This window comes from Athene noctua, chromosome 5 (assembly GCF_965140245.1).
Source record: "Athene noctua chromosome 5, bAthNoc1.hap1.1, whole genome shotgun sequence".
Lineage (NCBI taxonomy): Eukaryota > Metazoa > Chordata > Aves > Strigiformes > Strigidae > Athene > Athene noctua.
Window position 1 is genome coordinate 9,297,104 of NC_134041.1, and position 144,179 is coordinate 9,441,282.

At 42.3% G+C, this 144,179-nt stretch overlaps 2 protein-coding genes across 3 annotated transcripts; one reads left to right on the forward strand and one right to left on the reverse strand.

Moving 5' to 3' along the window:
- The first annotated feature begins 6,949 nt into the window (after positions 1 to 6,949).
- SPATA6 (spermatogenesis associated 6) lies at positions 6,950 to 53,605 on the forward strand. Its single transcript, XM_074906251.1, has 14 exons — positions 6,950 to 7,170; positions 12,824 to 12,961; positions 14,448 to 14,496; positions 15,383 to 15,424; positions 16,784 to 16,908; positions 21,443 to 21,523; positions 24,143 to 24,421; positions 26,047 to 26,134; positions 27,709 to 27,749; positions 29,472 to 29,647; positions 38,799 to 38,898; positions 43,558 to 43,646; positions 47,467 to 47,671; positions 49,705 to 53,605. The coding sequence occupies exons 1-13, from the start codon at positions 7,123 to 7,125 to the stop codon at positions 47,645 to 47,647; spliced, it is 1,437 nt and encodes a 478-aa protein (XP_074762352.1). The 5' UTR covers positions 6,950 to 7,122; the 3' UTR covers positions 47,648 to 47,671; positions 49,705 to 53,605.
- An 8,133-nt stretch (positions 53,606 to 61,738) lies between these two features.
- On the reverse strand, positions 61,739 to 86,216 carry SLC5A9 (solute carrier family 5 member 9). Of its 2 annotated transcripts, none has more exons than XM_074908105.1 (14): positions 86,088 to 86,216; positions 84,006 to 84,077; positions 81,787 to 81,891; positions 79,762 to 79,926; positions 77,113 to 77,218; positions 76,470 to 76,550; positions 75,487 to 75,692; positions 74,547 to 74,682; positions 73,539 to 73,646; positions 73,204 to 73,354; positions 71,830 to 71,998; positions 71,068 to 71,283; positions 64,621 to 64,768; positions 61,739 to 62,534 (listed from the first exon to the last, which is right to left on the reverse strand). In XM_074908105.1, the coding sequence occupies exons 1-14, from the start codon at positions 86,214 to 86,216 to the stop codon at positions 62,326 to 62,328; spliced, it is 2,001 nt and encodes a 666-aa protein (XP_074764206.1). In that variant the 3' UTR covers positions 61,739 to 62,325. The 2 variants fall into 2 exon arrangements, with proteins under 2 accessions (XP_074764206.1, XP_074764209.1); XM_074908108.1 differs by having other exon boundaries at positions 64,651 to 64,768; positions 86,088 to 86,187.
- Between the last annotated feature and the right edge of the window lie 57,963 nt (positions 86,217 to 144,179).

Here is a 144,179-nt window from a genome sequence, read left to right on the forward strand (position 1 = left end):
GAAAACCAAGTTCTTGTTAAAATAAAAAAAATCCCTCTCTGTTCCTGATGGATTGGAGAAATTTTAAAGGAGCAATATTATAATTTATGGGGAATGTGAGCACAGATCTCAGAGCTCCCTATTAGACAGGGTGAGTTCAGCTATTATTTAAAGAAAGCATTTCACTTTTCTTCTCTAATATAACAAGAAGCTACAGTTTATAGCAGGAAAACAAGCCAGCCAGAAAGTCCTTGAGGTTCTCTAGTGACTTTGCTGTTGTCAATCAAATTAACATGGAAGATGCCCAAACACAGCAACTTTAATGGGCAGAGGGACAAAACTCCTGACACACTGCAGAGAGGCTTTTGAAAAACAAGTGACTAGATGCCATTTGAGCTGGATGAGGCTAACAGAAGCCAGAGCCTAGGACTATAATGGGATGTGATGGATTTCAATCTGTAACTGCCATTTCAGGTGGCCTATGCCAAAATTGTGATTTCTCTGCCCCCTCTTCAGCTGCTACCTCAGCCCGGCTGCCCAGAGGTGAAGCCTTTTCCCCTGAAGACTGGTGACTGACGCTCGCTTCCTGGCCATGATCAGAAGCAGCTCAGTTAAGACAACTCTGTCAAGCCTGGAGCCACTCAGAAGCCAGCACTCCCTGCTGCCCTCCTCACGTCTCCTCTGGCAACGCCAGGTGCTGAACTGCATGAGCTCCAAAGTGAATTGTTCAGAGCCCTTGCCTCATTTCTCTGCTCCGTAAGCAGTACTTTTTTTTTTTTTTTTTTTAACATGTTTTACAGTTACAATGTTTGCAGACTGAACATACTGTTAGACCATTAGGGTAGCCTCTTGTATATCATGGACCATTAAATACTGCTGTCACTCTTCTTTTTGTTTGACTGAAGTATGTTTTGTTTTGACAAAACCGTTTCTTTAGTCAGCTCCTCATTTTCCTTTGGTATTGTCAGAAAATGGAGAATTCACTTTCCCTTTGATAGCCTGTTCCACTGGTTACCCACTTTCTCTGTTACAAGATAATGCCCAATATCTAATTCAAAAATTTCTAGTTTCAGCTTCTAGCAACTACCTCTTGCTATGCCTTTCCCAGTTCTATTAAAGATCCATCTAGTATCCTGCATTTTTCAACACAAAGGTACTACTCACTGTAACCAAGCCACAGCTTTTGGCTTTCCGCTCAGGGCACTGTGCTACCGCTGCTGCAACTACAGCCCTCGCAGCTAACTTTCCGTAAGCAGCGGTTCTTCAATGCCGAATAAAGTGCCCTTTTGTACACTTCCAAGCCAGCTACTCTGAATCACTGCAGGACCAGAGTCGCTGTGTGTGGGATGGCAGAAGAATGGACAAGAATAGTTGGTAATTTCTGCTTCCTCCATGGCCATTGTCTTGAGCTGCTTTGCCAATGCAACAATGTTCTGTTCTTTGCTTTTTAAATACAAAGATGTACATACATAAGGAATAAAAAGCTCTAATTTATTCTGCAAAAAGTGTTCATCAAGTGAGAGACAGGACTCTGGGAAAAGATTAAGAGCTTACATTTTTCATTTGACTTATTTCACATAAAATTTCATAGAGGATAAAATGATGGGAGGCAAAGAAGCAATGATATTTCTGTTTTATCTCTGTCTAAGGACCATAAATCTTTCTGAAGTATCATTAATTATAGCAGCGCCATTCATGACGCTATTGTTAAGGGTCTATCAGCAGTCCCATTATAAACCCCTATTTTCAGGCATTTATAACTTGGTTAGAAGAATTTTGTTTCAGGCAAAAACTTCGCTGGGGCAATGTCTCCATCTAAGACAATTTTTTTAAAATGTAAAACACAAAGGAGTGTTACCTCTTTTGAACTGAGAGCCCAGGGAACTTTCTAGGGGTACAAAGCTAATGCTGTCTTGGCTGATTGTGTCTAAATCATTTGTGAATTCCTAAGACTGTATTGATAGAAGTTATCTCTTAGATGAATTTAGATCATTCCTTTACAAAGCAAGTTTCCAATTATTACAACTGAACTCAAGATCAGGACTATTCCTCTAGTGGCTGTAATCAAATCAGATTTGATTTCTTCTTTAGCTGCAGTCAGTCAAGAAAGAAATTAGCAGATCTGGAAAACATCTTACATGTTAAGAAAACTTCAGTGTCTTTAGGTAGCTTGCCTTTTTTTGTTGTTTTAGGCACGACGTACATCAAGGATCAGTTAACTTAATGGTCACATCCACCAAAGCAAGTACTGGCTTACCAGCAATACAGAAAAATTGCTTTGTCATGGCTGAGCGATAGTGAAACGTTACGAGACGCACTGAGTTTCTCCAGATGTGTCGTGAAAAATGCTCTTCAGTAGGTGCTCGTGAGACTGAGAGGGCACAGGGAAGAAAGGTCACTGCTTCGCCCACATAACAACACAACCAGCTGGCCTTTTTCCTGCACCAACTTGTAGGTTCATCAAGGAAGCCTAATGCTCTGCCCAGTTATGTCCTTGGCACATTAGGAAAGAGCAAGATGCTCAATAGGACAGGATCGACAAAATCATTGTGGCCTTTTTCTAAGGCAATAGTTATTAATGAATGCTAACTTCTGGGCAACTTTTTTTCCTGCTTTAAGGTAGAAAGAATAGATGAAAATGTATTTTGTGAAGAGTGTGCTGACACCCTCAGGTAATCTTCATCCTCCGTCCTCATCAATAATCTAACACTCTACCTTCCCCGTTACATTACTGTCTGCAGTAATGCAATTCACTTTGGTCCCCTTAGATCCTATTAGAATCTCTCACATTACAGAGTTCTTCCAGCTCTGCTCTATAGCATACTGGGATTGTTTAGTCTTAAATTCTGCTGGCTGATTTCCTCGACTACAATTCTTTGCACAGGAATTGACTTTTGTGAATTACACATTTAACCTAGCAGTGTGTGAGAAGATCAAAATAAGTAATGCATGTGGGTATTGTCCTATGGGGTCCCTAAACCGCTCTGATTCTGCTTTGAACACTGTTGAATGTATCTTGTGATAATGAGTTCCACTATCGAAAGTACTTTCTTCTATCAGTTTTGATTGTGTTGTCTTTTAATTTCATTGCATGTGTCCTTTGAAAGGATAAATAGGCATAGGTAAATAGAAGTACCCATTTCTACGTATTATTCAGTCCCTTATGTACCTCTTTCGTATTACATCTTATTTTTCTCCTCTCCAAAGTAAAACAGTCTTAATGTTTTGTTTGTTTGCCCTTTCTAATATGGAAATCTTTCGATATCTCATAATTTGTTGCTATTATTTGAGCAGATGTCTTCCTGGAATTCTCCACAGTTATTCATGACAAGACAGTCGTACTCGGTGATGATATCTAAATAAAGGGCTTGATGTGCAGTAAGACAGAGGTCTCTTCTGCCTGCTCTGTCAACATCAGGGGCCTGGAGTAGGCAGGAATGGCTCTCTGACAACATTCATAAGAACTGCGGTAGAGGGTGGAAAAATGTGGAAAGCTCCTTTATTTCCTTCATTGTTATTGCCAGAATGACTGTGCAATGCCACTTTGCACCCAGTGTAATGCTTCCTAAGTTTAAGGAGAAAACCATTCTTGGCTTCTTAGCCAAAAGTAAATCTCTGACAAACTCAGTCATGTTAGACTTGGTCTCTGATTTCCAGTTTTATCTGATCGAATTCTGTGTAATCCACAGTATTTTTTAGATTCTGAACTTTAGAATATCCACTGCTTGCAAACCTCACTCTTCCCATTTTTCCAACTTTACATATTTTGTAGCATATTTCAATACACTGAAACTCCTGAGGCCTGACTGTCATGAGCACTGCAACACTATGGTATAAATCTTGTGCTAATTATCTTAAACCAGCACAACCTCACTCTTGACAGTTACTCCTGGTTTGCAATGATAGAAATAAGAGAAGAATTGAGTCTTTTCATGACATCAGGGTTCTTCCATAGCAGGCATGTTGGAGGGCCTGGAGGACATAAAAAGATGAAGCTTTTAAATACGGGAGATTGCAGAAACCTTAACAAAATGCAAAGCTGTCATCCAGGCTCTTTTATTACATGGAACTAAGTATAAGCAGCGTTACAAGAAGATTTACTTTTGTAAAAGCAAAGGAATTCATGCGCTTTCACAGCAGGGAAACTTTATAGCAGTTAAAACCTCAGGCCTATTAAAGTAGCATTCACTTTTTGTGGTTTTGCTTATCAGTTTTGCTTATTAGCAAATGGATTTGTGCTCAAAGTCAGCGCTTCCCCTCGTTGTCCCCCAGATTCCTGAATCATTATTCCTGCTGTGCAAATGTAAGACAAAATCATGCAGTTCACTGTAACGAGAAGGTCCAGATGGATCTCACACTGCTGGAGGAAGGGCTGGACAGGAAAAGCACTGCAGCAGCAGCCTTTCTTTCCAAGGCCCAGCGGGGTGAAGTGGCAGAAACTGCAGACCAGAGGGATGGAGCAGCATCTTTGTGCAGTGCATATCCCTCGACTACCCCTGATTTTCCCTGGTTTGCCAAGGAAAAGCACTGAAATTCATCGCTGCCTTATCACTTCAGAGAAGCTTTCTGTCCTGCCTTGTGCTCCTTTTTCAAGGGCTATAAAGTACTTCTGTTCCAGGGCACTGCACATGGATATTAAATTTTCATCACAAACATGATGCCATTTTTGATTTCAGCATTTATCTATCTTCTGTTCTTATATGGCCACACTTACCATAATATGTCATACTTCACAATCTTTAACACATTATTTATCCCTCCAAAAAGCATGTATATGAAAGGTACCTGAAAACAAGCAATAAACTATTTTAATATTTGTTACCCTCTGAGGCTCTGGATCTTTGAGAATTTTCTCTTCATTAACTCTGGAATGCTATTCATAACCTTGAGACTGATAATGCATAGAAAATTATTTTATTCAAGTGTCAGCCCCTCCTTAATATAAGTATTAGAGGTCTGCAATTCAAAAATGAGTCTTTTCCAAGCCCTAAATACAGAATCCTGTCCTTTACTCAGACTAAAAAAAAGACTTACAGCTGTTACAGAAGCCACAATAACAAAAATAAGGCCTGCGTTTCCAGTCATTTATTTATTTTAAAAGATTATCAAGTATTAGTAGTGATATTTAATCCATCTATAGATTTCACTGCATCTATATGCACTGGCATATTATGGTCTTTGCCTCGTTTCTTTTACTTTAAAAAAAAAAAAGCAAACAATCAAAACATTTTGAGAATGCTATTTCTTTCCAGATCATTTAGCAGTAACTTTCTAGATCACTCAGCACAATTTTTCTTTGAAATTGTAAAATTAAAACAAAGAAAGCTGCGGGATGCATTTCAGCCACTTCTCTCTTTTGAAGGCAACTAAAATTGTCCACTGAGTTTCCTCCTTCTCTACAGCTGTACTTGTGAATTTGGAAGGAATATTTAAAGGCTTAAACCCCCTCACAGCCCAAGGCTGAAATCAATTGCAGTTGCCAAAACAGCAAGTCAGACTATTTTGGTGTTATACGTGACTGTAAATACCCTGAGAGCAATTTAGTAGCAAAGACCTTGGGAAATACCCTTGATACGATCATAACGGTGATCAAGATCAGTGGCATAAATCTGAATTGGTCTAGTAATGAAAGCAGAAAGGTAGGCCTGAAAAGGCAAGTTTCATATGAGTGTGGAGAAGTCTCTGAATATGGGACCAGTTAGAATATACCACGTCCACTCTGTGTCTCACCCAGAGGACAGCAACAAGACCCTCAAAGGGTCAAAGTCAAAAGTGCCTAGATATCGTGGTTTAAACCCAGCTGGCAACCAAACACCATGAGGCTGCTCATTCACCCTCCCCTCACCCAGGAGATGAAGAAGGAATTGTAGAGGTAAAGGGAGACTCATAGGTGGAGATAAAAATTTTAATAATTGTAGTAAAATAAAACAGTAATAGAAAGTACAAATGAGTAATGCACAATGTGAGTGCTCACCACTCACAGATAACCAGCCCGTTTCAGGCTTGTGATCCCAAAATACCAAGATCCTGCAACTGCAATCCCAGAGGTGGGAGAGGAACCCCTCCTTCCCAGCCACCCCTCCTTTATACACTGTTGGAGAGTCCTTGATCCAGTAGGATCTCTTAGGAATCACTGAAAACCTGAGTGTATTATCAGCATTCTTCTCATACCAAATCCCATACTGAATCCTGAACTATTCTAGCTACTAAGAGGAAAAACTAACTCTATTCCAGCCTAAAATAGGATGTAGGTGAAATCCAAGTATGCGTCGCAACAGAAGACAAATGAAAATAGAAATTCACCGATTTTAGCTCTTCAGCCCTGGAGCTGTGTGAAACTCGGCTGGTGTGTCCCCCTTTTCTGAAGGGAAGGCTCTCTTGGCAGCTTCCCACAAGAGGCCCAAGAAACTGGAGGGATACAGATATGCCCTGAGCTTCACGCTCCTTTTGGATGCCTCGCAGCACTCTGTTCATACGCGGCCTGTGTGGTCCCCTGCCCTGTGCTGGATGCTTTAGCTTTTGCAGCAGCAATTCACCTCTCAAACACAGCCGCCATCACCGGGACTGTCTGTCCTTCGGGAGGCCGAGGGGCTGGAAATTACTTTTTCTGCAGCGCCCCGTCAGCGCCGCGGGGCGCTGAGGGGCAGTGCCCGCAGAGGCCAGGCTGTGAGGCGCAGGAGGAGGGCGGCACGGCCCGAGCTGCCCGTGCGGACGGAGAGGGCCGAGGGCCGAGCGGCCCTGAGCCGCCGCGGGCAGCGCGCGGGGCGCGCGAGGGCAGCGCAGGGCATTGTGGGGAGGGGCGGTGGCCGCTGGCGCGGGGCATTGTGGGAAGGGGCCGGCGCGGCCGCGCAGGGCCCTGTGGACTGATGGTGGCCGCGCGCGCAGAGCATTGTGGGAAGGAGGGGGGGCCGCGCCGCGGCGGGGAGCTGCCGCCGCCGGGGCGCTGCGGGGCCGCAGCTCACCGGAGACCGGCCCGGCCCGGCCCCGCCGCGGCCCGCCCGCCAGGGATGGTGCGCATGCGCGAGGCGGCGGGGGCCGGAAACGCCCCGGTTGCCGTGACAACCGCGTCGGCCCCGGGGCGCGGCTGAGCCGCAGCGGGCAGGCAGCCGCCGGGTCCGGGTCCCCGCCCCGGCCCGCCCGCCCATGCCGCGGAAAGCGCTGCTCTGCGTCCTGCAGCTGGACGTCCGCTCGGTGAGTGCCCGGGCCGCGGACCTCGCCGTCCTCAGCCGGGGTGCGGCGGGCCGCAGGCTGGGGGAGAAGCCGCGGTTTTGCTCTTCCGGCGCCGCTTCCCGTCTTGCTTCCCCCTCTCGGCCGCCGCCTCGCTCTCCCGGCCCGGGGCTTCTTCTGGGAGGCTGGTCCAGGCCCTGTCGCCGGTGGGGGCCGCCTTCCGTCTGGAACTGCAGCTCAGGACTGGCTGCTGGGCGGCTTTTGCCCCTTCCGTGTGTGCATCCTCCAGCAGCCCGTCGCCCTGCCCCTCCGTTGGTGTTAGCAGCAGCTGCGGTCCTTCACAGTTCTCTCCCGTGAAAAAACTCTTTTTTTAAGAGACACTGATTCTTAGGAAGCTCTGTGTTGTGGGAAAAGCACTCTTGAAAAAAACAGAGACAAAGAAGTCCCAGGAAACAGCAGCTTGTACAATGGAGTGTGCACCCCTGTGGGCGATGAGGTCCCTGTGAGGGGCAGGATGTGGCACTGGGCACTCTGTAGTACCTGGGTGTTACGTGGTGGGGAGTGAGGTGAACAGCTGTGAAAGTGGAAAGTTTTTACATTAATCGTGTTAGGACCGTTCCTTCTACACTATGCAAAGTTTTCTGCCTGTATACAAGGTGGGAGTAAAGTAAGAATCTGTAGCATTCTCTGATAACTTTTAAGAAATAGTTGATGTATGTAGTGCTTTGTTACTCTGGGGTTGGCTTCACACACCCTAGTTGCTGTAATCGAGAGATTATGCCGTCTCATGGGGCAAGGGCTGCCAGAATGCTTCTGCTTGAAAGGAAAACCCGAGGTGCCATCCAGAAAAGTCAAGTGCAGATCCAGAAAGCATAGACTGGGAAATATACTGGTGTTCCTGGTTGCTTAGTCACCTCTGTTGCCAAACTTGTGTAGCTGCTCTAAAGTAGAGCTGTGAATTTCTACACGTAGATGGCGAGGGTATCGCCCTAATGGTTTTGCTCTGCTGTCTCAACAGCTAGTGTTCATCTTCACAATGCTAAGGCCCACTTGGTTCCTGGAAAGGAGCAGATATGCTTTCCTTTTCTGATCCTACTGCTGTGAGCTATTCATGTGCCGGGAGAGAGTACAGGGAAGGTGTTCCCCCAGGATCAGGCTTCTTCAGTTGTGGGGCAGTTGTTATTCACCCTGCTCTCAAAGCTAAAAATAATGGTAGAAAGGGACGGACAGAACAGAAAATGTACAACACAGATCTGAGTGCCCCTTTCAGCACATGTTGATTATTCAGTTATATCCCTGCTATGCTATATAATTTCTTTCACATAACCCTTCTAATAAGTGTATTTAGTCTGGTTTTGAACCACTTGTTTTGCCTTTTTTTCCTCACGGGAGCTTATCTCGGCATTTCACTCCTGTGATGATTTGAAAACTTTCCAGCCTAAATTTCCTCCTGACTACACTTACACAAACGTCAGCACTGGCCTTTCACTTAAATACCTTTTCTGTCCTTGGTGTTTGCTCTCTTGATGTATTTTTTGAGCAGCAGTTCTGTCATTTCACAAATTATCTTTGTCAGCTAAAGAGACCTGGTTCTTTTGGTAGTATTTTGTGTGATAGACTCACTAGTCTTCTGATCATCTTAGGGATGAGTGCTACTTGTCCACTTTAAATTTGCATTGATTGGGATCGGAACTGAATTCAGCATTCGAGATGGGGTCTCACTCTTGCCTTGGGTGACATCAGGGAGAAAACGTCCAACATTCATCCTAATATTAGGATGAATGTCTTAATATTAGTCTTTCACAGCTGCACCGCAGTTATGCTGTCATTTATTAACACACTCATCATCTTCCCCTCAGCCAGCTTTGAAGGTCAGCCCCCCCAGTGAAAGCAAAAACTGTTAATACTCAGTAGGTGCATCTCATCTCTATTACTGTGGTCCCACAAACAGGTTTTTCTGTATCTTTTTGTTGACCTCTGATGATTTCAGAATTTTAATTGGAAAAATTTCATGAGAACACTCTGACTTCTTGTGTCAGGGTCATTAAAAATATTAAAAGGCATGGATCCCAGGATATATAGAGGAATGTTTTTAATAGTAACCCTGACCTTGATGCCTCCCAGTTCTGCAAGTTATTGATGCTGTCCTTTGACCAGTTCTGTATCACCTTAGGACTTTCACACTAATTCCCATCTTCTGCATCATAAGTAATAATTCCTCATGCGGCACCATGTGATATCCTCCATCCAGAAAAATAAGCTTTCAAGAAAATGTCGGGTTTTGCTTGACTGATCTATTTTTATGAAACATGCACTGCTGGGCTTTTTTCTTAGTCATGGTTTCTTCCATATCTTTATTCTTTTGCGTATTTAAATATTCTGATTGATGGGGTTCTAATTTTTCACATATCTTTTTCTGCCTCACATGGGCCTTGCATTTGTTATTTTTCAGCAGTTGATACTATCCTTGTCTTCATAACACAGGTTTTAGTTATGTATAGATCCAGCAAGAGAGATTACATTCTTTCAAAACCTGGGCTGAATATGATTCAGCCTCCCTGTGGCTCCTTGGTCCAGTCCTAGTGTGTATTGGGTAACTTACGTTTCTGTTATTTCATTCTTTAAGTTGTTTTGGTGCTCCTGTATTAAGTATCGTTAAAACCAAGGCAAAATATTCAGTTGTGTTTGGGCCATAGATTTGTTAGTTTTCACATCTTGGTTGATTTCTACTACGTCCACTTGATTTCTCCTTTATTTGTGACTAAAGCCTTTTGCAAGTTTCTGATTCCTTTTCCCTTTTTTTTTTTTTTTTTTTTTTACAATGCTTTGTGTATTTCTCAACCCTCTTTGAAACCAGTACACTTGTGTCAGAAGTTCTGTCCTCTTTGGTTTTCCCTCACTTTAGGATACAGATGGGTTTTGTTCCTTTTGACGTAATGAAATTTCAAGATCTTTTCTGATCTTAGTCCACGAGCTCTTTGGTTTATCTCACTGCCAGTTTTCATTTCTGAAAGGCTGCTCTTCTAAAGTGGAAAACCTTAGTTAAAGACCTTATTTGGTTTATCCTGCCATTAATTGAAATTGAATAATTCATGATTGCTCAGACTGAGATTTCATTGTTACTTGGGGTTTTTTGAGACTAATTTTGGTGCCTACCTCTGCTGCTGGCATTTACATTGCTCATGTAGCAACAGAATGAAATTCACATTATTCTTCATGTCATTGCTACATGGAGAATTTACAAATGCGCCAGTGAAGGTAGGTAAAGCTTTAAGCACTAAGATGAATTAATAGCATTGTGGATTACTGCCAGGTAAGGAGACTAAAATGGCTTCTCTTTGCATTGAGAAGATTATTTTTGCAACTCTTAAGTCCGAAATGCTACTCTGTCTGGAAGCTTGCACTCAGCAGAAGTTAATACTGGCCGTTGCCCTTCATAAGGAACGGTTCTTGTTTTGATGGTAATGGGCAATTAAATGGATTTTTCGAGGCCTGCCTTTTTCATTCGTTATATATGCACCTACAGTTTCAGAATTGCACGTAACAAACAAATGCCATAGGGGGTTGTGGATCAGTAGAATTCTATTCTTTCCATGAGATGAATTCAGTGATTTCTTTATGGCTGTTTGTGATGTCCCAACAATAGGGCTGGTACATGTTTTCCATCCTCCTGGGAACTGCAGGAGGGAAATCCAGGCTAACACAGAGACATACATAGTCCTCCTGTTTGGTTGTAAGATCAGCTAATTGCAGCATTGATACCCCCTTCCTTAGCTGATCTGTAGATAATACAGTTTTAGAAATGGTCCCTCATCCAGCCTGAACAGTTTGCAGTCAGATACAAGCTTTAATTTGTCTTCTAAGTGTTATGCAGCTCCATGCATCACACATTACAAAATAGATTTAATGAACTGCAGATATACACGTGTCATTAATTTCTGGAGCTGGTTTAAAGTTACATGAACATGTAGATTTGGTGTTCTAGCCCCAGGCTGGAATTGTGCAGTTTATCTCAAGGGTAATAGAAGCACAAATTTCCACATGTACTATCTTGCCCTCCACAAGCCGATTTGGAAGACTGTTTTCTTTTGCAGGATAACCAGAATAAATGACACCTGTTGTTGCCTTTTTGCCCTCTCCAGTGTCTTCAAACTTCTCACTTTTCATCTCAATAAATAGGCAATTATTGGTTGTCTTCTCTAAGGTGAAAGGCATAAAACCCCAGCTAAAAATGATTGTAAATTCTACAAAAATGTCAAGAAGAAAAGCGAGAACTAAGCTAATGTGACTTGTAGTATGTAGTTTGGGGGATCTTGCCTTGTATGCATGAAATCTGTCTCTTTCACTCCTATTCACACTTGCAACTGCATGAGTGTCATACAAGCTGTTTAATGCTTGACAGTCTGTTTCAGTTGGGATATCTATTATTCTGGCACTTTTCTTGCAGATTTGAAGCCCTCATTTACATGGAGAGGAGATCCTTTTTTTTTCCTTCTCGGATATTTATGAATAGAAACACTATTTTTTTAGCTTATACTGTATTTATAATAATCTATTACACATTGGTTACTCTTATTTCTTTCACCTGAGGCTGTTTTTCTGCTGGTTTTATATATATATTTTTTAATCCAGTTAGGATTTCTCAAGTAAAACGTTCATTTGGGAGTAGGAGACTGTAACCAAAGCACTTATTTTAATTCCTGTCACTCTCCTCCTTTGTCTTTTTACCTGGCAATTGAAAGTCTGAACACTTTTTCCAGCAACCTTATGTTGGAAGAGACAACCTCATATTTATTATAGTGCGATAAAAAGTGAGCAGTAGAACTGAAGTGAAAGGTGGCAATTCTCTGGCTGGGTAATAGAATAAAACCACATGACTTGGAGAAAACAGCAAATACTTTTGCAATGAGTTGTGTACATCCTTGCAGTGAAAACACAAGTAAGAAAGTCTAATGTTCATCAGAGCTTTAAAAACATAACAATGTCTTCTTACTTTAAGAATTGTCCAGAGAAAGTAGAGAGATTAGTGGCAGTATCTGGCAGCCTAATGAAGAGACTTCCCTGCCTTGAATATACCCTCCAAGGTGGCCAGACTTCTCAGATAAAACTTTGCGTACCATGTGTCTGATAGTAACGGAACAGCAGTTGCTTTTTCTTATTTGCATATTAGAAGGCAAAGTTAATATAGTATTTGCAAATAAACTTGATTTTTTTGATGGCTGGACAGAGTATGGATATCTAAGCATTTACATTTACCAGCTTCATTCTCTCTGTAGCTAGGCTAAAATTTAGACATGTTTTTGTGTCTTGGCATCACACAGACTTCTACATGACTGTTCATATAGAACCTGCTTTGACCCTTGGTGATTAACCAAGTGCATGTCTTTAACTATATTAACTGGGGATTGGAATGCCAGGTTTCAGTTTTGGTTGAAGACAATGGAGTATGTTTACTTGCAGTAAGAAGAATTTGGTCCTCATTGTTTTAAAATGGTGACTGTTTTTCCTGGTCAGTCTCTGCAAACTGCTTTAGAAAAGAATTTTTTCACTCTCGTCTGTTATAATCTGACAACTCAGAAATCAACCAGTTCAGCCGTGACCATTTAATTTTTATCTTGAAAACAGCTGTTACTTCTGTAACAGTTCAGTTTGTTTAATGAATGTGTTACTCTTACAGATAACTTGCCCTGGAGTGCTGCTGAAAGACAAAGCGGAACTTTATCTTGGTGTCTCTGTACTTGGACAGTACAAAAAAACTCAATGCGTCCCTGCAACATTTCCACTCTTCTTTCAAGAAAAACTAGTATTTGAAAAGGTAAGATAATATCAAGAGCTAATACAAGCCAAATAAAACCCATCCCAAACTCGCACAAAAACTCATTGCAAAGCCCCTGAGCACAAGTAATCACATTGAGAATGGCACAGTATTGTAACTCTTGCTTCTCTTCAGCACAAAGGAGGTGTGTGCCTGTATTATCCACACCATCAGGCAGTAATTATGCGTACTGAAGATTATAATGTATGATGAGACTTTTTAGGTGTTTGCTCATTCTTCTGTGAACTGTCCTTTTTCAGTGTCTGTTTTCCTGGCTTGGAAGGAACTGAATGTTTTTCTAAAAATTATGGCAAGGTGAAGAACAAAGACTATACGATATAGAAGAGTCAACTTAATTTAGTAGAAAGATAGAACAGCAGCTCAAGCCTTTTTGGTGACATCTTTCTCCCTTTGAGATACTTTTTTCATGGTCTGTCACCAGAATTCCCGGGTTGGCACTCTGGCCTTATAATTTACAGTTGTTTATCACATATTCTGAGTCCCTGCTAGCGTCATTATTAGTACCACAGGGATAATGAAACACACTATCTTACAGATATGATCAGGCTTCCTGACTACCTATGAATAATAATACTTTGCCCTTTCTAGTTCTCTTCCTTTAAGCATTCCCCAGCACTTTGAAAACCAGACTGAGTAAACATCAGTGATGCTCTTGTGATGTGTGTAAGATACAAACAGTGATAATTTCACCAGCTACTGAAAAGTAAAAAAAGACCATAATTCTTTCAAGGCAAACATACCACAAACTACTTAAGGGAAATGTACTGAATGCTGTTTTCATTGTAATTTAGGGGAACTCCGAGATACAAGGGTCTATCTGCTTACAAAAGAGGTGAACAAGAAAGCTGAGAATAATAGTCTTCTTACAAATAGCTGTTGAATAGGTCTAGATACTCCTGAAGCATCAGTACGTGGTGATTTTTAGTGTTTGAACAGTACCTTGAACAGCAAAGTAATCTACACCACTCTGCTGAGACTTTTGTACAGAATTAGCAGGAAGTCTATTACCTGCTGAATATCCAGTGCAACACCCTCCCCTGTTCGTTGCTATCTATTCACATGGGATTCGGGTTAAAAAAACCCCTGAACAGTACTCTGTACATGCATAGTCTCGTTCTTCATCTATCAGAATTCTAGTACATTCAGCAATTTATCTTTCTTGAAATTTTCTCAGACAATACTTATCTCTATGCGTTCAACTCTTCACAGTACCTCCTAATTTAAATATGGAGAGGTAACCTGAATGGCTATAAAGCAGATGACAAGAACTTCCAGCTTTCAATGAATGTGATCATGTACTAAATGATAATTTCAGTTTCCTTTCTTCTTCCAGTGGGGACAGGACTCTTGGCAACCAGCTGAAGCAAGGGAGCATTTTTTTTTTTTGTTCCCCTTCTCTTTCTCCAGAGGTCCATCTGATGACTTCAACTATGCCATTATGATTATTTATTAATTTCTTTTCCAGGCATTTGCTGATATTGTTGATCCTGGAGACCTTGTGGAGTTACTGGAACGTAGGTTCTGTTTTTTATGTAAACTCTGCTGTATGCATTAATGTCACACATGTATGGGCTCTGAAGCCTTTTTGGAGGTTTAAAGCATGTGATAATTTTTCTGTCAGGAGCCTGTTCTCTGAAAAGCTAGTGGGTAACCAATGTAGTACATCATATACTAAATAAGTAGTACCCTAACACTAGTGGGCTTTAAGAACAGAAGATACATTGTCAGTGCAAGCAAAAGATTTTTTCTGTCTTTGGTTACAAGTAACTTACTTACCCAAAATATTGTTATCTAACAAAATGCCTGTAGAAATGTATGCTACATGCTTTAGAGCAGGAAAATGGTAAAAACTCGTAATTCGTGGAAAATCCGGCTCGTTGTTCAGATAGATTCCTTTATCAGACCATTTATTTGATTAATTTAGTTTTCAATAATATAAGCATAAACTTTTGATTTTTGTAAAATTATTCTTTTCATTTTTTAAGAAAATTGTGTATCTTGCCATATGTGGAGCATAATGAATTGTAGTGAGACAACACTGACTCTGACCTCAAACTCCAAGAATATGCTCCCTCATACTGGGATTTGTCTGAAAAAGTGGCGAAGCTTGCATCATCTTCTTTTAAAGAAGGACAAACTTGGCAGCAGATAGAACTCACCAAGCTCAAAGTCAAATTTAGAGTTGTCATTTGTACACTGCTAATGCCATTGTGTTCATCTGTGGTATTTATGCAAGCTGTTCTTAATTTTCTCTTATTGTTGGTGTAGTGGAAATAGTGCAGCTATGTACAGTGCTATGAAGCTTAAATCTGTGAGCTGTTTTTCTTGGGTTTTGACTTAAAAGAATTACTTTCCATTTTAGTTTTTTTAAACTCATGAAAAAACTTTTTTCCTTTCTAGTTGACACAGCAGTGCTTGAACTAATACAGCTTGTTCCTCCAGGTATTGTATCAGTCTCTTCATAAATTATGCAGTTTAATAGGTGAATTTCTATGAGGACATTGCCCATTACAGCACAATCACTTTTTCCAACACACAAACAACATAGAAAGCTCTTCAACAAATAGTCCTCTGAATATAAAATGTTAATAGATCAAGAGGATCTCATTCTTGAAAGAGAATAATAACCGAATATTGAAATGTACCATACTCAGGCTTAGGAAAGTGATAATATTTTAAAAATGGAAAATAAACTGAAATCATCCAGTGCACGCTTATTAACTGCATCACAATTCACTTGCAAAGTGGCTGTCTGTGAAATTTCAGAGTGCATAATCTTGTTCTCAGAATGACACTTTTTTTCCTTCCATTTTAATGGTGACCACTGGGAAAACTCTCATCCTCACTATAAGTATTACAGGTCTCTTGGGATATGTGAAGATAATAAATAGCGATTTGTCATACTTCTGTTATTGGTTTGTGTGATTATAAAAATCTATTTTAATGAAATTCAAGTGTTCCCATGAATAATGTAAATCTGCATTTTATTGGAAATAAAGTCAAGTTTTAAAGAGGACTCATTTGGAAACTGTGGTATTAAAAGCGCTCTCTGTCACTTGTCCTTAATACTTTCAAGGAAACTATTGCTTCTCTCAGGTGACTCACCAGACTGTTTACTTGCAGAAATATACTGAATGTGGATTTTTATTGTGGGAGAGTAAGAGATCTGGCATAAGGGATTTCATTTCAGGGGTCAGAGATAGGTGTCATACAGCCCAACATACGATGACAAGATGACTGCAATAGCACAATTTAATTTTTTTTTATAATATACATTCAAGGTTTTCCCCTAAAAAAAAAAAACCTTTTTTAAAAAAAGTAGCAAACCAAGATAGTGAGAAAATCTCAAGGTAATGATTTTGATGTTGCTTGCATTTCTTTCTTACTGCTATGCCTACTATTACTATTCTGTAATATGGAATGATACAGTTTTTCATAAGGGATTGTCTGGCATTTGAAAAAAATAGTGTTTTCTTCTGTGGCATGGGAGGGAAAGAATGAGGAAAACTACAGAAGAATTGTCTAGAGAAATCTTCTGATATGTCTCTTACAGAACAGTTAACACAGTCTCTATTTTTTTTTTTACACTAACAGTGAAACATACTTTCAGAGTAGATTCTGCACGTTTCTGCTGCTGATTTCACTTGATGAGGTTATTTCCTAGTGTGATAGGAATTTTAGAGCTGTGCTGTTAATTTGTAAAGAACAAAATTTATCTTAGTTTCAATATGGTTTTGTGTGTGGTATCTGTACTATATGGCTTTGTCTATTTTCCAATTAAAATATGTATTTTCTTTTTAGCAGGAAAAATTCTAGCTACATATAAAGAAAATACAAGAGATTTCCTGTTCCCTGACCCTAAGCTTACACGTGGGCACCAAGGTTTAGATCGTGAGATTTTAATGAAGAGGTCCTCTTCTTTTACAGTGAGTGAATATCTGTGGATTGTATTTATGATACAGTGTGTTTCACTGAAGAAACCCCTTGAACTACTTCAAATGAAAAGTGATTACTTCTGACAGATTTTGCCATTTCAGGTGTTGAATGTACAAATCCAGAGTTGAACTTTGCTGAAGGTATAATCTTTTTTTTCAAAATGCTTTGAGAAATTATTTACTGTGAAAAAGTTAGTTTCCACTTGGTTTGCAGTGTGTCACCACGACATGTCTTCCATTCAGTTTAATCTGTGGTGCAGGTGGTAGTTGAAGGGATGCAAGGGAAGAGGGAGATGTCATATCAACTTCATGGTTATCAACAGATAAACGGTGTAACCCTCCTCCTCAGTTTCTCTCTGTAGCGTTTTGTTTTAGACCATTTTAGGTGCTGTTCAGGATAATGCCAATCAGTACAAATTTCTAGTGCTATGCCATCTGACCTGTGGGCCTCCCTGAGGTGCAAGATCACCACTAAAATATTACATAACTGAACTTAAACTTAGTGCTGCATGATTGTTTTTCAGTTCCAAAGCCTGTTTCTTAAGGTCTGTTCAGGCCATTCACACTCATTTAGTAACTTGCCTTTTCTACACTTTCAAAAAAGCCATGATAAATGACAACTAATTGGCAGAATGAGTGAAATGTATTAATGTTAATTTTCTGGAGATAAGGGCTCAAGTACATAGTAAATGAAAATGAATTTATCTCACACTACCCTTTCATAGAGTTTGACTGTTGAATCTTAGGTGTTAGTGGAATAACTCATGAGGGCACTTTGATGATGGTGGTGATGATGTGGGTTTTGGGGTTTGTTTTGTTTGTCTTATTTTGGTTAAGTTTACTAGTGCATTGGCAGAATATTTGGATTGGGAAGATAGGCACTCAGTTGCCCTGTCCATTGTGATTGGATTAAAAACACATGGCAGGAAGGGAATGCTGATTAAAAGTCATTGGTGTCTTTTAGCTGGTATAATCTTTCCTCTGCGAGGGCAACCTGGAAATTGCCCAGTCCCTTTCAATTAAAAGTGTTAATTTGGTATCTAATGCTGTGTTACATTTGAATGAATTAAAGCTGTGATTTTGTGATACAAAATGTATGGTTCTGCAACAGCTTAAACTGTCCCTGCAAAAATAGCCATTATTTTTTGGCCGTAACATCTCTTTGATAAGGCTTCTCCTATGCATGTTAGTGATGGCTCAAGAGAGGGGGCGGGACTGTATTGCTTTCGTATTACTTACAGAATTGGTACTTTCCTGGTGTTGAGGAAGAATAGATAGGGAGGTAGTAATAAATGAGGCGGTATTAGCAAAATGGTTTCAAATTTTTTGTAAATGCACTATAATGAATCTTTGTAGAAGCAGAACCACTGTAGAAGTTTGAGGTTTTTTGCTGGTCTGAGTTCTTAAATACAAAAATTATGTATTTTCTAATAAACAGAAGGTGCCATAATTTGTGAGCTGTGAGAAGATATGATCAGAGTCATTTGGATGTGTAGCTGAATGATGACACTGTAGTAGCTTTAAAAAGTTGACTGATGTAAGACAGAAATGTACTTCCATGTCCTTGGGAGCAGTGTAAATGAAATCCATCTCTGCCCTGGAACGAGGACTGCAGAAGCATCTGTTGCTGTTCCATCTCCATCACAGAAAGAACAGTTTTAAGAAAGGATTTTGGTGTACTGATCCCGTTTTCAGGAATAATAAAGAAGCTGTATTTGATGGAATTGGAGGGAGGCTCCCCAAAAGAACTTGGGGTTCCTCTCCTTGCTTGCCAAACACGGTAGCCGTGAGAGGTTTTTTACCTCCAGTAGAAATGCAGTCTCAAATGCCTCCATCTTCTAGTCTTCCCTAAGCTTTACTGGCAAGTATCTCCTTCTAACTCTGTCAGCACCAAGTGCAGAATGTGAATGCTAAGCAAAAGTGAAAGTGTTAAACAAGGTCGTGAGAACGCTCACATTATTCCTATGCTAGTCAAGCCATGTTCTTCCCACATGAGAAGTTATTTATAGCTGGCTGAGATGTTGAGTATTTTTGACTGACAGCTGTGTTCAGTGACACTTTGATTCCAAATAAATTTGTCCTTTATTAAAAAAATAAAGGTAGCAACAGCAAGGTTGCAGTTGTGGAGTTCAGATAGGCAGTGACAAGCAGTGTCTGATTAACACTGCTAATCTGCCAGTTGGAAGGAATCCCAAGTTGAGAGGATCAGAACTCCTCCAGAAATCTGGCACTTGGCTGATAATGTCTCTGGCTAAATGTCTTATGAAGCTTACAGACACAATAAGCATACAAGACGTGCCTCAGGTTATCTCTCCTGGTCCAGTGTTGCCCAGCTGAGGCTTTTGCCGGCTCTTCTGTATTTCTCTGCAACCCTTGCTTTTCAGAATATGTTTAAGCCTTGACTGGTGGTGACTTCTTACAGACTTTCTTATCTCCATTCTCCACCCTCATGCAGTATTTGCCATGTAACTTAAAACAGTTTCTTATGCTTTCATTAGCATACCAATACCTGACCTTGTTATATTCATATATACTTTTTTTAAGCTACAGACTTGTACTCATGCTTCTTACAGTCAAAAGTACATTAGACTTTTTTCTAACTTTTATTCTTCTAAATATGAACCACCTTTACAGTTTTTCTGTGATCAAATTAGTGTTATGTCCCTGTCACTTCTCTTTAATGACTGGTACAGAAGGACTGCAAAGCCTGCTCAGGGCTGCAGACACCACTAGGCTGGAGGCAGAAAAATAGATTCCCAAAAACTTTCTGGCTGGATTTTCATTTACAGACATGTTTGGGCCTACGTACCAGTCTTTATGTAATACTGTATTGAATATCCTTCAGCAATCCCTAGTTTGAGAACTGCAGAAGACAGAAGAACTCTTCTGATTGCTTTTGGCCTGTAAGTTACTTTTGACATATCCATGCCTATGTATGCAGTTGTGATCCAGTGTTCCCTCTCCACAAACCATTTCTCTGAAGAAACCATGGTTTTCTGTGATTTTTTTAGCTATGAGCATTTGACAAGTCTGTAATTGTTCTCAGTCTCTGTAAGAGCAGTAGATGCTCTGTTGTTGCTTTTTATGGAAGACTAATTCTGATGTGTCCTTTTTTAAATTGTTGATAGCACTTGACAATTCATTAGTAATAAAAATGAGTTGATTAAAGATGGTCAGCTTTAAAATCTCTTTTATATGCCATAACTTGACTTGATTGAATCCTGGACTCTGTTAATTGCTATGACTGAGCTTTCTTGGCATTTTTGTAATTTCATTTCCATAATATAACCTGGTCCCAGATCATATTCCCTTATGGGAAATCACTTTGTGTTTAGGCAGGTGGTAGAGAATCGTTTGGTTCAGGAGTAGACTTCACTCATGAAGTTCCTTCTGATTCTTAAGAATGTGGGGCAGAGTTGCAAGCAGACCAGCTCCTTTTTGTTTCTCTGTGATTTTGTGTGTTCATGCGCACAAATGCCCAAGCACACAGATGCCTTGGGGCAGCAAACTCTGTCTGTGGTGAAAGAAGTGAGGGTAGAAAGTTCTAGGGACACTTGATTCTCTCTTTGTTTCTGCAGAGCTGTATAAGATGCACATAGATGATTCCCACTTGTTTATAGCATATATGGCCTTTAGTTCTTTTATGCCTTTTTTAATGTTGCTGTTTTGCGAAATAACACTTGTCTGTCATAATCTCTGCCATTTACACCCAGTAAATTTCATATACATTGGCCAATTCTAACTAAATTTAACAGGAAATAGAGCTTTCAGAGGAATTTGTTTCTAGACATGACTGCAGTAAAAGAAGGTGAGTTGAACAGAAAGTGTTTCCCATGTAAAGATGGAGGGACCTGCTGGCCGTTAGCACACGTGTACTGGTTGACTGGGAGGCCCAGCTGGACCCCACTGAGTCCAAATTGGTCTGTCAAGGGTTGCCTCTTGTCAGCCACATGTGTAAGAGAGGATTGAGAGAAAGTGGAACATGGTTATAGAACATGGGAGACAACTCACAGAAATCAGACTGTTCTAATGGTTACAGAATAAAGGGTATTCTTAATCATACTGTTACAAACGAATAGTTATTTGCAGTGTAATTGACTGATTTTCAAAATGTTTTTATAAAAAAGATAGCACAATTGAGACTATATATACATAAGTTTCCAAAGTTAGCATTAATGAAACTTCCAGAGCATGATTGGAAATATTATTGATGCTATATAGCATGGCATGAAAAATCTTTAAAAGAGCTTTTGACAAAGAAATGTATTGAAATAAAAGTCAGACCTTAATTGTTGTACGAAAGCAATATAATCATCTGTAATTGAATTGTCAGAAATGCAAATGTTAGCATCTTGACATTTACCATTGCTGTTCTGTCTTTTCTAATTATCTTTATTAAAGGCTGAAATTAACAAAGGAGATGGCTGAAAATTAGGAATGGTTTGTTACATTAGGTGACATTTACTTCTTTGATTCCCTTTATCTTGAGTTGGAGCTTGATGTTCAATTATTGTCTCTCTTCTAGGGAATTGCACCAAAATTGAGATTTTCTACAAGCTCCCTTATTACAGAAAGTCTGTTAAGCTCAGGAAGGAGTCACATACAGGTTAGCATAATTTAATTGTTTGCAATTTAATTTCTAGATTTAATATTGATAGCCTTGGTTCCAATTTTTGCATGTGCTGCTCACTTCAAACTTTTCTCATTCTTTTGTTGTGGTTAAAGCAGTTATCATGGGTGCTTGACAACTTGATTAAATTTTTAATCAAGTATGAGTAAAGAGTGGGTTTGGTGCATGACAGTAAAGGCTGAGAGTTCCTTGAATCTGAAACAATTATCAGCTGCTGTGTTCTATGATCAGCTGAAGTGTCAATCCCTGGTGTATTTGTAGGTGGGAAGATGCCTTCTCACCATTTCTTACTGACACTTAAAATTAAGGACAATGAAAGCTAGGTGAAGTCAGAGAAGGTACATTATCAAAACCAAACCAATTAATTTAATTGTTTTCCATAACAATATCAGGAACAGTAATGGAAATTAAGATTTTTGTTAAAAAGGCTGTCTGTATTAATCTGGAAATGCTGCTTCTGCAATGAGCAACGTTAAAGGACAAGTAGCTGAAGAGACTGGGGAAAAAAAAAATCCCTCTCTAATGTGTGTGTTCATTTGATAGCACTTGTCTCTGGTCTCACTGGAATTTTGATTGGGTTTCCTAGCACAAGCTGTCATATAAAGTTACTCTTACATCCTCCTTTTTGCTATATTATTGAAAAATGGTGCAATATCATTACAAAGAAATGGTTGTCAGGAAGGTTTGCCTGCAGAGAGGGTTAGGTGACTCTGACCTGTTTGTGGTGTTGCTAATTAGTTCACTGGGAAGTTTCTTCCAAATTTAGCAAATGAAATGTACAGAGACACTTAGATTTATTTTTTTTTTTTTAAATCAGTGAAAATTGTCATTGTCAGAACACTAACTTCACTTAAGGCGACTTCAATAAGGGCAGTTTGATTTAAAATTTTAAATGTCCTTAAAAGTATTTAATATGTGTTGAAAGGCATGTCAGATTGCATGTGTTGCAGTGAAAGTCTATTTTCATGACTGGTGGAGGTCAGAAGAAGCACAGCCTGCTTCTGGTGAAATTGAAATTAATCTTAGAGAATGGGTCTGGTTTTGTTTGGGCCAATTCCATAATCTGGTTTATTACCAGTTGCACAAGTGCTAGTACAGGTGTGGTAAAGTGTCATGAATAGTCTGTGTGATGCCAGATTGAAACTATGGTGACGCAAAACAAACACACAGCCTCAGCCTCTTTCATTGTTGGGTGTAGAGGAGAAGGCTTGAAGGCAAGCTGGTCATTTTGTTTCTGAGTTCTTCTGAACTGAAGTAGTGCATGTGACATTCAGATTTAAGACTAACGTCAACTTCCTCATGTTTGAAAAAGAATTTCTAACAGGAAGAAAAGTCTTCCTATACCATGATTTTTTATCTTTTATAGCCTGTGAATTTGGGCCATATTTGACCAGAAAACCAAATTATCCATATTGAGGTATTCAAAGTTCAAACATCCTGCTCACTAAGTAGCCTGATAAGCGTTGTATAAGCTAGAGTGCCTTGACCTATAAAGCTTGTAGAGTAATAGAATGCTCATTTAATGCCAGGAATTACAAAACAAAGATAATGTATTTCAAACAAAATTTCAGTGTTGGAAACGGTTTCCCAGGATTTGAAATTGGTGACTGAAGAAGTTAGTGGTTACTCGGAGTGGGTGTCAGTCCTGATTGTTAGGTAGGCTTTGTTGGTAACAACAACAAAAACTGTAACAGCACCACCCCCATCCTATGTTGTGGGAAGGGAGGTGCTGAGGTTGGTTGTTCCTCTACTTACCTTTATTCTGTTGTATGAAGGTACTTTGAAAGTAGTATCTACTCAGAGATAGGCTTTTAAGGCAATGTTTGATCATGGTGGGATTTTTATAAATTTTAGTTACAGAATGCATATATTGGATGTCAAGTGCCAGTTGCACAGATGAACAGCTGCTTGGCCTCTTTTGCAAAAGTATTCATGTGATTTGACAGGATCTTTGAAAGATGGTTTTTAAAGTTTTTTTGGTTTTCTTTTTGGGGGGAGAGGGTTTTTTTTCCTAAACGTAGCTTCTTGATTATAACTCTAAAGAACTAGTAAATTCACCATGATCCAAGAAAATATAAATTTCAGATAATATAATTACACTTCTTATGAAGCTTTAGGTAACTCTAAATGCATATAATTTAAACTATTTAGTAGGCTTCCGTTTTATGTATTTTATTTTAAAGGGTAAGCCTTTTAAAAGGTTAAAAAAATGTTTAAATAGATGAAAAAATGCTTCAAATCTGTATATGCCCAATCCAGGTAAAGTTTGTGTTAAATGAACTTGTGACAAAATCCAATTTAATTTTTTACAGTCTCTGTACACTTAACTGTGTGAGAAAGCTGATTGGGTAAGTATCAGACACTTAACATCTAACATGCAGTAATGTGTGTTTTAACCTCCTTTTGGGTTCAGAGAAAATGGTAAATACATTGTTGTTTTTTAAATTGCAGTTTGATTATAGTTTTGTTAGGGGAACTTCATTTGACATGGCATCTATTTCTGTTAAATCTTAAATTAGTTCCCTGTGTGCATTATTTTCAGTGATCTTTGTTCTGCATGCTGTCAAACCAGATAATTTCTCTTTTTCACTTTAGGGTGATGTGAATTGTGCACACCACTCAACCCCAAATGGAAAACTGCAAACAAAGTTACCAAAGAAAAATACTCCTTCACCTGAGAAGAGCAGGCACAACTTAGCAACAAAGAACTACGAGCAACCTACAATAGCTTCTAAATCCCGTTCTCCATCTCCATACACAAAAAGACGAATGTGTGAGCTATCAGAAGAAGCCAGGCAACGACTGGCCCATTTAAACCTTGGTCCTTATGAATTCAGAAGAGAAACTGATAAACCTCCATTTGTAGTTAGACGGGTTTGTATTCTCTCCAAAGTGCTTCCAGCTTAAGCTCAGATCAAATATTGTTCTTTCACTAAATACTGCTCCAAAAATTCATTCAGCTCTTAGTTTAGATGAATAATTTTTCTCTCCTCAACAGTCTGTCACATAGTGCTTTAAATGTAAAATTAACTAAAATAAAATTTCTTTTATCTGCGTTAGTAACAGACAAAGATCAAATTCTTTCATGAATATCTTGGTTAAACTCTCTGAGGCCCCATTTCTTTTCTTCCAGCGCACTAGACAGGATAATAGGTGTATAAATTCAGCTTGGAAGTAATTGATATTAGTATTAAAAATTCCTGAATAAGACTTCAAAGAAAGAGTGTCTAGTCACATTATGAACACTTATACTTCCTCTCTTTCAACTTTTTTTATGTTGGCATTCTATGATCTTTGAAACACTTCCTTTGCTCAGAGCTACATCTCTAACACTTTGACTTAGAGTTCATAACCAACCTGACTTTAGCACCCGCATAAGGACTTTTTCTAACCATACATGAAAAATTGTTCTGAAATTAGGTACTTATTTAAAGAAACTGTGTTTAAGTTAAGCTTTAATACAAGGGGGCCAGATTTCCCAGCCTCGTGGAGGATCATATTCTCATATTTTATTTTTCTAAATTTTTCTTCTGATTACAACAATCCTTTATTTTTAGAAAATTACTTGGAATATGTAGGGGCAGAAATGAGATTGTTCTGATTTTGTGCTATGACATTATGATATTTACAATTCTGGACACGTGTCACAGCCATTGAGAGAATTTAGTGTTTAATTAGTTTGCTTCTCACTTTATTTATTTTTTTTTCTAGTTATATACAAATGAATCAATAATATCAAATTTTAGAATTATTTTCCAAGTTTTATTTTACATATAGGTACCTTTGAGAAATTCCATTAGCCTTAATAAGCCATTAATCATTCATCAACCTACTGTTTATCTCTCTCAGATAATTTTCTTTTAACTCCTTTTAATCAATTCTTCTGGTTTTTGATCTATAGGTGAAGTTCACAGTTTAATTATAGCATCTTTAAACGCTGATTATTGATTTTGATTGCTTAGTTATGTTTGTACAAAAAAGGGCAAAGCTTGTCTACTGATGTACCATATCCTGTCTGTCATGGCCTTTCTAGATTGAGAATGCTCCTTTTAGGGCATCTTTACTGCTGAGGACTCTTTTGGCCTGGAGATTTTGTGTACATGAAGATTAAAATTAGATTATGTTAAATGTAACTTTTTAATTAGGAAGAGATTCAGATCTCTTTTGATAAGATCTGGACTGTTTGGAATAGTTATGAGATACTGAGAATTGTTTAAAAAGACTACGGACATTATAGATGAAGGAGAAACTCTGCATTTTTTTTCTTTGAACAAGATGATATTCAGTGTTTTCTAGACTTTTCTAGCACTTTTTGTTTATGCACAGTAATGCTAATAATACATGTAATATGAGCAAAGTGTTGTTTAAATAGTTCTAAATAGTATTTAAATAAGAATAAAATATTTCAGAAAGGACTAGATATGATCTTGTGAATGAAAACAGAAAAATAGGAATTGATACATCTGATACTGAGCTGCTTAACATTATTTTTGCTTCAGGTTGAACTACCAAGTCCTGTTGTTAAACTTCATACCTGGTGTCCCACACGAGAAAGCACCGCAGAAGCCTGGACCAAGGTAGATCATGGTCAGTATTTCCTCCTATAAATATCATCAGTGCTTTTGTTTTCTGCAGTAGTTTAGTCAGGTTATTTTCTTTTGTTTTTTTTATTTAAGTAATCTATAATCTATAATGGAGGAAAAGCTGGTCTTTCTTCATAGGAGTAGGAAGAATGCTGAATAAAAGGTGGGTTTGAGTAGTTCTTTACCTCAAGAAACTTGGAACATAGTTCTACATAATATGAAAGGAGGAATAGAAAATACCAAAGCCCAGGCAAGTACTGTTTCACTCCACTTGTTTTGATGAGTTGGATAGTGTAGCAAATCTGCACCAGTCTGTGGGTGTGTTGATCAGGCTTGGAGTATTGATCATTCTGAACTTCAAGGGCTCTCTTGCTTCAAAAATGAAAAATGTTTATTTCAGCAGTATTTGTGAGTAGTGGATCTGTGACTTACCATTATTAATGAGAATCCAGGATGTGCTCCATTATCTGCTTTGGCATTCATTGGTATCAGTAAGGGTTTACTGATCAGTGAGGGTTTACTCAAAGGTGTGGGACCAGAAATTTAAAGAGATACCCTAAAACTTGCTTTGATTGAATGTGGCTGGCAATATGAGGATTTTAATGAGTCTCATCAGTATTTGTTTGTTATGTGTGCTCTGCCTCATTTTTATTGCACCTCCTCACTAATTATAATTTGTTATATAGCAAATTATTTTGAACTTGTTATTTTACATTTATTCTTCGTAGTGGCACTGGTTGCAGGATTTTAAAGGTTTCACTAGGTTCCCTTTGGGGTCATACTTACCAATCTGTAGTAGCTGGATAATGTAACCAGACTTATTATTATCTGATACCACTGCATACTTATGAAATGAGTTGGTGGTTTCTGGACAGTGGTTAGGAGACTAAAGTCTACCTCACTGTTAATATCCAGATGATTCACTGGTCACCTGCCTGTGCCTTGAAGCTTAACTGCAACTTCTGAAAAAGACAGATTTCTAGGATTAGAAATCTTAATACTGACAGTACAGTTTAGTCCTTTTTTTGCTTTCATGAAGGTAGCAAATAGAGGGAGTGTCTTTACATTGCTGTGCAGCATAGAACCACCTCTTCGGGCTTGGCCAAGCCCAGTATGGACCTAATAGTTTCGCCATGTGTGTTTCCACTTCGTACTCATGTTTGCGGGTCAGTGGTGAGGGAGGGAATGAAGAGGTGATGGGAGGAGAGAGAGGTGGTCATAGGGAACCTTGTTTAGAGATTAGTAAGGTAGAGTCATGTACATGAGAATTTTGGGGAATGGTAGATTGATTTTATACTGATTTAGGCAATTAACAGCTTAACAAAATGTGCCACTTCTGTCTATGCAGAAGATGGTGCATATGCTGATTCATTATTATAAACATTGTAGTCCCTTAAATGTGAAGTGATTGTTTTCAGCTAAAGAAAGTGATTTCCTGAAATATTCTGAGGAGACTGTCCAGAATTTCACAATGTGTAATAATAATACTAATAGTAATAATAAAAGATTTCATAAAATTTAGGACATTCACATTTTCTTTTGAATTTCTTCTGGGATGCACCTCTTTTCTTTTTCCAGATCCTTCTCTTCTCGGCAGCTACAGACCCAAGAAAGCTGAAGTGAGTACTCTGAAACGCTATTGTTTACACATTGTTTTTTTGGGAAGCTCTGAGTGAGAAGGATGTCTTGTATAGGTATTTTTGAAATTTTATCTACTGTGGTATCAAAAGCAAGAAGAGGGACATTTTAAATCTGATCTAGCCCAGTTTAGGCCTGCTGACAGGTTATTTACAAATAGAAGAGTGGAACTTAACAGTCTATGAGATACTCATGCCTGCAGGTACAGAACTTGCATCTCCTTGGCGTTAAGGCTTGTGACAAGGCTGTAGAAGAGCCTTTAAAGGCAGTTTGCATTTGCCTTCCCATTCATTCTGGAAGCACACTTCATTCTGGAATTGTATGCAAAGGCGGCATTGGTACAGCTGGCAAGCCACTGCTCTGTTATTTCACATCCTTCCTTTTTCAGATTTTAGTTGTTTTGTGTATTAAATGGATCTGAAGATTGTCAGGGTTCTTTTGGATTTTGGTGTTTTATATTCTTTCCATCCTCATTTGGTTGATTTTGCCTGTGTTCCTGAAGTACTGTAGAAATTGTAGGTTTAGGCATTTAATTATGTAAGCCTCTCAGATTTCCTAATGGCTGGGAAAACTGATGATAAGAGGGAGGAGGAAAGAAGGGGAATTATAAGGATAAACCTTGATATATGTTAAGTGCACTTTTGTCAGATTCTAAACTTGTATTACCAAGGATTGCAGTTTTGCATACCATGTGAGTCTAACCCGTTGTGCCACTTCTGGATTGTTCCATGGCTGTAAAAGAGAAACTGTAAAGAAAATAGAGACTCTCTACTAAATATGCTAAATACATCCTTCTTTTTTTTTTTTTTTTAAATGATGGCTATTTTAAGATCATGTCATCTCCCTCATCCCTCTGCTCCCCCCATCTTTCCCCCTGCCATGGGAAAGTAGCTTTTAGGAGCAGTGGCTGGAGAATGCACATAGCTGAGCTACAGGTTAATTCATCGTGTTCTTGTTGCACTTGTGATTCTCACAAAATCAGGACTGAAGAGAATGTATCCTTTTTTTGCCAGAAATATAATATAGCTTTATTTAAGAGGAGCTGTTTCACAAAGCTGAGGAAAAAACCCCTACAGCCTGGAAAGACCTAATGAATAGCCTAATTATTGTTGATCTGGTTTTGTTGTGGGGTTTGGTTTTTTTCTCAGCATTGGGAAGGGGCTTGTGTAAAAGTCCTCATGCCATGTAAAAGGGTGACATTTTTGTGGTATGTTTCCAGTTATGAGGAACTATGAAAGGAGTAATAGTATAGTGGAGATTGAATAGAAGATGAGTAGATGGGCCTGAGTTTTTCCTTGAGGAACAGCAAATGATGAGGGAAAAAAAAAAAGTCTAAGGAGGAGTCCCAGACTGAGGAGAAGTCTAAGGTTTGTGTTGGTTTAGACTCTCAGGCATCATTTTGAATTGGTGAGATTCCTGGGAAGGGTAAGCCTTCAAACTATGCAGCCAAAAAAGGTGATAAAAAGGCTGTTAGAGTGGACTTTGACCTAAAATGGCATTAGATACCACAGTCATCTGATACTTGATTTAGTTAAGACCGGGGCTCTTTCTATGAAATGAGGGTCCTGTTCTTTCCTGAGCAGGCAGTTATTCCTGCACGTATGTGCAACATTTAACATTTTGTTTTGAAAAATAAACCCATGAAAACTGTATATCTTGATATTCATAATAAATTTTAGCGATGTTTGGTGGGGTTTTTACAGGCAAAATCTACTCGTGGAAAAGGTGTTGACAGTTCCCATGTTTGCAAGGAGGATGTGATCTCAGATCCACCCAACAGAACGTCCCATTCTGCTGGTTCATTAGAGCATTCGGCACCTCCAGCATTTCAGAAGCATTCTCTAAGTTCTGTGCTAAATCGGTCTTCTCTAAGGGAAAGGTAATGACTTAGTTTTGTTTGTGAAATTCTGGAATTATTAATATGAACAGATGATAACAGTACTTGCATGACTATAGTTTGCATGTTTGGAGGTGTGCAGGCTGAAGAGACTGAAAAATCTTTCCCCAACAACTATGTTGTCATTTGACATTTCCTCAGGTGCTATGTTTGTTATCACCTCTCTGCTTAATGATACAACCCTAATATGGAAATGGAAAGGATCAGTTGCTAACATCTGCAACAATGAAGCCCCAAATTTCAGGCTGCCAATGTCCAACTAAACCAGAGAATACTTAAATAAATAATCACTGTTTCAGAGGCAATTAGAATCTCAGGAATGTAAATATAGATACATGTCAAATCAGCTTTATGGGAAGTACTTGGAAACCTTTTTTCCTTCTGGCTAGTGTTTGTAAGCACATACCTGTGACTGTGCTGTAGTCAGATGTATGACTAGTGTGCCTAACATGCTTGAGCTAGCTTTAATCTAATCAGTGTATTATTTTCCAATCTTTGTGCTTTATTGACAGTCCTAAGGTTTTGTTTGGTTTGAGCTGAAGTGTGGGCCTCTGCAGCAATTGTGTGTACATTAATTTCTATATTTACATTCATTTTCTTAGTAGTCTCCACTGACTCCAATGGAAGTGGAGACAGCTTCTAATATCACTTAGTTCAGTGGATTTCAATCCCTGGATTAATATCTTGGGCAAACCTCATAGCTTCAGTGTTGCATGAGGGTAGAATGGAAGAAATGTCAAAAGCAGCAGATTTTTTCTTGCATAAGTCCTCCAGTCCTTCAAGGAGAGCATTCCCTACCTCCTGCTGAGTAGAACATGTACTTGGTGCACAATGCTTCTACTGTATGTTCAGTTTAGTAAATTACTAGACGGTTTTCTGGGAGCAGAAAGCCCATATACAAAGGTGGCCCTGAATAAGCAAATGCTTAAAATAACTGGGAGAAGCTGAGGATCAGAGATGTTCTGTCCCAAATGCCTAAGTGTTTCCTGAGGCCCTACTTGGACATGTACTTTGGTTGCTAGTTCACACATGTTTGAGGCTGTTTCATCCTTGTTACCATTGGTACCTCAATTAGTCAATGCTCACAGGGTGCATTTTTATAGCCTACACACAGCCTAAAGCTTTTTTTCAAAATAGAAAAATTGTCTCTGTTTTTTTCCTTAAAAAGAGAAATGACAGATGGCAGGTGGGGATTGAATTTTTAATACTTGTAAAGATCAAGTTGGTGTTTTAACATCTTCCTCTGCTTGAAAACTTACTTGTTTGTTGTTCTGTGTAATAGTATGTCATGAGAACTGTTACACAGAGATTAGGATGTATCTGTGGTTTGGAGGAGGTTTCTTTGTCACCTTGTCTTCTGACAATGTTTGTGCATTAGTTACCCATGTCTGGGGAAGAGATACTGTAACAGTGACTTTTTTATCCTTTTTTCAGCTGTACTCCTTTTGGGGAGGGGAGGATACATTTTAAAATGCATTATATTTAAAGCTGACTGGGTCCCTTATATTGATAGCGGGAAAGTCTTGTATGTTGTGAGCTGCTGTTACGTGCATAGTAATTTAGTCATCTGTGAGTTAATCTTGACTTGTCTGAATGTTCTTGCTTCTTCTCTTTATGAGCCCCTCTCTAGAAGAGATTTGTGATCTTGTGAAATTATGTTTTTTCTTCTTATTAGAACAAATGTTCTCAGCACTTTAGAGATGTAACATCTCTTCATATTAAAGATGTAAGCATTTACTTTTGTCATCATAAAAAATTCAAAATGAGAAGGTAAAGGGCATAGTCTAAAAAATTTGCTCTCTATTTCATGCTGCTGAGATAACAATGGTTTTAGCTGACTGTACACTGAGAGTTTATACTTGGAATGACAAACATGGATCAGAGGTCAGTGTTTGGAAATGCATGCAAACGCTGCTGTTCAGATCATAGAAATACAGAGAAAATCAGTACTACTGAAAGCATATCAGTGTTAGTGTATTTGCAAGAATATAGTCTTATCTGGCAGTGTTTGGTGTTCATTTCCTCAATTTTATTTTGAATTACAAAGACAAAGAACTTAGCCTATCCAGGCTATTTTTTTTTAATGCTAGTAAACCCACAGTCAATATGAAACTTGACTCCACACCTCAACCTTTAGTTCCCTTTTTTCCCTTTTTTTTAAAAGAAGTAGTGTGAAGTGAATGGCTGCCTTCTCGGGTGTACTTCGCAGAGCCCTGCTGAGTAGATGTTAAGCCACTGCAATACTTTGCAGTGATACAGAAATGGGGGTCTTGCATAAGGTCCTCTGAGCCCTTTTGTATGCTTTCTAGCAGTTTCCAGTCCCTTTCTGTGAACCTGCTAGAGACCACAAACCAACCCACTCCCCATTTCCACTGAGTTTGAGCCGGAAGCAGAACTGTAAACAGATTTACTGTTGAACAAGGCAGCAGAGTTTTGACTATTTATTTTTCATCATTTATTTTTACCTTTTTCATTATTTAGGTCACCTAAGGAAAGCATTAGCTGATGTTGTAAATGACAGCAGAGCGATGTTTCTGTACAACTTTGCTTCCTTCCCATTGTGATTCTAGCTCCTGGGCAGAGCAATGGTACATACACATTCTTTAGTTCCTGCCCATGATGTGTGGCCAGCAGTGTGTCAATGTGGTTTTCTTGCCCCACTGTCTTGTCGTTTGTGCATAGATAAGTGTCCTGTATGCTTTGTGAAAGAGCATTAGCACTATGTTCTCTCAATGCTGCTGCAGGAAAGGAAAATTCAAGTCTAGTCCTTGCTTTCCTGGTGTGTGTACATCCTCATACACTCCTAGAAGACGGTGTTTTTCTTGGGGGCTTAGAAGCTAAGCCTTCCTTGCAGCACTGAACCCTGCAGCAAAGTATCTTTTGTAAAGAAAAGGAAAAATAGTGAGATGGATTCTGTAAGGTAATGACAGAAGTCCTCTGAATGGAGCTATGTGCTGGCACCAGAGAAATCCTTTTCTCAAGAGACTACAGCAATCATAGGAGTATTTGACCATTTCTGTTATGTTGAGTAGCAAAGCTACTTCTCATGCATTTGGGATGAAATGATTCTTTTTCCTACTCTGGAAATGGCAGGCTTTTCTTCCAAAGTGAAGTGCGGCTCGATGTCTTTTTATGCCCTCCTGGTTATACGGCTGACGTGATCTTAACTACTATAAAATTTAACAAAAACCTGACTTCTGTTTGAAGAAAGACAGAGGTTAACTGTCTGGATCAGATGCCCTTCTATAATATTCCTCTATTGTTTTACTATCATCTTTTTATATTATCTTTTTCCAAGTACTAGGAAAATACCAGCATGAAGTTAGATATTACTAATGATAGCTATAATGATAGATACTAATAGTTAGATATTAATGAAATACTAGATCCTACACTAAGTCCTTGAAAATTCCAGTTAACAGAAGCTTTGACTTCAGTGATCTTAAAATGTGTCACCCCAGAATCCTGGATACTAGTTTTGTTGTGTAGCAAAATCCAGACACGAGTAGTTCACCTAATATTTTAGAGAGTGGCGTGCATCCTAAGACAGGGTTTACTTCTGTGAGAGTGTATGTTTAAGATCTGAGAACCTTCTTCTAAGAAGTGGAACACTGACCAATTTAGCAGACTTTTCAGGAAAAAAGTTTGCTCTAAGGGGAGGTTGCAACTAGGTTTCCTGTCCATTTCTAGCCATTTAGAAGTCATTATTTCTGATTTTTTGGAATTTAATTTGGTAGTAAGGTCGTTCTTGAATCTATTGTGTTTGGGTCTCACCCCTTAGGGTAGTGTACTTGTTTTGTATTCTTTAAGTTAACTTCTGGAATCAGCACTTGAAGATCAGTTATTTCATCTTGTATTCTGCAAAACTGATTAGTACCTAAGCCTTGATTCATATTTTTGACCAACATCTGTACAATTTTTCATCCTCACTGGTTGCCTTTGCTGCAGCAGTAAGTAAATTTGAAATTGATTGCTGTCAAAGCTGTTTTGTGTATAAATTAATAAATTCAGAGAAGATAGATGGTAACGGAAAAGCTTCCAAAAAATAATAAGGAGGTGCAGCCCATTTATGACATTCTGATGATTTAGTACCAGGATGGCTTCAACCTTTTTGGGGCAACTGCTCAGCTGGACTATTGGTCTTCCTTGAAATCTCGGAAGCTGTCTGCCACTTAAGTTTCACTTTTTAGATGAGGATAATGTATCCTGCCACAGTTTTAAGCGCTAGATATGAAACCTAGGAGGCAAAAGAAAGCCTTTCCATATTTAAAAACTCAGCACTGAATGTATCTCTCGTGGTTTAAGGCCTAACTGTAAACAGGGCTTTTGAAAGTAAGAGAAACTGTATAGAAAGGATGAGGAATTTTTACTTTTTTTTCATTTCTTACTGAAGAAGGAAAGCAAATGGGTACACAGCTAAGCTGTCAGCTACTGCTTCCAAATATTTAAGCTTCCGTGCTTTGATTTAAGGCATTGTCTGTGTGTAATTGTTTCTGCTTCAAAGTAGTATCCTGGCATTGTGAAAACAGCCTACTTCCTCCACTTCAAATATTGTGAGAACATAAGGATTTTTATGTTGGTGTATTTTCATTACAATTCAGGAACCAGTATGTACCAATATAGTCTCTAAAACACTTTTGTGCTGCATCTACACTAAGCGCCATAGCCATCAAGCATTTTAAGAAAAAGCAAAACAAAATTGTGTCCTTTACTAAGTCGACCAGTAAAACTCTTAAGTATATCCCAGCCTTTCTATTGTGCCTCCATACAGACCAATATACGCTGAGAACCCAAGTTCATTGTACTGAATTACCACTTCATGTCCTCTTAAATGAGGATAAAGCAACTTCTCCACTTACTGTGAAAGCTGCATAAATGCCTACTTGGATATAAAATCTGGGAGGGTGTTTTTTTATTTATTTCAGAATTAAATATATTTGGTTTCCTCAAGAATCTCTCTTGTTCAATGTATAAGTTTTTACAGATTGTGGTTTTTTCAGGTTATACTTACCTTTAAGAGCTCTTTCTCCCTCTTCCCCCCAATTACAGTAGCGTTTCTCCAGTCTGGTACTACAGTACTTCATTGATTTCTGTCCTCTGATAGTTTGTCCTTGTATGTGGTTTTGCTCAGCATGAAGTCTGTGTCTTTGAAGTTGATGAATTCTTCATGGAGGCCACATGCACCGAGTTGGTCACAAGGCTGGGAGGTGTGATGGTGGGGGAAGGGGTCATGATAGGCATTGCAAATGTTCTGCAGTAGGCTTTTGCATTAATCCTACTGATATGAAATGTATTAGTATCTCCTGCTGAAATGTGATATTAACATTTTTGCTGTGTGCTAGTGGATGATTGGATTGTCTGACATTTGAAAATTCCTATTTATTACAGCTCTCAAGTTCGCAAGCTGCTGTTTGACTAGAGTACATGGGTGGATGTATCCTGTTTGTATTTCTAATGGAGTATTTCATCCTAATGGATAAAATTATACATGAAAATAACTTTAATCTTTAGCACAAGATCTAGGCTGTCTGCTTGGCTTCTTTTTTTTTTTTTTTTCTTTTCCATCAAGGTAGATGTTGTCTGCATGACCTTAAAAAAATCCTTATCTCATAAAAGAAAATAAATGCCTTTAGTCACATTACAAGGGAAAATGGTTCTGTTTCCTTGATCAGACTCGACACAACATCTTTGAAATTAATCTTGAGAAGTTCTCTGATTGATCTGGCTTTTTCTAGGTCACTGAGCTATATTTCCAAAGTGTTTATACAATCTATTGGAATCAATAAACAATTTAAACTGATGTAACTGCAGAATGTTTGCAAGTCCCAGGGAAAATTGAAAGTATGACAAAGAATACAGCTGTAGAAGTTTATTTCGTTTATCAGGACAAACAGTCATTGAAATGAAATTACTTTCTTTTCAACATTGCAATGTGATAGTGACACCTTAATCACATAAATAAGTAGCTAGTCATTTTAAAAACTTGTTACTGGTGATTTTAGCCAAGTGGAATTCCTTTATTTATACTCTAAGAAGCTGTGCTATAAAGCCTGTTTTATAAAATATTTCCAATAGGAGAGTTAGAATATCATAAAAAGGTTTCACTTCAAATTATGGCTGTTACATTTCAGGCATGATTTTATTTTAGTTTGAGTTTTGGTTGGCATACATATTAACATTATGACTTTAAATGTGGATTGCATGCTGTAGTTATTACTAAAATTATACAATAACAATACTAGAAAAGCTAATTAAAAAGAAGCTGATACTGGTTTTAATCACACTTAAGGTTTTTTTTTGTTGGGTTTTTTTTTGTGAATTCAATTTGGGGTATGTGCAAGTGGCTAACGTTTCTTATACCACAGCGCACACTAGTGGATTGATCAATAAAATCATCTGAAGAAAAAAAATGTAATAGTTCTTGAATTAAGTACTTAAATCTTCTTCTTCTTCTTGCAGACATAGCCGTGTATTTTCTAAATGAATACAATAGCAACCTGGGTTTTCTTTTTTCCAAAAGTAAATACATTTATCTCCAAGGATATTTGTAAATTTAAGATTAATAACAATGATCTGAAATCTTACATACGAATTTCATAAAATTTATTTCCCAAAGGCAATCTATTCCAACTCTCTTCTCAGTGCCGGCAACCTGGATGTTGGAAGAACAGCAACTACCCTATAAATAAGAAAATGCCATGACTTCATGGGTCTATCTTTTATTTGTCAAATGGGAAATGACTCACTCTCACTGCATCTAGGATGCAGATTTTTAAACATGCATTCAGAGGTTCTGTAATATTAGTATAAGTGTTTGCAAATGCCAATGGGAAGTCATAAGATGATGGTAGCACTCCCACCCCTTTCCTTTACCTCTCCTTAAGAAAAAAAAAAAAAAAAAGTTTTTTTCAAAACACCACTAGTGATAGAACACATGCATGGTAATGCAGTACATCAAACTGGGTTTGACTGTGTTATGGAAATGAATGTTCCTGCCTGCTTAAGGGGCTTAAACTTCTGTTTCTTTAAATGCAATGCTTTCCTCCCCTAATCAAATTCACAAACCATTTTCCTTTCTTTTAGAAAAAGTTATATGAGATCTTTTAGTGCAACAGATCGTTAGATTCTAGTATGCAAAAGAATTGAACAGTATGGATTTGCCATACATGCTGTTGGGTTTGAAATTAATTGTAAATGTTCAGGATGCTAATATGAATGTTACAGCCAGCTTTGTGAAAATTCTTGCCTGTAATGATCCAAAGATAAACAATGTTAAATGTCACTAGAAATATGGAAAATACATCCCTCTATAGATTATATGATTCATCCTTCCAATATTGTGTCATTCCTTGGCACCCTTTCTTGAAGAAAAATAGAAGCATTCAGAAATAGATTATTTGATTTAAGGAAATTCATAAATAGGCTGAAAGTGTTGGGGCTGTTTAGAACAGAGAGATATTTCGGAAAGGTAAACAATGGTAAATGAGTCCAAATAAGTGGATTAGATACAAAAAAATAGAAGAATGTTACTCAGAAGCAGACAGCTGGTCACTTTCTACTTATATCTCTATCCCTGTGGTAATAGAAGGAATGAACCAAAAGATTGGTTCATTCAAAGAGCTCCTTGCCCTGCCTGTAACCTTCAAGGCAGCCTGGCCCTTCCCATTTTCAGGATTCTGCTTCCATTAATCTTAATGTTGCCAATTTACTTGTTTTAGACTGAAGCTTTCTGTGTGTATTTGGTTTGTTCTTTTTGGAAGGAGCTGTAGAGTTATTCAGCTGTACTGAAATTTCTGGAAGTTTGATGAAGGTAAACTAAGTCAGGCACAATCAGATTGGGGATTTCAGAGTGATAGACTGGGAATAATAACGCAGGGAATGTGATAAATTGGAGAGAAGAGGGCAGGCGGGTTTGCAGTCCCAGGCTCACAAACCCATCCAGAGCCCACTGTAGAATCTCACGGCTCAGAGTCATGATGTTTCTCCAGTGCATCAAATTTGTGAAGCAAACTATCAAAGCATGTCACTGTTTCTTATGCTTCTTAATCCACCCAGAGTACAGCAGCCAGTACTGCTGTTGGCTGTTGTTCCATTACCTCAAATTGCAGCGATATGGCTTGCCAGCTCGCAGCTTGCCTGGTGATCTGTATTCCTATTAGCATGATACCACATCATGAGTTTTTATTTTCTCGGTGCAAAGTCAGGTTCTCAGAGGTTGGGAAGCATTGAAATGAAGATGCACAATCTTGATCTAGTGCCCTGTTTCTGTCCACTGTGATGAGATTGTGTAAGTAAACATTTTATAGCTTCTCCCCAATATTTTTTTTTCATTATATTGATCTCCCTCCCCTCTTTTTCTTTAAATAATACATTTTTGAGTGTACTAACATGTGGTTGATGTGTAAACGATCCTATTCTTAAAATCATAGTTGCCTTCCATAAGTCTGAGAATAACTATTGATATGAAATTTCTGAAGGCTTCTGAACTTTCTGAGAAGGATGAGTTTGGTTTTTTTTCAGTAAAGTGGAAAAAGCGTGCTGCAAAAAATGAAATGGTAAAATCCAAAAGTAGCTGTTGGTTTTAAGTCACTCTTATCAAGCAAGCTACCTCATTTTTATTGAAGAAGAGCAACTTAAAATTCAGTACCATCTTGTGAAATAAAATTGTGTATTTGCAGGTTTTTTAACTCCATGGGCTTTCCAATTTGCACACGTTGGGGTTATCTTCCTGATAATTTATTCCAGTGAAAAGAGTTTTGTGTGTAATACTTGCCTTAAAAAGAGGACAATGAAGCTTGATCACTGGGAATAGAATAACTATATAGCTTTTCTATTCTTTAGGGACAATAAAAACATTACGGAAATATTACTCGTTACAAAATCATCAACGTTTTCTATTTTTTTTATTTTCTGTTGCTAATGTGGATGCATATGATTTGTGCACTGATTTGAAATGTTTCTTTACTTGTATCCCAGAGGAGAAAAAGAATCAAATCTAAACATTGTGTATGTTCCAAATAGAAGGAAGCAATGCATGCTTCATAATTAAAAAAACCTTAATCTGAGTCAAAAGCATGTTTGATCTTTTCAACCAGAAAATATTTCTTCTTTGTTTTCCCTCTTCCTCTTGCAGATTTAGCTCTAGTTGGCCTTCACCAGCAAATGGAGATGAGATCCATAAAAGAGTGAAAAATATTTTAAGGACGCACAGTGCTAGACAGCGCCTAATTTTTGTAAGTTTGACTACAAACTAAATCCTTGCTTTTCTCCAAGATGGCTGAGGAAGAGAACTGTGCCTACAGTCTTGGATTTATTATAATGTTGTCCTTTCAGGCAGCTTTCATTGTAGAAATATGGATTCAGTATGTAAGTTGAACTGTTTCATAATGATTTCAGTAGCCTTCTTTATGTTTAGCTTTTATGGACAGCTGGTATAGGTAACCCTCTCATGGGTTATTAAGGACAATTACATTTTTTTTTATATCTGTTTCTCCATTTCTGATTTAATCAAAGACTATGTTACAGATCTGTAGAGCATTGAGAATTAACACGTTTTGTAGCTGCGCATTGGCAGCTGCTTGTGTCCAGCTGTTTGTAGAGCTAATATTATTCTTTAGATATGTGCTTTTTTCCCTTAAGTACCTGGCTTTGTCCGTGAGTCTGATGGAATCTCGAAGTGTGGTTTTTAGACAAATAAAAATTTTTGATACTGCAGTCCAGAGAAACCCAGTTGTGGCATAGTATCTCCCTGACCAAAGCATTGTACAAAGTGGAGAGCAGTGACGAGTGGTGTTCCTCGGGGCTCAGTGTTGGGGCCAGCGCTGTTTAACATCTTTGTTGGTGACACGGACAGTGGGATCGAGGCACCCTCAGCAAGTTCACCGACCACACCGAGCTGTGTGGTGCGGTCGACAGGCTGGAGGGAAGGGATGGCATCCAGGGAGCCCTGGACAGGCTGGAGAGGTGGGCCCGGGCAAACCTCATGGAGTTTAACAAGGCCAAGTGTAAGGTCCTGTCCATGGGTCAGGGCAATCCTAAGGACAAATACAGGCTGGGCGAGGAGTGAGCCCTGAGGAGAAGGACTTGGGGGTATTAGTGGATGGAAAACTGACTATGAGCCAGCAATGTGCACTCACAGCCCAGAAAGCCAACCGTGTGCTGGGCTGCACCCAGAGCAGTGCGGGCAGCAGGGTGAGGGGGGGGATTCTCCCCCTCTGCTCTGCTCTCATGAGACCCCCCTGCAGTGCTGGGTCCAGCTCTGGGGGCACCAGCAGCAGAAGGACACGGATCTGCTCGAGTGGGTCCAGAGGAGGCCACAAAGATGCTCAGGGGGCTGGAGCACCCCCTGTGAGGACAGGCTGAGAGAGTTGGGGGGGTTCAGCTGGAGAAGAGAAGGCTCCGGGGAGACCTTAGAGCAGCCTTCAGTACTTAAGGGGTGCTACAGGAAAGATGGGGAGGGACTCTTTATCAGGGGAGGGTAGGGATAGGATGAGGGATTATGGCTTTAAACCAAAAGAGGGTAGATTTAGATTAGATAGAAGGAAGAAGTTCTTTCTTGTGAGGGTGGTGAGACACTGGCACAGGTTCCCTGGAAAGGTTGTGGCTGCCCCCTCCCTGGAAGGGTTCAAGGCCAGGTTGGACGGGGCTTTGGGCAACCTGGGCTAGTGGAAGATGTCCCTGCCCATGGCAGGGGGTTGGAACTGGGTGATCTCTATGGTCTCTTCTAACCCAAACCATTCTGTGATTCTGTAGTTCTGTGAAACTGAGTAACAAGTTTGTTGATGTGCAAAACCTTAGCATCTTTAAGTGTAAGATGAGAAAAGAGAAACTTAAGATAAAAGGATATAATGATGACAGGTAGGTAAGATTAAGATTAGGAGCTCTGATGAAATTGTTATTTTTGTCTGACAGTCTAATACAGAAATATTATTGGTCAGTGAGAAGAGACATGAGTCTCTCAAAGTGGAGAAAGACGTCTTTTTTGATTCATTTTCTCCTCTTATAAAAATGAGTGTTGACAGAAATCTGCTTTTTAACATTGCTGCAATTTTTAACTTACTGCTTTCCCCAATTGTCCACCTTTCCCCTCTGATTTATTTTACTGTATCAGTGGGAAGCATGATAAAGATTGAGAGCACCCTGCCCCCCCTCCCCACCTCACACTTCAGCATAGGAAGGGCAGGCGTGACACTAGTGCACTGGCATGTGAGCTGTGCTGGCTGTATTGACTACAGTAAACCCATGGCAGAGCGCAGGGGCAGAAGGGAAGGTGGTTTTTTTTCAATCTGCTGCTGCAAGATGTACTGAAGAACATCTGTCTTAGCTCTGAAATCTCCATTTATTTATTTATTTCCCTAAATTTATTTATCCTGGGGAGCTCCTGATGTTGCCTGTGTGCTCTCTTAATCTGATTATTTTCTCATTTCTGTTCAAGCTTCATTTTTAGCTTAGTTGTTGTGCTTTTTGTTTTAAACTGAACAACCTTTTCTCGGGCATGCTAAGACTGTTTGATCTAGTCCATGCTGTACCTCCCTGAGTTTGTATACAAATGTTATGATCTTGTGAGCTGCTGCCTCTCAAATAAAAGATGCCCATCACATTTTTCTGTGCTTCAGCCACTCCAAAATAGGTACAAATCATGTCAAAGGCTTCTCTGATGTTTCAATGAACTTAAGATAACAAATTGGATTTCATGACGGTCCATCACCTACATGTAATGAAAGTTTGCACAGCCTGAACTGTCTGCAGTGGTCCTTGACTACTTTCCTTGAACAGTAGACCATGACTTTACGATAAAAGATTTACTAGTTTGTTAGGAGAGCTGGATGGCTGGTTACACGGTCTTCATACAGTCATAAAGACTATTAAATATAATAATGGGTAAAGGAGAATTCGATGATTTTTGTCTTATTTACTTATTTTATTTATATAATTTAAAACATTCTACTCTAAAATGACTTACACATATGCTGGCATTGACTTGTTGCAGCTATATTACACAAATACACACAAATTTGCAAGCATGATGTTAGATTCTTAAAGCACTATACTTTCTGTTGGCTTTCCGTTAGCGTACCTTGTCACTTCCAGTATGGAACACTTGCTGAATACTCACAAGGATTAATGATCAGAGATAATGCTTTTCTATTTCCTCTCCTGTTGGAAAACCTCATGTTTCTGCCCTAAAAAAATGAGATATCGGGGTATTGGGTAAGATTTTTGAGCCTTTAATTACCAACATGGTCAGAACAATGCCGGAAAAGAACTGTTTTTCTCAGTCCATTTTTTTCCACAGAGCAAAAGGAATAGGAGGATGTTACAGAGAAGTCTCATGGTGTTTGTGTACAGCTACCTTGTGAAAGCTGTGCTAACAGCAACTGACCCGCTTAAAAAAAAAAATCAGGCCTGCTTGCAGTGAGTTGTGTAAAATACAACAGGATTGGTTGTGTTTCCCCAGATGGCCCAAAATCTAGGCTGTGTTGTTACGCAGTGGATGGATGAGCTAAATGGGTCATCTTGAAAGTAGAGAATGGTAAAGCAAGTGCACTGGCAATGTAGTGAGTAGATTTTGGCTCCAGTCTGGATTCTCTTCCAAACTTTGAAAGGTTAAAAAGTATCTCTTACTCTGTTTCATTCCAAGGAGCCTAATGCTAAATAACTATTCCCAGAAGCATCCAGCTGTGTTTTCCAAAATTTTGTTTCCATAGTGCTCTGTAAAAATAGTGTGACTGGAGCTCTGCTACAGATTCCTTAGGGTGTCCACTGTAGCTTTCTGCTGTGACGTTCTGACAATATTGTAATGTTTTCCTCTTTTTTGCTTTTCAGAACATAATTTGCCTCTGGCAAATGCTGTGGTTTTATTTACCACTGTACCCCATTTCCTCTTCAGTGCTTTGTTGTCTGTGACTGCTGAAGGAGTTTTCCTGTTTACAAACACACTTCTTACCTTGTATTTCACCACAATAAATTGTCTTGGGTTTTTCCTCATCCATATGCCTGCCATTTAGCTTGCTCTGCATCTTACTGCCATCTACCACTATATTTATTGTCTTTTCTTCCAGTTATTTCTTCTATAGCATGAAAGATGATTTTGTTTACTAATCCTTACAGCAATTGGTTTCTGCTGAAGCTGTGAAAAAGAGGTGATCACTTAGTATCACCTCTTAAGTAGTGTCTTTGCTCTTCAGAGTACAGTAAATGTGGTTGTGTGTGGTGGAATTTCTACCATCCTGTCTCAGGTGAGCATCTGGCTCCCTTCACATGAGGTGTTTCGTTTCTTACTTACCTAAGAGGGCAAATATGGGTTAATTACTGTCTAGATAGCATTTGGAAGGTAAGACTGCTTTCTAGCGACTCCTGAGAATACTACTGAAGAGTCATTAAGTGTATCATAGATTTTTTTTTTAAAGTTGGGTAATCATGTTCTCAGACCTCTATGTGGAATCAAAGTATTCAGATGTGTAGAATGCTTCTGTCTAGTAAAATGCATTCAATGGATAATGATAGCTCATGATAAAAGCTAATAAATAATAAGTTTTAGGTTCTTTTTCCCCTTTTCTGCAAGAAACAAAACGCATTGAGCAGTAGGTTTCATAGTGTTTTACCAACGTTGTTTGTTGAAGATAATTGAAGCTTGTGCTGTCTGCATAGTTCTCTAGATCTGCACTGTCAGAAATTCTTTCCAGTTTATTACCTGAAAATTATTAGCTGAATTGTACTGAACTTAATTAAAAGTGTTAATAAATGGCATTTGTCTCATACTTTGTCCCTTTCTCCCTCAAGAAATGTAAGCACTTTAATAGTCTTCTACTAAATGGAAAGAAAGTATTTTTGAAATGAGATTATTGTAATCAGAAACCAAGATAATGAGAATTTGATTTCTGTTTTTTTAGGATGAGAGTAACTCATCAAAAGGAGACTTGACTAAGACAAGAGAATCTTTGCATAAAGCACCCTTATCCCTGAGTGAACTGCAGAGCAGGTATGGAGTTTTTCTCTGACCAAGACAGAACAGCCATGCTCATGATATTGCCCTTTAAATTTAGCTAAAAATTTCTCTTCCTATTTTGAGCTATGTAATATATTGCACTGGGCAAAGACTTCTGTAGGAGTTAGTCCTACCAAGCTTTTTCACCTTAAAGCAAAATACGGTTAACTATAATTATGCCTTTCATGCTGTTTGGCAGTGTGTCAATGTAGTCTTCAGTAAAACACGGATTTTGGAACTGGACTTGGTCATAAAAATTATATTTGGGCAGTAGTTTTTGGATTTTATCAACCAGAGAGCAAATGTCACTTCAAAAATAATCAATTGGGTTTTTTTTTTCTTAAAACTACAGGAGTGCAAAAATAAACTGAAGTTTATTTAGTAATATGGTTTGGGGCTGTTTTGTTGGTTTGTTCTTTCTTTTCCAAAACACATTTGGAAAAGAGAAGTATCTTAAAAAACCACAGCAAATATATATACTATGGTTTAGTGATTCAGCATGCCATATTTCAGAAGACATCTTGAAAACCTGAGGTCTTCAAAACCTGGTTTAAGTGGGTTAAATATTCTGTGTACTCCTCACATATATGACTAGGGTTTCCTTTGAACATTTACTTAAAAGACACCAATTGAACTAATTTTGACAACTTCTTTAGTAGAAGTTATCAATATGGGTGTTCTCTATGTACACAAACAGTATTTTGTACAACATTTTAGGTACTTTCTGGAGGAAAGATACAAAGTAATGTGAAACATTTTTTGGGTTACATGGCTTTTCTGCTTTTCTTCATAGTAAGAGAGAAGTCCTAGAACTGTGGTGCTAAATTTGAGAGTGCTTGACATTAGGAAAAAAAGGGTTTCATTTGATAGTTAAATGTGATGCAGTATTTTGTAACAAAGGCTTCCTGAATCACCAGTGTATACCACTGAAAGGAGGGTAATTCGATTTGGATGTAATAGTCAACTTCTGCTTGCAATTAGTAAGCTCAGAAAATTTCATTTATGATTTATTGGCTTTTTAAAAAATTCCTGTAATTTGTAGTCTCCTCTGCAGGGGATCTAGTTAGTCAGATTTTCATATGTATGTGAAGTTGCTACTGGAGTTGTTAGTATTTCTATACCTGTGCTCACTCCTGTATTCTCTGTGTAGCCTTTTTGCTCCCTTATCCTTTGTCCTGACAGTTGCTGCAATTAAATTGTGTAGGATGTGTTTGTGAGAGAGAAAGTGCAAGTTTTTGTTCTGAGGCAGCTTTGGGACTTTGAGATTGATGCTGAAACTGCAGACTGTGAAAAAAAGAAAAAAAGAAACCCTAATACTACAGAATCATGAAGTGACGGGATATGAAATGTGGTACTCAAGTTGGGAGAGGACTGCTCCTTGGGTTTAGAGGCTGGTGGCACTAGTCCCATTCACCGAAGGGCAGGACATAAAAGGACTCGAGGACAGTCTGATTGCTGAGTGTTTGCCACAGTGCTCATAAACAGGATACAAGGACAGAGACAGAGTTCATAGAAGGACATGGTACTGTCGACCAAATGTTGGCAGTAAAGTAGATAGATGATTGAAAACCACTGGGAGTAAGGAAAAGGACCGTGTTTTCTGAAATATTTAGTATATGATTCACTCAGAAAAGAACTTCTGGGACTCTTAAAGGAGATGTATGAGGGAACAAAAGCATATGACAGGTATTTCAGAGCAGGGAGTTGCGTGCAGAAATCCTGCTGTTAATATGATTTGTGAGTGTAATTCCCAGATTGCTTAGCTCGAGTTGTCAGCTGGTTTCCAATTGAGACAGGAGGAGGACTCTTCCCTAGCTTGGCTGTATCTTTGTCCTCACTGGTGCTAAGTATCTCATGTGCAAGGACTGGCTAAAGGAAGTACATACACACACACACACACACACCCTCCAAAAAAAAGAAGAGAAAATTAAGCTTATGTCTTTTTTTTTTATGTCTTTGTCAGTACCAGAATAAGGAACTTGTGAAACTTACTGTTGTTTTTTGAGTCTTTCCTTTCCTGCAGTTGAAGTGGTTAGATCTTGAGTGTCTCTATGTAGATTAAAATTTTAGTAGAAGAAAAGACAAACATAAGGCTGACTGCAGGAAATGGATTACAAGGAAAAGAGAGTCCAAACTGTTTGTGTATAGTTACAAGTGCTCCTCCTAGTGCCATGCTTATTTGTTGGCCTGAGAATTCTCCATCGGAAGTGAGGTAACACAGACTGCAGAAAGGAGGACGTAAAACTTCAGGTGTTGGTGGGTCCCCAGGGTATTGACTTGTCTACATTTAACACAGGCCTGTGTAACTTGTCTGTTGATTTTGCTGTTTGGTAGGTTGGTTTCTTTGTGTCCAAACTGTGAAGGACAGTTCACCCTCTCCAGGATGATAAACCAGTTTAAATTTGCTTCATGCTGACTTTACATGTTGGAGCTTTTTCGAAAAAGTGTGAAAGTGGCTTTCTTCCCTTTTTAATATTGGAGCTACACAGAGATCTTGTTGCTTTATGTGGTATAGGTTGACATTGCCCTAATTATTTCAATGTTAAATATCTAAAAGCAAAAGCTTCTTCCTTCTTTTGTTTTGCATGGGACAGTGGAAGCTTAGAAATATTTATTTAGAAAACTGATCCTACATCTTCCTCTTCTCCTCTCACCATTTTCCTTTCTTAAACTGAAAATCTTGTGTTTTGATGCACCTAGCTAGAAGGATAATTGTGAGTCATTTGACATAAGGTTTCTTTAAGTTTTGTCACAGGTGTTTACTGATATTAACTGGAAGACAAAGTTTTAAGTACTGGTTTGTCCACAGTAGATTGATTAAATGATATTTATATAAGAAAATGTAAAGCTTCTCTGTGAAATGTAATCCATTTCCTAAGTGAAGATGGTTACTGTAAGCTTCACATCTCCAGTTTCATATCCCAGACTGAGAACATTCACAAAAGGCTGAAGATAACTCAATCCTAATTTTTAAGTGTCTTAAGTGCCTAAGTCTCTGAGCAGATGTGAAAAATGTCACCTCAGTAGTCATTTTTTGCTTATGAGTTTTGAGCTACTTCTTTCATTCTTTATTACAGGAGAATGGCTCATTTCATTAGATGACATAAGCCTTTGTTTTGAAAAGTTTTAAGAGAAGGCAAATAGTCCTGAAGTTTAGATATATACACTTCAGATTTGTCAGTCTTTTGTAATGATTTTCAGAGAATAAATTTCACTTCATAGATCCAGGAAATAATTTCTCAAAGCAACTGAAATATGAGACTGTATTTGTGTTTAGTATTACAACAGTGACACAGAAGATGGGGTGGGGAAGGAACACTCGATTGCCACTATATCATAATGTATTTGGTAGAATACCTAATCCAAGATGCTTCTGATAGAGCACTTTGCAGCTGCAACCACAGTAATTTAATATACCTCTGATAGATTGTCTTCATATTGAAATAGCTGCTTGTGGTTATATTTTGACCTTCAAAGGACACAAAAATCCTACTGTGTTGCTCTTGCATAGGCTTAGTGCCTAGTCACACTACCTATCAAAATACAGCAAAATTACTGCATGCTCTTTGAAAATTAATTCTTTATTTGGGAGGTATTACCGGGTGCACTCAGATAAGTGGGGGAGAATTTGTGTGAATGAATAACATGGGGCTCCCATTTCTTAGAAGTAGCTCCAGTGCAGGTTTTTTATCAATTTGTGAAAGGTAATCTGTGATTAGCAGCTCTGCATTTGGATTTCTGGTGTTTCTGTGCTTCTGATTCCTCTTCCTTATCTTGATTTGATCATTATTTCTTATCTGCTTTCTGTTGACAGTTCACCAGTGCATCAGAAAACTACTGTTCACTTGAATGATGGTGAATATTGGTCTAGTCGTGCAGCCGTATACAAGGGGAAGCCTCACAGAGTGATCTTTGAAGAGAGTCTCGAGAAAATATACAGAAACATGTACCGAAAAGCTTCTGGCACTGTTTCAGACCAAAAAACACACTCCTGATAGTAATTCACCTGGAAATGCACAGTACACAGTGTTCATATTTGTAATGAAGCCTATTTTTATGTAACAAATATTTGTGCTCTGTTTTTAAGGTGGAATTATGGTTGGGCCAGGTTTTGGAGTTACAGGGTTTTGGCCTGTGTTGCCAAAAGGGAACTATTAAAATCCTCCTGCTCCCCTGCCTCACACCTCCCCTCCTCCTCCCCCCAAAAAACTCAGCAACTGAGCCCCTTCATGGTTAAGCACAATGTTGTTGCTCCTTTGAGACTATGAAAAGGTAATCATTTGGAGACTAATAGGTCTGCTGGACACTCCTGTCTGACATAACTCAGGTTTCAGCTGCAGCCAATTCTTATTAAATAATTAAAGCTATTTAGTAATATAACCAGAATTGATTGAAGGAGCAATATGTCCTTGTGTTCAGAGAAAGGGTCTAAAGAGGAAGGTGAATGTGAGTGTTGATTTAAAAGCATCTTATCTGGGACAAAGGGAATTGTTTTCTAGAAAATTGCCTTTGGATTGTTTATTTTTGAGAAGGGCAGAAACTGATACGGACCTATAGACACGTTTTCAAAGTAGTTGCAACCACCTTTAGTCACAACTTTTCTAATACTGTCAAATTTTAAAAGAAACCACCCAGCCCAGCAGCCTTTGTATCAAAAGAAAGGTCATCTTCACACACCCTGTGCATTTGAAAGTTTCCAGGTTCTCTTGAATGCAGCCATGACATTTGCCAGTATACTTGTAATTTTTAAAAATATGAATAAGAAAGGAGTGCAGAGGGGAGAAGACTAGAGCTAGTCAGCAAGCTCCTCATACACCGTACAGGCCGTCTGAAGTTCCTGCATCACAATCCCACCTAATTTGGAGCTTGTCCTTCGCGGTCTGCTGGGATCCTGTTGGCAGAAATCTCATCGTTTTTGCTAAAGGCCACCAAATGTTCATCAGCAGTTTGATGCTTTCCCTGGGGATGGAACCTTTTCAGCCTTGCATTGAACAGATCCCACATTAGCAGACCGGGGCAAATTGCCCATCTACTGAAAAGCAGAATGTTTTAAAAGGGCAAGAGTGTCCATCTCCTGCTTCCTTTCAGAATGGGGGGGGGGGGAGGGGGGGGAACAAATGCCTGTTCTGGCTCCTTCCCTGACTGAGCGAACAGATTCAGTTACACCAGTGCCATTTTACCTGTTATGATTGGATAAAGGATGAAGCTAGCAGTACAGATGGCAGAACATATGACTGTAACCTGCCAGCATGCCTAGATAAACAAAAAGTTGGTCTACTCTGCCTTCCATCCTTTAATGCTGAGACAACATAATTGATTTGAGAAAGCAGTTGGTGAGCAATTATGCTAGTGGGGAGGCACGTTGAAAGGCTGTGTGCTTCTGTTTCAGGCAAGGGGACTCTCAGAGGAAGTGTCTTGCATATAGACATTTCTATTCCTTGTAACTGTTAAACCAGTTGAAGTGGGTTAACACTGGTAACTTCCTGTCCCTGATGCCATTTAGCACATTAGTGCTTTCAAAGGGCATTAGTAGCACAGTCTTATGCTATGGGTAAGTGTTGAGTCACTCTGTGAAGTAGCAGTACACTTTTTTTGCAGAAGTGAGAAGTCAAACTTACCCAAGCTGTGCCACTGAAGGCATGGTGGCCATGGAGTGTTGTGCTACTGGTACCTGGTATTCATTCGTTAGCCTGTTCCTGTGGCCCCATATTATTCCATAAAGAAATAGTTCTTCCTCCCTGCTGTTCAGGAAAGTAGGTATATTCAGATGGATCCTTAACAAGCGGGACATATTCTGAGAGATACTTTCCAAGCTTTTGCTTTAAAATGTTATCTACTGGAATCTGAAGGTTGTTTCAGTTTCCTGTATGTGTTTTGAGTCATAAGATTTAGTGTTCTCATGGTATCCCACAGTTTTCATTCAGTATTCTCTGTGTTTTCCCTCCCCAGTGTCATAGTTTGGTAAGAGTTACAGTCTTCTGAAGGTTGGCTGTTCCCCTTTGGCCTAATCTGGTTCTGTGACGGAAGTACTGTTCGATTTTTCTCTCCTCAGCAATGCAGCGTTGCAGATGTTGGTCCCTGTTTGTTCAGCGTGTGAGAAGGTCCGAATGCTGAGGCGTTGGGTTTTTGTATGGATGAGTAAGGACACAAGTTGCCATGAACTCAAGGCACAAGGAAGGGATGAGTAAGGTTGGTTGGAGGCCGCTGTGAAAAGACAGGGGAATGTTTTTGAGGGGTCCAGAGGAACGACAGCGGTGTATCTGTTTTATTCCCCCAGCTAAAGAAAGGAAGCACATGGTAATATAACAACCTTCAGATTTTCATCAAAGATGAAAAATTTTTCATCAAAGGTGAAAACTGGATGGGAGAAAAAAAAGAAGTGTCATATATTGAATTTTGACCGGTATGAATATTCGCACTGTAGCCTTCATATGCAGCATAACAACAAATGAAGCAGATAGACTACGAATGTCTCTGGCCCTGCTCCAGCTGCGAGGGGAGATGGTGTGTATAATGTCTTTCTGAATCAGCTGCTGCAGGATATGTGTTTCTCTCTTGGGTCAGAGTCATTCTGCAGCTTATATGCTGTGATACAGCAAAGAGCGTTCTCTTCCAAGCACTGTGCTGAAAATGCCGTTTGGTTAATGGAAAACTTTTCTCTGAAATGTGACTTAAGTCCCAAATTACTCCGATCTGTCCGTAAAATCTGCAAACTGCTTTTTTTTCAGAAGCATTTGGCCCCTTCCCTGTTTGCTCAGCTAACCCTCATATTAATATGCATAGAGCTCCAGTGCACCGAGCACTGCTGCTCCTTTGCTACTGCAGTATGTGATAAGTATAGGTTCAGGCAGTGAACCAACATAGTAATAAACTGTAATTGTTTAGTGCACCTTGCCTTCTAATACAATTTAAATCCCTTCTATCAAATGCAAATTTCTAGGTTCCTGAGTGGAGCTTTAAATAGCATTTTCTATGCTCATTCCTTATCTTTTGCCATCCACAAAGTGGTCTGTTAGTGACAGTGGGATGGCATAATTCCACCCCCATCATTTTACCTCCTAAAGGAAAGCTGCCTACTCAAATCTAGAAATAATGGGCTAGATTAAGAGTGAATTAGTGTTTTTTTTCTGTAGAGTGTGTCTCTTTCTCTTGCCTTCCCCAAGTTATTGTAACCCATGAGTATTCTCACCAAATGCTGTTCAGCATCCAGTGTTGCTTGCAGTATGCAGTCAGTGTAATATTGTAATCACTTCCATTTTAATAAGTCAGAGTCTGCTTCCTATTGCTCCCTTCCCTCTTTCCTACAAATAACTTGATCTAGTTTAGGATCTTGGGGTGGCTTTAGACAAACTGCCCGCCTGTATTCAGTAGAAATGCAAATCCTTTGCTGACTAGTAGTTGCTTTGGAAATCACTCACTCATTGACCTGTTGTGGATTAGAGGCAAAAATGTCAGAGTCTTTAATGATTTGCCTTATCTAAGTTTTAAACTAGAAGAAGGGAATCTTAAGTGGGTCCACTGGGGCCCAGAGGCACAGGGATGGCTAGAGTAATGGGAACAGCTAGGAGCAGCCTTGTAAGATAAATGGGCAACAGTGTTTATACTCCAAATCTGAGCAGCTTGGAAGATGATGAGGGCTGTTCTTTAGATTGTGCATCACATATTTGAGTTTTATTATTACTTTGGAGGCTGCCAAAATGGTGAGGGGAGAAAGAAATCTACCTATAGGTGTTGGGAATCTATTTTTTGGGCAAAATAACAGAACATTTAGCTCTGCTCAGTATTAAACAGCCTTTTCCAAACTCCCTCTCATTGTTACCTCAGCTGTAAAATGGGGAGTTTGTGCTCTGTTGAAGCTTAATTAAATGACTGTGAAGTGCTTTGGGATCCTGAGGTGAACATTACAGAAATTATTTTGTAGAAGCCTGGCTGAAAAGTCCCATCTCATCTCCAGGTTACTAAAAAGGCTTTATTTTAATTTTCCCAGGTTTATTATATTTTAATCAGACAATTATTAAGCAAGTCTTAATCTTATCAAGATAGAAATCTATTAAATCTAAGAGACGGCTGAAAAAGATAATGAACTGCTTTACTACATGTGCTTTTAGGAGCTAATCTTTACAGTTGGGATCCTACTCAGCTTCTGTCTCCTGCCTGATCTGGGTTCATCATACTTATACTGATTGCTCTTATGATATCTTTTTTTTTTTAATACTTTTTTTTTTTTGTCATCCTGATGTCTTAGTGCTGTCTGCTATGTGTACTAATCAGCACTATTACCATCTATCGCATCCTCTCCCCAGGAGCAAGGGATGCAGTGGTGTGTGCAACTTGACAGGGGAGAAGTTTGTGTGGTGTGCCATAGGTTTGTCAGAGAACATCAGTTGGAAGGAATCTCTGCCTTTTCAGTCTGTGTACAAGGAATATCTTAGTATATAATTCTTCTCTTCCTAATTTGCTTGAAAGTGTTTTCTGAAACACTGAACTATGCAACAAAATTCTCAGCCTTTTAGCAGTGGTCACTTAACTGTATAAATCTTGCAGTGTGGAGTCTCTGGGTCATAGGAAGTCCTACCATGATGTTAATTCAGTGGTTATGGAGGGATCATTACCGGGATGCTGAGAGTATCTCAAGAGATTTGTTTAGCAGTTGAGGAATTTGGGGAAACTTTCAGTGAATTGTAGCGTCTTGGTTCCGGTGAAAACAAATGAAGCTATGAGAGAACAGCACTTCTGTGGATGATCTTAATGATCTACCTGATCATTAGATCTTAATGTTAATCTTAATAATTAGATCATCTTAATGATCTACTGACAGAAACCATGTCTGGTTTAGGTGATGGTCTCTGGTAGCAGCAGAGAACCGGTCTTTGCCCAGTTTCTCTCAGTTTTAACAAATAAACCAGTGTTGTGGGAAGTGATCAAGAATACCTAATATTCCTGTTACACAGTGCAGGATTAAGCACCAGCCCCATTGATTGCATTGGATTCTACTGCTTTCTCCTTAGAATTCAAAACATCATCGACCAAAGCCCTTAAAAGATGAGGCTGTAGCTCCTTTTGTTATCGGTGTTGGCTTGCCAAAGACGTGCAGTTTGTTCCCTGTTTGTCTTCAGTGAGAAATTCTCTGAAGTGCAGTGATAATTTGTCTGGATGGCAACATAAAGGAACTGTAATCTTTCTCTTTGCTTGATCAATGTGGAGATTGTGCTTTTTCTTCATGTGTCTTTCCATTCACTTCTGGGTGATTGCTTCTGACCTAGCCAAGAACTCTCTGCAGTCTGAGAAGTGGTGATCTGAGCCGCCTTCTCACCTCTTCAGGGAAAGGAGGTGTCTGTTGCAAAACAACATCCCTCTTTGTTCGTAAGGATTTACTGATCCTGAGGATACAGCACAAAAATTTTGTTCTGCGTTCAGGTGTTTGCGTAGCCCTGTAGGGCTGATGCTATAAACCAAACAGAGCTTCACACAGAGGGGGGGTGGGAGGCTGAAAGCAGGGGTAGACTTTGAAAGTGGTTTGTTGTGTGGCATGCCATGAATTATCGGTGTGTAAAACAACCTGTGAACTTCATAAGTGTCAGAAGCACCACTTACATCACTGAACAGTGGTGAATTCTAACACTCCTATTGGTATTGTTACACTGACTTGAATTTTTGAATGTTTAGCTAATTGTGCTGTTACTAAGACTATAGTTGTAGGAACTGTTTCATTCAGTACTCCAGTAGTAAACATTTGCTGAGAGGTTGCTTTCCCTGCCTGCCTTGTTTTCACCACAGTCATCTAGTGTTTACATACATTTTAGCCTCTGTGCCATTTTTGAAGGCTTTATTTGTCTCATTTACGTTGTTGGTTTGGATAATACTTAAATATGAAATCCATCTGGGAAACATATTGTATATTCACGTTGAGGGGTAAAACCAGTTTTTAATTAAAATTTTATACAGCACTTGTATTTCACTTTGTCCTGTTTTATTATGAAACACTTCAATCTTCTTCCTAAAACACATATGTCTCGTGCGTTTCAAGATGTTCCTTGTTGCTCATGCAGAACCAGTTTCTGAGCTCTGTCAGCAGAGTGCCATATGTTCTGGGGTTCATTTAGCTTCTCTGGCGTTTGTGTAGGCAGCATATTGGATGTAATGCAGCTAAGCTCTGCTCCATTCTTTTCTTTGTAAACTTGTCAAGAGATGAAAAAAGAAGGGAGAAGAAAACACTGAATAATACTCGAGTGATTTGAATTATCGGTAAGTTATGGTAACTCAGCCAATCAAAACTGCGGTTTCTCATGTACTTGAGGATTTTCCTTAATTGTGGCTTTGCATAGCCTATAAAGTGATGCATGCCTCAGTGCTGCCCAGTATTACACCCAAAACAAGAATGCTGAAGATTAAGAGATAACCCAAGCCATTTGGAAATAACAAGCATTAAGTGATCTGAATTTTGCATTGATCTGCTATTTTAAATTTAAAAAAAAAAAAAAGAGAGAAGATGAGCACGTGAAGGGATTGTACTCCCCTTTGTCATCTCCTGGCTTTGTGGAAGATAACTCTCTGCTGTTTAAATGCCTGGTACTGCAACAAAACCTCAAGAGTGATGGTGCCCTCCTGTTTAAAAAAAATAAAAAAGTGATTTTTCTTACACATCCCTTCCTGTTTCTTCCCTGCCCCCTATAATCTTGACCGTGAACCAGTAGGTACCATCAGTCTTTAATATACCGCTGGTATGTAGGGACACAGCCCTGACTGTTTATTGATAGTGGCCATATATTGTCAGATACTGATCTTATCTGCTGAAAGCTTTTCAGAACCGTCTCAGTGACTGAGACAGAGGAGCAAAGTATTTCTGTGATTCTACAGCTAGAGCTTAAAAACAAGAAAGGACGGAATAAGAAACTAGCAAAGAAAAATACATATTAAACTGTTTCCCCCTTGCTGAGGTGTAAGGCCGGAGGGAGAGGGCTCGAGTAGCTGCCTGGGATGAGTTTGTGGAGGAGCTGGGAGGGAAACTTCTGCAGTTCTGACCTAAGGTCGGTCAGAAATAACCAGCTGGAGTGACATGAGTGTAAACCTGGTTGAAGTGACAGACAGCTCAGCTCCTGGGACTCTATTTACATATGTTTAAAACAAACAAAAAAAGCTGCCTTTGTTCCCCCGGAAAATCTATTTACTTGGCATTCAGCTCATGTATAAACTGGAACTTCTTTCATGGAAGATGTAGAAACAAAGCAACTGACATTTGTGCTTTGATGTGAGGCTGAAGCTAAGATTTGATTTTGAAATATGAAAGTAAACTGAAACTACCTCCAATTTAAAGGTGGGGGTTTTTAATGACCTTAAAAGTTTTGAGAAGTTTTTTTTCTCTCCCCTTAGGGACCAGAAGAAATTATAACAGTAATCTTACTTATAGCTGTAAGTCTACAGAGACAGTGACTGTAGGTTAATGAAAAATTGACACTGCTACTTGCCTGTGCTTCCAGCAGAATTTTTTTTCTTCAAACTGATGTGAACTGTTGCACTGCGTGAGTTGGTTATGAGTCTCACATATTAAATTGAATGCTGCTTTTGTGGAAGCTGCGGGAGCGAATCACAGCTGAATGTTTTGAACAACATTCCTGTTTTGAACAAATGCAGCAAAAATTATGAGTTTCTTAAAACGGTTACCCTGGTCCTCCCCCCTTCACACTCAGAAATAAAGCTTGATGTGTAAGTCTAAACCAGAAAGTAAGCAGAGGAATTGTCCCCAATGATCTCTACCCCCGTACTAGATCCAGAGTGCTTCAAACCAAGCTGACAGTCATCTAGTAGAGAAACCACACCACTGAGCAGTAACCGAGTGGTGCAAGTGCAGTTGCTCTTGCGTTTTGCATGCAGGTGTGTGCTGTCATGCCCTTGCACGCTCCCCGCGTGTGGCACCGGGCCTCCTCGGGCGTCTCGCTGTGGCTCACAGAGCGTCGTTCAAGTGCCCTCTCCGGGAGCGGTTCCTCAGTGTCCTTTGGGGCAGCTTGTTTCTCGTTCCTGGGAACCATGCGCAGAAATGGCATGAACTCGGCAGCTCAGGCTGACTTTGCTTTGTACTCTGACAACTTAATATCTGTTTGTTGTCCTTGGCACAGTGGTGCCATCTGCTCTTGCTTGGACAGCTTATCTGTAATATTGCACTGCATGATATTTCAGCTTTTGCTTATGAAATCTTGGGCTGTGCTTGAATGGCACACCGAAACCTTGGTGCCAGGCTTTGACCAGATGGCACATGCTTAAATAACGTTCCCCTGTGTACTGTGATGGAGATGGATACACAGAGGTGTTGGGAACAGTGTTTGAGACAAGGGGAGGGAAGGCATGAAGACGGCTTCAGGTATTATGTGGGGTCTCAGGTCAGGAATTAAAGCGCCATTGGATGTTCACAGATTTCCCTGCTCCACTTGAAGGACTTTAAGCCTATAACAGACACTGAAGAGTGCCCAGTACTTGGGTTGAAGGGCTGTTCTAGGGCACAAGCATTCTCCATCCCTCCTGTAGGAGTGTCAAGAATCATTGGGTCACAGAAAGGTGGAGAAAATGCGTGACTTGAGGGTCAGGGCACACTTGGGAAAAGGCAGCGTTGTGTGCAGTGGGACTTGGGACAATGATGGCCAACAGCAACAAAGCTTCTACCTTGAGCATTTCTCTGAGGAAGATATCTGTATTTTGGTGTTGCCAGTGGATTTTCCATCTGCAGTGGGGAGAGTTTATGTCTGGGTGATGAGGAACTTGTCATCTTTCACTGCTCTGAGGAACAGGCAGTGGCATCTCCTTGCAATCCTTCGCAGTCTCCCTCACCTTTGCAGCAACAGCAGCACGGTGTTGGGGCAGCAGCTCCACAGTTGTCTTCGTCACGCACGTTCATCTGCTTCAGAGGAGATTGTACAAAAAAGTCAAATTGTTCCTACACCAACATTTTACCTATGCTAAAAAAATCATTTTCATCTATTGATCTTTGTGTTGCTTTCACAGCACACTGTATATCGCTCTTGTTGCTCAGGGCAAACAAACTGAAAACTGTCCATACCTGCCTTTGGCATTAGTCTGAAATGGGGAAAAGAAACACGCCCCATTAAATGTATGTACAGGACTGTAAGATAAGAGGCTTGAATGTGGTTTTTGCATACAGTACATATTGTCCTTTGCCACTTCTTTTAGGCTTTATCCCTTTTTTTTTCCTGATTATAAAGCCCTGTTTCTCTGCATGCACCATCTATGGTTTTTATTTATGTGGTGTAAGTTCATAACAGACAACTGCTTAATGTAACTGAAGAGGCTTGATGAAATCCAGCAGTTGAAAGCTGGAGTGAGATGCAGTCACACTAAAAATAAGATGCAGGTTTGGTGTGTGGGTTTGGGTTTTTTTTAATGTAATTAATATTTAACTTTTAGAGCATCTTAGCCAGAAACTGTTTTCTTCTTAATTTGCAGTCTTTACACCAGGATTAACAATTATGCTCAAAGAAACATGGCTTAAGCTAACAGTTTGATAGAGAAATAGGCAGGGATGTTCTGCCATATGCACTGTGGCTATAGCTCAGTCAAAGATCACAAGTTCTACCCGTAGATGCTAGGTCAAACTAGAAGATTAGACCTTTTAAAAGCTTGGAGTCTGGTCCTACTTCAGTATGTATGGCCTGGACATGTGTAGGCTGAGCTCTCACCACTTACCAAGCTACAGTGTCTCCAAAGTGACTGGAGATAAAGCTCCAGCTTAAACAGAGGGCCAGCTTGCTTCTCTTATTAACTCATTACCTTTTAATCTGCAGACAAGCTAAACCCTGCTTTGGGGGATATTCAGGATTTTCTTATTTGTCATAAATTTTTCAAGACCTGTGCTACATTGATGACTTTTCATTTTAATTAAAGAAGCCTTTGTTATGTAGCAATAAAATGTATGGTTAAATACCAGCCAATTTAGCAACTGTGCTTTTGCTACTCCACAGCGATACACAAGTGCACACTCAGAAATCCTCTTGCTGATATGTCAGCATTTCGAAACGGCTGCAGCTGGAGGTTAGCAGGGTTATTTTCTTTTGTCTGGGGTTTAAAACATTGCTCCCAACCTGGTATCTGGGTGAGATAAGAAGAATCCACTGAAGGTAAGAAGTTGACTTTATTATCTGTAGGAGAAATGCTTCTTGACTATGTAATTCAAAATTGTTTTAAGAAACCTTCTCCTCTTCCCCCTGGCAACTAAGAGGACTAATTTTCTTGTGTTGGAAGCACTGGAAACTGAGATAAGTGAGCTGCAGCACTGGGGGCAGGAAGGGAACACCTTCCAGGCACGAGGCTGTGGAGGGGAGTGGTGAGACTCCCAGTGCCAGAGATGTCATGGGCCAGAGCCAGACACGTGGAGAAAGTCCTGCGGATACGCAGTGGTAGGTACCTGCACAAAAACGGGGCTCAAAATATCAGTTCACATGTATAAACAAAGCAATGCAAAAGGAAAGCTGATGTTAAGTTTTTGTATTATTGTTCGCAGTAAAGGTAGGAGGGACATTCTGATATGTTCTTTGGTGTATATTTATTGTTTAGTATTATTTTACTCGAAGGAAAGAGAAAGTAAGAAGAGAGGAAAGAAGAAAGGAAGCTAAACCATGTAAATTTACTGAGTGTGCTTCTTTTCTTCCCTGGGCCCAAAAGTGCAGAAGGGTGCTGGGTGTCTGGCAGCCCACATGTGCCCTCCCCTCCCGCAGATCTCCATGATCTTTACCCTGCTGAATTTTCCTTCTACAGGAATGCAGGGAGGGCAGTGCTCCCTGCAGGGATGAGAGCTTCTGATCCCAGGTGGGATCCGCTTTTACCCAGAAGCAGTGAGTTCCAGCTATGATTCACCTGGGCAGGTGCCTGTCTGCACATGCCAAGAAGGCTGCGGGTGCTGCTCCCTCCTTGTCCCAGAAAACGAGCACAAGGAACCAGAGAAAACATGGTGCCCTGTTCGCTAACTTACTCTCCAGGCTGCTAAAATGCATGTGGTTTCATTTCTTTCCATTGCAATAAACTGTGCCCACCATAGCGTATATTCTTTTAAATAACATTTTAAAATATTTTCCAGTAAATTAAAGTGATGACATGTTTGTAGGGTTCATTGTTAATTTCATTTCCTTTGGCTCAACCAGCCAGATAAAATGCAATGTTATTAATCTTTGTTTAAAAGAAGATCCTTTCCCGAACAGTAATAAATGATCTTGATAGATTTGTCAGGAAAATGAATGATAATCATTTGCAGATAGACACAAGCCTAGTATGGAAGATTAATAAGAAAATATGTATTGGCATCATTAATAACATCTGCTGCCAATGGACTTGTATATTGGTTACAGCTCTGAAAGCAATGTGTTCTTGTTAGGATATTGCAGTTCATCACGTGCTGTGAGGAGCGAGGCTGCGGAGTGCTCCTGGGGTGATGACAAGCTGCTCCCCGGGAGCGGCTCAGGAGGAGCCCCAGGCCGAGGCCGCGCTGCACCCGCCGTGGGCTGAACCTGTCAGCGCTGAAGCCCCGGCTCTGCTGGGCTCTGACTTCTCGCATGTCATTGCTAAAACCTCTTCCGGACAGCATGAAATTGCTAATTCCTTGCTTTTGGGGCTATGGCTGGCTGGATTCGCCAGTAATCCCTGTTCCCTCGGGAGCTCTGCCCTCATGGTGTGGGCTGAGCAGTGCTGGTGGAGATGCTGCTCCCGGCGCAGAGCAGCTCAGGCTGCAGCAGCTGGGGTTTGACAATCACTTTTACTCAGGGTATGCGATCATCCCACCTCGTGTACCTCTAAAAAGGTTCCTCCAGAGCCTGCCACAGGCTTTTAAACACTTGTATGTCTTCAGCTGTCACAGCTTTAGAAAGTACCTCCGCTTCCCTGGATGCACAATGTGTGAGGAGATAAAGCTCGTCACAGTGCTGCAAGTGACTGTCAGGGGCCTTGGTCCTCCCTGTTAGGAAAAGTGTTTTATTTTGGGCTTATAATCACTCTACCTGCAGAGTTTCTTGGAGTTTCTCTCTTAAACCCCCCAGAGCACATCTGAGATGGTGCAAGGAGCTGCACACTCACAGCAGTGCTCTCTGCCACAGCATCACACCTGCAGCGGGAGGGAGCTGAGAACCATCCCCTCCCATCCCATCCCACCCCGTCCCTGCCCTGTCCCCGTGGCTCCTTGGCCCACAGGGTTGAGGTTGACAGGGATCTGCTGTGGTGAGCAGGGTCCCACTTGCCGCAGGGAGGCGAGTGGGAGCTGGGGCTGGAGGGACACCACGTGTTCAAGTGCAACCCTTGGGGAGATGTAACATACAATGGAAATTATCAAGGCTGGGAAGAGGGGCTGGGAGAAAACAAAACTCCCCCCATCCCCAGTCTTCAACCAGGAGGAAAAATATCATGTCTTTTTGGTTTTATTTTTTTTTATACCAAATATGGCATTTCCTTAGAAAATACAAGGAAAAGTCAAGATGTTTTGAGATTACTTTGGTTTATTTCAATAAAACATTTCAGACTTCCCCTCTCCAATGATTCTTTTTTCTTTTATTTCACTTTAGTAGTTTGAAGTAGTTAGTCAAATAAATTTGCCATTGAAATGTCTTTCTCCTGTGGGGTGCACAGCTGGCTGCATCTGGCAGTGCGGATGTCTCTGTTCCTTCTGTGGGCCAAGCACAGGGATGCAGTCACATCTCCCAAAGCACATTATTTTGTTTAACTGACATAGACATCATCATTTTAAAGAAAAACATCATCTTCTAGGGTCCATGGGGTGAGATCGGGAGGGGAAGTGTTCAGCATTGTATATCCAAAGATCAAAACTATTTTGTGTCATTAAAAAAAGGGAGGGGAAAAAAAAAATAAAAACAAAAGGCTTAGTAAATGTCACTTCTCTGCAAAACTGCAGTTTTCTGAGGGGAAAAGAATAATCTCAAACATTTAAAAATCCTGTCCCAGTATTCCTCATCCTGCTCCACATTGCTTTCCCCATGGCTTTAGCCGATGTGTGGTCCAAAGAAGCCAGTAATGGCATTGAGGGAAGTGCTGCTGAGGGGGCTCTGTGGCTCAGGAGCACTCAGCACCTTGCTGCTCTAGGTGAGGAGGCAAGAGCCCTGGTATTTCTAAATGCATTAGAAATCTGTCCATTATTATTATACATTTACCAGCTATTAATCACAGCTGGTAACTTGATTTCCTCTAAATATTTTGAGGCATCCTCTGATCTGGGCACCACCTGCTCAAAATTGAATAGTGGAAATACAAGACAAGCTCTGCGTCGTACGCCTCTTCCCGCAGGGATGGACAGGCAGGTGATGAGGTTGAGATCTCCCTTATTCAAAGGAAAATCTACTTTTTCCTCTTAGAAAAAGCACTTGCTTGTATCGACCTGCATGACCACAACACAGAGCCCATTCTGCATGGCCAGTCCAGTCTCTTCCATACAAACTGAGGGTGAGTGGGGAACCATGACCTGGGCTCCCTGTGCCAGGTGGGCACAGAGCCTTGTTTCTCCTCTCCTTGCTGGATCACAACTCATTTTCTTCATCTTTATAGTGTGTGTTTCACTGTGTGTCCTCCCCCTGCACAGCCCACACCTGGTGGCTTGGACGTAGTCCTTGGATTCTGGAGTGGAGGGTCACATCCCCATGGGCATTTTTAGCCTTCTCCATCTGAGCATCCGACAAAGATATTAACAGTGAGTACTGCTGTCTTTTCCTCTGGAGGTGGTTTAAAAGGTTATGGCCATGCCACATTACATGATACCAAGATGGGTCAGAGAAGCCTGTACCTGCTCAAGAAAGCAAGGTCCAGCCTTGGATCTGGCCCAGGGAGGGATATTTCTTTTCCTGACCACAGCCAGGTCATCGTGGTCCCAGGGAGACCTTTGTGCGTCAGTGCAGGATATATAACCACAATAACCCAAAGTCAGAATTGGCTTTGTTACTAAGGCACCTTTATTGCTGGTAATGCTGTTAAGGGGCAGGATCGGCCCAATGAGTAAACAGGTTCAGGCTGTTGTAAGAAAGACCCACCGTCACGCAGCAGAGTGGACAGGGTGGGGATGCTTGCTGCCAGTGCCAGTGGCTGGGGTGGGGGTGGGGGGTGGAAGGGGGTCCAACACTGGTCCTGGGGTGGCTGTGGTAGCCAAGGTTGTCACTGCAGAACTAGTCCAGCGGTCCCACAATAAACCCATCTGAATTTTGGCCATATAAAAAAACTGCGAGTAGTGCTTAAGTCTCCTCCTCCACACCAGTGTAAACCATAAGCCCTTCAGAATTCCCTCCCCTCAGCAAAACAGTGCCAAGTCAGCCCTGAGCTGGTGCAGGGAGGGGGAGAAGACCCAGCCATGCCACAGCTGGGCTTTCCTAAGCCTTTGCTCTTCGCTGGGCTGAGCTCTGCGCCTTTAAAATTGACCCCAGGTCTCCTGATTTGACCCACACGCTGTCCCACACATCCCCTGCATCCTGGATATAACCAGTGTTGAGTCTTGGTCACCTCTTATGGAGAAACCGAGCCCCGCAGCCATTCCCAGCCCGCAGTGCCTCCGGGGAAGGGCAGTGCTGAGGCGTGCCAGCGCCTCTGGGGACCATCACCAGGGCCTCTCTCACCCGATGCTTCTGGATTAAACATGAAGATGAGGCCCCCTGAGAAAAACCAAAACCACGTGCTGCGTGACCCCACCTCAGCCAAAATATGCCCACAGAAAGACATTAATGGTCATCAGGACAATTGCGTTAACGTTGCAAACAGTCTTCCACAGGGGCTTCTCCTCGATGCTGGTGAGTCTCTGCTCCAGGGCAGCTCTCTCCTCCGGGGACAGGGTGGGCGTGGGGACAGTGGACAGACCACAGAACCACAAGTACAACATTTTCCAGCAGGGAGGCTTGGATGCTGCGAGAGATAGACCAAAAAATGGGTGTTATCGTCTAGCTGGGACTCTTCTTTCCTTCCTTCCACTAGTCTGGAGGTGCATTGACCAGCCTGGAGTGGGGCTTGAGATGCACCTAGGCTGGGAGATGATGAGGGAAGGGAAGGGAAGGGAAGGGAAGGGAAGGGAAGGGAAGGGAAGGGAAGGGAAGGGAAGGGAAGGGAAGGGAAGGGAAGGGAAGGGAAGGGAAGGGAAGGGAAGGGAAGGGAAGGGAAGGGAAGGGAAGGGAAGGGAAGGGAAGGGAAGGGAAGGGAAAAGAGAAAGCTCTGCCTCAACCGTGTACAGCACAGCCTGATTACAGTTGGTTGATTGCAACACCAATCGTTCATTAGTTAATTAACAGACCTCTTCCCCCTCCTCCCCGACCCAGCTTCCATCCACTTTCATAAATTCCTGACAGCATGATGGTCCATTTAGAGATATCCTGGCTTATTTATTACACGTGACATGCCAGGTGAAGTATGTGTTTTAATTGTCAGCCCTGTGCTGTGTGTATTTCACTGGCTGTTCTTTCCAAATATAACCTTTTTTGAAATGCAGAATGTCATAAGGCCTTGAAAAAGGTGTTACCTGGAAAAAAAACATCATTAAACTGTCAACTGCTGTGTTTCGCATTTCCTTTCCCATCATTACTAATTACCAAAATACCAAGACATTTGTTTATAAAAATCTGAGCTACTTAAGTGAACTAGGAAGTGATAAGAAATAATAAATAACTCTGAATGGCTGCATTCAACTTAAACCCAAACTTACTCTACTGGGGAAAAAAAACTATTAAGAGGTTTCTTTCATTGTTCACTTCTGTTTAGCTTGGCTGTAATTGGTACCAGTGTCCTTTGGACTGACCAGCAAATGGAAGGAGTGAAGAAGTCTTGTGCACGTGCCCTTCTTCTGAGACTTCTGCTCTATAACCTTGGAAGGTTAAGCTCAAAACCAGAAAGCTGCATTTTTTTCAATGGATTTGTAGAATAAACCTCTCTCCACTCTGAAAACAACTTGCCTATGTATCATGTCCTGCTACTGTTCTCTCTCCTGACAACTCCTGAAGTTCATTCAACTCTTTTCATTCCTCGTTATTAGATACTCTTGGTAGGACACACAGCTATCTGGGTCTGAGTTTTAACCATGGCTATATCCGAAGAGAAGATGAAAGATACTATTGCCAAAATGTAAATGAGAAAACTGGGGCTTGTAGATTTACCGTAGGACATCCATGAAGTGCACACGTCTGCCCCCAGCGCCTCATGGTCCCTTCGGACTGTGATGTTATTTTGATGCAGTATGTTACAGCATCACTGGGTGACTTTACCCAGCAGAGCTCACACGGGGGTAAGGATAAGGCTTCTCTAGCACATACACAAGGGGTTTATCTCCTAGCAACGATGAGGACAGGAAGGGATGCCATTTTCATGTGCTGAAAGTCGGAACTACAGAGTCTGCCGTGACTTTCATAGTGCCAGTGGTAGTGCTGCTTTCCTTACGCCTGCAGCAGTGCTACTAGGAGCACCTTGGTGAGACAGACAAATGCAGTGTCATGGCACAAAGCCCATGTCAATGGGGTGAGGAACTGTGTCCCAGCAGCACAGACCTCCACTCTCCCAAGGGATGCTCGTAAGCAGCCATTGACTCCCATCTAAGTAGTCCAGCACACCATTAAGTGTCCAGATCTGAAGTGCTAAAACACCACTGTGACTTGGGCAGGACTGGACTGGGGTAGTTTGCGTGGGTAAATAACTTGTTCTGAGGAGGAGAAGGAAAACCATTTTACTGAATGGTGGGTTTTCTTTTTTTTACAGGAATGGCAGCTCTTCTGAGCCATTCAGAGGATTGTGACATGAAGGTAAATGCTAGAAGATGTGCTGGGGGGACCAAGAACTGCAACAGTTTCATTTGTCACATCCTTATAACTGATATATACCCCTAAATACAAGCCCCAACTCCACTGATTGCAACAAATGGCCTCTCACGAGCTTTAGAGGGACTTGCATGAGATCTGGGCTGTGCACTCACATGCACATGAGTGTGCTTGTTCACAGACAGCCACCCTACCTGCCTCCTCCTTATCGCCTGAATCTGCACTTTCGACCAAGTCACTCTCTCCGTTGGCTGGATTGATCTGTGCTGCTTCACTCTTGTAATTTTTCAGGTCAATGGCAGGTGCTTTTCTGTGTCTTGTCCACCATGTCAGGCAAGTGAGCTGCAAAGTGGAACAGAGAACAAACAGGTTATTGCCTGTCAGTCCCAAACTGGCACGCCAGTCATCTCCTTCTCTGGGGGGCACAGATCCAAGACAGTGCCAAGAGACCTGTTCTGGGGCAATGGTTGTTCCCCCACCTTCTCTCACCTTCCCTCTGCACAGGTGCCCACACCCTGGAAAAGAAGGTTGGTACCATCCAGTTGGAGATGAAAAGCTGAGAAAAAGTGTGAAGTAATCTAGTTTCTTTCTTTTTTTTTTTTTTAATTAACCTGTTCCATCCCCGTCTTTACTAGCTGTAACCTTTTAGTAGACATTGAATAAGCAACTTCTTATTTGCCAAGCTCACTTGATTGACATGAAATAATGATGATCTGTGTCCAGAATGGCAGCTCTCCAACAGGGAAGGGTAATAAAGTAAATTAAAAAAAAAAAAAAAAAAAAAAAGAAGCCAAGATAACCCTCTCTGGATACAGTCAATCACAGACAGCAATTGTATGCTCAGCAGAGAAAGATCAGTCGGGTGTTGGAATGCAGATATATGGCCATAGGGTCACGATGCAGTTATATGGCCATAAGGGAACACTGGTATTTGAGCTGCTCCTTCTCTGAGTCGTGGGGAGGGACTGGAGGATCTTCTGTCTTGTCTCGGTTGTTGTTTTATAGAAAAAGAAAGCCCGACGTGAATATTAAATGCCACAGTGGAGACAAACTCACATCAAACTGGCAACCTGTACTTCCAGATGAGCTTATCTCAGAGCTCTTAATGGGAAATGTAGCAGTATTGTGTCTCTGCTCTGTTACTGCAAGTACGTGTTCAAGAAGTACAACTATGTGGGCAGACAGAGCCATGACAGCGAATACCAAGTCACAGTTTGCAGGGAGGAGTATACCTTACATTAGACCAACAGGTGTAGTTACAAGTAGAAAAAAAATGAACTCTGGGCGCACACTGTAAGACTTGCCCATCCAAACGCCTGTTCTCTTTTTTGTTTGTTTGTTGGTTTGGCTGTTTTTCCTTTGTTTTATAATTCCAGTTTTCTCTGTTGGGCCAATACAAGACATTACCTCTCTCTGCCATCTTTCAGTGAAAGAACCATCCAAAGCCATGGAAGATGATCAATTTTGGACAGGCTGCTGTGGCTGCAATCTGATCCGCTTTACAAAAGCAGAAGATCTGAAACTCATCCTAGGGCAAATCTGAAAGTCGTCTCCTCCCTGGGACACAGGGAGCACACAGGAGGCATTGACCTTGCAAGCCTCACGGTGGTCCTTTTGCAGCTGTGGGGTGGGCTGAACCATCCCAGGGGCTCAGGTCTTTGAATTTAAGCCAGGCCTGCTGCTTCTTTGGCTGACCATGGCACACCAAGGAGCTTGGTGGCATCGGCACTTCCTAACCTCTGCGTGCTCTGGCCAAGCCAGGCAGCAAGGACCACACTCATCAGTCCCACAGAAATGCAGCTGCCCAGGTCTGTGGGCTGTCCTCCCGCTCCAGCCTGCTGGCTGCCCTGCAGAGGAGCCGCAGGATGGGACCGGGGCAGCGCGGCTGCCGTGCTGACAACAGGTCAGACAAAGTCACACAGCTGATGAGCAGCTGCCTCCCTGCTCTGCCCGTATGGAAATGAATGTCTCAAATGGGTCACTTACAAAGTAACGTGAGTTTAATTTTTGAATTTTACACACACAAATCTAGGCAGGAGTTTCCAGCTGACACAAAATGTTGCATAATTTCCAGAAGATTTATAGCTTTATTTAAATCATTTTCAACCAAGATGAGCACTGGGCAGGGCTAATCCTTCTTGTCACGATGTGCTAAATTGCTTTGATTTGATGATCCTCATCTTTCTCAAGGATTTTTTTTTTTTTTTTTTTTTTTAATCACTTAGGAAATGTCACTGGAACATAGCAAAGTTTCAGGGTACTAAAGAATTTCAGAAACTTTCTTCTTTTCCCTCCTCTTCCTATGTGTCACTGAATGATTGTCTTCACATCTGAATGACTGTCTTCACATTGCAGCAAAATTTGCAAGGGCTAGAGTTTCCCTGGGGCTCAGACTCTGCCAGATGGGAGTGATTCCTAGTTTAAAGCAGCCTGGACACACAGGTAATCTCATTGCATACCATCCCACTGACCCACCCAGGAGCTGGTGGTGACCGTGGTGGTGACCACAGCCAAATAAAGCAAACCACCACCCTAGAGGGCTCCTTGGTGAAGCATCACACCAATGCTCCAGCTTCAAGCTCCCCTGCAGTGCATTTTGGCTGGCTGAATTCCTTCAAGTCCCCCTTTCTCCTCTTTGCCATCGCCAGAAGGGCACATGCCTGGCAGCATTGTGTGGCCATGGAGGCCACCGTGGTACTGGCTATGCTCTTCTTGCACAAATTTATGAAGGGATGGGGAAAGGGAAGGCAGATGATGGCCACGTGTTTTGCATGCCTGGAGAAAGCAAGCAAATACATAAATAGGGAGAACTGCTGATGGGGGAGCTGCATTAGCAGAATTGACCTGGACCTTGGAAATGATGCCTGAAGCTACCATGCCCAAGGGCAGGGGAGCCAGGATAGCTGATTGACAGGTCCTGGGGAGCCCTGTGGGTCTGCTCCCCATTGCAGAGCTATGCCTGGGCACTGCTCGGGGAGACCTCTGTCCCCCCATAGTTTGCTCCTCTATGAGTGCCTGGTTCCCGCAGGAGCTGAGCATGCTTTGCTCTCAGTGGCACTAAATGATGCTGTGGGAGCTTCAGTTGCAGCACCTCGAAGTGCACGGTGTGGGCTCAGGCCATCCAAAGAGGGCTTGCTGCTCCTCCCAGGCTATGCACAAAAAGGGCAGACCACAAGACACAGGGAAAACATCCCCGACCCCAGAGTACATCAAATGGAATTGCCAATCCATCAGCCTGTCTGGGTGAGCCCTGACCCCTGGGGAGGTGCCCTGCTCGTGTAGCGCTCATGCTTTGTGGGCTGTTCCTCTCCCTTTTCACCCTCACATTCTCCTTGGACAAGGGAGTTTGCAAGAACTCAGCAAAGTTTTTCTTTTGTTGTTTGTAAAGTAGAATAAATCCTTCTGTTCCAAAATGCCATCTGGCACCTGACAGTTGTGTTTCAGCTTCACAGTCTCAAATTTAATTGTAAGCTCTTTTGCAAGGTTTTCAAGGACGGCGTGACACAATATGGACTATCTACAATGAAGACATATGAACTCTGGAGCATACCAAACAAATTCCTTGCATACTTGTTTTCCAGCACAGCATCAATCACCACAGGGATGGGAGAGTGTCCAAAACAGCAGGAGAAAACGCTACAGCTTGCAGTTCTTGGATTGTAATTCATTTAAAGTCAGGCACATTAGCTGTACCACTCCAACATCAGATACAAATCTCTTTTCTCCTTTTGCCTATTTACTATCTCAAAAGCATTGAGATTCAATATTTAAAGTTGTCCAGTGTAGATCCTCAGCTGGTGTAAAGCTGCATAACTGCGCTCAACAGCTGTTCCTGGTCTTTGAAGGCAATGGAGCTATGCTGATTTACATCTGCTGAAGTATGATCTATCACTATAATTCCTTGGCTTTTTTCTTTGGCGGCTTGTTTTTCTTTTCCTTTTGCTTGACAAAATAAATGGCGTAATTCCTAGCTCTTATACAGTGTCCTTCATCATTACATCTCAAAGCGCTGCACAGATAAGGGCTGGCAGAACTAGCCCCATGCAATTTTTATGGGGGAAATATCTGAGGCTCATGAAGTGAATTGACCAACACATGGGACTGGGAAGCACCAGAGCTTCAGATATCCTCAGCTAGGACACCCACTACCAGTCTCCCCCTCTCAGCCACTATCATGGGGACATACAGGCTCCTCCCCACAGGGTGGCCCACTTGCATGACAAAACCCAGCAACCTGAGGTCGCTAATGGCCAAACACAAAGTTCAGGTGCTAGTTTCTATCCAGAGGGTTAGAACCTGACATGTCCATCCTGATTTTTACCCCCTGCCCTTCCTTCCCAAAAGCCTTCTGTCCTTGAGCGACTTCAGCACAGCCACAGACAAACTTAAGATGAGGAGATAGGCCTTGCTTGCAGGACACTGTCAGGAACCATGCCACCAGGAGTGATGATCCAAACCTACACCTGCGCTCATGTCTAGGGCAAAAGCTGGGAGAAGCCTGACTCAGGGAAAATGAAAAATGTTGGGTTTAAAGCTGCCCACTCAGATTCATGCCAGACAGGCAGCAACCCAGCAATGTTGGCACCTACCTCAGCTTAAACCCCATGCCTTCACTCTAGTTGTTCTCTGAGGAACAAGGTCAGACCTTTCCTGTTGAAAATGGGGATAAATAGTAGAAATTGAATGGAAATTAGACTAAAACCAAATAGGGGCAGACTCTCTCATTTCTACTGAGATATGGGAAGAGAATTAGCTACCACTTAGTGGCTCAAATTGCCTAGCAGCCCATCTCATTTTCCTTGTGGTGGGAAGATACTGACGGCAGGGGGCACATGGGACATGAATGGTCATTACTATCATCAGATGATTGATCTGAGTCTCTGTGTCCAGCCTCTCACTGTCACAGGAAATATCATTAATTCTCATTAACTTTCTTTGACGTAATCTCTTATACAGAGATCAGGCTCTGAGCTCAGCACTGTGTGGGGCCCATAGCCTACCAAAAGGTTATCCTGACCATCCCTCTTTAGAAAACTTCCCACAAAAACCTCAGCCTATGTTTGTTCATGTCCAGCACTTCCCTTTAGCAAGCTCTCCTACCTCCCTGTCTCTCCTGATATACCTGGGGTCCAGCCACTATTTCTCATCCTTTATTCCTCTGGGATAACGGCACACAGCTGTTTCAGACAAAATCCTCTCTGACCATCCAATTGGCATTTGCCGTTGGACTACTTCCAGTCAGAATCCACATTTTCTGAGCATTTGCTCTTTGAAGAATATGTCAAATAAGGTCCTTTAAGTCCAGCACCTCTAAACTCACCTATTTCTACTGAAAATCTCCTCTAAGGAATCTCTTATGATAATAAATTATCTGACCCTGATGCTACTGTAGTAGGTCTTCATCCTGAACTCTCCTCTTAAAATGTGCTTTAGATGTTTTTATATCTCTGAGGTCAGACTAAAAAGCCTGTAGGTGCTGTGGCCAGTTTCTTAATTTCCTGAACTGTTGGTATGATGTTCACTATTTGCCAGTGCTATGTTAATGCATCTTATCTTGCTATTGCTGTGGGCAGGGAGCACTGCACATGTTTAGCTATCACAGGTCAGATGATGAGTGGGAACTCATTAAACCACAGTAATTAATTGCTGGCAACCATCTGGCCACCCCTGAGCAGCAGTGAACAACGTAAGCAGCAGAACTAATGGTGCCTCCTTGCCAGTATTTCTCTCCCATGTGGATCCTCTGATAGCTAATAAAAGCAGAGACTTTATCTCAAAGCAGACACAAAGACAGTCTCTCTCTCCCCCCTCCTCTCCTCTATCTGAGCACCTGCTTTCATGTAATCTTTAGGAACTGGGTATCTTTGACGCTACTAACATTCAATCAAACATTGATGGAACTGGTTAATGCTTTACAAGTTATGAGGAAGCAACAGATAGAAAATGCTATGATGGCATCACCCTCATTTCCTCATGCAGTTAGACAGGAAATAAATAGGTCTTTTAAATCTACCCAGTAACCTTTGTTTGGAGGTAGACGGCAGTTTTGTTATATTGACAGCTGCTTTAAAACTTTGGACTGGGAAGAGCTGCTTTAAGGTTTTATTATATAAAGCCTCCCAACTCTGCACGATTTTAATGTGTTAAGTAAAAGAAAGTTGTGCCTGACTCAAAGTTATTAAATGTAATTGAGATCACATTGGGACAAAATGTTATTTTCCTAAATGCCCATGTTGCAAAAGATATTAATCTTGTTTGCCTGCAAGATTGATGCTGGCTCTGCTGAAACAGAGTAGATGCTACAATTAGATATATTTAATTCCTCCTCAGCAGTGCTCTGTAATACAATTTCATCTTCTTCCCCTTCTTTTCTTTCCATTCTAGTTGTGATGGGCTGCAGTGTCTGCCCAGCTCTAGGCACAGCATGGGAACTCACACTCAATTTCAAGCACTCAGTGCCTCAGGAAGCATTAACACTGTGCGACCTGGGGAATAGAAAGCTGAGAAGCAAGGGCTTCTTTGCAGCATATGCATTACACACCATTTCTTAACCAGGGGAGGAAAAGAAAAGGACAGGTTTCAGAGATTTTTGAAAACCAAACAAGGGCTCTGAGAAAAGGGTGCCACTGCAAGTCACTTACCTTTTCTTCAGGGATCGGTGGGGTGCAGAGACTAATAAGGACGATGACAATCGCAGTGAGGACACAGAGGATGAGGGCAAAGTAGAGGTAGTGCAAGTCCTTTAGCACAGCTGGTCTTCTGTCCTCCTCACCACAAGACGGTGTGCTATAAATAAACTCGATGATCATCCGAACAAGACCAACAGCTAGTCCAACCATGAGGCCCCAGAAAGCACCCTGAGAAAAGGCAAGCATAAAGAAAAGGTCACTGCACATTACCTTTGGTTGGAGTTCTCTTCTTTTACCTTTTTCCTTTTTCCTCTTCCCTTCCCTTGACCAAGACCTTTTATGCCTGATGGAAATCCACACTGACATGCATCAAAGGAGGATGTTTTCAGTTAAAAATCCTCATTTTCTCTTTCTGCCCTCGAACACGAAACACATAGAGCACAGAAAATGCAAGAGTGTCCTCCTAACAACATTCCTCCAACTAGACTTTGATGCATCATCCCTAAAGTGTGGAACAAATTTGCCAATTGTCCTTTCAGATGAGACTCAAGAAGTACCACTTGCAGTGGCTCTTTGGAAGTAAATACACATACGCTAGAGACTGGGCTAAGTTCCACTAATGCATGCCAGGGAAAGGCTGTCTAATTGTCACCCTTTACCTGGACTGGCTTTGATTTTAAAGAGTCTCAAAGGCTAGGTACTGAGAGAAGAGTTGTGTATTTTATTTTATCAAATTAAATATGCATATCAATTTGTTGTTGACATTCCACTTACTGGCTCATTAATCCTCTTGCAGAAGATTGCCAAGATGAAGAGAGCTGTGATCGGTGGGGCTAGATAGCTGGTTATGGACTGAATGTAGTCAAAGAGCTTGCCGCTGTTGGCTGATTGAATGATTGGTATCCAGAGAATACTGATGACTATAAGGATGAGGATAAAGACTCTGGAAGATGAGGATAAAATTGCATTAGCTCTGCAGGTGGTGGAGTCCACCTGAAGTTTTGCAGCAAAGCACACTTACAATTGCTTTCAGAATTTCCTAAGAAAAAATCCACAGATCACTCTCAAGAAGAACCTTTCCCTGTGTACACAGGAAAAGAGAAAATTGCTCTCTTCTAGAAAGTCAATTCAACCAATTCCCAAAAATAACTTCACAGATTTCGGAGTGAGCTGAGCTAGAACTTGACAGTCAACATGCATGAGAGATCCACAAGGGCATGGTGGCTCCCACTGTCAGCTGGATCAGTGGAAGCCCTTCAACCTGGTGTGTCCTAGAGAGTAACGTTCTCTGAAGGACTAGCTCTTGGATGCAAAAGACAGAGGGAGCTGGTAGTTTGTGGAAGCAATCTTTCTGCCACCTTTCCAAACAGATAACATGCTCAGTCTAGTGCCTTTGCCAAATTGCAACTCATTTGCTGCTTATTAAAATTGCTTCTGGGGTCTCAGGTGCATACCATAACCGTTCTTCATCTTTGAGTTATATGTTATAGAGGCTTCTCCAGATTGCTGAACAAGAGGTACTTCACCTCTCACTACTCAACAGTGGTGAAGTATGAGATTGCCTGCGGTCTTCAACCACCCCACAGCAAAGTTCAGAACTTAACGCTCATGACTGGAGAGGAAAAGCACCACAAACACGCAGAAAGCAGCTTACATTCCGCTCTCAGGAGGAGAACTTTATATGCCCCTGATATCATGCAGTACCAAAGCTTGCTTGCAAAGGGCACTACAACATCACAGAGATAGAGAGCTGGGAGGCCTGGCTCTCTGCACTTTTCCATGAAAAAAAGGAGTAATTGCAATGTATCACTCCTGTCTGATGCAAAAATAACATGTTCTTAAAGACCTCTGGTGACAGTGACTCTAGAGCACCTTTGGCTTTTCTAAAAGTTACATTTAAGGCACTATTTATGTTAAGTTTAGAGAAGAGAGAGGCAATGATCTACCAAGCTCAGTGGTACACTCAGTGTTTCTCTCTGACCAGGTCTATCTGAGATGAAGCTGGAAAATGTAATGTTCTTTCCCAGGCTGCAATCCTGCTCTGTATTTTAGGCACCAGATTTTTCTCAGTGAGTCTAGACTGAAGAATGTAAATGCTGCACACAAAACAGATGATGAGAGCAATGAGACATAAAGAAGTGTAAGTACCTGCCCACAATCATCAGCTCCTGCTCCGAAGCCTTTCTGCGGATCCGCTGCCAGATGTCTATAACGAAGAGAGTGCTGCTGCTGTTGAAAATGGAGGTGAGGGAACTCATCAAGGCTGCCATCATCACGGCAATCATCAATCCCCGGAGCCCTGGGGGAGCAAAAAAGGTAAGGAAAATCAGGAATAGACCTTTGGCCTCTCAGCACTGTTTTTTCATCCTGATGTCTGGTAACTGCAGTAAGATTTCCTCATCCTTAGGATGGATAAGGGCAGTCTGATCCTCCCATGCAGATCACGGCTCAAGCCCACCTCCACAAATGTAAAGGTTTCTCACCATCAGGCATGAGTTCTATGACGAGTTTGGGGTAGGCAATGTTGGAACAACCCACTGCAGCTCCACAGACCCTTTTACAGATGTCCGGGTCCACGCAGCCCACTTCATCTGCAGAAGACAGGAAAATAACAAGAAGTCAGTGTAAATCCTGTTGAGCCACAGGTTGTTTAAGTCAGGGGAACAAATCCTGCTGCCTTGTGCAGTTTTGTATAAATTCAGAGGTGCAGCTGAAATACAGCTAGAATGAGGGGAGCCGAAGAACTTTTTACATCATAAAATAAAGGTGAAACTTTGAGATGACAATTTGTAATTCTGTTCAGAGTACAGATATAACTCTCCTAGATATTGTATAATTGCAATCCTTGATGATTTTTTATTTGTGGGAACTGGATTGTTTCCATGAATCTGTCATCTGGGTTACCAAAGATGTTGCAGGCTGACTTACTCCTATTTGAGGAAATGTGAGAGACAGACACTTTTCTCCAGGAGTGGTCCCCTTAACCGGGGTATTCTTCCTGGGAAGCAGCATGCTCTGGAGAAACCAGCAATGAACGCTCCTTGGGAGACAAGAAGAAAGGAATTCTTGCTCTTTCACAAAAGTGGACTGTTTTGCACAATCCACCAGGAATTGAATGAATCTGTGTGGTAGATTGCTAAAAATCTCACCAAATACCTAATGAAAGTAATCCATAGGACCTGAAGGACAACCTCAGTGCTCCGTGTATTTCATCTCACTGACCTCCTCCAGATAGACAGATGCATGCAATGTCCACAGCATGGAGCTGTATGCCCCCAATGGCAAAATATGCCCCATATGAATACTCCCAGTGACTTACGCCAATGTCGGAGAAATGGAGGTAGAGGAAGGGCATGGGAACACCATTGTACAACAGGAATCTATATGAGTATGCCTGCAGGACAGTGGTTTCTGAGGTGTTGGTGGACCTGTGTGAGATTAGTGGTCATGGCAGGTATAAAGCCCTGTGCAAGGAACATAGCAAGGCTTACCTGGGTAAAGAGCTCTGCTGATCATTCCTGGCATGACAATGAAAAACATAGGGAAGATTTTCAGATATCCCCCCAGCACCGATCCACCTTTGGCGTGGGAGAGGTTCTTGGCAGAGAGAGACCTCTGGACTATCACCTGCAATCAGTGCAGAAAGACAGCAGAGAGTAAAACAGAAGCACTACAGAGGGAGCAGGATCCCTCCTCTGTCTCTCGTTCTCATGGATGGTCTTCATCCAGCAGGGTACCAGGGTGTTTTTCATGGTGGCAACTTTCCCATCTTGGTTGACTGCAGCCTGCTGCCACTGCTCAGAGCTCTGTGTGCAGGCTGTAGGAGAGGGCAGCGTGGAAATTTCCTTTACAGGAATCATTTTGCCCTTGTCTGAAATGAAGCCACCTTGAGAGCTGGAGACAGCAGCTGTACGGCAGCAAGAGACAAGGAGTGAAGCAGACTGTAGGTGTTTTTCTAAAAGTTCAGCAATGGGTTTTCATAATTATCCCATCTTAAAGCACAAAAGCATTGTGTCTTGAGAAACACATACAGTCTTCCTTGTTTCTAGCTTGGAAAGGAATAAGAAACATGAGATCTCTGAGAATATGAATGGCTTGTCTGGAGGTCTACACAAGGTCACTGTAGAGCCAGCTCCACATCCACATTTTCACATCCTTTTCATGTTAACTGCAGGAAGACACCCAGTACTCACCAGTCCACAGTGGGATAAAGACAAAAGAAAATAACCTGCTCTCTCTGCACTAAGTGCACAAAATTAGCAACTTGCTGAGAAGGTGGAATGAGTGAGCTATTCTGGTCTAGACCAGTAAAGAGATAGAAACTCCTGAACACTGAGACATAGTCATGTTTCAGCTCACAGATCCACCGAGGAGTGGACTGGAAATAACAGTGTGGTGGTTTTCCTGGAGAGAGAAAGACTTTTTTATTACCTGGTCAGTGCACCAGCACCAAAGAGCCAGCACAGAGAGGCCAAATATAAGGCCAGGCCAAGGAATGTCTCCTGTGACTGGATCCCTGAACAAATGAAAGGCATCTGCACGTGGGAGGTGACAGGTTGTGTTTGGGACTATGATCTTTGGCATTGCTGTGCTGTATTTCTCCTGAAGTCCTTCATACCAGCCAACTTTTTCAAATCCTAAAAAGAAAATGCCAGTGATTTAACGTCTGGTGCTCTCTGCAAAGTTATTTCCTTATCTGAGTCTCATGATTACTTTTCTCTTACTGTCCTCTCATCTCCTTTCTTTTCACTCCATCCTTGCTTTGAGCAGTCAAGGTTTTTACAGGAGACAGTTGGATCTTGCTCAGAGTCCCTGCAGTTTTAACAGTGTACCATAGAAGAGGGACAATGCAGGAAATTCTCCATGATCCTAATGCCCACAATGTCCTCAGCACCTAGTCTTTGCTCACACACCCTCCAAGGGCTGGAGCAGGATGGTATGACATGAAACAAGATACATCTATATTTCTGTTTGCCAAGAAGGCTTAAAGCAAAGACTAATGATGGCCAGTTCCTTGTTGCTTTTTTATCTTTTTGTAATGCTCAGTTACACCCAGATGAATCCACTGTAACTCCCAAAGTCAACAGGGAATGTCAACAGAATTACTCTGAATTTACATGAGCATTGTGAGAGCTGAATCTGGCTCTGGGAATGCGGTTTTGCAAGCTCTTTAGCAACTCCAGGTAAGCCCAAACCTGCAAGGTGAATTTACCCCGAACCTCACCTCCATACAGTTAGTGCAAAGGATGAAGCAAGTCTGACAACTTGGTAAATAAGAGTTGTGCTGGCACCACTTCTGTGAGTGGTTAAAACTTGTTCCTGCACCATACATAAAAGGGCGAGGTACCCTGATAAGGTCTAACGACCTTGGGACCATTAAACTAATGTATGATGCCACTGCAGGTTCCCCTTACCTATGAACATGAGGACCAAAGCTCCCAGCACCATGATGAGGGTCTGCAGCGCATCTGTGTATATCACAGCCGTCAAACCACCTGTCAGAGAACAACAGGCAGCACATCACCACGTACAATGAAATGGGTACCTCTCCTGGAAAGAGGTTTTTCTTGGCCCCAGCCCTGTGATTTCAGGACAGACCCATTGGGAGAAGCTGGCACTGAGCTGGTCCCCAGGAACCTATAGTACCCACAAGCCCTTCTGTGAGGAATGGCTCTGGGTCCTTGGTCATGACAGGACTTGGAGGCAGTTCAACACCTTAGTATCTAAAGATGATAAAGTTGAAAAAAAGAGAAAAAAACCCATCAAATACGGGCAGTGGTAGCTATCTGCACACAGGGAGCTGGGACCCTTTTGTAGTGTTAGAAAATTCTCTAGAAAATGGTGATGTTCCCCCCATACCAGTTTCCCTTGGGCCAGGAGGGGAGAGGGGAACAACCAGAGGTCTCCAACAGCTGAGAGTAACAGGGCAGGTACTATCAGCAACTGGGGGAATGTCTCCCTCAGACCAGGACCTGAATACCATCCTCTATGTAGGAAAGAGGAAATTTTTATCTTAGGCTACAGTTTATAATGTTTCTTTAAAAATCAGCTATTTACCAGCTATGGTGTAGACAGCAGTCACTGCTAGCAAGACCACAGTGGACAAGTAGAGGTTCCAGCCCAAAGAGATTTGGATGAACAATGCTCCAGAAAAAATGTCTGTCTGGAACAAAAAAACCCAAGGGCAGTCTGGCATTAGTAGTGCTTCGTGCAAGTGAAATCTAATAAAGCATCCTGCAGCCCTCTGCGGCTGAAAGCATTGACGAGGGAGGACACCACGAAGGTGAAGTGGAGGAGGAGGAGAGAGCATGGGGCTGTTGGCTGTGAACCTTCTTGTTCTTGGTGTAAGGAAAACCTTTCCTCCATTTCAGAGCTCTCAGCATCTGAGAGATGGGGCAGCAGGAGGCTGAAAATCAAGGTCCCATGCCAAAGGACCACAAAGCAATGAATCTTACAGGCAGCCTTCATGGCATGTAATCCTCACTGGCACAGACAGGTATTGATGGAAACTGCCACTCCTTTTGCTGACTGTGAAGACATCCGTGGGGAGCAGGAGCACATGTATTCACAGGCAGACACAAGAGGGAAAGGGGGGACAAGTAGATGAGACCAGTTTCTACCCATGACTATATCTTGGTGGCCTTGCATCCAGGAGACACTCCAGCTTGCAAGACCCCTAAAGAATCACTGATGTCTTGCGCCATGATTTATTTATCTGAAAAAAGGTCAAGAGCTTGCTTTTCTAGACACGTAGTTCATCTTAGTAGAATGACCCCAGAAAAACAGGTTATACCTGCTGAGGACCTCACTAGAAACACAGAAACCCCCATCAACTTTGTTTTGCTTGGACCTATTGGCAGAGAGAGTGAAACCAGAAACTGGGGGAAACCTGGAATTATACAGATAACATCATTCAGATGCAGAAGGTGATAGGGGAGATGTGTATGTTGGCAAACCAATCTGAAGGACACCTGCAAATCTGGTATGGGTTGGGATACAGGTAAAGACATTTGCCAAGGGAGACAGAAGGGGTGGGGCAAGATTTCTATATGCTGTGCCAGAAATAAGTACCTTAAAAGCCAGCACCCAGTGCAACGCCTGACCTCTGCAACCCTGAGACAGTGTGTCTTCACAGGTTTTTTACTTCCCAGCAGGAAATAAAAACACCTCTGTAGCCATGCAGGATCAGTCTTTTGACAACACTGATATTGAGATCTCTGTTTTTCTTTGCAAGCAGGGAAGACTCTGCAATGCCCTAGTTGCTAACCTATGTTTGGGCAAAAGCTCTGGGAGAAATATCTTTCTTGTGACCAACTGCCTGCTGTCCAGCCAGCCGCTAAATGAGCTCTCTGCAAACAATAGTCCTGCTTAATAGAAAGCACCTGTCATGCCCATAAACTCCACCAGCCACATCCATCAGCCACGCGTGAATTAGCTGCACAGAGGAGAAACCACTGAGATGAAACAGCAGTGACTGAGGCCAGGGTCCTGCTCTGAAAGGCATTGGCAAATACCGCTCTGCTGAAGGTCATTTTAAAGATTGGTCTCTCTTCACCACGTACATTGAGTGTGCACACTGTGGTGCTGTTGCAGGAAAGATCTTCTATATACCCCTCAGGGGTAAAGAGGCTTCAAGTGCCTCTTTGCAAGACCTCATCCTGGGCAATGCTTCAGTCCCACAGAGTAAAGAACCTGGAAGCACTGATGACAGCAGTGGGTGACATGACCAAGAGCTGGCCATTAGAGGAGGAAATTTGTCCCATACCCCCAGCCTGGGATTCCTCATAATGCACCTCCCAGGACCTGAGACATAAGAAACCTGGGAGAAGGACCCTGAAGCCAACTGCCAAAGGCACATGGGTGCCTCACCTCCAGTCAATGTCTTTCAAGGCAGTTCGACATCTAAATACTTCAGTAGGAACTAGTGAAAACTGACTTGTACTGGCCACGGGACAAGCAGCAGGAGACAAAGGACTGTATTTTCAGTCCTTCATGTAATGGGCTCCGAAATACAGTCCTCACCCTCCAAGGGCACAGGTAGTTCTTAACAAATCTCTAAGCATAAGTTCTGCCTCTATTAATGGCATTTAAATGAAGACAAATACCCAGTAGCATACATTGTATTTGGCTACCAGCATGGTACAATGCTACAAGCAATCCAGGAAAAATGCTGAGTTTTGTCTTAAGCCAGAACCTACCTCCCTTTCACCACACCCTTTTTATACAACACAGGTGACAGAAAGAGACAGGAACATACCTAATGCTGAAAACTCAGCTACAAAACAACAAATTTATGATAATTTAAGGGAATTTCACATCTACAAGATGCAGCCAGCCAGATCGTCAGGTGGAGTAATGCTGCAGCTCCCCTGGCTATATTGCCTAAGGTTTGGTCTGATAGAAGAGGAAAAGCAGGCAGACAACTCATGGTACTTACACTGTTTAGTAATTAACTGCCATATCCCTGCAAAGTTCTCACTGTGCATTGCTGTTTAATGAGGGCTCTCTCTCTCAGGATAGGTCTCCATGATCAATACAGAGGCAGGTATTTACTTGAGCAAAGCAGCACACTAACACACTGCAACTGTTTATGGTAGCTGAACCGGTCCTTTCAAGGGCGTCTGAGTTATCAGAGCTGCCCTGCATTGTACCAGGATGATCTACCCCTGCCCTAGACACAAGGGTTATGTTCAGTTGGATACATACGGATATCTTGGTGAATATATAGAGAATGAGGGACAGTACAGACATGTAGATTTGTATCCTCTGCCCTCCAAATCTCTTCTGCAGGTATTCAGGCATGGTGACCACTCCTGCTGCAATGTAAACGGGCACAAAGATCCAGCCAAGAGCCAGAAGTGCCCAGGTAGCCTGTTAAGGAGACAGAGAAAATAAAGGCACATGATTCAACACAGGGGAACATCCTTCTCCTCTGTTCTTTCAGTGAACATCCTAAGAAAGCAGAAAGATACAGTGACATGCACTATATTTGGTAAACAGTCTGACTTTTTCTCCCTTCTCAGATGAGATGACAAATGGAGGAATTATTATAATACAATTAGAAGCTTTTGAAGTTATCCTCCTAAGCCCTGTGTCTCTCTGTCATGGGTGGCACATCCTGTTCCATCTCTTGGTGTTTTGGGCAAGATGGTGTATTCTGTTGCTCTAGATTTCTGAAAGATGGTGTTGTATTAGGTGGCCTTTGAAACCACTGATGCTGTGGTAGTGAAGAGTTAAGTGATTCAGAGAAGGATGGGAGCATCTGTTTGTTGCTTGATTAGCAAGTGATGAGGCTGAGGCAGCAGACTGTCCCTGTGGAGCATAAAAATAAGCAACAGCAAGACTGCTGGGATGTTCTCCTTGCAAGCTGACACAGATGTGCTTCTGCTGCTGGCAGATAAAGGGGCAGTTCAGTTGCTTTGCCACAGGTGAAGGGTCTTTTGGAAGGTATAAAGGCATCTCCCATCATGTATTTCTTCTCTGAAACACAGCAAAAGGCCAAACAGGAGATCTTGAATATAAATAAAAGTCATTTGACTATCAAACCTCAGCTCCTGGCTGTCTCATGCCATTACCTTTCATCTAGGCACCTTACATTAGTCCAGATTTTACTTTGATCAGTTATCAGAAATGAAACTGATCCCTGTGAGCAGAGACTGTGAGTGATGAAGGTGAACAGCCATGGTTCCTGAAGTGCCTGAGACTGACTTAGCTAAAAGATGCTCATATAATCCCTGCAGCTGAGTGATGTCACATGACAAGGGGAGAGAATAATGGCATATCTAAGGTCCTTTTCCCATCTGAAAGAAATGAGTCTAAACTCATGAAGTTAGATGTGCCCTGACATACAATCTTCTGTTCATGGGCTTCTAAAATGACTTGAATAAATTTACTTTAAGTACAGCGATATTGGTATGTCCTACGTGCACCAGGCTGAACACAGGCTCTGGTTTCTTCATGAAGAAATTAAAGGTGATCTTAATGGTTTAGAAAAAAAAACAAACAAAAACAAAAAACAAAACAACAGTGCCGTGAATAGATATCCCAGGAAAGAGACTTTGGTTGGCCTTGTCTGTTCTTGGCAAGTATCTGGCACTATTAGCAGTCTCTGCTGGTATAGACAAGAGATTTAGAGTTAGGTGAGTGATGTTTATTGTGAGGCTGGCACTAAGCTCAATCCTCATCACTGCAGCTGAGAAATTTCATTAGCATCACACAAAAAAGGCCTGGTTTTCATGCTCTGTGTGGTGTCAGTGGCAATTTTCCAGGCCACTTCAGTAGGGCAGAATGAGACCTGCCTTCACACCCAGATGTTCACCCCAGAGATGTCACATTTTGGCAGTTGACAGGTGAAAGCAGTGTTGCCAATTCTCATTGCTTTACGCTAAATTTAGAAGCACATGCTGCTTTTTTTTCAAACTCCCTGTACCCAGAATCCTGTGATTATCCAAGTACATTTTCAGCATTCATTATCTTCATAAGTGCAGACTAACACTTAAAAATATGGCCCTGTGCTTCCTGTGAAGGTCAAACTGCTAATAATTTTAGTGGATTCCACTTAAACTAAAACAAAGATCTCATGTTTTCAAGGCTGTCTGAATGCCTGGAGGCTTCTCTCCTGAGGCTTGAGAACTTATAGTTGCCAATACTGTTAGCATCTGATTTTGGCTACACGTCCCCAGTCCCTTTATAAACAGTGACATCTTAGTTGACAACATAACTGATGCTTACATTCCACTCAAAGCCCCCCACAGCAAGACCCCCAGCTGCTCCAGTGCCTGCCAGGCCGATGAATAAACCACTGCCCACGTTGCTTGACATCAGGGATGCTCCAATCTGAAACACATGGCACAGGCACAAAACCCAGAAAGTCACCTCGAGGAAACTCTGTATCAGCCCAAACATTTTCCCCAGGCACTCTCCTCCCCAGGGCCTTGTCTGCTTGTAGGTAGCTAGCTAGATGTTAATGAAGAGTTGGGTTTTCCTTCTCCTTTTAAAGAAAACTATGTTTTTATATCTTAAAGTGTGTGTGTCTGCTCCTTTCCATGCAGGCCTTTTGTGTGCAATGTCTACACATAGGTTCAAAGATAGTCAGCTCTGCTGTAGGCTGGAAAATGCTAATGCCTCACGTTAACTTTAACTGCAGACTGTGGCCTGTCCTTACCATGGCTCATTGACACCCTAATTGGATGAATGCAAGTTCCAAGGAACTTTAAACAGGGCAAAGGCTATCAGACTTAATTACTACTTTTATTTGGCACAAAGCCTCACCTCCTTTCTGTATGACAACGTCAAATCTCTCTCAGGGTCAAACGCGAAGTTACCCAAAGGACAAGTCTAGCCCTTTTGTCTCTAGAGAAAATTTGCTTTTAGCCTATGAGGAGCTCTACTCTCCTTACTACTGCTACATGTGAAACAAGGAATGATGGAATTTGATCTGCTTCTCACCTTTGAGCAAGGTAAAACATTAATATGGCATCAACACCCACACAGATTCCCGACAGCAGCTCTGCCTTCTTGTCTAAAAAAACTCTTGATTAGAGAGCTGGCTGCTGCTACACGAATTTGCAACTGAGGTGGGGACTGGTGCCATCAAGAAATGTAAACAGTTCTCTGTATCTATATCAGACACAGAAATACAGGAGATACATTGCACAGGAGCAGCAATGTAATATCAGGGTTTAGTTGAGACTGTCTAACACACAGCAGAAATCTGTCACCCCTGTAAAAAAAAATAAAATACATGTAAGCCAGTCGTGTACTCAAGGTGAAGGCCACGAGGAGCTGAGCCTGCAGGAGTGCTGCAGAGGTGGAATCAGCTCTCTGACAAACAAAACTGTAAAGTGAATAGCATTAGAGGTTGCTTTAAACCTAGAATCCTAAGTCAGGAGAGCCAAGAGCCAACCTGTACCCAACAGACTCTGTTGTCACCTGTGATTGGAGCCAAAAGCAGTGAGAACTTTTGGGGTTTGTTTGTTTCTTTAAAAAAGAAAATAATAATTATGTTGGGGGGGATAAACATTCCATTTTACTATCTTTTCATTTTTCCCCTCCTAATCACAGAAAACCATCAAGCTAAGGTTTTCCATTAAACGTCACTTGGCCAAGACAGAAGTATAAAGAACATTTAAGAAATAACAGATTTAAGAGAGGTATATGTGTCTCTGATGGAAGAGGTTGAAAATCTAGCCTAGTGAATTTATGGGCAATGTACATCCAAAGGAAAAAAAAATACAATGTTTTGGTTGAGAAGTGCATTCCGTTACCCATGACTCACTGGAGAGATATATGGGGCTAGAGTCTGGCATTGGCTGAGAAGGATCTTTATTCCTATGGTGGTTTTATTCCTTTCAAACTTTAAATTATCTTTATATGTACCTTTCACTCCCAAGAAAAGGCACCTTCAATAGATTTTTTTTTTTTCTTCATAGTGAAGATTTATACTTCAGTGGTTTGAAGTTTATATCCTTTACATTGTTAGTCAATAATCTCAACTTCACTCTAAACAGCAAGGGCTCAAAAAGTCCTGGGCTTTGGGATTATTTTTTCTTGAGTCTCTAAATGCTTTTTTACTGGATAACACATTCCTAGATTACTTAATGCTCTCTTGGCTTGGGGACAATGGTATCTTCAGTGAGTTAGGGCCAAAGAGTTTCAAACCCAGTTAGGCAGTCAGTGCTCCCTCACTTCCATCAACGTGAACACTTTTATTGCTGACTTTAGCAGAGAAATTGAGAGTTGAAAAAAACTGAAAATGCCGAACAGCTGCTGGCCCAGCAGCTCCACGCTGTAGCCCATTAACAAAGCTGCATGGGATGATTACTGGTGGATTCTCTTCATCTCAAGACTACAGTCAAAACATGTATGGACTGGGTCCCCTCACTAGACCTGCCCTCCTTACATCTGGAATAGCTTTCAAACCATGAAAAAGAGGGATGCATTTCACTCACAGGCCACCAAGTCATGGATCGTCCAGCTAGGAAATAGCCTCCAATGGTCCCCCGGCTTGCTCGTATTGATGACTGGAAGCACAGGAAAAAGAAAAGCGTTTTCCTCCATTCACCCACACTCAAGTCGTACCCAAAGCCATCCCAGTAGCCTTGAAAAATCCCATCAGAAACTGCTTGCATGACTCTAGTCCCACCCCCTTGGGTGTCACTGCAGTCAACCGGCTGAGCAGCACAGACAGGTAGTGTGTGGCTCTGATGCAGGGCCCCTCTGAAAGGCATCTAGTTTTGAGAAATCTGGGGTTTCTCTCCTCTCAGCCCTGTGAAATACATGTTTGCAGCTCCAAGAAAGGCTGCCCACCTTCTGATTATGGTATGCATTAAAAAGGAAGCAAGTCCCTCCTCACTGTCCAGCAGCCCTAGAAAATGCCTTCAGAACCAAGTAAGGGAGAACATGGCACAGGGGTGAGAATCAGAGGACAACCTTGTACCCCATGGGATGCCACCAAAGACTGCAAATGCACTCCAGGATGGCTAGCAACGTCCTGCTGCAGGTCCTGCTGCCTTGCTTCCTCCCACTGCTGCGGATTCAAGGTTTCCACCAGCCCCACACTTGTACGGTCACGTCGCACAGTCCCATCTAGGAACTGCATGAGAATTGCAGTTCAAGAGCAACAGGATGCCCACAGGCCAGCAAGCCCCTCCGATGTGACTGAGGCTGACTGTGTGTCCTGGTTTCGGCTGGGATTGAGTTAATCTTTCTCCTTGGTAGCTAGAATAGTGCTGTGGTTTGGATTCAGTATGGGGTTTGGTATGAGAAGAATGTTTTTAGTTGTTGGTATACCAAGAACTTTTCAACTTCCTATGTCCTGCTGGTGTGGCAGGTGCAGAAGAAGCTGGGAGGGAGCTTAGCCAGAGCACTGGATCCAAATTGGCCAATAAAATATTCCATATCATATAATGTAATGCTCAGTATATAGATGAGGGTTGGCCAGGGAGATGGCACTCTTGCTTCCAGGATTACAGTTTCAGGCCCTTCTCTTCTCTGGGATCACTAGCTGGGAACCTGCTGGGCATCTGTCAGCATGTGGTTAGCAATTGCACTGTGCATTGGTTTGTATTTTGAATTATTTATGATCATTAATGATAATTATTAATCAATATTAATCATAATAATGATTATAATAAGAATTTAATTTATTTTCTTTCCACTACTTAAGAGTTTTTATCTCAACCTACGAGTCTCCTTGCCTTTACCCATCCAATTCGCTCCCCCATCCCCTGGGCGGGGAAGGGTGAGCAATGGTGCTTGGCTGCTGGCTAGGTCTGACCATGAGACTGTGCTTGCTGTTTGCAGCAACCAGGAGCTTGCAGTCGAGCACTGTAATAAAACTGTTTGCTGCAAAAATGCCTATGCACATGGCAGCACCCAGACTGGTGAGCAGCACTGCCACCAAGACAGGAGAATCCTGAATGTCTGGTCTCTGCATCAGCTCCAAAATTTTTTTGGTGTATCTGTGAAGTATGCCAGGCTTCACCCATTGCTTCTGACTCTCTTTGTGCAGGTTTCTGATAGTCCAGCTCTGGAAAGAAGCTGCTTGTACCTATTTAATGACTTCTCCTTGAATGTACCAACTGGTAGTTAAAAAACACTAGAACAACCAGAACACTACAGGTCTCTATGAAAGAGGTCTTGGCAAAGCAACAAGAACAAATAATTAGCAACAATCTTTCCAAAGCTTTTTGAAGTCTCATTTCAGTCTTCTCCACCCCAACCCTGGCCTTTCTTTTGCCCCCTGCCAGCCCACACCTTGGTGTGAGACTACTTTGCAGAACACGAGGTAGGCCTCCCCCCCAGAACAACCCCCAGGGAATGACCCCTTCACTGTCCCCATGTAGGGGTGGGGGCTCACAGGAAGGTCACCGTGACCCCCAGCTTGTTCAATAGGCCCCATGATAACGGTGTGCACAGAGGATGCCCTTTGCAAGCAAACACCTTTGTACCCAGGAGAGGTCCAGAGAGGGTCAAAGGCTCTCTGCCTCAGGCAGACCTAAACCCCCACCTCAGTCACCTCAGAGACTCACCCATATCCCGACGGCGAGGACAAAGGCGAAGTAAAATACGACAACGACGATGTCTGCCACCTCAAGGGCCACTGTTGTGTCTCCCGGCAACATGGGCAGCTCCGTGGTGGCTGGGGTTGGCTGGCTCATGACTGCAAGCAAACTGCTGATTTTCTTTCTCACGCTGGACTTTGGTGCACGCTGGCCTTCATCGCTTCCCTTGTAATAATTAACAGGGTGGAGAAGGTGTGAGTAGGGAACGGGAGCCAGGCAGGACTGGGGCTAGCATTCTTCCAGCAGGAGGTTTGGCTCCACGGCTCATCAGTGAGGATCTCCTCAGAGCTCTGTGGTGTGAACTTTCCTCCCAGATGCTCCTGCATCCTTTCACTAGCAGTCCCCTTTCCTGTCCATTTACCCATTGGTGACAGCCACTGGGATGACAAATGGGTAAGTGTCACATTGTCTGATCCCCCACCCCTCCTTCACATCACTTTCTCCATAGCATCCTGTAAGGGAAAGTTCCTCTTAAGAGAAGCTGCAATAGAGAAGGGTTGGTGTTTCCCCCTGGTGGGGGTGGTAAGGATTCTGATCTGTGCAGGGTGGGTGCAGCACCTGCACCCACCCCCCAGGGGCAGGACCAGCCACAGGTGAGGGCACTGGAGCCCCTTTCTTCATTTGTTCCAGCTGTGTGCTGCCTCCTTCCCCATCCTGTGCTGCAGCCCAGGGACGCTCCATGCTGCAGAGAGACCCGCAGCCCTGGCAGATGGTCAGCAGGCAGGGAGCACGTCTTATGCTGTACGTTCACTTTGCAGATAACAACAGGGAGTGCAAGGTGGAGACAGCTGAGTTTTCTTGGCAGGCTCTCCAGCGTGCACGTGGCCAGCAGCAAAGGAGTTAAGCTGCTTGAGTGACGAGCAGAGCCAATGCCAGGTCACCCACATAAGTCAGGAAAGCTGCAGTGGCAGCAGAGGCAGCAGCTGCCTTAGGCCATGGGCAGGTAGGAGGGGACTGTCCCCTACCACAGCAGCAAACTGCAGGTCCTCCTCCCCATCCCACCAGCTGCCTGGTGCAGCAGAGCCATTCCTCAGCTGCTTGGGATGTCTCATCCTTCTCCACCTCTTAATGCTGTAACCAGGCAGGACCTGTGCCTCCATCTTCCTCTGCACCAGGGCCCTGCTCGGAGGCACCAGGACAGTCCCTGTGGGTGCTTCAGTTAATGGTCATAACCCAAGAGCCTGAAACAGGCAGACAGGCACAGACCTGGCTTCTCAGTGGGGCTCCTAATGATGCTAGAAGACATTCACCTCCCACAGATTTTGGTTCCTGATGCCACCCTTGTGGCATCCATTTCTTCCTTAGTTTATAAATACAAACATCTCCAGATTATGGCTGGCCCAGGTCATCCTCTGGAGGTATTTCTCCTCTCTCTCCACAGGCTGAGGAAGAGCTACTTTTCTCTTCACTGCCCACAGTGCTGTGAATGCCCCTCCGAGACAGTGCCAGTTCCCTGCCTCACTTTCCCCACCTGCACCTGTGAGAAAAGAAATCATGAAGGGCTCTGGCAGGATGACAGAGAACACTTGGGCCACACAGGCTGGTCCTGACTGGGACACCAGCCACCAAGACCCAAGCTCCAACTTATTTGCAAAGGTCCCTCTGTTACCTCTGCCTGCAGCTATCTCATGGGGGACAGGACACCTCAGCTGAGGGCACCAGTCTGGGCTGGAGAAAGGCAGGGACCCTCCAGCATCAGCCCAGCTCTCCTTGACACCACCAGCCCTCTGAATCAGGGCACAGGGTGTGGGTCACACTGCCCATCTCCTCCTTCGTTGGGACAGCTTGGGAGGGTCGCCCAAGGCTCCTACTGGGGTTTGCAGAATTATTACAGAGCTGGCTGCAGGGCACAAGCCTTCTCCAGGCAGTTCCCTGGCCCTCAGAGTAGAACCATTTCCTACCTCCCCCACCCTCCGCCATCTGTCGTCCCGCACTCCATAACATATCAGGTGGGACATTCTGAACTTAGGTGAGTTTTGCTTGTTCTTGGTTTCAAGGGAGGCAACAAAACCTTTCTCTCATTTTGTTTTCTCACCCTCTCCTAGCATTTTCTTGCAAAAGCTGGCTACCTATTTGCTCATTAAAGGCACTGCTATAGCAAGACCCCTGTCCACCCCTGCGCCACAGTCAGAGCCTCTCTGGGAGCGGCACCTCCCCATAGTCTCATTATCCACAAGAGGCTTTTCAAGACTAAAATGTTTCAGCAAGATGAAGAACAGTTAGCAGAAATTAAATACCTGGAAGCCTAAATCCCCGGGTGTAAACAGGCAGCTCTCCCTGTGCAGAGATGGTTTAAACTCACCCACACACTTTTCCCTCTTAACACTGCAGCACCTGAAAGCAAAAAGACAGTCGCCTAATCTTGAAATGCATCGAATTCCTGCCAAAGAAGCAAACAGTGCCAGTATCTCCCAAAGCAAGAATCCTGCTCCCCATGGGGAACCCAACCCAAAGTACTTGCCCAGCCTAGCACTTCACCTTCCCAAGGTGCTGCACCAGCAGCAATTAACAGTTGCAAACACTTGAAAGCTTGCACCCCTGAAAACTAAATACACTTTCATAAGCTATTCCTAGCAGCTGTGAGCTATCACGAGTCCATTTGACTCACTAGAATGAATCGGCTTATTCTGGCAGGACCCTGTCAAGTGTTACGACACCGACTGGACCATCCCAAGCCTTAGTGGCCAACCTCACTGCTGGTGCAATCGGGCAGGATTGCAGCGGCTGTACCTCCAATGTGGACTATACCTTGAGTGTGTCTGCAGCAGTGCCCTTCGCTGCTCAGCAGCCTCGTGGCCCTCCTGCTCCTGGTCCCGTTCAGGCAGGAGTTGCTCTGCTCACCGCTCCTCGGGGCCGGCTGTGGAGGTTGTGCTCCTCCTGTGCTCCCCCCGGCACGTGGCCGCAGCTGAGGGGATGACGCATGCCGGTGTTGCGTGACGCTTGTCCTGGCTCCCAGCCCCGTGGCAGGAGCCCCAGGCGAGAAGCTCAGCGCAGGGTGTGAGGTGCATGGCTCTGCTGGGCCCCAGCAGCAGGGCAGCGCTTATCTCCCACTCCACACACTCTTAAGTCAACACTGACGGCTATCCGCTCCCAGGAGACGTGGCACACCTTGGCCTGGGAATGGATGGGGGAATTCACATGCCCAGGAAACAATAAAAATTCAACACAGCTGACAAACAAACAAGCAGCCACTGGAGTGAAAGATATTACAGCAGCAGAAGGCCAGCAGGTGCCAGCGGACAGATCTCTATTGATTCTGGGGAAGGCATGCTCCTTCGCTCCCGCTTATCTCCGGGGGTCCTGGCAAGGCACCTCCAATGCTCTGGTTAACTGCTACGGCAAACCCACCTACCACAGCCGGCAGAGAACCTCAAAGCCTCTCGGTCATGCAGACAAAGCTGAATTTTACTTCCCCAAAGCTAAGGGACAGGTTGGCTTATGTTATCTGTGTTGGTAGGAGCGGTGGTGGTGGCAGAGGAAGCGTAAGGAGGGGTGAGCTGGTGAGCACCGGGGACAAAGCTGTTGTGGGGGTGTCACCCATGTCACAAACAGGTGCTGGTGGAGGCGCTGGCTGTACTCATGGAGGTAATGGGGACAGAGGGCTGAGCTGAGGAATATAGATCTCCATCCCCATTCCCTTCCTGAGACATCACTCCTCTACCTCCAAAAAACCTTTCCTTCTCCCTCCAGGACTCACTCCCTGGTGCATGCCTGGCTTCATGCAGTCTTTCTTTTGTCATCAGGAGGGCTGAGGGCAGGGCTAGCGAACAGCAGGCAGAAGACAGCCTCTGGAGCTCAGATGACAGGGCTGGGGCTACTTCATGGGCCCATTGGCACTGACCCCTGCAACCACAGCCTCTCCCAGCACCACCACGATGCCCAGCAGAGGTGCGGGGCAGGCTGGGGAGGAGCAGCAGCCCTGTAAAACCGCACAGTTTAAGCAGTACCTCGGAGCTGCAACCTGCCTGCCAGAGGCCTCCTGCAGCACAGTTAACACTCTCTCCTCTCCTTGCAGCAACAGTGACAGGACGTTTAGTGTCCTCTTGTGGAGTGTGCTCCCTCATTCATGTCACTGCAGCTGAGAATGAGCCTTTCAGGGACTGAAAATTATAAGTGGCATTTCAAAGTGTGGAGCTCAAAAAAAAAAAGTGCTGAAGAGCAAGTGTTTCTGGGGCAAAGGATGTTTGGTTAAGTGACAGGCAATTATTTTCACAAATGTTAAGGAACAAATGGACTTCCTCTTCATTATGAAGCTACTTCACAGTCGTCAGCAAATAGCTCCAATGACAATTAGTGAATTTCTAAATGGATTGAGAAATTGGCTTATATACAGATAACAATGCAATGAGGCAAGGCGATAGCCAAGCCTCACTTCTCACCTTACCCCCTGGAGGGGATTTTTTCTGCATGCTGGATGGGTGAGGCATTCAGCTAACCATTATTTCCTTCTAGCCCTTTCTCAGGGGGAATGACTCTTGAATGAAATCCAGCAGTTTAATTTCGGTTTGATATGAATGGGCTTTAGATGTATTTAATGTTTAAAGGCAACCTATTCAGCTCAGAGCCTGCTCGGGAGGAGCGGCGCGGTGGGGAGCAGGCAAAGGCAGCGGGAAGAAGAGCAGACCCCCGGGAAGCCACGGCAGTGCTACCACAGCTCTTTTCTTCCCTCTGCAGGCCACACTCTGATTTTCACTCCTGGACTGTCCCAGAAACCTGGAACAAGTCCATCACCTCAAGTCTCCTTGCGTTATTTTCTGTGGTTGTTGTTTAACCCCAGTTCTGTCTGGGGTGGCTCAGGGATAGCTGTGCTGAAGGCGGTGGTACAAACCCCGGGCAGAAGAGCAGGGAAGGTGCTCGTTTCAATGGGAACCTCGGTACCTTGGCAGGCTCCTTTGTGCACCCATCACACCCGGGGAAAGCTCACAGCTCCATGCGCTGGAGAACGCTCCTGGGGCAGAGGAGAGCCTGTGGAAGGATGCGTTTGCTCAATTTCAGCCATGCAATGCTGGGGCAGAGACAGGTGGGCTCACATGGGATGTGCTTAGTTTGGGTGTTCCCCTCAGCAGGGAGCTGCGAGTATGAACCTTTCCCAGCAAGCAGCCCTGACCGTCGCCTCCTCACTCTGTCCTGAAGGCCACCTGTAGCTCCAGCCTGAGCACTGTGGACCCATGACCCTGCCATCTGTGTGTAGATTAAGGATTCCTTGACATACAGGGCAGTTTCAAGTTAGTGTATCAGAGATCATAGAATCACAGAATGGTCTGGGTTGGATGGGACCTTAAAGATCACCCCATTCCAACCCCCTGCCATGGGCAGGGACACCTTCCACTAGCCCAGGTTGCCCAAAGCCCCGTCCAACCTGGCATTGAACCCTTCCAGGGAGGGGGCAGCCACAGCTGCTCTGGGCAACCTGTGCCAGTGTCTCATCACCTTCAGTGTAAAGAATTTCTTCCTTCTATCTGATCTAAATCTACCCTCTTTCAGTTTAAAACTGTTACCCTTCATCCTACCCCTATAGCCCCTGACAAAGAGTCCCTCTCCACCTTTCCTGTAGCCCCTTTAAGTACTGGAAGGCCGCTATAAGGTCTCCCCGGAGCCTTCTCTTCTCCAGGCTGAACACCCCCAGCTCTCTCAGCCTGTCCTCACAGGGGGGTGCTCCAGCCCCCAATCGTTGTTGGTGAACTTGCTGAGGGTGCACTCAGTCCCACTGTCCGTGTCACCAACAAAGATGTTAAACAGCGCTGGCCCCAACCCCTGAGGAACACCACTTGTCACTGATCTCCACCTGGACATTGAGCTGTTGACCACAACTCTGAGTGCGACCATCCAGCCAATTCCTTATCCACTGACTGCTCCATCTGTCAGACCCATGTCTCTCCAATTTAGAGGCAAGGATGCCATGTGGGACAGTGTCAAAAGCTTTGCACAAGTCCAGCTAGATTACATCAGTTACAATTTTTGTGGCACTTGATTTGGACAGTTAAATGAGAGGACATGCCTTGGGTTAAGCATAGTGTTACTAACCAGGCAGTCTGGGCTGAAGTGAACATTACTGAGTGGAGTCTTACCCCATCTGCCTTCATCCAGGTGATTCATCTGTCACCCCGAACATGGGATTGCACCTCCCTGTTCATCTGAGCTGCCAACTCCTCTGGTTGCCCCTTCCATTCTCACGCACCCCACGGGGAATCTTCTGTGACTGCTGGGAAACTAATGTGAGAAGTCACAGGAGGAGTTTCACTGCACTTCCAGCCACAGCTGCCTAGAAAAATCATTCTAGGACTGAGTAGACTTAGGCTGGATAAAATATGTCACATTTACTGAGTGACTTTTCTGACTAACAGCCAGACTTTGAAAGATATTAGCAAGGGTGAAACATTAAGTGACAGAACAAGGACACTTTAGATGAAAGATGTTGTTCTCCCTTTAATTTACTCCCCTGTACAGCCTTGCGAAGATCTCAGCAGAGTAAGTGTCCTTATTGATGGATATGCTATCCTTGTTAAGATGGGACAATATACTTATTTACAGCTTTCATCATTGTCACGAAGGCACAAAGCAAACAGATATAACTAATGAAGATTTAGCTATTACATAATGTCTTTGCCAACTCCATGCAGAAGTCTGGGTAAAAGCCTTGGGAATAAATCTTTTTTTTAAGAGCGTTTTTAATGAATTTAAGACATGAAGAGATCTACTTGTAGTTTGTATTAGGACTCTGGGTATTGCCTGTCTGGAAAGATGTCTCAGGTTTGGAGTACAAATGAAATGAGAGTCTGAGAAACACCAAGGAAGTGAAAGCCACATAAGCCCTGTGATCTGAGCTGTGTTCATGGTGATGCTCCACAATGCGGCTGCTGTGAGCTGCGACCATTAGCTACCACCAGCAAGATGAAGATTCAGTAATAATGAATCAACAAGCAAAAGCGACGGAGGAGTTGCAGTAAGAACATGTCCACCTCATTTTATCCTCGCTGGGTGCCTCTGAAGATGACAGCCAGCCAAGGGGGAGGGCAGGAGGCAAGTCATGCTGCCTGGGACAGTAATGTTTCACAGCAAAGCGCATAAAGTAATGCTTCACAGCCCCTGAAAAGGGCATGTTTAGTAAGTACTACAGGAACAACCGGTTTCCTTTGATGTTCTCCTGCAATCTGTTGTCTGAGAATCACTAGGAACTCAGGCCAAGACTGGTAAAACTGGAGATGGTGCATTATCACCTGGAAAGCTCCTGTGGGGCAGGGAATAGGATACCTATCTCCATTTTCCAGTATGACCTTGCAGAACCCTTTTACAGATCATACAGTGGGGAAGAAAACAGTCTTTGCTGAACAATTTTGGTATGTGCTCTGTAAAAAAAAAAAAAAGCACTCCCTACACACAACTAAAATGCAATCTAATGCATTTAATTTTTCACTGTGTGGCCTATTTCAAGAGAAAAATGCCCCTTGACAAAAACCACAGATGTCAACAGCCTGGATGTTTTGGAACTGCAGATTCAGACAGGTATCGGCAGCTTGATCCATCTCTGTTTGGTGACTATTTAGAAAATCCTTCATGTCAGGGAAAAAATGGCAAGGAAGAATTAGATCCTTCATTTTAGAGTTAGGAGGCAGGATAAGGACATTCTCCCTTGAGATAGATGAGTCAGTGTTTGGGGGTTTGGCTGTTGTTCTCACCAGGAGGTGAAGTCTGGTACAAACCTGATTGTTTAGAAATACAGAAGTCCCACAGAAGGAATCAAGGAAAGGTTTCTTCCCAGCTGGCACTTTGTCCCAGAGATCTGCAGTGCTTTCACTGAAGTTAAAAGGTCTTCCCCATGATCTGCTGTGCTCCTTCTTTCCCTCCCTCATGTGCAGCTCCCTCACTCAGCGTCTGTTCCCCACATCTGTATTACAGCCCCAGAGAAAACGTCTCTGCAAGCATGATTTGGCTGCTGACCCTCCATTTAATGCAGTTATGAGTCTGCGGCGGCAGCTCCTTTTGCTCCAGTGAGGGGTCTGTGAACATGCCTAATTTATTTTCACATCCAGGCTCAATGAAGGACAATTACATTTTATTGTCACTTCCCTGTAGTCACTGTGCTATAGCCTCTCATGGAAATGGAATCCATGGGTTTTGAGTCAAATGCTATAGCTGCAAGACCCTCTTTTTAACTTCAGCAAGAGCTTTCTACAAAGCCTGTCGATACATTCCTAGTTGGAACACTTTTCAAAGCAAAATGGACAGATAAGATACAACTTTTTTTTTTTTTTTTGTAGAAAGGAGAATTTTTGAAGGATGCTGCATTTCCTTTGACTAGTCGATAAAATAGATGTCAAAAAGCTCTAAGGATGAAGGATATATATGAAGCAAGTACAGTCTTCACGATTACTATCCCTAAGGAAAAGAACCAGAACGGAAGGCTGAGCCAAAATGGTTGCTGAAAGAACAGGAGGGGGGAGAGTGGGATCAAACTTAATGGTTTCTTACAGTTTGTGGAGACTGAAGAAACAAAGTCTGGAACTGAAGGAGTTGTCAGGCAGTGAGATAGGGTTACACTTCCTCCACACAGAGCCTGCAGTGTTGGCTTGATTAGGCGAAAGAACTTGGGATCACTACAGAGAAAGCCGCCTTGCTCCCTGTCAACTTGCAAAAGCTAATCAGCATCCCAAAATGACAGCTCCCTCCAGGGCTGAGATTTCTTAAAACAAAACTAAAATAAAAATAAGAAGTCTCTTCAGTCCAGTTTCAAACCTAACTGTACTAAAAAAAAAAAAATCAGAGAGAGAAAGACTATCACATTCTCCAGCAACATTGCCAATGCTAATCTTCACTGTGATAATAATAATAACAACTTATATGACTCCTAAACCTTAGTCGAGCAGCTTGTATCCTGAGGAATACATCAGACTTGATAAACTACTACTATCAACTTGCACAGTGTGATGAGACTTAGTGTGGGAGGATGCTGCTGTTTCATGATGCCCTGGAGATGCTAAGGACAAAATGTGATAAAGAGCCCCATGTGGAGCTGGTTTTCCAGGGGACGGTTTTGAGTACATGGAAAGGGAATCATCCGGTTTGGGACACTGGCCAGGACACAAGCAATAATGCCCTTATTCTTGGCCAAAGCATCACTGGAGTTTTGTTACTGCCAACTCCAAGCCTTAAAAATTCTTGAGTTGGGGGCCAAAACTGAATGATATTGGCTTAAATATCATGAGGACTTTTTTTTTTTCCTTTTTAGCAGTGAAGTTTTTTTGTTCCTTCTGGTTTCTGTTCCCTGAGGGCACGTTTTTATACTTTTCTCCACCACAATGAGTTCTAGTAGCGAGTCTCATATTTGCATGAAATTTAGGATACACTGCATTCCCATGACTCAAAAAACTAGGACTTTAGGGAAAACAATAAACCTCACCAGTTCCACAGGAGAATTTCCAATGGTGGTGCTCAGCTGAGGCCCCGCTCTTACGCTCCCCCTCTCTGTCAGCAGTCTCTGCTCTTCAATGTGCAGCCTTCCTGCTGCAGCCCCAAGGGCGGGTCTCCAAGAAACAAGCTCTTCTGTGAGCAATGGAACCGATGAAACCCGCTTTCCTTTGGACGCACATCCCAGAACAGGAAGCTCTGGTGCTGGAGGAAGGCACGAGGTTTCACACATCCATTCTGGTGGCCAGAGTACACCGCTGCTGTGGATCCTCTCCTGGCTAATGAGGGTTACAGCTCACACTTTAGTTTTTCCTTTGCTGGTGGGACTGATAGGGCCTTTCTCCTCTGCCCCATCATTTGTTTTCATGAATCTTGTAAGAATTTCACATACTACTAGTTCTCTACCACATTTAGTTGGTGTTAACCAATGCATCCCCCATGGATGTGATGCTCACAAGGACTGATGGACCCTTGCCTCCTCCTCCCTGTGATCACCCCAAGAAATCCCCCTTCCAAATCCAGGGAAATAAATTCCTCAGATCACTTCTGTCAGTATCTATGGCTTTTTGCCTCCGACCTACAAGAAGGAAAGGCAGGAACGGCGTCACAGGGCCTGGCGCTGTCTGGGACATTTGCATACCTATTAGCTTTGTGCTATAACCCAAAGCAGAAGGGGTGATGTGTTGGGCTGCATGCAGAGGGGACGGATGCCTGCTAGCAGGTCACACAACAGGCCATGCCTGGCCACCGTGTTACGTGACATACCTGACAAGGTCCAAGATAAGAGAGGCAGCTGCAGGCAGGGGCTGCTGGTAGGGAGGGGCCGTTCCCAGCCCAGACAAAGGTACAAACAGCACCATGAACCTACTGTGCACGCTGTGAAGGACAGCGAGTATTCATGTGATAGACCTGGGACCGTCTGTCTCATATCTTCTTTGGCAAATATGCAGTAGAGCAGCTCTGAAGTTGCACAATTCAATTAAAACCTGGAAAACATGAACCCAAAACCCCATTAGTCAAAGACCCAAGCTCTCAATAACCGCTTCACTTTTTGCTAACTTGCTTTTCTGTGCTTAAGTGACCAGAAAGCAGCAGAAACATATTTTAACAGATTGTTTCCCACCTCTTCCCCGCCTCCCTAAGGCAGGTTTAATATCTCTCCCGAAAAAAATTAGTCTCCAATAAATCATCGAGTTTTCTGCAGCACTTAAGCCCTGCTTGCCCTTCACTCTCCGCTAGGCCGGGATCGGTTCACCCCCACACCTTGAGACCCGGTTCCTCGCGTTCGGGAGCTCTTTGCCATCGCTCCCGCGCTGCCTTGCCCCGGCCGGCGGGGGAAGCCGCCGGCTCCCACCCGGGTCCCGGTCCCCCGGGGGTGGGGGGCAGCGAGGCGGCGGGTCCCGGCTCCGGCACGGCGCGGTCACCACCAGATGGCAGCTGGAGATCGCTGAGGTGCCGCTCCGCGCCGCCACGCACAGAAATTTGGGGTTGCTCTGCCCTCGCGAGTGCAGCTCGGAAGGCCGGGGTGACCTCACACAGGCACAGGCGACCACCCGGCGGGGATGCGACCTTCCCGCTTTCCACCCCGAGCAGGGGGTGAACATGCACTAGGAGCCCCAGCAAGGACAGAGAGAAGAGGCTGGGAAGGACACGGTGCTTATTCTTCCACACATTGGAAAAAGAATTTTTTTTAAAAAATCAAACAATTCGGAGGCCACATCTCTCCTCCCTCCATCCCAAGCTCGACTTCTCAAACCACAGAGTATTTAGATCTCATCTTCTAACCTGATCCCACCTCAGACTTGCACATGCATGTCCCAGCCAGTCCCCAAATGCATTTTGGGCAGAGTAACTCAGAGTATGGGAGCAATCTCTGCTCCCCCTCCACACCAAAACCTCACCCGCAATGCATCGTGCTGCCGAGCTGCAGCAGTTCCCCACAGCACCAGGCCCAGGAGGGAGCATTAACCTGTTATTATCACTTACTCCTTTGGTTTTCAGGCCCCACCACTCAGAAAGGTCCCTCCCTTCATCCCAGTCGGTCCTTCCACAGGAACATCTCACTGCAGCATGCTCCAGCTCCACATTCTCTTCTGAGACACCCTTGTTCTTGTCCTCCTTCTTTTCTCTCTTCTCCTTCCTCCTCCTTCTCCTCCTCCCAGCTGATGGCCCAGGTGGGCTGTCACACAGAAAGGAGAAATGCAAATCCCAGCTCAGACAGGGCAGCTGTGGGAAGGGATCAGCCCTACCTTCTCATCCAGAGGAGCTTTCTTTGAGGAGCTGTGGAAGTGAGAGGATCCTCTCATTCCCTGATGCATTGACTGAATAATTGATCCTCTGTCAAGAGGCCATGATGGGCTCTGCTAACGCAACTGCTTGCGTTACCCTCTCAGGCCAGGCAATAGGAACACTTTATATCAAATAATATAAAATTCCCAGATAAATCCCATCAGTTTAAGAAAATCCCATGTTGCCTGAGGGCCAGATCCACACCTGCTTCCAGGGTATAAGGAAGCCCTGTGCATCAGCTGGGCCCCTGCACAAACATGTAACACAAAGTAGGTGCTGTGTCCCACCAGGATGACTTCTGGGGAGCCTGCAACACAGCTAAATCTGGGTCCATGGTCCTCCTGAACAGTGTTTTACCCCCAGGAGGATACTTTCTGTCCCATCTTCTCGCAGCCTTCCACAGGCAGCACAGAGATGACTCACACGCAGAAGCTTTTCTTGGCAAAGACAAAAAATGGACATCTTGGGTTTTTTCTCCCCCCACTCCCACCAACCCCCAAAGCTTCAGTTCTGCAGAAATCAATGGAGCCAAAAAAGGGATGAAACACATCAAGCACTACTGGTTTAATCCAACCCCAGTTCCTCATTTACCAACGTCAGCCTCCTATCCAAGCTTTCTTTGGCTTTCATCTCTTCTTTTATCTGCTTGCTGTCTCTGGCTTACCCTTTCTGGTTGCTACTGCTTTGATCTCTTGAACCTCTGTAATCCAGAGCAAAATCCATGATAGTTTATGCTGAAGAGTTTGCATGTTTTTCCTGTTGTTACAGTTTTTAAATCCTTTCTTTTTTCTCCCCTGAAACTTCAGGCAGATTCCTTCTGTGGAGCAAATGGGCATTTTAGATGTCCAGCCTGGGCAAGTGACCCTTTTACAGTTCCCCAGACCATTGGACCTTTGCATCCCGGAGCTGCTGGTTTTCAGTTTCTTCCATCACAACACAGTAGCAGTTCCCACTGTGCACACTAAGGGCTGTACCTGGCTTGTGGAGTCTGCAAGAGCCTCAGAATGTCATAGAGGTTTGCCTATGCCATGTTATCTGGTCCCTAAGTGGCACAGAGAGTGTCTGTTGTTCCATGAATAGTTTCATCAGACAAGCATGGGAGACACAGTGGGAACTCAGTCTGTGAGCTAACTTATTTGATTTTAACTATTTTCTTACCCAAATGTGGATGGTGATTCTTTATTCCATCCTGAGTACAGTGAGAAGAGGAAAAAAGACAATAGCAAAATGATGAACAGGGGATTTTAAGAAAGTTTTGCTACTCCCAGGTGAGGATGCAGCCATCAGGCACTTATGGGAGCACCATTTTTCTCATCCTGGGGAGGGCAGGAGGACTACAGTAGAGCCAGAGCACTGCAGTAATGGTATGGATTCCGTGTGAATGGCACTCTTATATTTGCTTGCTCAAAAAGCAGCCCCTCATGTTGTTCACCAGTAGTTTTAGAAGAGCTGTATGCAAAGAAAGTGCCCTCATTTTTAATTAAAAATGTGGGAGAAGGAAAACATGAGAAAATACGGTTGTGCCTTCAAGTTCCTAATTCTTCACTGTAAGGGATAGTGTCAGGGCAGAGACTGTCCGAGCTCTCCTTCATGGCCTCTGGCTGATACGGATTCAGTCAAAAAGGAGCAGTGATTCACTGCACTGAACTTTCTGCCCCAGTTTTCAGCACTACAGACCTGAGACCAGCCACTTCCCCTCAACCCCAGAGCCACTGCAGGGTGGGGGCTCTTCTGCCCCAGGCCCCTGCGCTGCTGCAGGGGTGCAAACGGCTGCTCGGCCTCATCTCAGTGTTGGGAGGTGGCAGCTGGTGCAGCAAGATCTGCCTCTCCCTCACAACCAGCTGTCCCAAGTGAAGGGCCCTGCTGCCTCTCCTCAGGCTGATTCCTTTTGAAAGCAAAGCACATAACATCAGGCCTGTGTTTATTTTCCCCTTAAATTAGGGTGGCTTGATTTTAATTTAGAGATCTGCCAGAATAAGGCACGTTTGTGCAGCTGTCATTGGAAATGTATACTTGCTTTTTCTCTCTTTCTCTTTCTCTTTCTCTTTCTCTTTCTCTTTCTCTTTCTCTTTCTCTTTCTCTTTCTCTCTTTCTCTTTCTCTTTCTTTCTTTCTTTCTTTCTTTCTTTCTTTCTTTCTTTCTTTCTTTCTTTCTTTCTTTCTTTCTCCTTCCTTCCTTCTTTCTTTCTGTCTTCACTCCTTCCTTTCTCACTTCCCTTCCTCCCTTCTTTCCTTCATATATCAACTTGCTTGATGCAACCCTTTCCAAGTTAAGGTGCCCCACTTCCAGCAAGATACAAAACAAAAGGAGAATAATTCCCAGAGGATCTCTGGGAGACCCAGCTAAAGTGGAGGTGTCACCTTCCTCTGAGGCTAACCCTGTCCCCCATATATGATGTGCGAAAAGGATGCTGTGCTTCACCTTCCCCTGCTCATGGTGATCTGTCACATTTGTGCTCATATACTGGATTGTGCACTGATGGGGCTGGGCAACCTGGGCATGGTACCCTCCAGACAGAGGGCTGCAGGGGACAATTTCACACAATCCATTTCTCACAAGGAGTTTTCCACTGCTGTGGCCCCGAATTCCCTATAATATGTGGAGGTTGGGAAGCCAGATGCTGAAGGAAGGCCCCGGGTCCATAGCGTTCCCAGACGCAGAGCTGAACAATACAGCTCTGTTTCAGGGCTCTGACGGACAGTGGTCCTGGATATATGGCACTGGGAATGGCTCTGAAAAGAGCAGTTGTCCAACAGGGAGAGGGGTCTTGCTGGTGTCCTGCGTGGCATAGCCACCACCCCAGCATCCTCTAACCTCTCTAACCCCTTGCTTTATATCAAGGACTACTTTACATTGTGGAAAGCAACCAGGGAGACACAGCCCTGCCTGATCCTTTTTTTCATCTGGAACAGCTGGAAAAAGACAGTAGCCTGAGAAATTGGCTGACCTGCTTGATGCATTCAGCTGTCTAGCCTTATATTTGTCCTTTAAATAACTTGCTAAAAAACAAACAAGCCCAAAACAACCAATCAGCAGGAAAAAAGAGCCCATCAAAACAAGAGACACTTCCTTTTCTAGCTTTGCCCTTGTGCAGTGGCTGGTCTGAAGTAGTTTAATCTAAACCAGGCTTCGGCAATTGCTGGAGAAAGCAATGTCCATGGTGGGTACTTAGAGACTGGGGCTCTCCAGCCGCACACTATCGAGGGGTTTATTACCTGCTGAAAAAAGCTTAATGTGTTTCAGGTGCTACGTGATGTCCAGATGTCGTGGCAGAAGCAGCTTGGAGAGTGCTGGTGATAGAAATGCTGCTGGGTGAATGCAGAGACATTAGTGCCAAATGTGATATTCAGTCCCAGCTCATCTATTAATACCGAAACACAGGAATCGCCAAACTGGTTAGGACCAGAGGTCCATCCAGCCCAATACCCTGTCTATGGCAGCCAGGCGTAGTAGGTACTTCAGGAAGGATATCAGAACAGGGCATGCAGATCATGGCTGAGGGCCAGTGATTTGTGGTGCTGGGATTTCCGGAGCCAGACATAGTGTCTTTGTATTTAATAGCCCCTGGTGAGTTTTGCTTCCAGGAATTTATCCAGCTAATTCTAAATCTCTTTGTATCCACAGTTTCCTGTGGCAAGCAGTTTCACAGCTTAACAACACATATTGTTTAGTGTTGCCCATTTTTTCATACCCTGAAGCTGGGTGAGTTTTCCCTGTTGGATGACACACAAGATTAGCCCTGGATCCAGCTCACACATGAGAAAAGGATGGATGGATAGATAGATGGATGGATGGATGGAGTGAGTCTTAAATAATGTGGCTGTTGTGATCAGATGTGAAATTATCTGTAGGCCACAAGCAGGGTGTGTTTTAGGAGCCAAGACACATCTCCTCACCTGCCTGGTTGTTAATAGGTCACATGTTGCTGTCTGCGTTATGGAAAAAGTGAGGTTTTTGAGAGTGAACAGGAGAAGATGGGCACAATTTGGGAGGTGAATGAAAGACAGCAGGGAACAAAATGTGTTTGTCATATCAGTAGAGAATGGTGTGACTGAAGGCAGCATCTCCTGTCAGGAAAGTGGAATAGTGTTCAAACCCCTTTATGCCCAGTACAGATAAGTAAAAGACTTGCAGACGGTGATTTGTATGCGAAGACTTGGAAACAAGACCCTAAAGTGGGAAATTCTAGGAGGGAAGGAGAAAGCATACAGCACCTGCTGTTGCAGCATACGAGAGTGCTGATTTCTCTGTGGAGGTCTGTGGGACTGACCTGGCAGACACGACTGTCCCTTTCATTTGAGAACTGACAGCTTTCCAGCTGAAGCCCACCAAGTGGCTAGGCATTTGCAAGGTAGAAAGCTGTGTTTGAATTAGGTCACCCAAGAAGTTCATCTTATCAAAGTCACCTCTATCATTTCCACCCTAATCAGGAACAGTAGTTGATGAGAATTGTTCAGCAAGCTATGGCTCAGGCTTGGGAGATTTAGAAATGATTCTGAAATCCACATATGGTAAAAGCGTCAGAGTGCTTTATTTCCTCACCAACATGACTGATGGAGCAGAAGTGGGAATGTTTTCTACTTAGAATCCAATTTCCAGAAATGCTCAGCTTCCATTCAGGCAACAAAGTCATTGGCCAGATGGGGAAAGGGCCAGTCAAAGAGTTGGTGCTGAGCAACTGTATGTCAACCCTTCCCTGAATGAGAAATTCAAAGCCTTCTCAGCTGACTGGCAGCCCTGTCCAAGGGCTATTTATGGATCCAGAGCCAGTTTAAGAGCTGCATGGTTGACCTCAGGCACACGATGGATGGTCAGCACATTTTTCTGGGAAAATGGAATGCAATTCAAGATTTCTTGTAACCTTTTTTATTCACCTGACACATATGCTACAAAGACAGTGAAAGATGAGAAAATAATATGGGCTTGATAAATGATGAAAAGAAAGTTTCCGATCTGTAGCGGTTCCCATTATTCTTCTTATTTTGGCATCATCAGAGTTATGGCAATCTGCCCTCTGCCCCCCCACCCCCCACCCCCACCCCCAATCTTTACTCCCCCTTCCTTAACAATTTTTTTTTCCTGTCAAATTCACAAGAGTGGCACCTGGGAGAATTTTGACCAAAGGGAAATTGACTGAGCAAAGTTGCCTCTTTTCAAATACATTTTCTTAAGGGACTGGAATGAATGAGAATCATAGTCATAACATGGCTAAACAGTCTTTGTTTAACTTAATGCAATATAATAACCTAAGTGTTGCAACACAGCTCCTTGCTGTGACATCCTTTTTCCATTTGCTTAATTTTCACCCCAAACACACGCTGTTAATAAGCTGCTGAGAAAATACAGCTCTTGTGACAAAATCCAGAAACTGAGACCCTGTATGGTGTGTTAGATACACAACTCTTATTTGGACTGGCAAGTGGCACTGAAATTGGTATTGCAAAATAGATCCATTTTTCTTACTGCCAAATGTGATGGACAGCTGAAAAGGGAGGGTTGGAGAAGTGGATAGCAATAAGAAGAGAACAAATAAAATAAAATCCCTGACAGAAAGTAACATGTGAGTTAGAATAGACATGTGATTGCCAGCAGGGAAATGCAGGATGCAGGGTGCTTCGTCAACAGACAAAGTTAAAATAAATGTCATGCTGGCACTGAAAACTGCAAGATTAAACTCCTCTTGGTGATTTATAATTTAAGAGAGAAAAAGGCAGACAGGCACCCAGTGACTGGGCTCAAAAGAAAAACTCCTATTGACTTTAGTGGGGTTTGGAGCAGGTCCAGTGCAGTAAAGGTTCAAATCTGATCTCTGGAGTCAGAAGGTGTTTGGCCACTGACTTTAATCAGCAGAATCAAACTCTGAATCAAAGTTTCGTTTACATTTCCTGCTTTTTCACTTGCTTTGTAGCAAATCTGGAAGTCATACTTGTTTTCTGGGGACTAAGTGAAAGCAAATAAAAGCTGCTATAAAATTTGTGACATCTTTAAATAAAAACACAGTTTCATTAAGAAATATGACTAAACCTTTTCCTTTCATTTTCCCAAACCAGCCAAATGCTTTATAAAAGCCTGCAATAAACTCTGTTTTTGTACAAACAATAATATTTTGAAAGTTTCACAAATTGTCCTAATGATTGTTGGAGAAAGAGGTTTTCCCTAAAAAATATGCAAGAGACTGTCTTACTAAGTGAAAGCTGCAAGATGATATATTTTATGTAATTCATGTAAACCAATTTATACAAAAATGATGTGGGACCATGTGGAAAATAGGAAATAAGATGCAAAGTCACCTGGGAACCACCAGGTCTTTATCCTTCCCACCCCTCAATATTCTGTGACATTTTCAACAGGGATTTCCAAACTGCAGTTGAAGAGCGTATTTTCTAGGCACCAGATACTGAGGTCCAACCTGCAAGGACAGAATGAAAAAAGAAAAAAAATAAAAAAAGAAAATTAAACTTTGGCCACTCAAACACTTTCTAAGAGTCTCAAGCATGTTTTAAATGAGATCAGTGTTTGTGGAAGAAGTGTTCAGCTCACTATTTCCTCGTAGAAAAGAAAATTGTCTTACAGAGGTGTCCATCTCTGTAAGAGTGGATGGTTCATAAGCATAAAGAAAAGAAACCAGATAAATACTGTCAAGGCTTTCCACATTCTGGAAGTGACTGTTCAGGGGCTCTGACGTTCCCCAGGTTGCTCTATTAGCCTTGGACAATTTGATGCCGGCATTCAAGCCAAAGCAAAGATTACTTGTTTGACATGCTTCCTTCAGGAATACTTGGCTAGCGAGAAAATGGGAGGGTGGCAAAGGTAGACTGCAGCCTTACCCAAGTGATCTACCAGTGGTTTCAAGCGTATTTTATTTGGGTATTGATGAATATTTTTCACCCATTTAATTATTGGATGAATAAGTTTTCCTTTGAGTTTGACACTCTGAAATCTGGAGCTTCTGCAGATGACACACTGTCATTTTTAAATTTTTAAATTTAACATATTTTAAAAAACACATACTGGAGATTTTGGTCATCAAGTCAAGCCATAGATGGGATCTTCCTTCCTTGTCCTCACCCCTCTTCTAGCCAGCTATGCACAAGCCAAAATTTTGTAACATCTGTGAAGGATTTGGTACAAGTTTAGCAGAAGGGGAAGTAGAACTGTTTCCATACTACAAATTTATTTTAAGTCCAATGAACAAACTCACATTGCAGTGCTAAGGAGAAATTGCAATTCACAGAGAGAAATGGACCTTACTGTGTTTTTTTAAAAGTCTCTAAAATGAGGCAGATTTTAAATCTCAAAATCCTCTGACTTATCAAAAGAAGAAGCACATGTATTTTCATTTCATAAAATAACTAAAACATTACTTCATTTGTGCTTAGTTTTCTATAGCCTGACTGTAGATTTCTGCAGAATCTATTTCTATCTGCTAAAAATGAATAAAATAGATGATTAAAAGTTTCCAGTGCTTAAGAAGTTATATCAGGCTTTGTCAAAGAGCTCCTGGGCAGTTCAAAGGGCTGTCTGAAGGGATTATAGCTCTTTCTTCTTAGTGGGATCATCTGCATAGAGATCTAGCTCAACAAAGCTGAGTCAGAGTCATGGTTTTGTGAGCAGAGTCCTTTCTAAGAGTCAGGAGAAAACCCTCTGTGCCATGCTCCTTTGTGGTTCTGACCCTTGCATAGAACTATAGACAATTCTGGAGCAGTAATTTCTGGTGGAGAAGAGCCAACATATGGTGCAGGTATTGTTCTGGCCCAGAGACCATAGCTATGATCATCAAAGAGAGGAATGGCTAACTCAGTGGAATAGATAGAAAAAACATAGCTGAGATGAGTCTTAACACCGACACTAGGAAAAGGAAGAAAATCTAAAGATGTAAAAGAAAGTAAAAGGTTTTCCCTGAAGTTGGAAAAAAAAGTTCATATAGCAGTTGCTCTAATGCAAACCTCTAGAAGAGATCTCTACTTTGAAAAAGGGAGACATCTTCATTGTTTGAAGAAGGAAGTCTTTGCTGCTAGAGATGAGGAGTCAGCACAGCTGCAATGCCTTACAGGCCTTTGGTTCAAAGGACAAAATTACTCAGGAAAACATGGGCAGGATTGCCCCTATAAGCTACAAGTGGAGACAAACACAAATCACACGCACAAATGAAAACTCCAAGAAGCGGTACACAGAAATGTAACGATGTCTGTCTCTGTGGGAGTGGAATTAGGTCACACATTAATTGTGATTTTTGTTTGACATTAAAAATACCTTTGGAGAGGCTTTGTGTAACAGCAGCCTTGGTGGAAAGAAAAGGTCCTGAAAAATGTCTTCATACTTTTCTATATATGTGTATAAATATTAAACTGCCTTCCTTTCAGACATGCCACTGAACTCTGCGCTTGTTTGGATGTTGAACCTGGAAACTTCTCAAAAGTTTTGCGTACGGATAATTCATGAGTTAAAGCCCAAATTGAAATGCCATGTTACAACTTGCAGAAATGTTAGACAAATATAATGACCATATTTTCCAGTTACCTAATACCCACTCAAAATATAAAACCCAAAAGAACAGAATTGTTTTCATTGCTGTTAACCAGACAATATCACTCCAACTAAATATAGTACGTGATGAAACCAATTTAAATATTGTCCAAGTATTTAACACTGTAAATATTAGACTTAACACTCCATAAAAACAGGCTTTGATGATGCAGGCTGACAAAAGGAGACTAGTTAATTGCAGATTACATCATGGCTAGGACAGCATCACTGCTAGGACAGCCACGATAAATGTGAGGTGCAAAGTAAATCTAATAAAATAAAAATAGTGTCTGTTCAGTGTTCACCTTTATCAGTTTTGCTAACCTTTCTTAGCAAAGATTGGGGAAAAACATAGTCCTAGGTAAAAGAGTATTGGGGAAAAGCGTAGTCCTAGGTAAAGGGCTATCTGGAGCTTAATGTAATTGTGAAGGGCCTGATTCAGTAAAGGATCCAAACGTATGTTTTACTTCTAGGATGTGTTTATGTCCCTTTCACTACAATGGGACTTACATGTACTTCTGACACTTTCCTATGGTGGGAAGCTTTCCTGAGTCGGGCTCTGAAGTCTGTTAAATCTACTGTAGGCTTTGCGAGGGATAACTGCATGTTATTGTAAAGCATGTCACGGCTCCACCAGATTTGAGGAAACAAAAATTTAAAGCTTTTGGTTATTGATAACTTAAATGGATTTTTTAAACTTCTGAGCTCAGATAACTATGTTGAAAATGGGGACAATTTCCTGGCATTACAGGTCTGATTTTCTTCTTTAAGCAACTCTGCATTCTTGTGTGTCTATCAGCCTGAGTTAACCTTCGTTGATATCTGCCCAGATATTAACGTCAAGATGGATTTTTCCTTGTGTTTTAAGGTGGCAGTTTCCGTGGTACCAGGATGTCCCCAAATCCTGGAGGTGGGATGTGTCTACATGGGATTAGCTTCAGGTCCATGTTAGTAGGATAAACAGCTTCCAGGTGAAGCCTGGTTCCTCACTTGCACTCCTGAATGATATGGAGGTACCCACTTGACCATCTTCTCCCCTCCACTGAGGGCTCCCAAATGTGCCAGATGGAGGCCTGCATTCTCAACTGACCAAGGTAACAGAGGTGTGGTTTAACAGACTACAAAAAATGTATTGATTTTGCTGAAAGGATAGTGAATAACTCCTATAAGGTCACAGCTGCTGCCTTATTGCTGAAATCACTGAAGGTGCTTCTAGTGGCTGATGCTAACGAGTGGTTGCCACCATATTTTGGACATAAAGCTCATGTACCTCCCAGGCTGCTGTTTCCCTCTCTTATTTCATGGATCTTTTTTTCTCTCCCTCTGCCCTATATAAGCTGAGCTCCTGCACTTTCTACAACATCCTTCAGTGCCTAGAAAAACAACTAGAAATGTTGATGTGTCTGATGGAAAGAGCCTCATGTTAACAAAAGGTCTGGTCCCAAAGTGGCTCATAAGGCCTGTTAACATGTCAGAGTCATATCAAAATAATGGTATTATATAGAATAAGTGAGTCCAGCTGTCGATGTTGACACTCTTGAACCATGAAAGGAGAAAAATGATATAACTTAGGATAACTGTGGTTTGTGCAGGCCCAGCTTCATGCACATGGGGGCGGTTATCTGCAGATATGCAGGGGTTTGGGTAAGTTCATCCTGAGCCTGATGATCAGCATTACTTCAGCAGCAACACTAGTAATTGAAGTCTGCACCTGAGATATAAAAAGTCTTGTGTGTGTGTGTGTGTGCGCGTGTGTGTGTTTGCTTCTCCTTCATGTTGGGTGATTACCTTCCTCTGTCTTGAGGTACATAGGATTGCCCACAGCCATGATCCACTTTGATAACTGTTGCTGAAGAGGGGTATGTTGTGCAGATTACAGCAACAGAGCACATCTTTCACAAGCCAAGCACACACTGGTCACAAGTGCAGGCAGGAATGGGATGCAAGGCACCCCTCCAGATTCCCTTGTTTCCACCGTTATTTGTCTTTCTTAATTAACCCTGCACCATGTTACTGACCCAAAGACATGGCAACAGCACTGTTGAGAAGTGCAGGGATTAAGCCATTTGAGTTATAATGCCTCAGCCATGAGATCATAAATGCCCTTATGCTCTATTTTGTTATGGTGGGTTGATAATGAAAGCTGATAAAACTCCCACTTTCTTTCTGTATTCAAGTGAGCTAATGCGTCTGGGCTCGTGAGATCCTGGCACGAAGAGAAAGCAACAGCACAAAGTCCCCAATCTCGGATGTTATCAAATAATGAGGCTGTTTGAGGACATTACTTGTTAACATATTAGCAGGTACCAGGGGTAAGTGAGTGTTTATTCAGTCCTGGTGTAAAAGCATGTCTAAAATGATTTATGCCGGAAGCTGTTTCACAGCAAACAGGCTGCTTTCATGAAAGCAGGTCAATCACCATCTCCCGTCTGCCCTCATAAATCATATTCAGGTGCTAATGTAACCAAAAGGTTTATATAATCTGCACAATCAGTGTGGAGGTCTGGGTGGATACAGTAATAGCCTGCCTGCATAAATGCCTTCTGCGTCTAAAGGCCAATATCTGAGGGAGTCAAATGATTGATTTAAAGAAGAAAGAAAAGAAATAAACTGCCATGACAAGTAACAAAGTGTACGTAGAGCTTTCCAGCCACATTTTACATACATGGGAGTAACCTGCCACTGTCCAGATCTGCTGCTGAGACTGTTTTTGCATCAAGATAGCTTCCATACCTATGCTCTAACAGAAAGTAGACTGTGATTTTAATGTAACAATGACAGATACCAGAAGCACAGCACTGTAAATTGGGATTGGCTTTCTATATTCCACAAATTTCTGGAGTTAAAGGTTAGTGTCACATTATTGACCTCCTTTTCATGCTGGAGGAGTACTCCTTTGAGAGACGACATAGGTCTGGAAGGACCTCCTGGACCTACATCCAAAACACAACTTCATCAAGTTCCATCTTGAAACTTCCCTCAGATCTTTTTTTTTTTCTGATGTTTTCTTCTTTGTCCTCCCCCCTCTTCTTGTAGAGTGTTACAAGATTGCATATCCCTTCTCCTCAGTTTTCAGCCTCAATTTATTCACGGCCAGTTTATATTGACAGCCAGATTTTATCCTCTTCTTCATGTCCTCTTTCCTATGCCAACACGGTCCTTTGGTTTAAAAAGCTTTTCTCTCCCACAGGTATTTACCACTGGATATGTTTCTAGCTTGGGTCTTTTTAAGGTTTGAAACCGCAGGGCACACAACTCCATAGTATGATGTGATGCAGAACTTTTATGATTTGTGTTCCACTTCCTTCAGACAAAAATTTTATCATTTTGGTTCATATCAGTCAGTAGTATCTTCTCTCGACCTTCAGTGGTTCATATCAAACAAGAGAAACCATTTGGCACATAGAACAATTTGGATCAGTCTTAAATGGTACATATCCTAGAGTAGCATCAGTAGCACAGACTTTCTACTTACAAAGCTACAGCTATCTCTTTTGCCAAGACATTCATCACCTAGCAACTTCACTAGCACTGTTAGTGCTGAAAAAAAGGGTCTGATATATTGTACCATGATATTTTGATTTGGGGACAGTATTTTGTGAATGCAAGCGGCAAATGCATTTGTTCTGAGGAGTGGCATCATATTACTCTTTTGCTGAAAGTGTCTGGAGACTTATTGATGGACCATGAAGCCCAGACTGTAGGTAATGACTGTTGCTAGGACTTCAACAGTTAATTGCTCTTCATTATTTGCTTCTTATGAGTCATACTATGCCATTATGAAGTCAGAAAGCATTAGGACTTGAATAAGAAAACAGAAAGGGATACTGTGCAAAATAAATAAGCAGTCATGTCCAAAGATCAGTGAATAGTTGGTATGAGCAGACTGAAGGTAACAAATATTGCTAAAAATTAATATCTGGTGACTAGATATGAGTAAGAAATTAATTTATGGGAGTATTCAATAATAAATTTCTGTGAGTTGCAAAGATAATGAAGATGCACTCTGTGATTTGTGTCTTTTTAAAATTTTGTCTCCATCACAATAACCCACTTTTCATTCTTGGATAGCTGAGATTTTTGTATTTGCTGAACTTCTTACAAAATCAAACTAAAAAGGATTAAGTAAATCCAGATTGTAAAAGAGCTCACTGGGACTCAGAAAGGTTGAGTTTGTTTGATGTGCATCATAGATAAACAAAGCTGCATCTGGAAGGTATGCAGTAGTGTGAGTTACAAACACTGCATGTTTGTAACAATCCTTGTATCGTGTCCTGTTTGGTTACTTTGTGGTAGACCAACATTACCTTTATGGCAAGCAGAGGTGCTGGTTGATTGCTAAGAAAGCTGATTGTGAAGAGCAGAGCAACAGTGAGTTTAGGAAAACTCAGGTCAGTGAGTTAGATGCATAAATGAGATGCACTTCTTTCTTTATCAGAAAACTGATTTTGGAATATTCCTAGGAAAATAAGCTCACAAATGCTCCAGTCTTTGATTAGAAGATCTTTGGATAGTGACTTCTTTATTGTACAAGAAAGTAGTGGCTTCAGTCCTTCTTGTTGTTTGTTTTTTGTTTTTTTTTTCTTTTTTTCGCACTCTAGAGAAGATGATGGGAAACATGGTCAGAACTTGTAGAAACATGGTCAGAACTTGTATCACCTTGTATTTTTCATGGGTTTTTCTTCTTTCTGTTAATCTGTAGAATTATTTGAGCTAATTTAACAAGGCGCATTGACAAATAAGGTTGTCTAAAATATTCTTCTCAAGTCTCATTGAGTTGCATGTTAATGGTTTGATTAGTTGGCCATCATCAGACAGGTACCCACTGCTCTATCGTCTACTCCTCCAGATATTTGCTGCGTGACATTGGGAAAATCTTCTTATCCTTCCAGCTTGCTCTGTTTACCTTGAAGTTCTTTGTCACTGAGGTTTGTGTCTTGCTGTAGACATGGCTAGCACTCAACATGGGGATGGGGAGCCTCAAACTACATAGTTCTAATACAAAAAACAAATTTACAATAGGACTGTTTATTGCACATAATGGACCAGCTTAACTGTGTCAGTCTCATTCTGAGAACCTTATTTAGGCATCAAAGCCCACCACAGGATGTAAACAGTCTTTCAAAAATTAAGCAAAGATGACACACATGAGCTGATTTTTAATTTTTTTTTTAACCCAAGTCATGCATATATTGAGGCATTTTTCTGTGTAAATTTATTTCAATTTTCTCCCTTTCTCCAAGAACCATTTATTGACTTAAGTCATCTGTCATTTAGGCAATCAATGTGGTCTTGAATTCTGACTTAGAAATCAATCTAATAGGAGACATAATTAATATACCTACTGCCAATGATTAGACAGGTCTAACCTGATTAGCCAGCCAGCAACACACGTATAAAGAATACTAAAAGTGCCTTTTGGTATAACCATTAAAATGTACAATTAATTATCAGACCAACAGGAATCATTTGTTATTGATCAGTCCTAGAAAGGGAAATAGATATTACAGAATGGCACAGAGGATGGCACTCCCTTAGAAGTCTTTTAAATGTTGTTTTGCCTAAATAAAATAAAAATGTTTATACTTGTCATGTTGTTCTCAAAACACTGTTGTTGGAGCTACCATACTGTTTTATCTGTACAAAAGGAGAAGAGAGTAAAAGTAGTAGCTTCCCAAAACTTGTTTAGGACAATCAGTAGTCAAACTGACTTGATTAGACACTATGTACTTCTTGATGCATAATTAGACTAGAAAGCAAGCCATCTCCTATGCCACACTTGCCTGCTTGTGGATATATGAAAGTGGACTAAGGAAGAGATGAACTTTCTTACAGGAGAAACTGCCCTTATTAAAGTCTAAGTGACTCTGTGGTCCAAGTAACCATACAAACCCCGAGAAGGAGGATTCTGCTGCCATGGAAAACTTCCAGACTGAATACATGAAAGAATACAAATATCTGGAATTTTCAAACCGAAGTGGAGACGTGACATAGAGTCGTGTGCTAACCCTACACCGTGGGGTTGTTACCTTTAGGACCACGGCTGCCGTTCTCCATTTCCTGCCCAAGGACCTCCGGTTGGGCTGTCCCCCGCCTCAGTCAGCCTGAATTGCCTGTTGTTGAGCTGAGTTTCACAGCTATGATAACCATGATGCCTAAAATGTGACTGTCTCTCTCGTGATGGGACAGTCCATGGCAGGATCCCTCTAATCTAACTGTAGTCATTTCAAAGTTTGTTATCTGGACTATGCCATTTATGGAGAATCCCATTGCAGGAATGAAGAGAGATTGGCATCTTCTGTTCTGATTCATCTATCATGTCCAAGATAGCCAAGATGAAAATGCATGAGATATTATGCAATGACCTTAAATGAGATCCCTGTTGTTTCAAAGACTGAAATTACAGGAAACAAATTTCACCCTTTCACTAAGGATGAAAAGCCAAATTACCTGACTCCTAAACCAGACTCACTGAATAACCCTGCTGCCTAACCCCTGTGACAGGCTTTCCTCAAGGTCATAAGATGAATGTAGGGTAATGTTTAACATAGATGGGAAAACAGAAGGAAGCGGGATGTGGCACTGGGAAAGGCAGAAACAATATCTCTCTGGTACCACTAAACAAAATTTCAGTGACCATGGAGACATATCCTTCATGCCTTGGGAGAAGTCCCAGGTAAAAGTCAGGAACAATAGAAGCAAATATTCATTCATTTCCTTACGACAGTTTTGTTACTGCCCATGTGTGAAAAAATCCATTGCTGAGTGGCTAGCCAGGCAGCAGTCAGAAGTTTTTTCAATCTATAATAGTACTCATTCATTAACCATAAATAATCTATATTTATTCAAGGGGTCCCTAACAAAGCCATGTATACATTGCACACAGCATTAGACTATCAAGGTATAAACTATTTAAAGCAGCTGGTGTTTGAATTGTCATTTTTTAAGTTTAACATTATGTTGTTTCAATATCTAAAGCCTCCTTCCCAATGCAGCAAAAATGCAAAACACATTGAGAGAAAACGTAAAACATACTAACTTGATTATTATGAGTGCTCTGGATTGTGTCACAATTCACTATTAATTTAGACCACATTCCAGTGGCTTCTCCCTTCCCTCTGCATTCTGACCCAATCTGTCAGAGAAATACAATACCGATTAAATAAAAAATATATATGTGCTTATATATATTTTAAAGCCTGCTGCTTGGAGGAAATGTTTAGGATATGCAGTTTAGGGAGAGTCATTTTCCATTAGCAACTTGAAATGATGGGCTGATTTGGATGGTTGTTTGCATAATGAATTTCTTCTGGGCATCAGGGACATCCACATGACCAATTCTACGAATACCATCATTGGTAGGGGTTAATGGTGAGGTTTGTCTCAGCTCCACCCACACATGACGGAGAGTCAAATGATAGTTAAATCCCCTCATTGAGAATTGTGGCAGCCAGAACCAGTTTCTGCTTTGGGAGAGGAGGAATGGCCTTGTGGTTACAGCACCAGAACACAGCTCAGCAAATCTGGGTCGTGTTTCTGCCTCTTTTATAGACTCCTTGTGTGATCCTGGGCAAATCATTTACTCTTTTCCACCTGTAAAGTGAAGAAAATTAATTTTCCTATTTTCTCATCTGAAGAACATGAATTCTTTGGGGTAAGGGTACTCTTAGCTTGTGTTGTGTTGTGACAGTACTGGGCACCATGGGATCCTTGTCTTAATAGAGCTATTGTGAACATGGTATTTATTTAGGGCATTTTGACATCACTTTGTTCAAAGCAGCTTTTGGAAGTTGGGTTGTTTATTTTTTTCTCATGCAGACTTTTCAGAAATCCTATGGGTATTTTGCCACTTTTCTATCCACATAACGTGCAATCAGTATGGCAGGCATGTATTAAAGAGACAACAAATATTTCTAGTAACCTCTGTTGCTCTTTCACAAAGCCAAAAAGCCAAGCTTCAGAGCATCTTTTAGAAAACCCACAGAAAGATTTTATCTCCCAGTAGAAAACTGCTCAGAATTGACCCTACATAACAACAAAAGGACCGTGTCACGGTTTAGCTCCACCAGAACAGCGGACAAATCATTCTTGATCTAAGAGGTTTTGATGTACTTGCTTTTTGTGCTCAGTGGTGGTAGTAAATTTAGGGCAAGTAATTTAGGATCCAAACTCCTTATAGTTGGACAGTACAGCTGCAATATCTCTATCCAGTTCATACCCAGAGGGAACCATAAATGCCCAGCTGAGCACTCCCACTTCTAATTTCTTGCTTATGGGAGAAGAGCACGTCTCTCAGGGAGGACATCAGCTCTCCAAGTTGCTGTCAGTGTGCATGAGGCAAAAGTTTGAGGGATTAAGTAAGAGAGAAAAATAAAAACTTTGTGATCTGTGCTAGGCAAATCCCATAGGTACCTCTCCTGAATAGTATAAGCTTTCAAAGGCCACCTAGGGTGACCTAATTGCTGAGTCCTCACCACAGTGGGAGCAAATTTTGGCAAATATGGGGCAGGAGTTGGGGAAAATTCTTCCTTTGCTGAGTGGTTCTGCTTTAAAGATGACCCCTTCTTTCTCCAGAGACACAGGCCTTTCATGTGCTGATGCTCAGCTACTCCTCTGAGGGATAAAACCAGACTATGCGGGGTTTGCTCCAGAAACAGTGGATCTAGGTTCCAGTCTGATAACTCAAACAAAGTTATTAGCTATGCCTCCAGTGTATCCTTGTCATTTTCTTCCCTTTGCTGTGGTGTCCAAGCTAGGAAACTCATTACCCTACGCTCCTGCCATAGCCTCCAGCAGAGCAGAGTACCTCCAGGAGGACTCTATCAACCCTGATGATCTTTTCCGCTGACTGGAGAGGGAGCCTAATGCAGGTGTTTCAGTGAAACTTATACAATCCAGATGTAAATCCAGTGGCAAGTCCCTCAGGATTAGACATGTCTGGAAATGAACATTATTGGGCTGATAAGATTTCTGAACATTTTTTCCACAGGAAACCCACTGATTTTCATCTCTGGGTTTGGCATGCAAGCTCCCTAAGGCTCCTGGAGAGGCATACCTTGGATTGCCTGTGACAAGATATGAACAGGAGAGCTCAAGCTGACTTGAAGACCCAGGCTGGGATGGCAGTTAGGAAAGAAAAACCACTCTATTCTTTACTGTCAACTTTGAAAATGTGTTCAGGAAAGGATTACAATGTCAAGATTGTAATACTGGTTGCATAAGAGTTGCTGTTTGGAGGCAATTGTTATTTGGAGAAAAAGCTGAGAGAAGAGGCCATTCACTTCATTCCTGCCGATACGCCGAATAAAAAGGGATCAGCTAAACCACAGACAAGCCCCTTTTTGCTTTTGTAGCTGTTCATTTTTTCCATCAGAGCTCAGACCACGGAACTAAAATTAGTAATGAAAACCTTCCTTGCAGCCTGTGGCTTTGCAGTGCCCTATACCAGAATGAGATTGAGGTGAAATGGAGCCGATCCCCAATTCTCTGAACTGCAGTGGGATATATGATGGTCTGAGCTTTAATCTTCGCACAGATGAAACTGTTGCAGTGGGACTGGTTTCCGGGCTGGTATTTCTCATCGCTCAGTTATTGAGAGCCTGACAGGAAGCAGAGAAATGTTATCAATTCCCACTGCTCCGGACCATCAGTCTTACTCTGCTGGCATACCTGACAGCTTGAAAATTATCAGGTAGCAGCTGCTTTTTGATTTCTTTTATTATCTCTAATCCACTGTCTCATGAAATGGTTTGTTAATGCTTTAAGGACATCCCAGTGAGGGGAGTGTGGTTTCCCCTCTAGCCAGCAGGTAGAGCCAGCAAGCCTTGCATCGTGTCACAGGTTAATAGCAATTTCACAGAAACTTGGATAAACAGATAGCTTCCTCTCTCCCTTCCTCCCCCAGAGAAAGCACCGAGTCTAACAGTAATCCTAAAAGCCTGTGCAGGGAATGAAGCATTTCACAGTTGAAAAATACTTGCACAGGTGACCTTCTGTAATGAAGATTTCAGTGTTTGCTCAAGGGACAGGGGATGGGAATCTCATTGGATAGAAATCAGCATCCAAACTGTGCTAGTTCTGTATTTGGCTTTTTTGTAGGAAAACACAAGCGAAAATAAACAACACCTTGCTGCTTTCCACAGGCATGTTTCCTTACACTGCAAGGGGTATTGGCCCCAGGCAAGGCTGCTCTGGTCGTGTTTGAAGCCACGATACACCTCCTTCTTCTTCTCCACTGCGATCATGACTTTGAGACATCATCTCCTTTCTATAGCATTTAAAAGTGAAAACAAGGTAGTGCGCCCAGAAGTTCTCTTGGTCTATGCGCTCAGCACTGCAAGCAGCAGAGCTTCATGCTAGCCACCACCTGTGTGCTTCAGACCCTGGCAGAACTCATCTGTCTGTCTCATGGCCAGGGACATGGCCTCAAACAACATGTTTTACAAAAGAGTACACTTCAGCTTAGATTACACATTGTGTTATATTTAAAACAAAACCTAAATAATTCTATGGATAATAGCTATATATAAATAATATATAATTTCTCAATAGCATATGTACACAAACACCTTTGGTTATTTTTGTGAATCCTTAGACTGTTCCATTTCAGCTTGTGAACAGTTTGTATAATTTCATTTTAATATCATCAATTACCATAGGTCTTATTTCTTGTTTCAGAAATATAACGGACATTATAATCTACCTACACGTTTAAAATAAAACGTGTAGTTACTTTTCCCCCAGTGCTTTTAAAAAACCTTTTGAATTGCTCTCCAATCCAGTTTCTAGGCTTTCCCAGCACAGTCATTTATCTCTGATAGGCATAGTTTTTCAGAAAGAGGTCAAGGATGGTGAAAGTTGCTATCACATCACAAGAGTTGATAGTGCTACTTTTCCCTCAATGCTTTCTTTTGCTTGCCTTGCAAGGCCTCTTTCAGTTCCCTTGACCCTGCTGCCCTGCTCCTTTCTACTGATACAAGAGAATAATAGAGCTCCGGTTTTCACCGGAGCTGCACAACCGCTGGGATATGGCAGTAAAACACACAAGCATACGCTCACAACAGCTAACCCCTCCACCTCCCAAAATCCATTTTTCTTGAGGCCTTTGATCTGGAGCAGGTGGGAAAGAAAGCAAAAAGCCTCTGGGAGAATTACAACCGCAGTGCCTTCCTAGGTGGCATGGCTGCTTCCTTGGGACTCCCCATGCCATTAAGGGCTCCATTGTGCCAGTGTGAATCAGACCACCAAGGCATTTACCCAAAGGCTGTGTGTAGAATAAAAAGTAACATTTTGCTTCTTCTTTCTGAAGGCCAGATTAATTTCAGTCACACAGCAGTTCATGCACAGGCGGATGGGTAATGGGACAGCAGGTTGGGGGAAGTGGTTTTCTTATCTCTTTCTCTGTTCTGTGGGAAGAGCCATGTTTTCTCACATAAATGTGTCCTCCCTCCCCACAATGTGGACGCCCAGTCTCCTTAAACCACTTGATAAATCCCCTTCTTATTCATCTTCCAAAATTCACTAGCAAAGAGAAATAGTTCATCCCTTTGCACAGTGTTTTTGTGGCCTCAAAGGCCAGCTCAGCTTCTGGATGTTTTCTGCTATTGCAGTTGTGTCTTGCCAGGACTGCCAAAGTTCTGGTAAATCTTCCCATTTTTGGGAAGATTTTGCAGAGATTACATGCTGGACAGGTGATATGGCTGGTAATCAGCTAACTGAAGGAGAGCTCTACTATACTTCTGCACCTAAATTTCAAGGACTGGTGAACAATTCATACCTAGCCCTGTGTGTGTGCAAAAGAGGTCAAAGAACCATTGAAGTTCCTCCCCAGTCTTGTAAAGAATTTTAAATAAAGCAGAAGTCTCCAAAACTGGTGTTTCATATCTAATGGACATAAGGGAGAAATTAGTAGTTTGTACTGTACAAACTTCTTGTGTGTGCTCTGCCCCATCTGCTATCGGGTACAAGGAAACTCATTGCAGCTGAGCAGAGAATAACCAGATGCTTCTGCAGAAGTGACCTGCTGCCCTGGAGTGGAGGTTCATGAAGAAGACAAGACCTTGCTCATCTTTGTTTCCTCTTCCCATCCTTTTGGCAGCAGGAGCAGCAATCTACAGCCCAAGGGACCTCCCTCTGCTTCTCTGTACTCAACCTCTCATTCCACTCCAGACACCTTCTCTCCTCCCCCTGGGCCTCAGACTCATCCACAGACTACTGCAATGCGGCTGTGCCTATTTCATGGAAGAGCCTGGAGTCAGTTGTGCAGGACACGTTCAAGCTAAAGAAACTGCTTTTCTCCACCAGTGAATGCTTTCAAACTACATGGAGGGTGTCCCAGGCAGAAAGTCCGCTGGGTGTGCCTCAAGCAGTGCAAGAGCTGTTCTAAACCAAAGGCAGAAATGTGACTATCGATCAGGTTAATCTGACCCCTATCCAGCTGCTTTGTTTTGAAGTGAAACACAGGTGCATGATTTCACCATTTTTCCTGAGTCTCCCAGAAACCCTTCACTTTCAAGGCTGCAGACACAAGTGCTGAAGTGCTGTGTTTCCAAGGCAGTGTCCGAGTGGAATTTCGATTTACAGCCACAGTGTCTTTGGAAAAGTCATCGAATTTTTGAAACAAAAGAAAGAAACAGAAAAGAAAAATAACAAGGGCTGATGATGTATCTCATAGATCTCTTGTGATAAATTCTCAGTAACGGTCAGAGAAGCCCATTCAGACTGAATGGAAAAAAATATGCTTGAACCCACAATCGCTAGGCTGACAAGTGGTTTAAGGAGACTGGGAGTCCACATCGCAGGGAGGGAGTGCATTGACTTCTCAAATCTCATGCATCTGTGAGTGAAGTATTAAAATCAGAAATTGAGAGCGATTCCTTTCCCCAGCTACTTAGAGAACACTACTCAGTTGTGTAACCCCCTGAAGACATTAAAATGTCTTTCCCTTCCTGTAAGAAAAGATTTTCTTTTCCTTCTCTTAAGACATTAATTACAGGGTCACTCACTTTGGCAGATTACTTGCTAAATTGAGTTGCATCCTGATATCCTATATTTTATTGTGATGACCACCCATCTTGACAGCCTCTTGGGCTTGACCTGAGATTATCCAACACTGAAATCACGGCTCTTTAAAGGGAGAGGATTAATGGCTGCTTTAAAGTGACATAAGATCATTGAAGAAAGCCACAAGCATTCTCCTTTCTCCAACTCCTGGCCATATGGACCTGCTCCCCCTTTTGTTTTGCCATCAGCAATCACATAGTTTCATGGGGAGTTGAATCTGTTTGGTGATCTGGCTAAAAAAAATAATAATAATTGCAAATGTCTTCTTGTTAGGGTGGTTGTAAATTGGATCAAAGAGGTATGAGTCTTCCACAACCATGGATGTCACCACAAGAAGGAAACAAAAGTAAATGGCATTAGCAAGGTCCTGGTGAACTGTGGGAGAAGCAGTGTTTCCTTATGGGCTACAGGGATGGACCTTTGGAAAGCACTGGAGAGCTGTGAGCCTCAAATTTGGTCAATATCTACACTGTACAGAAACTACCAAACCAAGGAATGGTACTCATACCTCACCTATGTGACCCGGGTAGGAGCGCAGAAGGAGCAACAGAAGGAGCTCAGAGCAGCAGTTAGTTCATGTGAAAGAAGGCACAGAAACTGTCCCTCAGGTTCTTAAGTCTCTTTCTCATCCCTTGTTTTCACCTCCTGGTCTTTGGTTGTACGTAACATGGATGCAATGCCATTCACTGGATTTCCATAAATCCTCACTCTTCCACTGAGTCTTTGAAGTACAGCCCATTATCAAACTGAAACGAGCCCTCTGGCATTTGAAAATTGAGAGATTTTTGTAAAAAATATTGTTCAGCTTGTGTGTTGAAGTCAATGATAAACAATGTCATAATTTAGTAGCTATCACAACAATGTTAGCACAGAAATTCAGCTTTCCCAATGCCCAGTGGAAAAAGAGGTGGCAGAGGGTTTTTATTCTCCTACCTGCAGGGAGGGGCTGAAACCCCTTTTGCACCCCAGGGCTGGTGGAGACAACCTCTGGCTGCAGTTTCAGATCAGCACAGTGTCCTCGCAGAGTTGTGGGTCTGGCTGAAGCATTCCTTCATCAATAGGCACCATTTATCACCGAGATGCGGCTGGGTTCCAACAGCGACAGAAGGAAAACACTGGCAATGTTTTCATTAAAAGGTACAAAAGATTTGCAGTGTAGCTGACAGAGGCCATATGTGACCTGCTTAGTGTTCAGTGGGGCTGATAAAGAGCAAAAGGAGCGTCCCGTGAAGGTAAAGCTATACCTCACCTTAATGAACAGCAACTCCGGGTAGGAGGTGGGAGAGGATGATCAGATTTCCCCTGACCTGGAGTTCAACTTCTTTGGATGCAACCAAGAGTGGCTGAGATAGCAAGGTAGTTCAGCATAAAGGAGGTGAGAAAAGGGGGGGACCTTTTTTTCTTCCTTAACTGAAAAGATTGACCTGGGGCTGTTCACCAGCAGCAGGAATGATCTGAATGCAAAACTGTTTTGCACATCACAGCAAAATCCTACCAGGAGAAGCACTGGGATCAGTGCAAAAATGTCCCCTGCTTCCACACACGTGGACATGCAGAGAGACACACAGTCCTCTCTGCTAGGGCCAATAAGACAAACTCCAGGACCTCACAGAGGTGAAAACAGGGACTAAAACATGTTTCACTTTCATTGAAACAGTGTCTAAAACCGTGTTTTGCCCAGCAGACTTAATTTCCTTTGAAATCACCCCTCTTGGATTTATGCCCTTTGGTAAATCCAAGCTAATGAAAGAAGACAGAATGAGTCAACCTGCGTAAGACTGTTTGGGAGGTCTGGAGGAGCAAGATGCACCCACTCCCGCCAGCCAGCCTTGCACACCCATTTTACACACATGCGATCAGCCACGGCAGTGGCCATGAGCAGGATCACCAAGGTCTTGGCAGACAAAGCAAGTCCCCTAACTCTGTCAGGAGTCCAGAGAGCTGCATCTCATCTTCTAATTTTATGCCCAGGACACACAGAAGTGCTAAGACACTGTGGTCAGAAATATGAGACTCTTACAGCAAGGAGTCTGGTCTTTTCTAACCTGAGTCACGACAAGATGCCCATCACTTCTGTTCATCTTATTGTTCACCTTACTGTTCATCTTCCCATCTGCCTGCTGCATGCGCCCACTGCGTTTTGTCTGACTTTTCTTAGTTTACATGTTTACACAATGTTTCATATTTGTCACCTTTTATTTCATTCTCACGTTTTCAGCTGCTGCTGTGAAATCAATAAAAAAGTCTTACCGAAGCAGCATTGGAGAGATGGTCTGTACAATAATACCGGGTGTAAGAGAAGAAGTAAACAGACCTCGATCTTGTTTCGTGCTGTTGAAAAACACTTGAATAAATCCAAACATTTCCTCAAAGTTAAACTGGAGGTCAGGGATAGAGGAAGGGACTTGAAGTTGCTTCATTCCCTGTAGACTTGGGATCAGAGTAAACCACAGCTAGTTTGTAACACCAGCCACTGACAGGCAGCTGGCTCTGAGGTGGCACTTGGCAATCTTCAACCCAGCCAGACCAGAGGCTGCGATTTCTGGCTGAAGGCATTTGAGTGCCAGTTCACCTGCCACTGCTGGGGCCCTGGTTACAGCAGTGCTGCATGGGAAGCACTGCAACTGCTTTATCAATTAAGGAAAAGAACTACAGTGAAGAGCTGAACGTCCCCACAGCTAAAAGATTAATATAAATCATAATATTTTAAAATGTTATTTATTGTTTCTTCAAGTAGCAGCCCTTCACAGCCCCACAGCTCTGTGGCTGGAATATGGTTTCACAGAATTTACGTGGGCACTTGTTTAGGTGCGTGGGGGGAAGATGTATGTTAGAGCATCCTGACATGCTCTCAATGTATATCACATGTTATACTCGCCTTGCTCCTGCCCTCTGCTCGCCTCCTTTACTGCCCCATCTGTGCAAAGGAGACTTTGTAGAGCTGGCAGGGTCAGTGATTAATTACACAAAGATAAACAGAGTTAATATTCTTCCTGGATAGAACTAATTACTAAAGTGTTTGCTTTTATAAACCTCAGATTGATTGTCTCAGGGACAAATCAGTCTAATTGAAAAGACCGTTTGTTTTCAAAAAAGGAAAAATAACACATTTGTGCCTCTTGGGTTTTGGGGGCCTTTCTTTTCCTTTCCTTTTCAAGGAAATGAAGGCAGTGAAAGAGTTGGTGCATATTGCTGCATCCCTCACTAGACATCACAGCTACTCTTGTGGCTGTGCCCCAAACATTCCCCAGACCATTTTCCCTTTAACACAAGCTGTTATTCCTCTCACCAGCCCTCTTTGGAGGATCCTGGTGTGTGAGGTGGAGAGTATACATGTACTGAAAAGCAGTCCCAGCCCAGCAAGCTCAGGATTAGCTGAGCAATGGCGGGAAGAGAGAAGGGGCATGACTTGGTCAAGAGCATGAGAGTACACTCACGTCTTTTGCTTGTGTATGCTCTGAATTAATTCATGAAGCCTCTCACATCTGGGAAACTGAAAACAACTGGCACATCATTTCTTCTCCAATGCACTTAAATCACTTTACAGCCTTTCTGTTGCTTGAGTCTGGTGTGTTACCTCCCACTCTCTCCTCTCCGTGGTACCTCAGCATCTCAGAGCACTCTGAACAACTTTGTCTTTCCTTGCAGCCCACCCCCTCTGATGTCTTCTATCACTGATGTCTCTTCTGCCCTTTTTCATTTAACTTTCTTCCTCTCCAGTAGACTTAAGCACACAATATTGGACTTGTGGAGCAGCTACAGGACAAGAAATCTCCCTGTGTGTCATAACAGAAAATACTGACACATGAGACAAGGTACAATAGAGAGTTGGTATAAAATGCATGACTGGGACCTTCACCCCTGAGAAACCTGGTCTAATGGATGAAGCAAGAAACTGTAAAAGGACTCATATCTCAGGAGGGACCTTGATTACTGCTACATCAAGATGTCCAGGAGTGTAGCCTGAGACTGGGCAGCTGATCTCCAGCTCCTGATCCCTGCTTACAGCACCAACCTGTTCAGCTTATGTCCGCATCCCTGTCCACATGATTTCTTGTGAGTGGAAGGAAAGAAGTTCTTGCTGTGGAGCTGGGCTTGTGAGAGAGCAGGACACTCGCCTGACATTCAAAACAGGATAGTATTAGTCAGGGAACTATACTGGCTATGATAATGCAGGAGGTGAGTGAAATTCTGTGTACTTTGCCACATGGAGGAGCAGTCCATCTCTTATTCTCAGCTCCAAAACTCTCTCAACAGAGATGAACCCCATCAGTCTGCTTCCTGCTGCCTACCACCTGAGTGAGGCTGCAGGACATGAAAGCCACCTTCCATCCCGGCTAAAGATAATCAATCTTAAATTATCTGTGCTTAGTGATAACTGAGACAAGGGAAAAAACACCTCCCAAGCATGCAACTGCATATAGGCTGGGGCCCTGAGGGACAGGAGGCATTTCCAAGGAAGGCGATGGTTAGTACAAGGGCAGGACGTGGATCTGAGAGCAAAGAGGCAGAACAACCCCAGGAGCTCTCAGAGGAGACATGAGAGAAGTGCCAGAGACCACCAGGGAAGAGTCAGTAGCATCATTTTGAGGAAGGAAGAGAAAGAGACTTTGCAGGCAGAAAGAGGCTCAGTGCCATGTGCAAAGAAACCGTTTCCCGCTGCTTGTTTCCATCTGCTTGTTTGCAGCTCTGCTTGGGAAAACACAGCAATATGGACATTCCTCATAAAGAGACATACATAGCACCCACTTCTTCATGAGAGAAAATAACCCTGCAGGCATTTTGATAACGAGTCAGGACTGAAAGGAACAGAAATATCAGTGCTGAATTAAGCTCAGAAGTGGAGGGAAACCCCAATAAGCCAAGTCTGGCCCAACTCTGTCTACCACTTTTTCTAAAGAAAAAACATTTCTTGCAAGTTTCTCCCTTCTGCCTAACCAAGAAAGTCAGGTGAGCATTTTGCTTCTTTAAAGAATGCAAACCATAAAGCAGGCAAACACTTTTTTTCACAAGTACCTGCATCAGGCAATTAACCAATTCTTTCACTGAGCCATGACAAGGATGCTGGTATGCTGTTGCCTCCTGCACTTCGATTTAGGATGAGGAGGCCAGCAGCACCTTGTAAATCCCAACACTGCTGACAGCCAAAATCATCAGCAGCTCATTCCCCTGGGAAAAAGATTTGTGAGAAAGGTGCTGAGCTCTCCTTACCCATATGCTTTCTGTTCTCACTACATCTATTCCTTCACCTGCTTTCTGTTTGTCTCTGTCACAAAATTCATGCATAAGAACTCAGAGCTGAGAAGGATTTTCCTATCCCTTCCCCACTTCTCCCTCCCCCAAGAGAAGACACTTTTAAGTGTTGGAGCATTTCCTTAAAAAGGGCTTTTCTCCAACACCTGGCCTTCCCTTGCTGACCCTCCCTTTTGTTCTGGATGAATTATACGGTGTCAGGTGTCCTCAGCAGCCATCCCTGCTCCAGTCTGGCACTGCATTGTGAAAAGAGATGCATGGTGGAGAGAGAAAAGTGCAAAAAGAGAGAGAAAAGGAATTACCGGATATTAAAAATTGCTGACCCTTTACAACTGTTAATGCTGAAGAGAGGAATTTTTTTTCATGTGGGAGGGCTGGGCAATTTTCACAAAATTGCTGGGTTGTTTGGTGATCAGGCAGAAATTTAACGGCAGTAACATGTTCTCTAGTTTCCTGCCCAATTACCGAGAGGTTTGGAGGTAAAGCCACAAAGTTTGACACCTTTGATCAAACCTTTCCTGCTATTGGCAGGAGCTTTCACCCTGAGAGTGATATGCCTTGTTATGGAGGTAACAACAATAACTTTCCTCCTCTGATTTCAGGGCTGATGCCATAGAAAACACCTGCTTATTGGTACTGGTGTTATCGAGAAATGCTGTGGAGCAACAGACTTAGAACAGTCATCAGTGGAAATTATTTGGGACATTTGCCCTTTCCCTGTTTAATTTGCTGCTATCATTTCTTATTTCTGGCTACTAATAATAACCATCAGACTGATAAGCAGTAACGCCTATCTGTACATTGAAAAGAAAATTGGAGTCTTTTTTTGGAGTGGGAAAATGAAGGACAGGGAAAGACGGGGCTTGTCCAGAACCACCCAGTAAACCAGTGGCATACAGCCAGACCTCTTGAGACCTGACTCAGCGACACTGCTCAGAGGAAATGCTACCTGACAATAAATGTTTCATAAGCATGCATACATATATACATGGATAATGAGGTAAAAATTGTACATATTACATAACAGTGCTGCAGATTGGTTCACGTATTTACCAAAATGTTTTCCAGAAGCAGCCCCAACTTTTGCTGTCCAACCGGCAACATGATCAAGCAACTCATATCCTTGTAATCACCTCCCTCCTGCTCTCCTTCTTCCTGACACCTCAGTGATCTTATCTCAACCATGAATGTGAAAAGTCAGACCCCAAATCTGAAAGGTTTGCATAGTGTTTCATGACAACAAGTGTTCAAATTAGGAGGGGAGGGGAGGGGAGGGGAGGGGAGGGGAGGGGAGGGGAGGGGAGGGGAGGGGAGGGGAGGGGAGGGGAGGGGAGAGGAGAGGAGAGGAGAGGAGAGGAGAGGAGAGGAGAGGAGAGGAGAGGAGAGGAGAGGAGAGGAGAGGAGAGGAGAGGAGAGGAGAGGAGAGGAGAGGAGAGGAGAGGAGAGGAGAGGGGTTTGGTTGAAGTAGAGGAGTGCTCTGCTGCTGTTTATTCCATTGTACTGGCAGATGCCTTGCAGGACTTGAAGTTAGCAACAGAAAAAGCACTCCATGAGTTTTATCTCTCCGTCCATTGCATTTGTTTTCTGGCATCTTATAATACTGTTCCATAACCTTCTGTCACGTGCTGAATTTGTGAAAATAAAAATATGGAAATGTGGGGTTTGCTTCAGGACTGCATAGCAGTTGATAGGAATACTTCGTGGTCAGATATGGCTACTGTAAATTTTATTCAATTTGAAACAGACAGTGAGAGGTAAATCACTCTGCAGATGTCAGAGCAATTCAATATGCAAGGAAACTGATCCTAAAAGCATCTGCGCTGCACTGGCTTTCAAACATTAGGAAATTTTAAATGTCTAAAACTACTGCTAGAAGTCAAATGTTTTTGCTTACTTGCAATCACAACCTGTGTTTCCCAGAAAGGATTTGAGGATTTGAGTCAAGGTATGTCTGTCTTTCCTACATGACCCCAATAGCGGGTAAGACCAATGGTCCACACAGGCTGGCATTCATTCCCCAGCAGACCTGGCATTAGGTTTCTGAGAAAGGAAATAAAACCAGGGCAATGGTTTAGTGATATTTTCCCAGAAAAATTTGGAGATTGATTGGTGCAGTCTTAAGAAGAGTAAGCTATTTGGGGTTCTTATTCCTGTCTTCAACTTCCTACTGATCTATAGGGAAGAAAGAGACAGGCCCTTTCAGAGGTGCACAATGGCAGGACAAGAGGCCATTGGCACAAGCTGCAAGAAGGGAAATTCTGATATGGTAAGAATTAGGAAAAAGTAATGATGAGGGTAGTCAAAGAATTTGTGGTGGTTTAGGCCCTGCTGGAACCGGAGACCACGTTGCCGTTGTCCCTCCCCCACCCTCAGCCGGTCAGGGTTGGAAGTGAGGCACAAACCCCGGGGTTGAAATAAGAAAAAATTTAATACAACAGTGTAATAAACAAATCTGAACAACAGCAATAGCAATAATAACAACAATAAACAGCAATAACAGTAAACAAGACAAAAGATATACAGAGAAATATCTCAGTGAACACAGCTAGCCCACCGCGCGTGCTTCCTGTGACAAAAGCCACAAAGGAAAAAGTTCCCGCACTGCCTCACCGGACCTGACCTCAACATGGTATGAATAACCCGGCTGGAAATCCCTTCTCCCTGCTGGGGAAACTTAACCCTATCCTAGCAGAACCAGGACATAATGAAAAAGGGCCAAAGAGGCCTTGAAATCTCCATTCTTGGACCTATTCATCACCTGAATCCACAGTATCCTGAGCGACCTTTGAAATGAGTTTTGGACCACAAGTTCCAGAGTTCCCTTCCAACCTAAATTACATTATGGCAATCTAAAGAATACATAAAGATCAGTCACTCAGTCTAGGTTTAGCTGAACTGTACAATTTTAAAAGAGAAACAATGTTTAGATCAGGATACTACCAGTCAGGACAGACAGATCCATAGTGTTCACTCTGGTCTCTGACTCCATCCTCAGCACACTGTGTGACTGTGGGCACATCTGGGAATGCTGCTAATGCAACAGATTTCACCCTAGCGAGACATTTTTCCACCTCCCTGGGATGTTGAGAGGTTTAGAAATTACTCTTTGGAGGTCCTTCTGAGACAACAGACAAAAGAACTTTATTATTTAGGGCAACCATATTTCCATAATAAAAACTTGGGGCAGTTTTAGTGTCAGTATTTCTCATGATTGAAAACCAGTACAAATGCCCTTTTTATGGTGTTCTGAAAATGTCAGCTTTTAATTATGCCTCAACATGTATACATTTCTCAGAGCAAGAATATGGGGTTTTATTTTGCCAAGTGACATCACATTCTGATGAGGTTCATTAATACAGCTGATTGGAAAAGGCCAATTCTGTCCCTGTGGTGAATGCCATTTTGCCATTCGGATTTCATCCTCAACTAGCGGCAAAGAGATTAAAAAAAAAAAAAAATTATTCTTACAGGATGTAAATATTAAAAAACCCCCATTATTTTCTTGTTCATAAATCAGAACAAATCCTACAGTGCACAGCTACAGAGCTGCATGTTCAGGAAAAGGGAGACTGACTGGGATAAGGGCCTGAAGTTTAGGTTTCCTGGAAAGTACCAAAGGAGCTCTTTAAAAATGAGCCATTTATCTTCACCTGAAAAAACTTACAAATTTCAAGACAGCAAGCTAAGGTTTTGCTGTGACCCAGTGAATACTCTCAGAATATCCTTCACACAAAGGTATTGAACAAACCCAGCTTCAAGCAGAAGATGGGACCAGACTGGAACCTTAGTGAACCAGTTGAGCAAACGGTGGGTTTGGGTGCACTGTTCTTAAATACTTAATGTTCTGTGCAGTTCAGAGTTGCATCTTGAACAAACATTGTGTTCTTACGAACATTCAGCACTGATTATGCTGAAATCAATTAATGGAGAAACACTGAATGAGCCAGGTTTTCTAGTGAAAGCTGCTGAGCAGTAAGAAAAAGTAAGTTTTGTCTCACAAGAACTGAGCCAGAATGAGAGAATTGAAGTATATCAAGTGCAGTTTGAAACACTTTGCTTCTCACATGTTCATTTCTGACTATTTTCTCCCAGCTTAAAATTTCTTGTAAACTGAATTAGAATAGTGACATGAAAAGCCTGGGAGTTTATTACCTCGATGTAGTGATAGCATTCCTGCTCAGGAAGTCAAAATCAGGAGGTTTTAGTTTTAAGCCAGAAAATCTCTTTGGAAGGTAAGATTGTAGTAATTCTAGAGGACTTGTTCATAGCTTCATGGCATGAAAACATCCTGCCATTACATAGAAAGCAAGGCTTTACATCAGCAGTTTATTCCAAGTTATTCTTTTTTGACCTGCCTTAGAGCCAAGCCCCAGATTTAACATTCAAGACTTGAATCATGCATTACAAGATAAAACAAAGTCCCAACAACCTCCTCCCTCCTCCAGCTAAATAAAAAAAAAAACCAACACAACTACTTCAGGCAGAGAAGTCATGAACAAGCCAAACACAGCAGGGCCATAATGTGCAGTCTGACATTGTTGGCTCTAAACAAACAGACAATTGCACATTCATTTTGACAAACATCTGAAGAGCTGCACTGCACAGAAAGAAGAGTCCAGGGGCCAATATTCATTCCCAGGGCAAATACGTTGGCTTTGGTGGAGTTACTCAATAGGTTTGCAGAGACATTGTGCTTCTCTCACTTCCAGCAATATCCAAGCACATCTGAATCACATTCTTTTGCTAACCGTTTCCTCTCTCCCTGTACAAGAGCAGCCCGAATGAAAGCAGCAGCAAAAAGATCAGGCTTTGTTATCTTTTCTGCCTGCTCCAATATTTCAAGTACTTTGGGGCCTTGATTGTTCCCTTGAACAGCAGCCATTTCTTGGTTTATTCGGCATAAATTATACAATTATGTTTCATATCATCACAAGGCATCCGCAAATGAATAGCAGACACCCCTTTGCACTCAGCCTGTTTAAACAGGATGCCGACAGAGGAAAGAATGTGTAATACAATGAGTGCACACTATTTCCAATGGCAAGAGCCCTTTTACACCTGCATAAATAGAGCTGGGCCTGGCTGGTTGTAGAGACATTGTCTCTTCCAGTTACATGCCCAGCTGTTATACCAACTATTGTTTTCTTTATGGTTTGGTGTGCTGGCCTGCCTTCCACATTGACTTAAACCTCTACCTGCGTGATTATCTTTGTGAAAAGACAGACAAGTAATAATAGAAAGTAACTATACTGCAGAGACATTGCTGGAGCTCTTTAGTACAGCAAAGAGAAGTTTCACTAAAGAAATATGCTGCTGAACCTGACGCTTTGGTTGCCATAGATGTGAAAAGCAACTTGTTTCAGTTCTTCCACTGGCTACTGTGGAATTTGCTATAAATGGTCCCAGTGTCAATAGAACTCTGATTTTACTGACCACTGTGGGTCTGAACGCTGGCCGAACAGCTCTGTTCATAGTTCAGGTGCAAGTCATAATCTTTAGCTTTCATCCAGGATCATTTTTGATTCACTCTCCCTCCTCACATCAGCTCCCCAGAGAGCTTCAGTAACTCTGCTCTTTTCCTCTGATGGGGTCTGGCCCAGCTGTTAGAAATAGTGATGTGGTAGAGCCCGGTAATTCAGATGGAACACTTTGCACACTGATAGTCTTTTCAAGCCTAGCCCAGTTGCTAGGCTTATATTCAGACTTCCTGATCTAGTCCTTAAAATGGTCATGGGTGCCTGCCCTTGTTCAGGTGAATGACTCAACAAATCCTCCTCCTAAACATAATCCCTGGGGAGAAGCTCTCCAGAAATAATGAGGAACCTTAATCTATCTCGGGTAGTCAAAGTGATTCCCCAAACCTAGTCACGGGGCTAAAACGTTTTGTGAACAACTTGTTATGAATACACTGAGGGAGGAAAAAAATAGAAGAAACATGAATTCTCCAGACACTGCAGTATGGATGGGTGAAATGCTCCATCATCAGCTCTGAGCTGCCATTGGATGATCAGAAGACTTTGATATTTAAAACAGACCTTTAAACCAGATGCAGTGTTAGATTAAAAACTATAAACCTGTTTAAATGTTTGGCATTATACAGGAAGGTTTTGTTTAATTAGAAGGTATTTGGCAACCTGTTAGGTTGTAAAATGTTTGACAATATGCCAGTCAGACCCTTGAAGACGTAATAGCAACATAGGACTTGTGCATGTTGTACGTTTTGTGCCACATGTGGGTATGTGTCTTACAATGCAAACATTTTGAAGTGGATTTAGTGGCTGGGGAAGGTACCGGTTGAGCAATGCAATTATTTTGCAAAATAGCTACTGCATGAGCAAAGTCAGTGAAGGATTTCTCCAGGCACAATCCAGGCAGGACATCTCTAGTTTTGGTCCTTAGGATCTCCTGCTCTTAGCCTCTGCACTACAGCACTTGGCCCTGTACACACTGGGAATGTCTGGATCTTTTTTACTAACCCTAGCATTTGTCACTCCTTGGCACAAAGCATTTCTCTTAAATCAGGCTTTTAATGGCCTACTCTCTCATCTGGTTAAAGAAGTGGACAGATAAAAGACATTAAGATAAAACGCTACTCCCATAGTGCATTAGCTTTTCTGTGATTGTCTGTGAAGGACAAGATACTACAGACATGGACAACGTGAAACCCCCCCAGATAAATACAAGTGAACCATCCACATACAGACATTTCTGCTCATATTATCACGTTTCCTGCATGTGTTTTAAAATGGGAATGTTTAGTGGATACCAGCACAGTTCTTTGCCTTTTCAGAGGGGTAAGCTGACTTCACTGCGTTGAACATGTCGATACAAAAATAAACACATGACAACTCAGTAATTTCATTGATTGGAAATGTGAAGGGAGCAGGTCCTTTGGGGTTATATCAGGTAATCCAGCTTCCAGTTAAAGCAGCTTTTCCCTGTTTTGTTGTTTTTTTTTTTTCTGACTCTTCTGATTTTTTTCCAGCAGAGAAAGAAAACAGGAATAATGGAAAATACATGAACAGAGCTGCTCAGAAAATGTCAGTGCATAGTTTCATGGTAGAAATAGGCAAATCTGAATGCATTTTGGCTCAGCAAACCATTCTGATACTAACTACATTTTTGGCATAAGAGGAATAAACACTAATCATTTTGATTTCTTTCCTTTTGTTCTTTAAATGTTAAAATGTTATGTGGCAGTGATAAAGTTCTGATCTGCTGTTTGAACATATAGTACACATTAGTTATTACAGTACATTAACGTGTGCATCCTTTCATACTTAACATTATGTTTCAGCACTGAATGGAACATATTATCTTGAAGTTGATTCTCCATAAATATATTTCAAAATATGGGAATTCTTTGTAGACTGGAAATTTTGGGGTTTTGGCCAGTTGCCTTTAAAAGTCCCTATGAACAAACTTCCTAAATCTTCAAAATGTAAATATTTGGATGAATTTCAACTTGGTTTTTATTTTATATCATGCAGTTGGTTAATTATTTACTTTTAATATTATTTCCTGACACTTGTTTTTTTGCTCAGTAAGCTGATAATCTCAGGATATTTGATTTCTACTCCTGCTTTAGGTTACCCACTGTGCTGTGAGCAAGTCACTTCAATTTTTTGTGTTTAAGATCTTTACCAGGTAAATCATAAAGCTTGCTATAGAGCTAAAGACCTTGAGAGACATTACCAACCATGTCTTCCTCCATCCTGGTTTTAAAGACCTACAGTGACAGAGACTCCAAACCGTTCCCAGGCAATCTAACCCTGTGGTTTTTTTTCCTTCCCCTTAAAAAGTTTTTCCTCCTGTCTAACCCAAGCCACCACTACTGCAATTTAAGCCCATTACTTCTTGCCTTATCCCTAGTGGATATCAAGAAGAGCTCATTACCTCCCTCTTTGAAGCAGTCTTTAACATATTTGAACACCGTTATCACGACTGTCTCACATTTGTCTATTTTCTAGACTAAACAATCCAAGTCCTGTCAATCTTTTCCACAGGAGTTCTATTTTCAGTGCTTCTCATCATCTTTGTCATTTTCCACTGGATTCTCTTTTTGTAGCCACCATCACACTGTCTTTCTTCTGCTACCTTCTTGGTTTTTCTCTTTGTAGCTGGAATGATTTTTCTCCAGGCGCACACGTACCAGCTGGCACAATTCAAATTTGAGGTGTTATGGCATTGCTGCTATACCCCTGGTAAATAATGACAGCATGTCATGAACCAGATCACCAGAACTTACTGACATAACATCAACTCAGTCATAGACATCAGGGCTCTACACTGAAATATGGAAAGATTAAGTAACAATAGTCAGCTCAAGCTGATCATGGGCATGAAAAGCTTTTCCTCTTTCTTTTCTTTTTTCCCTTCTTTTCTTTTCTTTTCTTTTCTTTTCTTTTCTTTTCTTTTCTTTTCTTTTCTTTTCTTTTCTTTTCTTTTCTTTTCTTTTCTTTTCTTTTCTTTTCTTTTCTTTTCTTTTCTTTTCTTTTCTTTTCTTTTCTTTTCTCTTTTCTTTTCTTTTCTTTTCTTTTCTTTGTTAGAATGAAGACTATAAGCAAAACATTACTGGGATGTAGGAAATTAATCAGGAAGCTGGTTTCCTTTGGAAAATATTGGGGGACATAGTTTTCTTGTCAGGTCAAAATAATGATTTTTACTCTATTCAAATCAACTGTTTGAAAATCTGAAATTGCTGGGCAAAAGGGATGCCTGGCAAGTGTGAATATCTATATGAAAACCACCAACCAGATCTTTAACTTTTGGTATGAATGTTATTTCCATCTGCGTCATTAGCAAACATTTCAGCAATACAAAACTCCAGATTACTCTGATCTAATATCATAAGCAACAATCTTTACCACTTCTATTATATTCCTAAATATGATCGCCAGAATCACCATCAAGTGACAGATCTAACATGCCAGGGGTGACTAACATTTCTGGTGTTCCTCTGTATACAACAACACAAGGTGTCTATTATATAAATCTGGGCTGCTTTTTCATGCTGCATAGATCACTGAATAAATACAACTTAAAAGGGAAAATAATTATTTCAGCACGAGTCTTAGTATGGAGATTTGGAGAAATGAGGTAAATATTTATTCCTACATTTATTTCTTGGAAAGCTGTCTTGGCTATAAACTGTTCCAGGCTTGTAAATTACCCTCTGAAAGCTAGTCGCAGGCATATCTCAGATGATAGATTCAGAGTGCACTTTTATTTTAGTCAAACTACATATGCTTCAGAGACTTATCTGGCTCTTCAGTTTGCAAAGGTCTTCAATTTGCAAAGTTGAGCTAGAAGTATTCCAACAAAACTTCTATACCTGATTTTTTTTCTACTTTTCCTTGCACTGAAATTAGAAGAACAGCATTTCAGATTATTCCTCCAGCTCTCTCTTGCTGGCCCTGATCAGAAATAGGAAATGCAATAAAAATCAAAATCGAGCCACTGTGTATCAAAAAGGCACACATGGGCACTTTATGAACACTTTATGGGTAAAGTATCCAGTGGACCTGGTTTAGCCAAACCCAAGTGACTGGGGTCCATCCAGGAGAAACTTAAGTCTCTATCCTTGAGTGGGAGATTATGCACAGCAGGGTAACTGTGACAATTTCTGCATCTTCTTGCCCCTCTGCAGGGTATGCTGACAGCAAAGGAGATTCTGCCCTTTGTTTCTTTTTGACTAAAGCTAAAATATTGACTAGTTCACCTTTTCCACCAATTACTGTAGTTCAAAAGAGGTCAGAGCACTGGTATGTTCAGGGCAGGCTACCGTGAGCTTATGGACAGTTGCCACCCTTCAGTGCTGTGCTCATGCTGGCACTGAGCACTCAAGCACAAGCCAAGCAGTCACAGGGTAAGCAGTCCTTCAGATAAACATTTTGCTTTGCTGGGTATGACTCCCTAAGCAGAACTCTTCCATGTTCATACTAAAAATAAATCCTGTTGAAAAAGAGCATCTCAGGCCTTGGGAAAAAGCCAAACAAACCAACCAACCCAACCTCTTTTGTTTTGTTTTTTTTTTGTGAAGAATCCTATCCTGCTTCATGGAGGTGTTCCCTTTCATTGCATCAATAGCAATATTACCTGGGAATATCCCTTTTCAGCTGGCAGCCTTGTGCACTGTACCTGCTGCATCAAAGCCTCCTGCCGTGAGGTGATCTGAGCTGCAGGTTGACTGAAAAATCAGCTCCTTTTATTTCTGGATGAAACTGGAAACTGCAGTGATAAAAAGCAGTCTGGATCCACAAGTTGGCATCTAAATTGTTCCTCCTCCCAGTGATCCACTCTCAGAGACCATCTCTGATGAGCTGGTTAGAGAAGGAACTTTAGGAATTTCACTGACATTCATATCACTGTTCAACATTCACAAGGGCTTGGGACCTTTTGCAGATCCCACCCAATTTGTGAACACAAAACACATTAAAAAAATCATGGTCCCAAAGAGCTTGTTATCTAGCTGGCAAAAAAAAAGCCCATTCCCAAAGCCACAGAGGAGGAGGGTTGTAGTTGTAAGACAGAGATGGGGTTTGGTTTTAGTTTGGTACTAGGAAATACAGGACCCGTTAATACAGCACTGACTAGGTTACATACATGGTTGTAGCTTTTAGTTTGGACATCTTCAGCTCCCACGGATCCATATGGTTTATTGGTGGCCAGGACCCGGTCCTTTTTATCAAAGAGGATCAATTCAGTCAAATGCCAGGTAAAGACAGAAATGATTCACTGGCATCTCCCATCAGTTCTGCCTTTCTGCTTTGGAGCATCCTTCCCTTCCAGCCAGTGGGGCATCTTACATGTGCAGTGGGGCAATTCAACTGAAGTCTTGGGGAGAGGGCTAGCCATTTTCTCTCCATCCATCCCAGTGTCAGAGGACACCTCCTCTTTCTCACAGTTCCTGAAGGGTTTCTGGTAATCAGCAAGACCCTGTGCTTTTCCTCTTGGCGTCAGCAACTTTCCCCTTTTATCACATTTGCTGCTGACTCCTTACAGTCTGCTGCTCCTTGCAGCCGTCTGCCAAAACCAATATTCTCACAGCTGCCAGAGGCAGCTTAGACTGGCACATCATAAAAGGCAGCAAGGGCCACATTTCTAGATTAAAATAAACCCAGCCACTTCAGCGCCTTCTGACAATGTGTTTGACATGCTTGTGCTGTGGCCTCACTCCTTGGCTCTGACGAGACACAGACATGACCATGGCAGCTCAGTGGGCATCTTGCTCCCTCTGCCCACCAGGAGTGGCCCCTAGGATGACACACCGCCGCAGACTTAATCCCGCTCCTCCCTCATACCCACCTTCTTTCCTTGGGATTACAGAGGACTGTGGTTGAATACCAGACTGATTTTTTTGCCTTTGGTAGGACTTAACCTCCTAGCCTTGTCATGATTAGGTGCATCTACCATTAACTTATTTATTGCCGTCTCCTGATACTGGTAGGAATAGGAAGAGACCTTGGCCATTACAGTACAATACATCTTCCTTTAGAAGGAGGTTACCTTCTGTGTCCATCCACAAATAGCAGCAAAAGGGAAGAGCATCTCTACACATTCCCAGCCAGCACTACATTCTTCTTTTCTGAGAAAAAAAAAAAAAAATGAAACTGGCACAAGAGCCTGCAATTCCAGAAGACAGGAATTCCTAACCCAGGTGGTCCTTTCCCATTTGCTGTTCCAAAGAAAACTTTGGCTCGCGAACAATGTCTAACAGGAAAGAAATTCAGTGCAAAACAAAAAGAGTAAGCCCTGGGCAGAACAGGATAAACAGTGCCTGAACTTTCTGCTTTGGGTAGAAAACATATTCACAGGCTTTGAAGGCGTAAGAACTCTTTGGATTTTTACTTAAGTCGGTTGGTAAAGTCATTTGAAAGCCTCTGGGGAAAGGTCCCAGGGCATATGTTTATGGGTCACTGAGGGTGAAAACTTTAATCTCAGTCACAGGGTAGCAATCAGTGTTTACTGAAAACTCATCTTGCAAGGACACAAGATCCTTCCTGCATGTCCCTCCTTAGCATGCTAATAAAATGGGGGTGCATGGTGTGGCACACCAACCCCTTTTAAGGATCAGCAGTGATCTAGGGATCTGTCTATCTGTTTCTACTTCTGACACCACAAAGCAGGCACTGTTTTGGGACAAATGTCAGACTGCCTTACTGCTTATTTTCTCAGATTCCTACCTTACTGCTGTTTTCCCCTTTGGCATACTACAAATGAATCACAACAAGCGCGCAGCGTCCCCTCCTGTCACCTCCCTTCATCCTGTGCTAGGATGCTTTAGACACATGGGTTGGTTCATACGCTGAGAGAAACTGTACAGCCACCAAGAAGCATTGTCCAACCTCTAGACTGCTACCATCAGGAGACTGGCATCAGTGCTGCTATGAAAATCACTGGCTGTTTCCCATCACAACATACAGTTGCTGTTGATCTTGCCAGACATTCATTATTTGAACTGAAGTTGTTGTTCTTCCTCCATACTCCTAGTGAATCTCTCTTGAAACTTGGCTGGAAAATGTCTTTAGGTGTAGCCTTTTGTTGTCATATGAAAATCCACCCAAATTTGATCCAGTGAAATTAAACACTACACCATGTCTGGAGCCAGAAGCTGTTTTTTAACAAAGTAATCTTGATGTATTATACTTAAGGACCTTTCTATCAGCTGCAGTTAGTGGATCTAATCAAGAACCTTTCTAGGTGTCTCTCATTCTGCCTCTCCCTGGACCACTTAATTTGCAAGAAAATCTTCAGGGATAAAGATGTGTTTCCCATTCCCTCTTCTGGGGATGGGAAACACGTGCTGGGTAGCTTAATCATTCATGCCATCTTTATAAACTGATACTGATGGTGGGAACGACTCAAGTATTTTAACAGTTAAAATGGTGCAAATACATTGTTAAATGCATCTTCCTTACTCACAGCCATCCAAATTCCTCAGATTTAAACACAGTTATAAAACCAGTGAGATAAGTCTCTCTCTAGAGGTGCCCGTGTTTCTACATTGAGCATGGAAGGAGGTCAAACATTGCTTAGATAGGATGTCTAAATTTTGCATGGGTAAAGTCAGTGTTAGTGTGAAAGAAAAGACCCTGATAAATCTTTGCTATGGAAGCTGATAACATTATGGCTTTTGATCTATCAGCTGCCACTTGCATGTTTCATTAGCAAACAACTTTCTACTATTTTTTTAACTTCTTGAAGATGTTTCTTAATTTCTGAGTGGAAAAATTTCCCATGAGAAGACAGGGCATCATCTTATTCAAGTCATCCTTAGAAATGGTTGATTTGTAAAGGATTTTTTGCCAGGAAAATGAAGATAAAGTATTTCCCATCAGTGTTGGACTCTGTATCAGACAGGGTGTTCCTCATGGAAGTCACAGTTCAAGTTTGACATGACCTTGTCTTCTCCTCAGCTGAATATTATCTCAAAAAAAAAAAAAATTGGAGGGCAAGCAGTTAGTCAAATGGCATGTCTGGGTTCTTTATCTAGTCAGTAGAGAGAGCAAAGTATCTCCAAACATGCAGTGATCTGTTGTATCATCTGAGTTGTGGTGTTCAGGATAAAATGACTTGCACTCTAGACAGGCTCATCCCTCTCTTCCACTCATTTTAGAAGAAAACTTATAGACAACTACAGTTTTAAGAAATTAATCTGAGCCTCCTATGACTGAAGTGTCCCAGTGCCTCAGGATGCTCCTTACATTTGGATTAGAACTAACTAAAATCTGGTAACACCTTTCATTCCACTGAGGAAAAAATTGGTACTCTCATCTTCCGCTCTGACATGGGATAAAACAAGTATGTGAATTTCCCATGAGTCGGATTTTTTTCCCATCCATTGCTATTTTTAATGCTGTGGTGCTATATGTGGAAGAAGGAAAGCTTGCCAAAAATATCAGCTCTTCCTAACCAGCATGACAGATACAATATATGCAGTACAGATGGAAGATGGCACAGCGTGGACACTTTTATAGCATGAAGATTCTCAGCACTGTCAAAATCAGAGTGTAAAAACAATAGCCTGACTTTCCTCCCATCTGTCCTGGTGTAAATCAGATATAAATCCAGGAGAGCTTCACCTCTATAAAACCAAGAAGCAAGAAGAACTAAGAACTGGACCCATCTCACCTTCTAATCCCTGCAATAATTCAAGTTAACACCACATTACAGACCAACTTTTATGAAAGGCAAGAGGAGAAATGGGCTTAAGTTTTATGTGGAAATTGAAGGTTTGTATAAATTCCTGTCCTCCCCTTTTTATATGCTTACAGCTTCTGAAACTTAGCAAACCTAAGTTACAAAATCAGATATTCTTTCACAAAAAAAGCTGTACCACCTTCATAACAAAACATGTAATCTAATCACTGCTGTCCAGGTCCCTCCCCAATTCCTGTTTCTCCTTCCCCCCTGAAACTACAGAATAATTTTCCTGATCCTCAGCATGTTACAGTTCTTAACCCACCAGGAGTAAGATGTCAAATTGATACAGGAGCAACCTGAAGAGAGATGATTGAGAATGGGAGGAATAGATGTCTGTAAAATCATGACTGGCCTGCAGAAGAGGAAAACAGAATAATTATTCGCTCTCTTCCACCACAAAACCAGCAAAGAATAAAACCAACTGGAAAGTTGAAGACAGCTTAAAAAAAATGGTAGTTCTTCACAGAGCATGCAGTTAAGCTATGGAAATGCTTGCCACAGGAGATTTACAATAGCTCAAAAAGGTTTTTTTGGGGAAAAAGCCCAAATCAATCATGAAATATTTGATATTCCAATATAGGATGTCACCTGAACCATATCATGCCAAAGCCTGAGGGGCATTCTGTGGAAATATCACCTGCTCCCTGGACCATTATCCTTAACATTCAATGTAGGCTGACTTTGGACAGAGGGATGGACCTTTGGCCTGCCCACACCTCGCTGTTCTTATGTCAATGCATGGGATGCAACCTGCTGGGGCAACGTCTGCATCTCCTGATCTGGGAACGGGTATGACTGCAAAATCCACACATTCTTCCAGAAACAACTCTTGACTTGTGTTCATCCCCAGATTTCTGGCATTGCATGTTGCCTACCCAGCAAGCCAGTTGTAGGAGACCTGGCTGAGTCTCAGGTTCACATGGTAGCTTCCTTCCTTCCTTGTTGATCCTGTCAGTCCCACATCCTGCGCTCAGCTGCAGAGTGACTCAAAATCCCTTTGACAATCCTTCAAGGCTGTGATCCAGAACCCCAGCATTTAATAATCATGCTATCCAAGCCATTTAAATCATGGATAAAGAAAGAACAAAGTGAAATCTGCTCTCTGAGCCCAGCTGCACACATAATAGAGGGTTTTTACAGCCTAACCCCAATGGGGCATTGCAAACCCTGGTTGACTCAAGAAGCCATAAGATATTCTCCACAGGAGAGAGTGCAATTCTGGTATACAACCCATCTGGATCAATGCAGAAGGAAACAAGGCAGATGAGAAGAAATATGTGGGACATAGCTAGAGGATGAAGGCATAAAAACTAGCCCAAGCAGGACTGCAGCAAATTTCCCAGTAATACAGCATGATCAAAATGAAATCCTTCTTGAAAAAGAGTACAACATAGGATTGGAGAGCTAAGGGTCTGTGCATGCTGGGGAAAGGGCCAGATGACTGACTTCACAATGCCTGAAATCAGACATCTGTTAAGGATTGTACGTGACAAACTCTTTGTAGAGAGTTAATGAGGTCACTAGAAATGGCACAACATAATAAATTTAATGAGGCAATAAAAATAATTAGAAATGGCCTGGCTTGTAAGAGTTTGGATCTGAACTTCCTCACAGTTCAGGGCTGGTTGGACTGAAGGCTTTTGGCTTGGCCCATTACAGAGGGAGAAGTGAGGAAGTAAACTGGAATTCATATCTATTCTCTGCCTTTTACTTGGTTGGGTGTGTTTTCAGGGCAGTGTTTAGCCTCTTCTCATGTCTCTATTTTTATCAAGCTCTGAAGTCATATTACATGTAAAACAGCTACGTTGATTGAATCTGTTTAAAGTAACAGGTGTTTAGATTCTGTGATGCTGAAGATCACAAAATGCTGAACAGTTACCTGGGAAGAAAGATGCAAGCCTAAGAACCATTCAGCCTCAAATCCTCTAAAATTGAGATTTGGCTATGTAAAATGTACACAGTAAAATCTACTGTGTAATTCACCTACTTTTTTAGAATTTGCAAATCCATTAGCGTCTAGCCCTTAATTACTGCCTTCACTGGCCTGAAGGTTTTCAAACTCTGGAATTAGCTGACAACACAACTCAGAATTATTTTATCTATGGCTATATACCTATCTCCCATCGAGAACTCTGCTGTGATCTGGCATCCACAGCTACCTAAAGCCTTGGAGACTAGACCTAAGAACAGCAAACTCATTTTAATATGATGATGTGTATTGGTTAAAGACCTCTCCCGTAGTGGTAGTTCAGATTTCCTGAAGGTAACCCTAGACCCTATATCCACCCTCTGGGTCAAACATTCTGTTCACAAGATTGTTACCATTGCTTTGTTTTATAACAAGAACCAGCCCTGTTTAGGAATCTTGGTGGAAAGAAGACTTAACAAACTGTATCCTGAATGGAGATATGTCTTCATAGCATATTGGTCTCCTTCTATCAAAGAACCTACAAGGAGGGAGGTGAACAACAGTGTTGGTGGAAGGATCTTTGCAGGCACCCAGAGGGATCTGCCACTCTACACTGACAGAAGATTCTTGAGTGTTTACTCTCAAGGTCTGAATTATACTATTAACAGAAGATGAAAATTTCAATATAGCTGAAATGATAATTTCGAGGCGTCTAAATTAGATGCATTAGATATTGTCCTGCACTAATACATATATAATATTCTATAGTGAATTACATATGCATTAAGTCAGTACAGTTATTACCTCTTGGAGACCAAAGTGATCTCTCACCATGGTACAGCTCAAATGGAAGTTAAAGGTAGAAACCATGTGTAATTCCTTCACCTGTGCCCTGCCAAAGGTCTATACGATCACTGCAGCCCTTTCTGGTGTTACTATCTAGGTATTATTATCATACACAAGTAAGCTGAGAAATAGAGCAAAAATAATCATGAGTTTAAGGATGGGCAGGCTGAATTATGCAGTACACTTCAACCTACTGAAAGTGTTCATGTTATGCATGTGGCACAGCCTTCGCTTAATAATTGATTTCAGACTAACTACTGATCCTTTCAGAGCATGTTCTTCTTATTTCAGGTTTTTAGCACAACCTGCCTCATACTGCACCTGAAATGTGGGCTTCCTTGCGTGCCTGATCAAGGCTTGAAGGCCTGAGTTCCCAAGGAAAGAAAGCTGCTTCCAGGTTTTAGTGGTTTTTCTGAACCAATGGGATAAAAATACATCATTGACACAATGACTTCTAGACCCTGCTGTTATTAAAAAAACCCACTGCAAGTTGAAAATCAGTTGAAGCCAACAGGAGCCCTTTCATACCATTGGCTTAAGGGTGATGAAGGGTGCTTAAAGGGTCAAAATCTGAAATATGCAATGGAGACATCTTCACACTTGTACACAAATGAGACTTGTCTCAGGCATGTGGTGGGTTGACCTTTGCTGGATGCCCACCAAAGCCACTCTATCACTACCCCTCCTCAACTGGACAGGGGAGAGAGAATATAACGAAAGGCTTGTGGGTAGAGATAAGGACAGGTCATTCATCAATTACCGTCATGGGCAAAACAGACTCAGCTTGGGAAAAGTAACTTGATTTATTACCAATCAAATCAGAGTAGGGTAATGAGAAATAAAAGAAATCTTAAAACACCTTCCACCCACTCCTCCCTTCTTCCTGGGCTTAACTTCACTCCTGATTTTCTCTACCTCCTCCCTGACAGCAGCGCAGGGGATGAGGAATGGGGGTTGTGGTCAGTTTGTCACGTGTCGTTTATGCCGCTCCTTCCTCCTCAGGGAGAGGACTCCTCACACTCCTTCCCTGCTCCAGCATGGGGTGCCTCACACAGGAAACAGTTCTCCATTAATTTTTCCAACGTGAGTCCTTCCCACGGGCTGCAGTTCTTCATGAACTGCTCCAGCGTGGGTCCCCCACGGGGTCACAAGTCCTGACAGCAAACCTGCTCCCACGTGGGCTTCTCTGTCCATGGGTCCACAGGTCCTGCCAGGAGCCTGCTTCAGTGCGGGCTTCCCACGGGGTCACAGCCTCTTTCAGACTCTGGCGTGGGGTCCCCAACAGGCTGCAGGTGGGTATCTGATCCACCATTAACCTCCATGGGCTGCAGGGGGACAGCCTGCCTCACCATGGTCTTCACCACAGGCTTCAGGGGAATCTCCACTTCAGCACCTGGAGCACCTCCTCCCCCTCCTTCTTCACTGACCTTGGTGTTTGCAAAGTTGTTTCTCTCACATATTCTCACTCCTCTGCCCAAGCTGAAATTGCTCTCCCACAGGTTTATTTAAATATGTCATTGCAGAGGCATTACCACTGTCACTGATGGGGTCAGTCTTGGCCCACAATGGGCCCAATCTTGGAGTCAGTTGGCATTGGCTCTATCAAACGCAGGGGAAGCTTCTAGCAGCTTCTCACGGAAGCCACCTCTGTAGCCCCCCTGCTACCAAAACCTTTGCCATGCAAACCAATACAGGCATTAGCACACTCTTCACACAGCTGCCTTGTTCCCTTTTACTTACTCAACATCTACTGCTGTCTCTTACTGGCTTTTTAATCCCACAGCATCAACCCTACCAATGTCTGCTCTCACATTCAGCAATACCTACCCTGGCAGTTACAATGGAACGTATAGGACAATGTGACAATCAAACACAGAGAAGGTAAGTCGTTATATAAGATCTGTGAGCATCAGGGGCAGCAAAGGAAGGGCTCCATTGTCTCTGTAGGCTGGCAGAACTGTGACAGTTCCCCAGCCTTATTGAGAGCTCATGTATAAGAATTGCTTCAGACCAAAAGAGTACAACTTCAGCAACTCAAGCCAATGCTCTGCAGATTTAAAAATAAGTGCCACCTATCTTGAGCAGGGGAGCTGTTATATCACTGAATGGAGCACTTTTTCTCGTGAGTGGAATACATGTTTATTTTGTCACATCATTTGTAAATCTCCAGTAATGGTATAAGATTTTTATCTCCAACCTTTTTTTTCCATGTTGGGTTTTCAACAAGGTAAATGAAAAAGCCATCTCGCTTCGCTGAGTAACAGAGCATAACTTCAACGGTATTCTTTCATTTCCAACGTTCTGTTGCTTTTGACATAAATCTTGGGAGCTGGACTACTTAGAAAGCAGCAGGACACCCCAGTCAACATTTCCTATTCTTTCCTTTCAAAATATTCTTGTTTTCATTATAAGGTACTCTCAGAAAGGGGAAGGTTTGACTAATTTTTTTTTTTTTTCTGCAATGCTACAAATATGAGGACATCAAGAGCAAAACCCGTGTCAGACAAAATCCATAGCCGCTAAAAGTGATCCATTGAGTTGTGCTACATTTTTGCATATGTGTG

Bases quoted from the DNA above. Each gene is read 5' to 3' on its own strand.
- SPATA6 (XM_074906251.1), top strand. From the start codon at position 7,123: ATGCCGCGGAAAGCGCTGCTCTGCGTCCTGCAGCTGGACGTCCGCTCG. The intron at 15,425-16,783 runs GTATTGTATCAG...TTTTCTTTTTAG, and splicing joins AATACAGCTTGTTCCTCCAG to CAGGAAAAATTCTAGCTACA. The intron at 27,750-29,471 runs GTGAGTACTCTG...GGGTTTTTACAG, and splicing joins ACAGACCCAAGAAAGCTGAA to GCAAAATCTACTCGTGGAAA.
- SLC5A9 (XM_074908105.1), bottom strand. From the start codon at position 86,216: ATGAGCCAGCCAACCCCAGCCACCACGGAGCTGCCCATGTTGCCGGGA. The intron at 76,551-77,112 runs GTAAATAGCTGA...GTTCTCTGACAG, and splicing joins TGCTGTCTACACCATAGCTG to GTGGTTTGACGGCTGTGATA. The intron at 74,683-75,486 runs GTAATAAAAAAG...CACTGATTGCAG, and splicing joins GGTGCTGGTGCACTGACCAG to GTGATAGTCCAGAGGTCTCT.